The 114,588-nt window shown below is 36.1% G+C and overlaps 3 protein-coding genes across 3 annotated transcripts; 1 reads left to right on the top strand and 2 right to left on the bottom strand.

Moving 5' to 3' along the window:
• Window positions 1-2,320: 2,320 nt before the first annotated feature.
• On the bottom strand, window positions 2,321-4,325 carry LOC121429298 (solute carrier family 35 member G1-like). Its single transcript, XM_041626301.1, has one exon. The coding sequence runs from the start codon at window positions 3,923-3,925 to the stop codon at window positions 2,540-2,542; it is 1,386 nt and encodes a 461-aa protein (XP_041482235.1). The 5' UTR covers window positions 3,926-4,325; the 3' UTR covers window positions 2,321-2,539.
• A 7,219-nt stretch (window positions 4,326-11,544) lies between these two features.
• Window positions 11,545-48,165, bottom strand: LOC121428841 (aqualysin-1-like). Its single transcript, XM_041625707.1, has 8 exons — window positions 47,928-48,165; window positions 28,508-28,648; window positions 27,646-27,775; window positions 25,159-25,274; window positions 24,222-24,363; window positions 22,324-22,514; window positions 15,798-15,969; window positions 11,545-12,917 (listed from the first exon to the last, which is right to left on the bottom strand). Exons 1-8 carry the CDS (start codon window positions 48,039-48,041, stop codon window positions 12,775-12,777), a joined length of 1,149 nt encoding a protein of 382 aa, XP_041481641.1. The 5' UTR covers window positions 48,042-48,165; the 3' UTR covers window positions 11,545-12,774.
• Window positions 48,166-48,731: 566 nt separating this feature from the next.
• Window positions 48,732-112,817, top strand: LOC121428840 (aqualysin-1-like). The gene is made up of 8 exons (XM_041625706.1): window positions 48,732-49,012; window positions 62,279-62,419; window positions 66,905-67,034; window positions 76,985-77,100; window positions 78,117-78,258; window positions 95,185-95,369; window positions 107,706-107,877; window positions 111,970-112,817. The coding sequence occupies exons 1-8, from the start codon at window positions 48,899-48,901 to the stop codon at window positions 112,122-112,124; spliced, it is 1,155 nt and encodes a 384-aa protein (XP_041481640.1). The 5' UTR covers window positions 48,732-48,898; the 3' UTR covers window positions 112,125-112,817.
• Window positions 112,818-114,588: the final 1,771 nt, after the last annotated feature.

Here is a 114,588-nt window from a genome sequence, read left to right as displayed (position 1 = left end):
ACGCCTATCCACATACCTCATTATTTTTTCCCGCCTGTCACTAGTAAATAAATAATTGAAATATTTTGTAAATTGAAAAAGAATTCCAGTCCTGGTGCCCGTTTCATAAATCTGTTCGTAAGTTAAGAGCGACTTTACGAAAGACTGGTGATCCTTTCTTACGCGCTAAACCATCGTCAATGAACATTTGGTGTAAACCATTCACCACAAGAAAGGATCACCAGTCGTTCTTAAAGTCGCTCTTAACTTACGAACAGCTTTATGAAACACCCACCTGGTTTCGATAACGTACACATATATGTTATTAAACGTGTCATTCATGTCATTAGTGTTCCTCTTTGTAACATCTTCAATATGTCTATAGCTAAAGGTGTATTTCCTGATAAAATGAAAATATCTAAAGTAATTCCAGTCATCAAAGGTGGTGCTGATAATGATGTAAGTAATTATAGACCCATATCTGTTCTTCCTGCCTTTTCTAAAATTCTTGAAAAGTGTTTTTACTCCAGGTTATATGACTTTCTTGAAAAATGTAATATTTCAGAACATCAGCATTGTTTTAGACCGGGGCATTCCACGTCTTCTGCACTTCTTGAGTTCATCCATAAAGTTAGCAATTGTTTTGACAAGAAAGAAATTATGTTGGGGTTATTTCTTGATTTGTCAAAAGCATTTGATACTCTCGATCATTCTATTTTGTTAGACAAACTCAGTAATTATGGTATAATGGGTGTGTTATTTGATTGGTGTCAAAGCTATTTAATTGATCGTAAACAGTTTGTATATGTTAGCAATATAACTTCCGAAACAGAATGCAGCAGATGTGGAGTGATCCAGGGTTCAATTTTAGGCCCGCCAGTGTTATTTATTATTTATATGAATGATAATATACAATGTATCGTGTCATCTTGATTTTATTCAGTTTGCAGATGATACCAGTGTTTTCATGTCACATACAAGCCCACAGTTACTAAACGATGTGAATTGGTACTTTTAGATAAATGGTTATCTGTAAATAAACTAGTACTTAATATTAAAATAAATTACATGATATTTACGAATAAGCATTTAGATACACAATTTAATGTAAATATGAGAAATAAAACAGTTTAATTAGTGTCATCACTAACTTTTTTAGTGGTGACAAGAGAGAACAAATTAACATGGCATGAACACATTGGTATCATCTGTAACAAAGTTTTCAAAGGAGTTGGTATTATCAACAAATTACGATTCCTACCAAAATTCATATTGATGACCCAAACAAGAACAAACAGCTCAAAATTTTCTATTTTTTTACAGGTACAGAAATTTGGAAAAATTTTGAAGTAATTATAAGAGAAAAACCAACATGGAACTCAATCAAAAGGTGATATAGGCACTTTGTGTTACAGCGCAATAAAAAATAGGATTTTCTTGCATGTGTATAAAGTATAAGTGTGTGCGAGGATGTGTGGGTGTGTTTGTGTGAGTGTATACATGATTATGTTTAATTGTAAATTATTCACTAAGTGATTTTTTTTGGTTGTATCACATTTAAATGTATAATTTTATATGTTTTATGTGTACTTGTTGTTTTGTAATGGGATAACCTAGATAAGTAATTTTACTTTTGTTATCCCCTCCACTGCATTATAATATGCTTACTTTATATACTTTTATTTTGATTGTGGAAATTCAATCAATTAAATATTGTCGTATCCTCGACACACTCGCTCATGTGCTCACTCTGCCTTCCACACACACGCATGATTACCCACCATCGTTAGTTTGATGAAACTGAAAGGAATATGAATAGAGACCGAAATTCTTTTTTAAAAAATCATTTGGTATTAAAAATAATGTATTCTTGCAAATCCAGAATTTGTCTCGGTTTTCGTGACATTATCATTGTATTGATTTCCTGATAGGTGGCAAACGATATCAAGGACTATCGTGCCGGTTTCTTATACAGAATGATTACAGAGATTTCACACAAATACATATATACAACGAATCCATCACTCTGTCAAATTTCATTAATTTAGTATTGCAATCATTGTATCACACATTTGCTGTCAACTGCTGATACGAGTCGTCATCAATATTCCAATTGAGAACTTAAGGTGTAATGATGCTTTTATTTATTCTTTAATTTTAATAAATTTTTTTTGCTACATTAATTTTGGTTTCATGTGAGAGTATGTAATGCATTATTTTCCGGGGTAGCATATGCTTACAAAAATAAACAAGAAAAGCAGAATTTGTTTTGACTCACTACCATTCACGAGAAAATCAAAGCAAATACTAATTGAAAGCCTTCTAAACTTTTAGTGACATTTCCTTGGAGTTACATCTCGTATTCCAACGTAACAAAGGTAAAGATAGCATTTATTTGGGTCATCCATTGATTCTACCGTACAATGATTTTTTTTCAGTTTTGAATAAAGTTGATATTTAGGACTCTCTCTCTCAGTAACATTTTCATTTTCTTTGAAGACTATTTAGACACTTAATGAAATGACGGAGTTGTATCTATTTAACAAAATTGGCTCCCTTGTCAGCTGTTGGTGATGCCGCTTTGGTTGTCTTCCCCATTTCCCTCTTGCCTATTTTCAAGTTTTTGACTCTCCCACAATTTCTTCAAGGTAATCCCAACAAAACTAGTGATGATCACGAAGGTCCCGATCGCTGTAATATAGTTCGGCATGACACCAAAGAACAAATATTCTAAGGTGAATGAGAAAATAATGTCACATGAGTGGACGAGAGCAACAGTTTGAGCCCGTTCCGTTTTAAGGGCGAGGTAGATTAGGATTTGGGAGGAGAAGTTACTAACTGCATTGGCAAGGAGAATGATACGATCCCCTCCGCATCCAGGCAGTGTCCATTGCTGTAAGACGGTCGTGAGAAATGCAGATAACAATAACCCACAGATTGAATAAAAAATAAGCACGACCAACGAAGGAACCTTATAAAACCCAAGTTTTCGCATAAGGATCAAAATGGTCGCGGAAAGGAAAGCGCTTAAGAGGCTCAGTACCGAACCAAGAACTCTCGCATCGAAAGCTATGCCATCCAATTCGGAATTCCCGAAGAGAAATGGTGGCTGCGCGATCAGGAAAACGCCAACGAGAGTCAGAAAGGAGAAAAGAGTGTCCAAAAACGAGCAGGATTCCTTTAAAAATATCCAGCCAAGCAGTCCTGCAAACACAGGAGCGCTGTACTGAATAGATTTTGAACTTGAAACCGGCATGATTTGATAGATTATGTATGTCAGGGATGTATTGATTGCGCCAAGGATAGACCGAAGAAAAAGTAAACCGTACGCTTTGCGGCTGTGTGAAAAGGAAACCCTGTTGAGGGCACTCATCGGTAGACAAAAGAGGAGCTGTATAGTTGTCCGGGAAAATAGAAGCTGGTTCGGACCCAGTGTTCCTGAGAGGTACACCACAATCATGCCAGAGAGTGACAGGATCACAGCGGATGTAATTGTATACACAATTCCTATATGAGGGATCTGGAATCTACTCCATCTTGAGCCACCGCACTCTTTTGGTTTGCTCTCATCCACAAGGTCGGTATTCTGGATTACAGAAGATATGTCAGAATGTTCTTTCTGGGTGGCGATTTGCGTATACCCACAATCCTCAACAGAATCCTGGGTAGATTCTTTATCGTTTTCAAATCCAGCATTCCGTTCGCCTCGAACGAGAGAACAATCTGATCTTGTCAAGGTATCCTCGCATCTTTTCGAAGACATGGTCACGTCTTGGATAGATCCTTCATCGTTTTCAAATCCATCATCCCGTTTGCCTCCAACAAAAGAACAATATGCAGGAGCCTCTGTACTCTTGCATCTTTTCGAAGACATAGTTATATCATTATGACAGGATGGTTTTAACAATCCATGTGTCATACGTTTTCTCTCAGGTTGTCGAGTCATAATTCGATAACGAGATCCATTGTGTACATTAACCAGGGCTATATTTTCCTCTCTTAGAAGACTTATGCATGGTATATGGACGATAATGTTGTTGTAAAAAGACAATTCAAATAATCAAGGCCTCACCAAATACTTCAATTGCACTGTTTCTACGTGTATGGCGTCAATATATTTATTATAAAGGGCATTTTCTCAAATCCAAGGGAGTATATGCTGCTGTTAAAAAAAGCAATTCAAATAAGCAAGAAATTCGTGAATCCTTTGCTGTAGACTTGGTAGATGTTTATTATGATGTAACAAGGTAATTTGATTAAGATGTCTGAAATTGTATCTATCCCCCAATTTTCTATCATTGTAAATTTGGACTATTGGCCCCTGAGATCATGAGATTTTGATACCCGATTTTTTCCATGAGAGGTGATTTGACATGACAGTATCGCCGTTTGTTTATTCATAAGATCAACGTGTTTGTCTTTGCACAATAGACATTACCCTTAGAGTTAAGCAATCTTTAAAAGTTATAGAATCCAACAATGGCAGAATAAAACCTAAAGGAAATTGCAGCCAATAATACGAAGACTATAATAAATCAATAATATAGGATTTGTATAGCGCACGTATCCACCTTGCTAGGTGCTCAAGGCGCTCCTATATTTCACGGCTAAGATAGTCGACCGATTCTGGTGCGCACAGCTTTTTGAGGAATTACTTCCTGCCGGTACCCGTTTACCTCACCTGGGTCGAGTGCAACACAGTGTGGATAAATTTCTTGCTGAAGGAAAACACGCCATGGCTAGGATTCGAACCAACGGCCCTACGTTTGAAAGGCGAGAGTCAGAACCACTAGACCACGATGTGCCCTATATAATGATTCTCTTCATTTCAATCCGTTTATCACCCATATTTTTTTTCAATAAGGCCCTAGTATTCCTCAAAGTTCGGAATTTGTTTTTCATGTTCTTAAATGGTATAATCATTTATTAACATTTGGGAGATGGGTTTATTACAATTTGGTGTAAATTGGAAACGGATCACTTTCGGCTTACTCGCTTCGCCATTCCGCATTTATTTTTCAATATCCAATGATATTATAAATTATGAATAACGTAAATATAATATATTTAGATATAATATCATTATATCTGAACTGTCGAACACAAGCAGAGGCGGATCAATGGGAGAGGGGTACATCCGGCACGACCACCCCCCCCCCCCGCCGTGCCATTTATCAGTCATAAAACATATTTGTAGTGAAAAATATCAGGCAAATGCAAGTGAAGACTATGTTTGTTTTTGTTTGTTTGATTTTTTCCGTAACAAGCCTCCTCTCTTAAAAATATTTCCCAGGACACTGCTTATCTGACTTTTGACAACTCATTCTCAAACTGTATTAAAACCGTGTGATGGCGCCACCCCTGTCACAGTGGAATTACAATTTACTTGCACATCTCTGGGAATAAGAGAGAGGTGAAATAGATAGAGCAATAACGTGCTTTATGTGTGCCATTTGTAGTGAAAGATGGCGAAATAAGATTAATGTTGAAAAATGAGGTTTTATTTTTAATCGTGAAAGGAATTTCTACTTCTACGACGATACTCGGCAGGATCCATTAGTCAGGATGTAGTGCTAAGTGTTTATAGTTTCTATGACGGTATGCCAGATATTGTTTAGTGGTGGAGAAAGGTGTTTAATTATCCAGTGTGAAAGAATTCTTGTATTAGAGTCTTTATGCTAGACTTAATTGAAATGCATTCATTATTTCATTTTAGGCTTTTGTGTTTAGGATTTTTTTAGATGGGAATATGCAAATTAAGTTTGACCACCTTGCTTCCTTCGAACATGTAGAAAAGTGCTTTTGGGGCAGACACCCCCAGCCAGCTAGAGAAGCAGAAGATGAATTGGGCATGGGTCCTCAGCCGATTTTATTTTCATTTATTTTATCATTTTTATAATTTTGTTTCTATAACTTTGAGAATGGAGAACCTGTTTTTGACAAGGTATTTCATCAATAATTCTGTACAAGCAATGTTTTTATTCAGCACCACCGGTGAGTTGACTTTGGAGAATTGTTTTTAAATTACAGAAATATGTGAGTGCAATAATTATTTATAATAAAGGGCTTTTTTGGTTATAGCAATGCATGATAACTTATTTATGAACAGTTTATAGAATGTTCGAGTAAGTCCTTAGTGTCACTTGAGCTTTTGAGAAAACTCATTTTTGACGGTGTTTCAGTATCTCTATATGCGTACACCAAATTCGTTTCTATTACATCATCATTCCGTCAAATTCCATAATGCAGTCTGGTGTCAAATTTCCCATGAGATCTGACACCAGACTTCTGATGTTAGAATAAAAAGATCAGATATATACACGATTTAATACAATGGAATTATTAGGCCCTGTTGTAGCGATAGCTTCTTCGGTATAACTGGGGTTACGGATTCGGGGGACCCGGGTTCGATTCCCACTAGGTGCGCTAGTGCCCTTTGGTAAGGGATTTATCCTCTTAACCAGGTCCTTCGGAGGGGACCTTAAGCCGTCGGTTCTCTGGTTGGTTGCTTACAAGCATTCATGCTTTCTTAACAATCAGGTAAAAAATCAACACAATTTACCATTAAATTCTGGTGTTACCCAGGACAGTTCACTGAGTCCTCTTTTATTTGTTTTCTAAAAAGAAATGACCTTTTATTTATTTTGGCCAGTCATTCGAATGTGCTGTATTAGCATCATAATCATGATTATGATTAATTTGCGGATCAATTAATAGGATGACAGATAGAATGGCTAAGAGGTAACAGGTAAAACATTGTTAGCTGTTGTACCAAAAAAATAATAAGAGCATGCTTTCAGCGATCCCGTTGGACAACACTCGCACCAGCTTTGCTAAGCGACGCGGTCTTATGTCAAACCCTTATAAGCAGGGGCCGCGGAAGCGGGGGGTGGTGTTTTTTTCCAAAACCGTGTACGACAACATAAAAAATGACCATAATTTTATGATTGTGATTTTTTGCATGGTCAGCCACCCCCCCCCCCCCACACACACACTTTTGGCTCATCCCCCTCACTTTGAAAACCGTTCTGCGGGGCAGCGGCCTGCGATAAGTTATAACATTTATTCTTATTTCTTCACATGGGGGCCGTTTCATAAAGCTGTTTGTAAGTTAAGAGTGACTTTAAGAACGACTGGTGATCCTTTCTTACGCGCTAAACCATCGCCTATGGTGTATACCATTTACCAAAAGAAAGGATCACCAGTCGTTCTGAAAGTCGTACGAACAGCTTTATGAAACACCCACCTGGAATGGAATGATAATATGCCATGGGTATTAAGTATCACTGGTTATCTTCCATGAGTTTCAGCCTGTCACATGATCAAGGCCAAAGATCATTTAGGATCAATGAAGTTTGACCATGTTCGTGATATCAAAATTAAAATCTTAACCAAGGTGAGGTTTGGTGAGGACTGAATTCTTTTATTCGTTTTACAGATAACCATTGATGACCATTATATGAAAGTTTTATAGAATAGGTACTTGCTGAATTAGACCTAGCTTGAAAAATCAAACTCTTAGCATTAGTTAAGTTTTTAATAGTGAAATCACAACATGGCTAAAATGCATTAACCTTAAATGACCTTTGACCTTGATCATGTGGTGACTTGAAACTCATTTCAGATGTGTGATACTTTATTACCCATATCGTCTCTAAGTTATGATGATCTTTCAAAACTTAAGCTTGTTTTAAGATTTCAGGTTGATACCCGTATCTTTCCTTATTGCTGTTACTTCTCTTTGAAGAGGTTGGATGTCATGGTTTCCATCTGTCTCTATCCAGTGCTATCTTCGTGATCTTGCAGCATTCGTTTATCTTTCTGCGGCAGCCTGTCATCTCTTTAATATTTCAGCCAGCTTTTTTTTACGTCCCCTTCCTCTTTTAAAGTCCAGTAACCCTATCTGACCTTTGAAATTGACCACGTAGAACAAACATTCATGACACACTGGCTTAACATTTCCCTTGCTGAATGGTATGTTGAGATCGCTTAAATTGGACTTTAATACGAGTTCTAGTCTGGAAATATGCGGAAAAGGGCAGAGAATACCATGAAAAATGATTTTCTTTCTTGAATAAAGTTGAATATTTTGATACCAACAGATTCCTTGACCTCAGAAATGGTGGTTTAGGTGTCAAAATCATGATTCTAGGTTATTTAGAAGCCGACCTGTTTTGGCGGTCATTTTGAAATCCAAGATGACGGCCATATAGGTCACGGGTGCAAATGAAAACATTCATTTGTTATTCTGGATCCTTATTCAATTACCTTTCCAAGAAATGTATAGTTTTCAATTTCTCCAGTAAAAAAAATCAAGCGAAAGCTCAATGTGAACATATTGAACCTAACTAAGGGGATGCGAAATGTTCATGTGTGTGTGTGTGTGTGTATATATATATATATATATATATATATATAGTAAATAGTGGTAGTAAAATACGAGCTGTGATTGGCTGGATTTGTACCACGTGACCTCCCTTCAAAAAGTTATATTGTACATATGTACAATATAACTTTCGATTTTTGGATGGCAAAATCCATGATGGGGGGCTTAGATTAAGGGATCTATTTACTATAATAAATAGTGAACGCTCTATCATACAATATTTCTGGACTATATGAACTCCAAATATAAAATTATCCCTCGTGCAAGCCTATTTCACCTCGCCCTTCGGCCTCGGTGAAATAAACCTGCACTCGGGATAATTTTATATTTGTCGTACATATAATCCAGTATATTGTACAATAGATTGTACACTATTCTATATAATATATATATTCCTCACTGGGGGTCGATTAAACTAAACCTGCACTAGTGGGAATAGCCAGGTATGGTGCCCCCAATAAACAGTTCATCTCGACACATGGGACCATATTCTGAGCTTGCACTGCGAAAACTCTGGTGTTGATTTAACACCAGCCCGGAATCTATACATGTCCTCACCAGAGAAGTGCTAAACAACACCAGTTTCGTTTTGGTCTAACACCAGATAGGTGTTTGTACAACACCAAATAGTATTAAAACAGCATCGGTTTGATTCCGAACTGGTGTTGTTTCAATGCTTCTCAGGTGTGGACATATATAGATTCCGGGCTGGTGTTAAATCAACACCGGAGTTTTTGCAGTGTAGGTTTAACCGCAGACCGTAGTCTCTCTGCTAAAATCATGAGAATCCAAACATGTCAGAATGTTTTTTTACTAGGTAAGTTTCTTATGTTTACTGTGCCATTCCCTAATTCTTGAATGGTGAATAGAATTATATCATTTATCCTTCTCAGACCCGGGGGCCACTTCCATTCACGAGTGGATACCATGCGCGAACATGGGGTCTCGAAAAGCACCCTAAACACGTAATTATCATATTCTGAAAATGCACCCCTAAACAAGTATTGGCGTGTGAAACCATACCCTTAACAAGTATTGGAAACAAAACGATACTCTTGGCAAATATTCCCAAAAATGAACCCCTAAACAAGTACAGGAATGTTTTATTGTTACGGGTCCTTCGGTCGTCGGCTTTACCTTATTTGGTTTACTATGATGACCCCACCTTCTACACCTCGCGCAAATCGGACTCTAAACACTAAACACGAAGTGTTAATTGGGGCAAAAAGGACATCCTTTATGAAACATTTTAATTTTGTTTTATCATCCCCGCAAATTCGACCCTAAACACGTAATTTTCCAAGCGAAATAGATACCCTTTTTTCATTATTTTTGTGTTTTTGACACCCTTATCAGTTACGTACGTAACGTGCCCTATCGTGAAAAAAGACATCCTTTTTACGTGTTTTTTGGTTGCGCATGGTATCCACTCGTCAATATAAGTGGCCCCCCCGTGTTCTCAGACAGTTAAGAAAGCTGATACTATAAAAAGAGGGTCGAATGTTTACTACCATTGGATAGGATATATATCTGACATTCCATATCTGACCAGAGAAGGCTATCTTAGCCAGCTCATTTTAAAAATAAACCGCCATTTATGAAGATTACTATGATGGGATCAAATTTATCAACTGAAACAGTAAAATAGCCCTAATTCTTCCGCCAGTCAAAAAAAATTTCCAAAGTCACTTTATATCTTCTCAATTTGGGCAAAGGAAGTTCAGTAGTTACCATTTCTAGAATCAGTGTTAGATTTTCAATTATATTCCTACCCTTTTGTCAATCAGCAATATCAAATTGAAAAAAAAAATCGAATGGGCTGGGTCGAATGAATATCTTTAGCCCTCCTGTTGTAATTAGGCTCATGGAATCTCTACTGTTAGAGATTTATGTCACAATTGGCTATCCATAATAAACCGCAGGTTTTGACCAAAATTTACAATAAACCCGACTTCAGAACATGGGCCTCAGTCTACATGTCTGCGGGCATGTCTGCTATCCGTTTCAAACATCGGTTTAAAGGACAAGTCCACCCCAACAAAAACTTGATTTGAATAAAAAGAGAAAAATTCAACAAGCATAACACCGAAAATTTCATCGGATGTAAAATAAGAAAGTTATGGCATTTTAAAGTTTTTTTTGTGTTTTTTTTGTTTGAATCATACAATATTTCTATTTTCTCGTCATTGTCATGTGAAATGAAGTTTCATTCCTCCCTGAACACGTGGAATTCCATTATTTTAACATTTTGTGCTTCAGGCATGCAATGAGGTCCTAATCATCAAATTCGTAAAAATTGAAATATTGTATAATTCAAACAATAAAAAAAATCAAAAGAAATAGTGAGTGAGAGACGTCATCGACTCTCTCATTTGGATGTAACTGGCTCGTTCATATAACTATTTTGTTGTAAATAAGCGAAACTTTGAAATGTCATAACTTTCTTATTTTACATCCGATTTTGATGAAATTTTCAGCATTGTGCTTGTCTGATTTTTCTCTATTGATTTAAATCAACATTTTTCTGAGGTGGACTTGACCTTCAATTAAAAACAATAGCACTATCATCAATAATGGAACAACTTTTTGAATCTCCTTGCCCCACCCCTCCTCTCATTCCATGATTGCTCCTATCCCGATCTCTCCGTTGTAGACTCATTTTCGTTCAGTGTGATCCTATTAGTTGTACTCTCTTTCGTCTTGATCGTTCTCTGACACGGCTCTGTTCGCCCTCGTCTCTTTGTTTTAGGTTAACTTGCATAAGGCCTATCTCAATCCACAACTTTTTTTTTTTTTTTTTTTTGGGGGGGGTCATATTAAATCAAATATTGAGCTTTTGCATGTAATAAACTCGATAGGGAAATAAAGTGTTCAGTAATCTCCCCCCCCCCCCGCTACCATATTTCGATAGCAGGTACAAATATGGAATTCTTCGTGATGAACCAAGATTATTTAGCCCCATAAAAACCTGGGTAGGCTGACCGGCATGCTTTACACAAGTATGCATGAAACTTCTAAAGGTGTTCTTTTTGCTATATTTATGCTGGACCCCCGAGAAAATGTTTCCCCAAATGGTACCGCAAATGGTCCATCTGTACACGTCTACACGGGACGCAAACGAAGTACAACATTTAATGGTAAGATAAACAAATTAGAAAGAAAACGGAACTCAGGTTCTATTAGTTGCAATGTTTATTTTTTTTCAAAATAAAAGAAAGATTTATTAAAGAAAAAAATGTTAGTTTTTACATTCTCTGCATGACATTCAGGGACCGCGTTTCATAAAACTTGTTATGATAACAAATCTTTTTAAAGCCACTAAAATCGTTCAATCTGATTGGCTGATAGTATATATCATAGAAATTGTTCATTTGTTATCAATCATTTCTTTATAAAACGCGGGCCCAGGATTAGAATGCCAAGAAAAATGATCTTCCAGTGCTCTCATATTGAAACTGTGACAAACGAAATTAAAAATGCCCGTGCTTTGCATGCGACTTTCTGCAGTAATGCCTCAATTCGTGTAGTATTCAGGCAGTTATTCAGGAGCATTTCAAGAAGCCATTATCCATATCCGCAGTCCATAACCAATATAAAATAATATATCTGATTATATTACAAAAAAATAGGATAAAGAATTTATTTACTTTCATAGATTTCACAACCCTTTTGTTAAAGAAATTTTGGGTGTGTTTTTTCATCGGGGAAAATGAAAAATATGTTACATTTACAGCAATTAATACTTCTTGTTTAGGCAAGTGTACTGAACATATAATGACTGACCAAGTATATGTTTTTTTACTACTCCAACATCATCTCCATCTTTTTCTTCTTCATCATCTCCTTCTTTTTCATCTCTTTTATCTTCATCATCTTCTTGTTGTTTCTTTTTTTTATTCTGCCCCCCCCCTTCTTCTTTCGCTTCTACACAAAGACGTTGAAAGCGGGTAAAAATATGTGATCATTAAAGAGCCAGGGTATTTGTCATAATCCGGAGCAAACATGTGCGCATAGTTGACCGCCTCAGAAAGGTGGGTTAGTGGACTAGGGTTGGCCCCCCCCCCTCCGTGTCGGATATCCTCCTATTCTTGGTACTGCATTTTTATTTCCATCGAGAATGAATGTACGGAAACTACACGGATGTTATGAAATGATTGGAAATAAGACAAAAAGGAAACAAAAGAAGACATTGAATACAGTGTAATCTTGCATAAAATGCATTTCACAAGTAAAAATAATACAGCTTTCGTGACATCATAAATGAACAAAATTATAATATCTATGAATGACGAGAGATATTTGTATGCACAAGGTTGGTTCAACGGTTTCTTATAGGGCTCCGCGATCACGGTTAGAAATCATCGCCGCTCAATGAGAAACAGGCGACTGAAACTTATATCTTCAAAAACTTAATCCCGGGGTACGTACAACAGACGGTTTTCGGTGTCTGGCAGATCACTAATAGCATTCTTGGTTGATGAGTCGATCAGGGACGCCTTGATATCAATAGGTGAAAGGTCGGGATTCTTATCTAGCAGTAGTGCTACAGCGCCTGTAGAATACAATTTGAGAAAAGAATGCTTGATTTCGGTTTAAAAGTGAAACAAAGTAACGTATTTCTACACCCACTTCGATGACGCATTAGGCAACGTTCAGAATCTATTAATTGAAAACGCCGGTCAAATCACAGATAAGGAAAAAGTCATTGTCGAAAATTGGTGTCCTCATCGTTCCCCAGCCGAGTCAAACCAAAATATAAGACCTGCTGGCTTCCGGGGCTGGTTTCTTGGTCGTCGCTCAGCATTTAGATTTGAGATTGGTAATTATAACACGGTATGCAATGCCGCGGGCCCGTTGGAAGAACATTTTTTTATTGAAATGTCTGCCTGGGTAACTGAATTATTATTTTTATCACAACATCCCTCATGCTACGGGAGGTGTTACTGAATATCAAGTTGGGTTACTGATAAAATTTTATATTGGTTACATTTTCAAAGGCATGTAGGCATATATGCATGTAGGCACATGGGTCGTGTGGTCCAGTGGTTAGAGCATTGGACTCTTATTCGCAAGGTTGTGAGTTCGAATGTCAACTCTGCCATTGTCTTCACTTTGATAAAAAGTCCCGAGAGTGACATCTGTCGTCTATAGCGTCAGCCATTTTGACTGATTAACCTACCCTTATAAAAATCGCCAATGGTATTTGAATGGTGCCGAATGGTAGTTGAATAGTGACCTGAATGGTAAATGGTACGCGAATGGTATTTAAGTGGTTTTTCAATGGTAAGTTCTTAATGGTAATTGGTAGTTTATTTAATGGTAAATGGTATACCATATACCCAATGGTGTCTCAGTGGTATGTGTCTAATGGTATGATTGGTATGATGAATGGTATACCATTTACCCAATGGTGTCTTAGTGGTATGTGCTTGTAATGGTATGATTGGTATGATGAATAGTATACCATACACCCAATGGTATCTCAGTGGTATACAATGGTGTCTCAGTGGTATTCAATGGTGTCTCAGTAGTATGTGCTTCTATAATGATATGACTGGTATGATTAATGGTATACCGTATACCCAATGGTGTCTCAGTGGTATACAATGGTGTCTCAGTGGTATTCAATGGTGTCTCAATAGTATGTGCCTGTAAGGGTATGATTGGTATGATGAATGGTATACCATACACCCAATGGTGTCTCAGTGGTTTACAATGGTGTCTCAGTGGTATTCAATAGTGTCTCAGTAGTATGTGCCGCTATAATGGTATGACTGGTATGGTGAATGGTATACCATATACTCAATGGTGTCTCAGTGATATCCAATAGTCTCAGTGGCATATGCCTAATGGTATGATTGGTATCAATGGTATACCATATGCCCAATATGGTGTCTTAGTAGTATGTGCCTAGTGGTATAATCATTGGATAGTTGTTGGATAATTGTAACGCCATAGTGGCTTAGTGGTGCGTGCCTAATGAATGCCATTTGTGTTAATTGTGAATGGTTTGCCCAATTGCATTACCCAATAACATAATTCCGAAGATTTAAAGAAAATATATCTAAGATTCAAAAGTATTTAGAGTTTATAAAATATTTGAGTTGTGAGTTTTATGCGAGCAGCTTCCCCAAATCAAGTGTAATCGCTCATGATGGTAAACATGGTCTCTTGCATTCTTTGAAATTGTCTTTGTCCTTATTAATTAAAGGTCTATATGTGTTTAAATATTATTGATCCAGTGGTTATAATACAATACTATAAATTTGTGTATTTTACAATTTTACATATTACCTTCTAAATTTAAATCTGATGCAATGGGTGCAAAAATAAAATCATTCGGTCAATGAAATCTTATTTGATAAAAAGGGTTTTAATTGTACCTTAATACCAACGGACAAATTATTTCACAGCCGCTCCCGAAAGTTCCCTGTAATCATTTACCATTAAAATCTTGAAATTCAAACATGCACGTTTTAGGGAGCATGAACAAGATGCGTATCGTACTAAATAGAAAATTGTACATTGATCACTATTCTCTCTTTTTCCCTTTGTTTCCTTTTCGCTTTTTGTTTCTTGGTAGTGAAAATTGAACGGCAAAAATGCAGCTACCCTATCGTACGGTATACTGTTCTTTTTTTATTTTAAACTGCGTTCTTCATATTTTTATTTTCAAAGTTTTATTCTATTAATTTATAATCATTTTGCTTATTTATGGCCGCTTTTTATAAAGAGAACTATATATGGAGTGTTCCATTAAGATATTTGCAATTAATCCCCAAATTCAGATGCAAATTTACAACTTATGATACATTAATTTTATCTAAAACATATCAATTTGTTTTTTTTTTGGATGGAAAAAACAATAAATCAGTTGCAAGTTTGCAATGAAAAGTATGACTTTCAATTGATTTTGGAGTGTGAAATTGATTTGCGTTCGATTGCAAGTTTCTTGCAATGCCCCATATTTTGCTAAAAAGGAATTCACTGTTGGTGGTCTTAGTCCCCCAACCTCTATCAAATTCCCATCCACAAACCCTGATATGGTCAGTCTGCAACGTCCAAAGCCCTCTCCGAACCCATTTGTACGCTACTACAGCTGCTTCCAAACATGAATTATTCCTCTCTTTTTTTTAACAAATGATATTTTCAAAATTCTAATTCTATATTTAGGCCCTAATTATTCTTTCTCAGACTTAAAATGTTTCATAGATATTTGGTTATATACCAGCTTGGCGTTTACCAACAAAATGCTGTCCTGCCAAGTTCCTAGGGGAGTTACCACAAACAGAAACAGAAATTTATCTTATACCTTGCCACCATGTAAGTATGATCACGGTGCATTGAGGTCATCACCCCCCCCCCCCGTCCATGTCAAACTCTTAATAATCTGACCCGCAAGGGTGTCACTATAGGTCCCCATAAGACTCACCTGTCACGTGAACGGTAGACATAGATGTACCACTGGTGGTCCGCGTGTCGTCCGGCCCTCCAATCCATAGGCTTTTTATATCGTCACCAGGAGCAAATAAATCCACGCAAGTTCCGTAGTTGGAGTAATCAGCCCTTCTGTCATTGATATCTGTTGCACCAACGGTAATAGCCTAAACAGTTAAAGATAAATGCCACCGAGGTTTGGTCACGATTTCGACATGAATTTCGTACATCATCGAATCAAATTGACAATAACCAACCCCCCAAAACACGAAATATGCCAAACAATTTTCGAAGAAATTGTGCAATTGCTGTGAAATTAGCAAACAAGAATGAAATTCGAGCACGATGCCTGGTGGGTGTTTCATAAAGCTGTTCGTAAAGTAACGAATGACTGGAACCTGTTCTTGGGTCATAACTCAATTACATAGGGATATCAGATAGCACAAGAAAGGATCACCAGTCGTGCATAAAGTCATTCGTGTCTTACGAACAGCTTTATGAAACACCCACCTGGTCTTTTTTCCCAGCAATGATGAGACACCGACCCTCATAATTTGCGTATCTGTTTTGGTGATCTTCAAGATATATTTCATAACTCAATCGGTGCATGAGCTTGCATCAGACAAGAGACCTTAATTTTCTTGGTCACAGAACGACTATATGAAAAAGAGGAGGTCAAAAATGTACACTCGGCAAAAAAAAGTTTTTGTACGCTTATAAAAGTTAAAATATTCCATATAGATATTTGATTAAAGGCAAATTATTGTATGTCAACATGACCAGACAATATTCCTCTTCCAGTATGGCATGACATTTTCATGTGAACAGTCATGCATGGGTGATTGAATGCTTTAAATAATAGTCAGTAAAATGTCAGTAAAAGAAAATTGCAAGAAATGTCTCAGTCAGTGCATGGCTGGTTACAGGCTTTAAACAATAGCAACAATAGCAATGTCAATAAAAGAAAATTGCAAGAAAACGATCAGTCACTCTTTCATTTATAAAAGTTTTCGAAGCATAAATATCCATCAAACGATAAAAGCAAACTTAAAGTCATATACCACTCTAAAAGTGAAGAGAAAGTTATCCACCTTGGATGCATCACTATTCCACTGGAATTTTAATTCAAAGTTAGTCGATGAAAAAATGTCAAATTTCAGTATCTTGGCAAATGTAAAAGAAAATTATCCTTATCCTCCTATCTTCTGCAGTGGTGGTTGGCCCTAGGTTGACCACTCCTAGGGCGGCCTCTAACTCCATCAGTAGCCAAATATCGCTGGTTCAAATTTGAAATTGTTGTTGGTGAAAGTTGGAAATATCGAGTGACTTGTCTAAAGGCCTGCCCAGACTGCAACATTCCTATTGCTCTTGCACGCTCTTGGTTGGAAAGCTTCATCTTGAAAGTGAGTGTCCAAATGATCTATCTCATTATGCATCCCTAAAGCCCCTTTTACACCTTCACGGAAGCAACACGGATCATCCCGGATTGTCTATCCGGGGTCATCTGTGTACACTCCGGGACTACCGTGTACACTCCGGCTACTCATCCGGCGCCATCCTTGATGTACCGGCATGTCCGGGAGAAAAATTGAACATGTTCAATTTTTCATCCCGGAGTACACGGACTAATAATCCTCCGTGTTCATCCTTGCAGCCTCCTTGTACATCCGTGTAGCTACCGAATGCATCCGGGAGGCTCCTTGTAAGAACCGGGTGATCCTTGTTGATACCGGCTCTATCCGGGGTCAAATGTTTGTATTGTTTGCGTACATGAACAATAGTCCGTATTCATAACCAAGCACAAGCATGCTCCAGATGTTGCAAAAAGGGACGAAACTTCGTTCAAGCAAGATGCCGGCGACAAGAAGTGGTAAGGTCCGTGTAAAGACCCAGTAACATCGGTGATCATCCGGGTATTCCGTGTTGGCTCCGGGAGCATATCAAACAGGATCCCCATTGGTACCTTGCCTATCCTTGTAGACTCCGTACTTTTCCGTACATATCCGTGTTAATTACCAGTTAACTCCGTACTAACTCCGGGAATGCTAGGAAAATACAAATTTGGCACCCCGGATCATCACGGACTGTGATCCATGATGATCCGTGTTGCATCCGTGAAGGTGTAAAAGGGGCTTAAGCATTCAATTCAAATGATAAACACCTCTTAAATTTGTTGAAAATATGCCTACAGGATCATGTTCGCTCATTTGGTTTACGTAGTAGACGATGCAGCCTGCTAGTTTATACTATATGTACGCAAACCCTATTGCAAATCAAAATCGATTCCTTACTCGATCAAACTAAATATTTGCCCTCTCAAACTGTAGCTATATAATAAATATCAGTAGACAAAGCTGTATAGTACAAGAACATTGTTACTTTCAACTTTAAATGTGTTAGGTAATTTGTTTGAATTGTATCACTTCTTCCAAATGAAAGGGGTCTATAGGAACGGAAACTGTCATTCTTTATATAGTCACGTGACGTTGTACACAGAAATATGCTATGGTCTGCCTGCTCGATCTCAAAGTTTGGGAGAAAAATGAGATGTAACCATTATACCAGTCATAAAGTATTATACATCAACATGTAGGTAATCTATTTAGCTTTCAGATGACAATCAATCTCGACTTTTTTTTACTTTTACGGATATTTCAGTGGGAAAACAAAAATGTAGTGTCTCGAAAATAGAGGTGGTTTCGGACCGTTTGCCGTAGCAAGATTTGTGAACATGGACAATTTCAAATGAACAGCGAGACGTAAATAATGGATTAATTGTAATAATATTTACATCAAATAAATGGAATTGGATAACATTGTCACACTATTATCAACCTGGTGTGAGATTATTAATAGTTATAAAGACACACCCGGATTTGAGTAATATTACGCTCGTGAAATCGACTGTTCTCTGTGTTGAAGCTCTCTGTGTGTGGACATTCGGACACTAAAATGCACGCGACTAACCATTATGGAAATTAATGGTGCAATCCAAGGATACTTTCATTCCACGCCCCGTTAAATTGAGCGATGACTTTTATTGTCAATATATATATATATACAGTATATATATATTTAATTCCCTGCCCGTAAGAGTTCGATCTGATCCGCACCTATAATCATATTACACGTACGTGAATCCCTCCAACTCAGTGTAAAAAGTGGGCGGAGCTAAATCGGATTTTCGCGCCTAGCAACCCCGTTAGCAAAGCCTGTAAGCATCGTTCTGCTCACTCTCCATAATGTCTGCGATATTAAAATCCTAAAAACCAATAGAATCGTTAAAATTAGTAAGGCTGTGAATGTTTATCATTTACATTGACTATCGGTGTACAAACTCGTACCGAATTTACCAGTAAGTGACGGTTATATTACGAATTACCAGCCTTTTAATGAGTGATACAAAGTGCCAAAATTTATGAGAATATAGTGTAAATTTTGTATAGCATTTCAAAATCCTTAATTTAAATATTTTCATAATTTTTCATTGTTTTAAAAAACATCTTATTACATTTAGTATAATTTTCCCGAACTGATAACGTTGATAGATTACTGTTTCTCGGCTTTATGAGGAAATGGGAGGCCTTCAAAATCAGGTTAATCTTTGTTATATTTCTAAAAGAAAATTGTTAGATTCGAACTACTATACCAACTGTTTGCCCGAAGGAGGGTTATCATCTCATAATGTTGTGTAAATGATACATTACAATATATTTTAGGAGTGTAGTAATCCATGTTAGATAACATTTTTAAGGATGAGTTTCGTAATGAAGAGAAAAATCAAGTTCATTCTTAGCACGCGAGCCGCAGAATGATAATTTTTAGCGCGCGCAGACATGGCTGATCCCCTGGTGTGTCCCGCGGGATTATCTAGTCCCATACTGGTGTCGGGTGGTATATTCCACGTACCTTGTCCCCTTGCAGTGACCTCTGTTGAGTTATATAGTGCTTCATTTTGATACTCAATCCGTGAAATACCGATATCGAAAAATGCCCGGAATAAACCTGACACATATTAATGATTTCATTTTCGAGAATTATTATTTCTTTCCTGCATGAATTACAAAACGTCAATCTTATAGGTCAAGAATCATGATAGAAATTGTCAAGATTTGGAAAATATAAGTTTGCCGAATGTCATCAGTATCTCACTGTATGTTAAACAGACAATATAGAACTGTATTTTTTGTAAATTCCACGGTCGCCTTAAAGAGATGGTATATACAGAAGAAGAGGAAGGGCCGGGAGCCGGGTTCAGGTGTCTCAAGCGGATCGGGAGAAAGGGGGGGGGGGGTCCTTTTCCCACTATCTTTCAAATAACCTTATTTTCTAATATTAATCCCTGTTGTTTATCGTGGAATTTTACCTTTTATCATAATTATAATTCTATACAATATGAGGATCCTACTATAAGTTTTCAAGCTGTCCTGTTCAAGATTACTGATTTTTTTTCTGTGGGTCCCATTAGCCCCTTTTTCATCAATCATCTTCTCGGTGTCTCTGCTACCAAGATTGACTAGGGAGTGGAGGGAGGGGGGGGGGGGCGGGCATAAGTTATCATCACTCACTTTCGCCCCAGACAAGTGCCTGTTTGATATATTTTATTGCAAGGGCTTCTCTTTTCCTCCTATAATCTCCCTGTTCTCTCTTCCTTTTGTTTTTGTGTTTGTGACATTTTATATCTCAAAGATCAGCTCTCCAATCTAAATTTCAACCGTCTCATATTATTCCTTCCCATCTGTTATGGTCAAGTTCTCCTCCAATAAAACTAACCTATTAATATTTGCCCCTCTTATTTCTACCGGCCTGCAATCTCATTTTGGCCCTTTTCAGTATCCCTCATCGACCCCTCCCCATTGCAACTCACCATGATTTTAAGTCATTATCACGAGAGCATGGATAGGAATATTGCAGATCTATAAAATTGCTATTACTTTGATTTTAAAATAATTTGAGTACCTCCCCCCCCCCGGCGGCCATGCAGGTCGGTTTTATATGTCGCATGATGGTAAAAGGTGGCCGTGGAATTTACAAAATATACACTTTTTCTATATTTTCTGTTTAACATATACCGTGAGATACTGATGACAAGATATTTCCCAAACCTTGATAATGTTGTAATTTTTAACTATACAGTCAATGTTACACATTCTTGACACTAGGCAGTTTGACTTTTTGTAATTCAGGAAAGAAATAATAATTACCGAAAATGAAATAATTTATGTGTCAGGTATATTCCAAGCTCTTTTAGATATCGGTAAACTATTAATTTCACAGATTGAGTATCAAAATTAAACACTAAAACTGTACAGTGGTCATCGCAAGGGGAAAAGGTACGTGGAATATACAACCCGACGCGGTATCGGACTGGATAATCCGAACGGACAGTCAGGGCGATCAGCCCTGTCTGCACACGCTAAAATTTATTATTCTGCTGCGGCTAGCATGCTAAGAATGAACCTAATTTTTCTCTTCATTACGAAACTCATACTGAAAACTGTTATCCAACATGGATTGCTACACTCGTAAGTTGTATTGTTATGTATCATTTACACAACATTATGAGATGATAACTCTTCTTCGGGAGAACAACGGTATAGTAGCTCGAATATAACGATTTTTCTTTAGAAATATAACAAAAATTAACCTGATTTCGAAAGCCCGACATTTCCTTTTAAGCGATGGAGAAAATAGCCTACCAACGTTATCAGTTCGGGAAAATTATAATTAAAGTAATAAGATGTTTTTTAAAACAATGAAAAATTGTGAAGATATTGAAAATAACGATTTTGAAATGCTATATGAAATTTACGCTATATTTTCATAAATTTTGGCATATTGTATCACTCATCAAAATTACTGGTAATTCGAAATCTTATCCACACTTGCTTGTAAATCTGATATAGGTTGATACACTGATAGTCAATGTAAATGATAAGTATTCATAGCCTTACTAAATTTTAACGATTCCATTAGTTTTTAGGATTTTAATATCGCATACATTTTGGAGAGTGAGCAAGACGGTGCTCACATGCGTCGCTAACAAGATTGCTAGGCGACCTACCGCGAGAGGGCTTTTATAATGGCGGGCTCCGCTGAGTTGATACATAGCCTATAGGTGGTTCACGTACGTGATTATGGGACCAGAATATAAAAAGTGGTTCACGCTAACTCATTCTATAAACATTAGCCTATGCGCCCTACTTACAGATCATTGGTTGAAATGGCTAGCTTTAATTTTGTCCAAGAATTCGAGTTCCCGTTTGAGTGGAATCGGGGGGGGGGGTTCACAAATATTTAAATATGACTTAGAGTCGCACTTAAATGTCTATTTGCGTGCGGTATAAAAGGAATGACTGCATTGGTCAGATCATCAGAAGAGGACGCGCACTACTGCGTATTGATCAATAAGATTGAGCGTTGCATATTTTGTATCTTAAGAGCGAATTAAGTCATACTTGAATCTTTGTGAAACACCCCCGTGTTACATTGTGAATGGGTCGGGTGTAAATAGGACCAACCTCCTGTACACGTGCAGGGGAAGTTTGGCAGGCACTGGTAGGACTGTTGTTATTAAGAGCTGCTACAACAACGGGTATACCAGACTGAATAACTCTTTGAACGGCCTCGTCGGCTGCCGTGTTAGTAGGACCTCCAATGGACATCGAGGCGACCGCTGGCTTCACTCCAGAATTCACAATGTAATCGCAGGCTGAAAGTATGACCAGAGAAAAGAGTAACATCCGATTAATCAATGCTATCCGATAGTTCATCCATCAGATACGAGATTATGTAATGTTATCCAGAAACCCGTTGGGGATCGGGCTCTAAATCACACAGATTATCTTAGGAAGAGGAGGAGGGGGAGGTGGGCAAGTAATTGGCCTACCAAAATTAAGCAATTTCTACCTGGAGCAACAAGCATAGTTCTCTTCGTTATACGTCATGAATGAAGTCTTTCTTTAACTAGGCCCATCATCGCTATGTAATTCCCCGGATTTTTTTTTATTTATTGCAAATTATACAATATGGTAAAGATATAAGGAATCAGGATAACAATGCTTCCTTTAGGCCGCCATCTTGGATTTTACCAAATGGCTGCCAAAAACGGGGTTTCGATATTATCTCGGCTTCTAAGTAGACTCATAATAATTTGGCACCTATAACCCGTGGTTTCTGAGGTCAAGGAATCTATTGGTATCAATATAATAAACTTTACGAAAGAAAATCGTTTTTTCTTCGAATTACCTGACTAGGAATTCACATAAAAGTTTCAAATTTAATGTTGCAAATTAGCGTCCAAAACATATTTTTTTTGTAAGGCAAATATTAAGCCAATGTGTTATACATGTTTATATGGCATGTATTTCAGGTCATATGATCAAGGTCAATTGTCATTTAAGGTCGAAGAACTTTGAACCATGTTGGGGTTTCAACTTGAAATCTTTACCAATTATTATTTTTTTGAAAAGGCATCATAACTTGAAGAGCGTATGGGTAACAAAATAACTGAGTATCAATATTCATTTTGCATGAGTGTCAGATCACATGACCAAGGTCAAAATTCATTATAGGTTCAATGAACTTTTGACAATGTTATTGAATCAGAATCTAAACTTAAGCAATGTTAAGATTTAACTTTCTTATAATGGACATCAATCAGGGCTATCGGGAAATCGATGAATGGATTTTGGGCAATGACTAGGCGAAGTTCAAATGTCAAAATTGGGTCAACTCATTATTGATATCAATTGAAATGAATAAAAATGTTAGGATTTTAAATTTTAGACATAATTTTGAAATTCAAGATAAACAAAATAAAAATAAGAGAAACATTAATATAATGATTATCAGACATCAAACATTAGATTAGTATATTTTCAGCATGAGGAGACTAGCCCCTGATTTCAGGTTACTGGAACAAGGTCAAGATCATTTTAGATCCATTAACTTGGGTTAAAAATATACTTTGTTAAGAAATTTGTCTTCAAATTGATCTTTTTCAACTGGGCATGATTTTTTAAAATAAAAACCTCGAAATGCCCAAAATGACATTTTGCGCACTTTGGTTTCGCTCTAGCTTACTGTGCAGTGGTCCAGTGAATATGGGGTGCCCAATGGACAAAATCGTACGGATCAAAATATGCACGATGTATCAATCCGAAATTGCACGAATGATGACGCCATTGTAAAATTGGCTAAATGATCAATATCAAACAACCAATGAAATGACAATGATCTATCTAGGCGTCAGGGGCCCGTTGCAGAAAGAGTTGCAATCAATCGCAACTCTAAAAATCACGCTCAAGTCCCGAATGCGCGTTGTTAATTGGTCGAAAATCAAATTGCGCATGATTTTAGAGTTGCGATTGATTGCAACTCTTTCTGCAACGGGCCCCTGATCATCCTTGATATGTACCTGCTATAAGAGAACTCCATTGACCAGAGCCGCTGCAATCGAGTATCCTCAACCCATGTATATTTACATTTGTTGCTGCTCCGTACATGCTGGCTCCTATTGTTCCTGCGCAGTGTGTGCCGTGTCCATTACAGTCTATCCCCTAAAATGCAAAAGTCGTATTTCATGCGAAGATTTTTTTTTCGTTTACCATCAAAGAAGTTAATGCATCAATAACTTTCCATAGCATGTAAAATATGAGACCATGACGTCATATCTAATAATGATAATAATTATTGTACATTTATATTGCATAATAATAGTCAACCTCTTTAAAGAGAAGGAACAGCACAAAAAAATCGACAGTTCCAAAGTATAGTTTTACATGCCTCTACATGTATCTATCAGGATGTCAAGGACACCTACTTCATTTTTGTATTCATTCACACACGTGATGTTGACGATGTAATTTCAAGTTTTAACACAGCGTCCAATGAGCCCACCATGGCCGTTTGCAGACATTTTTTTCCTCTAGGGAGGGGGGGGGGGCTCAAAAGCGAAGTAGAAGACGACCACCCCAGGTGCTAAAGAGAAATTTTCAACAACAAAAAATCGTGCACCTTTTGCTAATAATTGTGAAAAAAATGAAGATTTTCATAATTTTGGAGGGGGGGCGGCTTTCTGCCCCCCCCCCCCCGCTGCTAATGGCCATGCAACCAACCACAGCAAGTGGGCCACTGGTCCATAGCCATGATAGCCCGGTAACAATATTCGACGTGAAAAATGTCCGACCAATTATAGACCTTATGCATTGACGTCATCGCACCGTCATCTTAGGGGCTGAATTGACCATTGCTTTGCATGCGATGGCAGCTGGTGCATGCATCTGTGATCGAGGGCGTCATGAGATCATGACGTCATATGCATAAGGTCGATCAACTATATGACTTCAACTTACAAAAGGTCTACCGTCGTTGACGTCATCAAACACAGGGGAGGCTCGTCCTTCAAAGTACAAATGGTCTGGGTAGATTCCTGTATCGACGACATATACATTAACACCTGATCCACAGCCTGTATGAAAAAGAAAATGATTACATAGCATTCAGCTTCATTCCTTTATGGAAGGTATTATAATTTGCCGACAACAAATTTGTGCAATTTCAGAACATTCGATAGACAAATTGACAATATGCATATGATTGTAATTATTTCATTGCGCCCTCCCTCGGATGATATAGGGAGTTGTCAAGAGATCACCAGCTGAAGATCACCGACGCATCCAAGGCAATCGCTTCAGCCTCCAAGATGGTAGTCCACGTCCTGGACGATTTTTACTGATTGGGCAAACCATAACCAACACACACACACACGCCCGGGCCCGCGCCCTCCTGACTATTCAGGGTGTGTGTATGCGTGTACTGTTATGGGCATTTAGTGTGCTGGGTGTTTGGTAGTCGTGTCGTGCAAAATAACAACAGTCCAGGAGGTGGACTACCAAGATGGCGGTGCGATGACGTCAATACATAAGTTCTTTCTTCGTTAGACTTCTGCGAAATTGGCGGAGCAATTCACTGTATACGGGATGACGATATAGAAACCATGTCATGTTGTGATTGCCAATCTGTATTATAATGTGCCTGAAGAGCGCCACCAGATCTGACTTAAATCAATGGGAGCAGACAGGATAACAGTTAGTCCAGATGAACAGGTTTATTTCCTGTTCGTACATGTAATTATATTTACATATTGTAACAAAATGAACGGATTATTTCACGTAAAGCATTGTTTTGGAACCTCAAGTACATTATTTCATCTTAATCCATTTTATTATCTTTTTTAATCCATTCTATGAAAAACTCATTGACATATATATTTGCTTGGGAAATCTAGTAATCCTTTGTAATCGATCCCAAAGGGATTTTGTTTAAAATATAAATTATCACTACTTACTGAGAAACATCGACGTTAACATTTATTTATATATTTAATTATATTAAGTATGTATATTCTATTATTCTTCAAGGTTTTTGGTATAAAGATAAATTATATTAACGCTAAAACATTTCCTTTATTACCATAACTATTGACGGCATAACAATTAAGGGATCTCTTGAATCGTTGAGCCCGAGCTATGTAATTAGACTGCTTGCCGAGCCTTAAGTGTGCCTTCGGAGGTTTTGCGCTCAAACTTCTGCCCCATAGGGTAAGCACGTTCTAGTTTTATTTGAAAAAAATAATCATATTTCGGCTATATGAGTGTAATTATTTATTTATTCAAACTGAACGACGGGATACATGGTTGAGGTAGCAAGAGTATCTGAATGTCAGAAAAAGAGGAAAAAGAGTGAGGGCGATATCACTCGTATATCACTTCCACTCGGTCTGTATTCGCCATGTTGATGCGATACGCAATTCTCGAGCAATGACGTGCCCACTTTTGATTGGTTAGAAGTGCTAGATTCGCTTGCTCCTTATTGGTCAAGTTCTCCGTGGTCACACACTCGACATCACGAGTGAGATTGACCGAAAGATCGGTTGTTTACTGTAAGGAACATTGACCAATCGGAAGACGAGTGAGGTGGCAGACGACGAAATATCGTGCTGAACACTCGTGAAAACCGCTCATTGAGGAATAAACGTTTCTTCGCCCTTTATAACGAGTGACGAACTCATTCGTTTACATTTAGAGAGTATATATTTGTGTGGGTTAGGGCGTGTGTGGGAGGGGGTGCGACAGTGTGCTAGAAAGAGAGCACGGAGAGGGAGAACGTTTATTTGCAACAAGACGAAGGTTCTTAGATTCATTAATAAGGGAATGGTCCGGGCTGAAAATATTTATATCTAGATAAATACATTAAAATTCACAAAGCAAAATGCTCAATATTTCATCAAAATCGGATAAGAAATGACGAAGTTATTGAATTTTAGATTTTATCAATATTTTATAAAAAGAGTTGCACATCATCATGAATATCCATTAGGAGGGCTGATGATGTCACATCCCCACTTTCCCTTTTCTTATGTTATTATATGAAATCATGAATGTTTCATTTTGTCATAAATGTGTAAATGATGTGTCTCCATTATGATAAAATAAGTTGCGGCAATAAATACCTAATGCACTTAATCAGTTGTCAATCCAATTATTTTAGTTCTTGGTAGAAAAAAATGAATAAACCTAATTTCAAATAATAAAATACAAAAGAAAAAGTGGGTATACATGTATGTCATTATCAGCCCACCTAATGAAAATTTATAAAGACATGCCTAGAACCGTTTCACCAGAATAATGCAAATCTTTAGAATTCAATAACTTCGCTATTTGTTATCTGATTTTGATCAAATTTTCAGCATTTTGCTTTGCTTTGTTGAGATAAAATATCTCCAGCTTGGATCATCCCTTTAAACAAAAGTATCTCAATCTTTGGGAACTAAAAATTACCTTTGCCCTTGTAAGCTCCATCGAGAGGCAATGACCGCTGATCTATTCGATCCAGACCCCACGACGCAACAGCCGCAGGGTGGATTGCACCATCTTCAGTTATGTATTCGATTTCATCACGGGCCAGAAGCTATCAAAAGATAATATCATATAAATAAGGACTGTGAAAAAAAAGGTTTTTTGTGCCCGAAACACAATAAGCCTTTCTGATGTATATTTCCCCATGTGTTCATTATTTATTTTGCATGGTCAAATAAAATGAAAATACCCCAGTTATCTATTTTTAACTCAAATAACTTTCCAGTTTTCTCTTGACACTGACGGCATCATAGGCCCCCACCAAAGGCTACAATACACGTGTATATTCATTCGTACTTCTTTAGAAATTGGAAGCTATTTGCATATCGTTGTCTATCCATTCTTTTTACCTCCATGGTTCAATTATCTACTAAGTGCACGGGGTCAAGTAATGAATCAAAGCACTGATCTGATTGTGTTCTGATCAGCGATCTGTATACAGATCAATGATTCTAATTTGCTAATTCATTTCATGACAAAGAACGTACAGGGCGTCAACCCATTGTTGTCGGTGTTGCAGCCCTCTACGTTTATTTCATGACTTTATTGGTATAAAATGCATTTCTCTGGTTTTATGGTCTTTGAATTGTGTACAACCAGGTTAATTATGTTGACCCTGTCTCTCTTAATCAGTCCCAGGGTCCGTGGTAGAAAATAGCTTTTAAATGACACTAAAGATCAAGCACAATTCGAATTATCGCGGCTGAATAGTTCAAAATCAAGTTGTGCGTGATTTTTTTTAAGATTTGCAACGGACCACTTTATTCATTTTTATTGACTATACCTTTTGGAGAGCTTTGTTGGTGAGTTTAGCTGAAAACCCATTGATGGCAGCAGTGTAGGTGTGCCGGATAGAAACATCGCCGAAACTTCCCGAGAGGTCAGTCAGAAGAAGTTTCCTCATCATTTCCACGTCATATCCGGGCTGTATGATCAAATGAACAATCAAAACTTTAAGCAACAACTTTTTTTTACAATAATATCATTGAACGAAAGAATAGAGTATTTCACGCTCAACATTCCGCAAAGAGTACCAAGGGGACGACGCCCTATTTCTTTTTTGTTTTTGTTGCATTTATGGATCGTTATAACATACATCGGATGAACATGATTAAAAACATCCACCTTCCGAATTTGGTAGGTATTATGTAAACGGGAAATGACATTTTTACAACATGAATTCCTTACACTGATATACATAAGGGGGTGGTTTCGGGCCATAGACCGAAACATTATATATTACGACAAAGAAAAATTGCAAAAAAAAAAATAAATAAATAAAAAGAAGAGAACAGGAAAAGGGATGAAATTTCAAATTATCTTTTGAAAAATGCATCAAAATTCATAATAAGAAAATTCAAAAATTTTGCTCGTTTGCAGCACTTTTTTAGAAATCAAGCCCCATATGCCATGTCTGGGACCTTTTTTGTTTGGCTCATTATGCCACTGATTTCTATTTGACCCAATTGAAATCAATTATATAATACTTGCAAGGTTCTCAAGGGTATATGTAAATATGATTGGAACTGAAAAAAGGGACATTATTTTTCTACGGGGATTTTTTTTTTACATATCAATAAGAAATAAAAATAAAAAATTCCAAACATTTCTCGTAATCGTGGTATCCCTGGAACATTTTAAGCATTCTTTTTACTAAAAAAAGGGTGAGTACCTTATACTACATAACAACTGAGGCGAGCGTGAAGCACAAGAAAAGAAAAATTGTGATTTTCTAACCTGAAATGTATTATGTTGTACTTCAAAAAAAGAGTATTTAATTTTAAAAGGGCACATTTCACTTAAAAAAAAAAGAAATTTTTCCTTTTGAAAAAAGGGCAATATTTCTTCTGGGATTTCTTTTTATCATAACCAGCAGGAGCTATTAAAATTACACCCCTCCCCTAAAAAAAAGATCCCCGTATCTTGAGGTTATTCACGCGTAACCAACACACACAGTCCCCAACATTCGTAATCCATTCGCTCGAATAGGCAGTGAATTGCTCAGAGAAAATCAAAATCAAAATGTTTGATCCAAGCGCCAATTCTTGATGCAATATATGCTTTGACCACACCATGCACATGTATCATCCTCCGTTGAATCTATTACTGCATAATATTCTGTTATTTTTTTTCAATTACACCGTTTTTTCTCAAAATAAGTATATTCATTTTCGGAAAAAACGAACCTGATTTCATTTCGGAGTAACGAACCTTATTTCGTTTTCGGACAATTAAACGACTATTCGAATAAACGAAACTTATTTCGTTTTCGGATTAACGGACCTTCAGAATGACGAACATTCGAATTAACGAACCTTATTTCGATTCTGGATTAATGGACCTTCGGAATGAAGAACCTTCACAATTACAAACCTTCGAAATAACGAACTTCAGAATTACGAATGTTACCCGAGACGGTTCACATGCATCGAAAGTTAAAGGAAAATGAAACCACTGGAACAAGAAAGCTTGTGCGAAAATTGTTCTTATTCCTTGATTTTTCTGTTTCCACACAAGCCCATTTGTACCAAAAGTTTCATTCCAGTTTAACTAAGCCGGCGTCGGAGGCTCTTCGACTTCTGTGTATCACGACCCCTTTTCCTTTTTCTTTTATTTTCTTCTATTGCCGGACTGACGCCGACTCAGAGTGATTCAAACCTTGGAAATGGTTTGAAGGCGCCGTCTGTCCTGCAATTGTTATGGGTATCATCTCCAAGTGGACTCATGCCGACTTTGATCACTGAACTAGTGCTAAATAACGACAACGTATGGTCTTAAGAGTTGATTACAGATTATGGTACCAACCTGTTGTATTCTACTATGAACATTGACAAGTTAGAATTGCGATGGAAAAAATAGTCAGTTTCCTTTATATTTGAATTACTTTATGGACAATTTCCATCTTTCTTGTGCTCCAAAATAAGCATCAATAAAAGAAATTATTCTCTTCGTAATCACCAGTGTAGGGTTAGTCTCGAAAAGCCCAAGACAAATTTTTTAAGGGACGGCGGTCTCTATGAAAGTATTCAATCATTAAAATCCTTACCAAACAATAACCGTCAATCGGATCAGATCACTTTATTTATGAAATCAGTTAATTCCATCGACTTCTAGCTCATCTCCCGGAGGGGGGGGGGGGTAGAGAATTTCTATAATCTCTCCTTTCACAGCAGTTTTATGTAGTTTTACTTTGTTGTTTACTTTCATTGTTTTGCATTTTAATATGTATGTTATTATGTGTTAGTGTTACTGTAATACTTTTAATAGTTTCGTATTGTTTCACTTGTACATATTTTTTTAATGTTCAAGGACTTGCTGAGCAATCTGTTATGACTGAAAGAATGTAAGTTTTACCGTGATTAAATGAATACCATGCAATACAAGACAATGGCATGAAAGGCGAGTCGTGTCGCGTGAATAAAGGCAACAGGGAGCCGGCCATGAGTGCATCAGGGGAATAATCCAGGCTTGCATGTGTTCACTTTCGACGTAAGTGTAACACCACCAAAATTACAGGCGTGAAGGCGGCTTCAAAGGCGGGGTCGAAGGCGGCTTGAAACATGTGTATCAGTGACCTTAAGGGTACATGTAGACGGTATAGAAAGGATATCTTCTCTGTTATAATCTTTTCTGGGTTTGCTTTTTTGGGGGCGTAACATAGATAATAATTTCATACGTTAAGATAAAAAAAAAATCAATTACGTTGGCTGGTATTTGAGCATGGGAGATGAAAGCGGTATGGGCGTGCACATCGTAGTTAGATGGAACCAAAGTTTGGAAAATCAGCTGTATGAGGGGGGACCTAAAGCTACGCACTTTGTTTAAACAATAAAAACTGTCCCAATTTTGATATTTCAACAAATTATATTTCACTAATTTGTGGCAAACATTCTAAAGATCATTAGCCAAGTAGAAAATATCACAAAACTCACTAAAACGAAAATCCCGTCGTGTTTTTCGAACACCTTGATTTCGCCGCCCGATGTAGAAGGGGTCCTAAAGCTACGCACTCGATTTATCATGCAAAAAAATAGTATTTCCTGTGCCTCAATTTCTAAAATATATTTAAATTATTATAGGATAAAATAAAATTAAAGCGAATATTACTCCAAACTTCCTACAGTTGTTGGGTTTTCTCTGCATTTAGAGATTTACTGCAGCCTCTGTAGAAAAAATTAATAGGAATTGTTCATCACTCTGCAGTCACAGTTCCACACACAGAGTGCGCATTTGCCATTGAAAACTGCGTGCGCGATGAGTGGTGCGTAGCTTTGGGACCCGCGCAGCTTTAGGACCCCTTACCATACATGTTGAAAGGGGAAGAAATCGGTACAATTTCGTTTTGCTTGTCAGTGTTGGAACAACTCTGCCTAAGCAAGCAAGAGGGTACACGTGCACCCCGCCCACCCCCCCCCCCCCCCTACACCCTTAATCAATCCGATCCGACCTTTCGTGTTCTTTTCTTTTCACTCTCCTCACTAAAACTCTTCACCTTGTTTTGTGAAAAATAAATAAATCTGATATTCGGTTTTTAATTCGATCGGATTCTCATTTAATCCTCAAAATCCCTTGTTAATGCTTTGGACTTACCTGTGTCCTTCTCCTTTATACATGTAAAGCCTCTTTTCCCGGTCAATGTTTTTTTTCGTCAGGAATAGTGCATCCGAAGCGAGAGGAAGTAAGAATGACGATATGCTATAGGGTTTATTTAATGAGACTACGCTCATGAATATTTATGGCACAAAAAGTTAGATTGTATCGTAATTTCCGACACAAAGGTTCCGAGTCTCACCTCGAACGATTTTTAGAGACTTTTCTTTTTATTTCATTAAAACTTGAGGCAAAACACTGAAGAAAATACAAGTCCAAGATTTATAGTCTGACTCACTGCCTCCAAAACAGCGTATTGTATCGTCATTCCCAATGCCCTCTCGCGTCGGGTGCACAAGTACTGATGGGGAAAAAAATCGCAACCCGACCCTCTTTTCGCCTTCTACATACATTTTTTTTTTAAGACAAGTGCACACCTAGTTACCAATAATGCATATAGCATTATCATTTATTTGATAGCAGGATAAAAGAGCATTGTAGATTAAATGCCTTGCTCACGGGCATGGGCTCCGCGGCCGTGGATCGAACTCCGGACTTTCCATGTATAGCCAGGCGCCTTAGACCACTCGGCCACGGCACCTCCACAGACACGGCACCTCCTACATACAGTTACTGTCATGCGTTGGAACATCTCGGTCTTAATTTCCTTTTCATTTCCATGGTATAAATTATTTATCAAAAGTTTGGTTTGGTGATGATAAATTGTGATTAAATCATTTTAACAATATGTATAACTACAAAGGCATGCCAGAACAATTGTGTTATTAATAATAATAATAGTAGTAATGCTAATAATATATTCATAGAGCGCAGAAACTATTCCATTAAGTATAATTGTATTCTACTGCGCTTTATGGGACTTCTCAAATGCTTGTTATTAATGAAATAGATGTGTTAAGAGCTTTGATTTAAAGTTATTCAGGGATGGTACTTTCCTATCTTCCAGGGGCAAGCTATTAAAGAGCTTGAGGGCTACACAAGCAAATGCTTGATCACCTAGCGTTACTTTTGTTTTGAAGGATGGACTCTGTAAAAGCAGAGGATACTGCGCAAATTGCGACCATGATTACTGGTTTTATACCTCAATAATTCTGTAATGTAGTCACACTGTAAAAACTGCGGTGTGAAAACTGACACCAATTGGAGTTAATAGAGGACCACACCCTGAGGTTTTAAAATTACACCCTAGAGATTAAACATAACACCAAAGAGTGAAAATGTAACAACAAAAGGTGTTCTAATATCACCTATAGGTGTAAGACTAACAACACCGGTGTAAAATAACTGATGTGGTCCTCTATGTTCACCGGTTAACACCACAGTTTTTGCTGTGCAGGAGCATGACCAAGAAGTGATTTGTATATAACAAGTAACACTTTGAATGCTATCATCTGCCTATTGGTAACAATGTAGGTTTCATAGTATTAGTTCACGTGCTTGATATTTTGCTATCGAGCTTTGGGATTCCCCCCAAATGAGATTTCTTTAAAATTACGCAATCAGAAGAACTCGGCATTTCTTGTTAGACCTTTCGATATCACAACGTTGAGTTTCAACTTCTATTGCTCACTTAAAATCCACCTAAACTTTATCAGTTCAGCTGCTTAGAATTACATATCAATGATGGCAAATCCATCAATTAATATTCATTTGCTCTTTTAAGGCTAGTACAACACCTTAGATTCTAAGAAAAAAAGAAAAAGATGAGGTGAAAGATGACAAAAACACATCCTAGATATTAAAAGATTATATGACGGATTAAAGAAAGAAAATGAATGCTGCACTTTATTTAATAACAATGCCATTTTCACAAAAATGTGCAGCAAAGTTAATCTGATTGTTTTCCAATTATCACTTTTGTTGGAGCAAATGTACTTTTATTAAAAAGAAACAACAAAAAACGCAATGATTTCTAAACAACTCGGCCACTGAATTCAAGGCTGTATTTGTCACACTTCGCAGCACTGCAGAAAACAAATATTCTGAAGTTGTAGATTATTTTTGTGAAAGTGGATCAGGTAGATCTGCAGTTGTGCAGTGTGCAGACCACCATGACCACGGGGAAAACATCAGCTGATATGTGAAGCTGATGAATCACCTGTTCATTCATTGAGTGATTTCAAGTACGGTGTTCGCATGGCCCTACGCATAAACGTTTAAAGGACAAGTCCACCCCAACAAAAACTTGATTTGAATAAAATAGAAAAATTTAACAAGCATAACACTGAAAATTTCGTCAAAATCGGATGTGAAATAAGAAAGTTAAGGCATTTCAAAGTTTCGCTTTATTTCACAAAACAGTTATACGCACATATCGGTCGGTATGCAAATGAGGAACTGATGACATCACTCACTCACTATTTCTTTTGTATTTCATTATTTGAAATATGAAATATTCTTATTTTCTCGTCATTGTCATGTGAAATGAAGTTTCATTCCCCCTGAACACGTGGAATTCCATAATTTTAACATTTTGTGCTTCAGGCAAGGAGATCCTAATCTTCAAATTCTTAGAAGCTGAAATATTGTATAATTCAAACAATAAAAACAAAATAAATAGTGAGTGAGTGACGTCATCGACTCTCTCATCTGGATGTAACTGGCTCGGTCATATAACTATTTTGTTAAAAATAAGCGAAACTATGAAATGTCATAACTTTCTTATTTTACATCCGATTCTTGATGAAATTTTCAGCACTGTGCTTGACTGATCTTTCTCTATTGATTCAAATAAACATTTTTCTGAGGTGGACTTGACCTTTAAGAAAAGAAAAACTTGAAAGCTTGGTAGCGAAACGAGCGAGCTTGTCATTGGAGCGCTTTTACCTTTTAAAGTGGAATTGAAGGATTACTTGCATGCTTTTGGTGAATTTTGTGAAATTTTCCATTAACACAAGCATGTAAGTTTTCAAAGTTTCGGGGGGGGGGGGTGGGGGGCACCCCCCCCCCCCCCCCCCCCGCTGCGTACGGCCATGGTGTTTAGAGCGTGAAGGCTACTGAACCGAGCTCCAACACTGAGTTGGGTTCAGCAGTATACAGCTCGCGGTTTTCGATAACTCATGACGTCAGACCTCTGGCGTGCTGATCATCTCAACTTCACGCGAGAAGTCTCGACGACGAAAGTGAAATCGATGAAAAAATTGCAGTAAAATATCATCGTACAGAAAGCAAAGGCTAAATCACTTCAAGAATCCAAAAGTATAGATTATTGGCCATTAAAAAATGTACAAAGCTCTAATGATTTGTACTAATTTTAACTGTAAAGGCTAATTTTACGGGATGTTTCATCCTGTTCGCCGCCAGTTTCGTGAGGTGCGACACCAACACCAAACTTTTAAATCACGATTTCCCCAATCCCTTGGGGTTGGTGCTGGTAAAATTGGCAAATTACACGTAGATTGTCAACACCTTTTAACGTTTAAACGACGTTTTTAAAACGTCTAAAACGTTCCACATTTTTACGTCTATAAAACATTTTCACAAAACGTCCAAAACCCCCAGCTTTTTAAGAACGAACAGAAAACGTCAATTTGTTAGCTTGGATGAATATGTATGAGAAGAAATAAATCGGACCAATCAGAAATACGTTGGAAAGAAGAAAGGCAATGCATATCTAATGTAAGTCACATGACATGACGTCACTTTCTTCATCCAAAATGGCAAGTACGAGTACACGCAAGAAACTTCTGCGAGAAAGTTTGGATTGTGCTGCCGATAAATTCGGCATTTTTATAGTGGAAAACTCCGAGACCTTCAACATCTTCAAGATCATATGCCTTTTGTAGCGTTACTGACGACGGATGGGATATACTGTATTTGTTGCTTTACCAACAGGATATGGAAAAAGTGCAGGCAATCACCATGTGTTACGATTATCTTCGCGATCACGGCTGTTATTAAAATATATATATATATATATATATTGTATATTATATATATTTTGAGCTTCAACAAGAACGATATGATTTGTATATTATATATATAGATATATATTGTTTTTTTTAATTAATATGTCTTATTTATTGAAGGAAACCTTCGATAACAAGCTTTGCTTTCCAGAAGGTTCCTATTTCATTTCAAAATGTTATATTTTGCTTTACTTTGTAACTTTGTTAAAATTTTGGAATGAATAAATTCGTTATCAATCAAAAATAAATACGCCATTTTGAATAAACATGAATACATACTTGATTAGGGAGACGGGAGTTTAAAGGCTATTCGTACAGTCTTTAATTTCCCACATCAGACGCATCGCTTGCGTTACGTACGCATAGCAGCGAAGACAACAACTGCAGCCTCCGCCTAGATTATAGGCTATTTCCCAACCCGAACCTCATTTCTAGTACGGTGTTGTAGCTGATTATGGTGTACAGTTGTAACAACATCAATACCTGAATTCAACACCGTACTTGAAATCACTCATTGTCATTGCACATCGCGTGAAATATGCCTACCCAGACAGGATCGTTCCCCCCCCCCCCCACCCGAATTTTGAAACATAGTAATTGCCGTGATAAGCATCCTGCCCAAGTTGTAAGTGCTCCATATATTAGTAGAGCGGATTAGCCGAACAATTGTGCAAAATTTGACTAAAGCATGAAACTTTCACAAGTATTAGTATATGCCGTAAGATTTATTTTAAGATGGGAGGTAAATTTAAAAATGCCATTTTCGGCCGTTGCCATGGCAACGGAATAATTTCTCAAAAATGACATACATTCCCATGTAAATGGTAAATAAACATGATATAGATGAATAAAATGATAATTTTCAAGCTTCTAATTAAATATATATAAAATTTAGAAACATTCAAAATCAACAAGATAGTTCCAATCGGTCCGTTGCCATGGCAACGGCTTGTTTTTCCCCCAGAAAAATAAAAATTTTGATTAAAAAAATGTTGTAGAATATGATTTATCTTTAATTTTCCCTAATTTTACAGTGTTAAACAAAGATATTTTGGTTGCTAGATGTATAAATTATATCTCAAGCCATTGCCATGGCAACCAAATAACAACTGATTTACAAAAATAACATGGTTGACAAGACAATGGGCAGGTGGAAAAATCAACTGGAATTGACTTTATATGTATGCTTTAGTTTTGACCCCCTGATTTGAACCAAAAATACAGAAAGTGTTCTGCAGGAGTTCTTTATAAATATAAAACTTTATGTTGCATTGGTAATGCTTGAATTAAATAAAAAGAAACAATGTTGCAAAGAACCCGTTGCCATGGCAACAGCTTATTTTCCTCTAGTAAAGTAAAAATATTGATAAAAATGTAGAATACATGTATGATCATCAGTCCATTTTCAATCATTTTTTAGGTACTAATCGGGATATGCTTGTGACTAAATTTATAAATATAACATCTTAAGTCATTGCCATGACAACCAGATAACATCTAATTAAAAACAACAACAACAGTGATGACAAGGTTATGGAAAGGTGAAAAGTACAATAAAAATTAACTTATATTTACATGCATAAGGTTTGACCTACTCAATTAATTTAGGGGAAATAATACAGTGAGTGTTCTGCATGAACTAATTGGAATGATACAGATCGATGTTGCCTTGGTAATACTTGAATCAAATAAAAAGAAACAATGTTGTAAAGAACCCGTTGCCATGGCAACAGCTTATTTCCCTCTAGAAAGAAAAAAATGATAAAAATGTAGAATACATGTATGATCATCATTCCATTTTCAATAATTTTTAAGTACTAATCGAGATATGTTTGTGACTATTTTTATAAATATAACATCTTAAGTCATTGCCATGGCAACCAGATAACATCTAATTTAAAAAAAGAAACAACAGGGATTACTAGGTTATGGACAGGTGAAAAGTACAATAAACATTAACTTATATATACATGCGTAAAGTTTGACCTCATCAATTAATTTAGGGGAAATGATACAGTGAGTGTTCTGCATTAACTAATTGGAATGATTCAGATTGATGTTGCCTTGGTAATACTTGAATTCAAGGATAAAAATCAATGTTGCAAATGGCCTGTTGCCATAGCAACGGATCATTTAGTACCAATTTTTATTAAAAAAGACTATAGAATCTTATTTTTCTTGCATTTCCCCTAATCTTAGTGTGTTAAACATCGATATGTTTGGTGCAAAATGTTTAAATAACATCTAAAGCTATTGACATGACAACCAAATAATATCTAATTTACAAAAATATTAATTTGGATGACAATATCATGGACAGGTGGAAAATACAATATAACTCAATGTGTGAAAGGTTTGGCCAGTCATTTAATTTTGGACAAAAAATTTACTAAGTATTCTGCAGTTAATTAGAATAATAAATTGATGTTGCCTTGGTAATACTTGAATTTAATGATAAATATTAGTAATTCAAATGTTAGTAATTCAAATGTTCCCCTCCTCCCAGAAAAGTATAAGCAACTTTGATAAACAAAAACATGGTAAAATTTGATTTTTCTTTCATTTCACCTAATTTTAGGGTGCTAAGCATATGTGCTTCTTGTTAATATGTAGATAACATCTTCAGCCATTGAGATTAAGATGTAATTTATAAATACAAAAAAATTACACTGTTGAAATGATAATGGTCAGGTGGAATGTAAAATAAAATTTTACTTAATCTACATAATGTTTGAACAGTCATTAAGTTTTGAACAAAAATTACAGTGAGTGTTCTGCATGAGTACAATAGCATGATAAAACTGATGCTGCCTTGGTAACGGTTGAACTTAATGATATCAATGTTTGCAAATGCGTGTTCGGTTGCCATGGCAACGGATCATTTTTCCTCCAGATAAGACCATCTTTGATTAAAAAAATACCTAGTAGAATCTTATATTTCATTTATTTTTTACTAAAGTTAGGGTGCCAAAGATACGCGTACATTTTTGTTGTTTATAAATAACATATTGAGTCATTAATATTGCAATAACATAACATTTAATTTACCAAAAAAAACTATAACTGACAAAATAATGGACAGACGGAAAATACAATAAAATTAACTTAATATGCACAAGATTGGACCTGCTCTTTAACATGTAATTTTGAACAAGAGTTACATTAAGTGTTATGCATTGTTCCATTAGGTTGACAAAAATACTTATGTTTTGGTAATGCTGAACATAAAGATGAATATTAATGTTGCAAATGGCTCCAAAAAAGTACCAATTTCGATAAAAATATGTTTATTTATTTATTTTTTCCTCTTTTAGGGGGGTGCTGAACATAAAAATGCTAAATGATAAGCACAATCTTGTTTCATTATACATGGCATCGAAATAAGACCAACAAAACTTGTATCAGAGTTTTGTGGGCTCAAATAAATGCCCGAAACTCGATGCTGGACAATTTCGTTCAAAGTATTCGCAGGCGGCCATTTTGAAGAAGCGTCTTGGGTGATATGTGTTTTAAAGCTGTTCAACATATCAATATATAAGGGGATTATAGGGGTTGATAACTCAAAATCTTAGGTCTATGTAAGGAGTCGACATGGTCTTGATATCCAAATCAAGGTAAATACAGTAAATCATCTTTTACATGGAGATCATTGAAATCATGCCTTGTCTGACTGTTTAAGCATACTTGGCTTGAAATATGATAGCAAAGCACTATTAAGCATCATCTGCCAGGATATGCCTATTTCCTGCATATAAATATCAGAAAATTGTTACTTTTTGAAAATTCCCATCATCTTTTTTTAATTCCTGATAATTGCCAAAAATTAAAAAAAATTCCCACAAAAGTCAAATTTATTCCCATGGAAAGTTTCCATCAAGAAAATTCCCAGTAATTTAGCAACCCTTCTCCCCCCAAAAAAAAATCATTACTAAAAAAATAAAGAAAGTGAAAGAGAGATGGATGAAATATTATTTTACGAATAATGTACCCAAAATGAAAAACAGAATGAAATTTTTTGCTTTGTCGCTGGCTCGGTGAGAACATTTAAAGTAAATTTTGCTCGATACGTGATATCTGGCCCCCTCAAAATTACACTGCTGATTTTGACGAAGAAAATTTTGTAATACTGTGATAATTTTTAAAGTAACGTTTGAATCTATTCAACACGAAGTTTAATCTATTCACTGGTTATTTTACATGAAAAGTAGTCTGGTCAAATACGATAAAAATACCCTTACTGGTTGAAAGGTTAAAAATAATTTAAGCACTCAAGGGTGTTCCAAGATGATGCCCTCACTGGCTGCCGTGAGCTAAAAATCCACAATTTATCCATTACTTGATAAAATGGCTTTAATTTGGTTTCTATTCATTGGTTTTAAGGATCAAGTAGTACATTTGGCCAAATACAAGGACAGCCAGTGGTTTGGAATGTCCAAAAATCCAAGATGGCTTCGAAAAATTGAATCTAGAATGGTTGCTGATACCTAAAGCGTACATAGCTCATTTCATATTGGCCTAGAGGATGATATATTGGTGTCTAAATCATTGGTTTCAAGAGTCTAACAATATTAGGACAAGTTACAATGACAGGTGTGTTTGAAAATCCAATATGGCTTCCAAAAACTATTCTAAAACGGTTGCTGATACTTGAAAATGGAATAGCTCCTTTTATATTCACTTGTGAGATATGATTTTGGTGTTGAAACCATAGCTTCAAGAGTCAAATAATAAATTAGGATATAGTTTGCTCAATATCTGTCTGGGGAATATGATTTGTTATTTCAAGGGTAAATACATAAGGACAAGCTACATGGACAGTCAGTGGTCTAGTATGTCCACATTTCCAAGATGGCTTACAAAAAAAGTTTTGTAAAACCATATCTAATGTTACTTACAAATAAACATTGGTTGTTCAATATCTGTCTGGGGAATATTATGTTGCTGTCTAAACCATAGTTTAAAGGGTCGTGTAATGCATTAAGACAAGTTACAAGGACAGTCATTGGTCTGGTATGTAAAAAAACGCAAGGTGACTTACAAAAATGGGGTCTAAAATTGACTGTTTTTAATCAAATCTGACGCAGATCATTCTATATCCGCCTGTGAAATGTGATTCTGGTGTCTAAACCATAGTTACAAGAGTCAAATAATAAATTAGGACATAGTTTGTTCAATATCTGTCTGGGAAATATGATCTTGATGTCTCAACCATTATCAAAAAACCATTTTTTAATGCATTAGAACAAGTTACAAGGACAATCAATGGAATGATATGTTAAAAATCCAAGATGGCCTACAAAATGGGGTCTAAATTGACTGTTGTTACTTCAAAATGGACATATAGTTCATTACTAATACACATTGGGGATATGATTTTGGTGTCTACAGAAGTGTTTCAAGGGTCAACTAATACTGTACATTGTGTCCAGTTGAACAGACAGTCAGGCGTCAATATGTGTCCAAAAATTCAAAGATTGTTTGAAAATGGGGGTTTTAATGTTACTTAAAAGTGGACATAGTACATTAAATACACATTGAGATGTTGTTTTTGTGTCTACACTAGGATTTCAAGGATCAAATGATACGTTGGGACTAATTGTCCATTTTGCCTGAAAATCCAAGATGGCTTCCATAAATAGATTCTAAAATGGCGACTGTTACTTTGAAGTGGATATGATATCCACTTGTGAGAATCTACCTTGGATTTTAGACAAAATTGAAAACTAACCATCCTTGTTACTTGTCCTAATGTAATAATGGACACTTCATACCACAGTGTAGACACCAAAATTGTTTCTTACAGGTTTTATGAACTCTGATAATTTTTGAGTGATAGAAGTCATTTTGGATGCCATTTCGGAAAACCCCTCTTGGATTTTTAGGCAAAATGGACAACTGGATATCATTGTAACAAGTCTAAGCGAATCTTTTAAAACTTGAAACCAAAGTGTGAACACCAAAATCAGTTTTCCTTGGTGGATTTAAATGAACTATGTCAATTTTTGAGGAACAGGCTCCAATTCAATAGACCCCGATTGTTTGAAGCCATCTTGGATGTTGGAACATACTGGATTACTGACTGTCCTTGTGTCCTTGTAACTTGTTCCAATGTACATGATGTATTTACTGACTTTTAAAACCATGATTTAGATATCAAAATAATATGCACTTTGCAGATATTACACGAAATATGTCCATTTGTTAGTAACAGGGGCTATTCTATATTCCATTTTTTGAAGCCACCTTGGATTTTTGGACATACTTGAACACTAACTGTTCTTGTAACTTGTCCTTATGTATAATTTGACACATTTCACTATGGCATAAACTTATTCCAGGATATTAAAGAAACTACGCTTTTTAATGCAGCAACAGCAATTTTAGACTCCATTTTCAAAGCCATCTTGGATTTCTTTTAATATACAGGACAACTGACTGTCCGTGTAACTTGTCATAATGTATTACTTGACCATTGAAACCATGGTCTAGACACGAAATCATATAATTATCCCAGACGGATATGAAGTGAGCTATGTCCATTTATATATCAACAGCCGTTTTAAACTCCTTTTTTGGAAGCCGTCTCAAGGTCTTGGACACATCAGACCACTATAGTTTTTTTAATCAAAACTGGTACTTTTCTTGGGAAAATGAGCAGTTGCTATGACAACAGATCATTTGCAACGTTGATATTTATCATTGAATTCAAGTATTACCAAGCCATCATCAATGTTTATCATTCTAATTAGTTCATGCAGAACACTCATTGTATTGTTTCCCCTAGATTGAGGTCAAACCTTATGCATGCACATTAAGTGAATTTTTTACCTTTCCATAGTCTCCATACCCTTGCCATCCATGTTGTTTTTGAAAAAAATAGATGTTATCGGGTTGCCATGGCAATGGCTTAAAATGTTATATTTATAAATCTAGTCACAAACATATCTTGATCAGTACCTTAAAATAATTGAAAATGGAAAGATGATCGTACATGTCTGTATTCTACATTTTTATCAATATATTTACCTTTCTATAGGGAAATAAGCTGTTGCCATGGCAACGAGCCCTTTGCAACATTTTAAAAAGAATTTAATTCAAGCGTAACCAAGGCAACATAATTTTTTATCTTTCTAAAGAACTCCTGCAGAACTCATTCTATACTTTATGTTCAAATGAGGGGTTCAAAACTTAAGCATTTACAGAATAATTCTAATTGCATTTCCACCTGTCCATTGTGTTGTCAACCATGATTTTTTTTCAAATTCGATGTAATTTGGTTGCCATGACAATGGCATCAGATATTATTTGTATGTTAACAGCAAACATATCAATTCTTATCACAAAATTAGGAGAAATGAAAGAAAAATCAGAGTCTGTAGTCATTTTTCTAATCAAAACTGGTACTTTTCTTGTGTAAATGAGCCGTTGCTATGGCAACAGGTCATTTGCAACATTGATATTTATCGTGGAATTCAAGTATTGCTAAGGCAACATCAATGTTGGACATTCTAATGAGTTCATGCAAAACACTAACTTTATTATTTCCCCTAAATTAATTGAGTAGGTCAAACCTTATGCATAAAAGTTATTTTCATTGTATTATTCACCTATCCATAACCTTGTCATCCCTGTTTTGTTGTTTTTTAAATTGAATGTTATCTGGTTGCCATGGCCATGATGGCAATGACTTAAGATGTTTTATATATATATAAATTTAGTCACAAACATATCTCGATTAGTACCTAAAAAATTATTGAAAATGGACTGATGATCATACATGTATTCTACATTTTTATCAATAATTTTACCTTTCTAGAGGAAAATAAGCTGTTGCCATGGCAACGGGTTCTTTGCAACATTGTTTCTTTTTATTTAATTCAAGCATTACCAATGCAACATAAAGTTTTATATTTATAAAGAACTCCTGCAGAACACTTTCTGTATTTTTGGTTCAAATCAGGGGGTCAAAACTAAAGCATACATATAAAGTCAATTCCAGTTGATTTTTCCACCTGCCCATTGTCTTGTCAACCATGTTATTTTTGTAAATCAGTTGTTATTTGGTTGCCATGGCAATGGCTTGAGATATAATTTATACATCTAGCAACCAAAATATCTTTGTTTAACACTGTAAAATTAGGGAAAATTAAAGATAAATCATATTCTACAACATTTTTTTAATCAAAATTTTTATTTTTCTGGGGAAAAACAAGCCGTTGCCATGGCAACGGACCGATTGGAACTATCTTGTTGATTTTGAATGTTTCTAAATTTTATATATATTCAATTGGAAGCTTGAAAGTTATCATTTTATTCATCTATATCATGTTTATTTACCATTTACATGGGAATGTATGTCAGTTTTGAGAAATTATTCCGTTGCCATGGCAACGGCCGAAAATGGCATTTTTGAATTTACCTCCCATCTTTAAAATAAATCTTACGGCATATACTAATACTTGTGAAAGTTTCATGCTTTAGTCAAATTTTGCACAATTCTTGTGATTTTTGGAGCTTATCCGCTCTACTATATACAGTTTATTGACAAAAAATGTATGCAAGTGAGGAAGCGCAATCACTGAACATCCTTCTCCCCAAAGAGAGAAGAAATGTTAAGGCCACCGCACACCTTACGACTGTTTGCGATCCGATTTTGGAGCAAATCGCATTTTGCTCTCTTTCTGAAAATGTGAATGGAAAATATTTTATTTAAGGTTGAAATTAATTGAAAGAATACTAACATAACCATGTTGAAAGATTACAAGCATTTATTTTGGAGTAAAGGCCAAATTAGTTTAAAATCGTAGTCAATCGTACGACTGTTATGACGTCATTACGACTAGATTTTGAATTCGCTTTTATTCTAAGAAGGATGATAGCATAGTCACATATTTGAACATAGGTATTCGTATGATGATTTCGAACATTACACAGCAAGATATTCCAAGTCTCAATATTAGCATGAAATTATACTACATTTTATTCTAAAATCGGGACGCAGACCAATCGTAAGGTGTGTGGTCGCTTTTGCTGAACTGTTGGACTTGCGGTAGAGTTAAGATTAGTTTTTTTGTTTCAAATGATGAATTTGATCCCTTCAGGAGATGTCTTCATTAAATAATGTCGATATATATTTTTATCAAAGAGCCGTTTTGCCACATGGGTCTAAAAGAGAAATATTTACGCGAGTGGCATGCGCAAGTACTACAATAATCATGACTCCTTAGAAGGGTCCACAAACTACAAGCATTTGATTACTAGTGGATCCCTCCATTTTCTCAGATCTTTATAATGTTTATGATAATTTGCTTAATATGAATAATATTTTGTTACTTAGGCAAAAAATATCATATATTGTACCTACCTCAATTTATACTGGTTCAATAAGTTTCATTTACAATTGTCATTGTAATTATATACGACCATTTTACTTTGTTCTGTTAAAAATGAAATAAACAATTTGAATTTGAATTAAAAATTCGATTATCTTGTCGGTCCTTGGTGCGTAACCCCCCCCCAAAAAAAAACACTGTAAAAACGCTGTTTAGAATAATAATCACGTTATTTAAATCGGTCACTCGAAAAATCATTGTTTAAAGAGTTAAACAGGTATTTAAAGATTTAAACATGTTGTTGAAAGTTATGTACACGTTGTTTTGATAAGTTTCAAGAAATCATTAACAAATATTTAAAAGCATAGGCGGCGGAAGCGTGGGGGACCGGGGGACGGGGGGACAGGTCCCCCAAAAATTTGAGGTGGGGGGATGATCCCCCTAAATTTTTAGTTGATAACCTTTTTTTTTATCTTTTTATTTTTTTGCTTGTCAATTTAGTTTCCTGCGTCCCCCCTAAATTCTGGTAGACCCCCCTTGAAAAATCTTTTGTCCCCATCAAAAAATTTCAGGTAGACCCTCCCCCTAATTTTTTTGGCTTCCGCCGCCAATGTTTAAAAGTTTAGATAAATTGTTGTTAGAGTTCGGTCGGGAGTTAAATAAATGTGCTCAAAATAATTTGCTGATTAGAATCTGTATAACATTATTGTGGCTCATCGAATAATTATCAAACAGTAATACACGATGCCATCGCCTTTTAATGTAGTGCTTGCACTTTAGATGTCGCGGTCTAAGCAACTTTTATGATTGTTGCATTGAAAATGCAACCATAAAATGCGTGAGGGACGCGATGTAAGATGAAAAGTTTAGAGTTCATTGAACTCGTAATATTCGTCAATTAATTAATTATCGTTTGTTGTATGTTTCCTTTGATATTTTATTTCAAAACATTTGGTTATATACATTACACTGCATATACATTACAAGGATCAGGCCAAACTCGTAAACCTTGAGAATGACTTCGTGCATGTTAGCAAACCATGTATCGTTATATGGTGCATAGGCTTAGGTTATTTTGCAGTTTCGACGTAATAAAAACTTACATTAATACATAGAGACTTCTGACATATATAACATGAACACCAGTGGCGTACCGTAGGTCACGGCATGGGGGGGGGGCAGCAAAATTTTTGACTCACTTAGACCTAAAAGAAACATTTAAGAACTGCCATGAAACGGATATGTATCTCACTGATCAAATAATGCGAGCACGAAGCGTGAGCTGAAATTTTTTTATGTTCAGACATGAAGAGGGACATTCTAAGCAAATTTTTGTAATCATGATACGTACCTGTCTCTCGCCAAACAAACAATGCGAACGCGAAGCGCGAGCTGAATTTTTTTATATATATTGACCCCGAGCAAGGACATTTTAAGGACTATTTTTAGGAATTCACTAAGAGTATATATATCTCACCATAGTCATCTAATGCGAATGCAAAGTGCTTGCTGATTCCGTTAGAACGAATTTACATCTAAACACATAGAGCACTTTTTGTAGTCATTGCGAAGCGCCAGCTGTAAATTTCGGAAATTCAGACCTGAAGAGAGCATTCTAAGGCTTGTTTGTGGGAATTGACTAAGACCATACGTATTTCACCAACCAAATGATGCGAGCGCGAAGCGCAAACTGAATCTTTTTTTATATTCAAATTTAGAAAAGGGGACATTTTAAGAACTGATTTTAGGAATTCACGAAGAGTAGGCATATCTCATCAATCCACTGAAGCGAACATAAGCACGGACTTGAAATGTTTTATATTAAGAATTTAAAAAGGGGGCAATCGCTTTAAGTAGTCATGAAAAAGAAGCATACGTCACTACATTAAACAATAATAACTCGAAGTGCGAGAAACTATATTTGGTGTATATTGACTTGAAAGCGGGATGATTTGTACAACAAGATTATATTTCTCATTAAACAGACAATGCAAGCACCATGAATGATGAACACATAGTCCCTAAGCAGAACATGTTTCATAAAGTTATGAAAAAAGTTTTTCTTATGTAATAATATAATGCAACATAATATTATACATATACAATAATTTCTTCTTTCCCACTACGTTTCTCTTCCTTTCTCCTCCCCTCTTTTTTGGCCAGCCGATTGGGGGGGCACACGTGCCCCCGTAGTTACGCCACTGATAAAAACTTTGAGAAAACATCCCAATGTCATATTAGACAGTTTTAAGATGATTGTTGGGATCAGAATGGCTTCGGGTGAGACTCTGCTTGTGAGTGAAACGGGGGTATATTATGTATAATGAAGAAGGTGGGATCGACACTGACTCACCTTCAGTACAACTATGTAATGGTCTCTAATTGCCTCTTCCACCGTGTAGAATGTTGCATTTTTAGCACTTGTGGCTACCACCAAAGCTGACAAAAGTACGACAATCAACTTCATCTTGCTTCTTCTCTGTTAAATGCTCGATCCTTGCTGGCCAAAGACGATTTAAAATCTTGCTCATGATCAATCTATATTTATGCGTGAAAGTTTCAGCGGTGTCACTGACTAAAGATAATCCCAGTGTTACAAAAAGAATTACAAATCTGGCACAATTCGAATCGGCTTTCACGCATCGGTGGAAGCTAATGATCGGCGACTCCCCCTATCCTCCAGGAGTGTTCGTATTCCAGATTGATCAGTTCAGCATCAATTTAGATCCATAAATTTCTTATGGATCGATAATCCTAAGGAATTGACACTTACAAGATTGACTTGTATAAATCGCAGATCAGATTGCATTAAGATAAACAAAAAGCGGCTTACGAAGGATTGATCTATATTCCCCTTTTCTCATTGGCTGTCCAATGTCACTGAGAACAGTATCCTATTTCGTAGAGCACTGTTCTATGTCACTTTTCTGACAGACCATTCAATGTAAACTGCTTTAATCTTAATGTAATATGATCTGAGATTATTTTAAGACGATTTTGCAAGAGAGATTTTCTTTATAGATTATCGATTTCCCTCATAAAAAAGACTTATGGCCCAAATTTGATACAGAATTGATAAATGTCTAATAAAATGAATAAGAACACTCCTGAAGGATAGGGGGGCGTCGCCGATCATTAGCTTCCACCGATGCGTGAAAGCCGATTCGAATTGTGCCAGATTTGTAATTCTTTTTGTAACACTGGGATTATCTTTAGTCAGTGACACCGCTGAAACTTTCACGCATAAATATAGATTGATCATGAGCAAGATTTTAAATCGTCTTTGGCCAGCAAGGATCGAGCATTGAACAGCAAAGAAGCAAGATGAAGTTGATTGTCGTACTTTTGTCAGCTTTAGTGGTAGCCACAAGTGCTAAAAATGCAACATTCTACACGGTGGAAGAGGCAATTAGAGACCATTACATAGTTGTACTGAAGGTGAGTCAGTGTCGATCCCACCTTCTTCATTATACATAATATACCCCCGTTTCACTCACAAGCAGAGTCTCACCCCAAGCCATTCTGATCCCAACAATCATCTTAAAGCTGTCCAATATGACATTGGGATGGTTTCTTTTAGAGTATTATATATTTCAGAACTTTTTTAAAAAAATATGTATTTCAGTCTATATATGTCGAAACTTAAACATTGTTTACTAACTTGCGCCGAGTCATTCTCAAGCTTATTTGACATTTTCCTTTTAATTATATGTATATTTTCAAATGATTTGATATGAAGTTTGAAAAATAATAATATGCCAAACTAAACATACAACGAATGATACTTAACTAAGACTAGTGATGAGGTATTATGAACTCTAAATTATTTATTTCATAATACGTCCGTCATTATGCATTTTCTTTTATTGCACACTTTCATGCAACAATCGTAAAACTCGTGTAAGACTTTTACATTTAAAGTGTAGGTCCTACGTTATATGAAATGACGATGTCACCATGGTCACGAGTACTCGAGCCTCTATGATTTTATGGAGGGTCTATATAATTTACACTTTAACTTTTCTTAACTATTGTTAATCACATTGTTTAACCCCATCACTCTATCAAGTTGCTTAAACTTTTAAATGATTGTTTTTTGTAAATTGTTTTTAAGACAAAATGTTTATAAAGCGCCTTGAGCACTCTACAGAGTGGATTTGGCGCGATATAAGTCTAATTATTATTATTATAACTTTAAATAATCTGTTTAGAACTTTAGTCAATAGTTGTTATAGTGGCGTGTTTAAACAACGCGATTAATATTCTAGTACATGCATCTCTGACCGAGGAGACAATCAATCGGTGCCATTCGTGTAAATAATTTCTTTTAGACCCGTGTGCTAAAACGGCACATTAAAAAAATAATTAAAAATACTGAAATAAAACAGTCTAATACCAATTAGCAGTGGATAGGCTGCATATATGACGTTCCATATCCGACCACCTCGACCCACTCAATTAAAAAAACAAAAACGAATTATACATTTATGAAGACATCTCTTGACGGGATCAAATTCATCACCTGAACAATTAAATATTTTTAATTCTTCCGCCAGATGTTCAGTGATATTTCTTCACCATGATGTAATAGGAAGTTCGGTGCTTATCATTCCTCATTGTTAGATGGCGAATCATATGAATCCTCTTTTGTCATATTTGTAAATAACCTTTTTGTAAAATTTAATATCTCGGTAGAATAAATATCTTTTGCCTTCATGTTGCAATTCGGCCCGTGACAACAATAGACCGAATTGGAAATGCGTGACTCTGCGCGCTACGTAAAGTCCGGAGGGATTATTGAATCTATAAGAACGCATTGATACTGATTATTAAGGTATAAACATGTCTATATGTCATCGAAGAACTAAATCAAGTTATTAGCATATACCGTATAGGTTAGAAGGGGGAATTTATATACATGTACAACACTTGCAACGCCAGGATTTGTATGAACTAGGGGAGAGGCAAGGGGGGAGGCAAGCGAGGGGGGGGGCAGAAAAATAGAGAGTGGCAAAGGCGGACACGAATTTTTTTGCAAGTTTCACAGAGTAGAGAGCGAAGCACGAGCTCAAATTGTTAATATACTGACCTGAAAGGGTACTTGTTTGCAGTGACTCATGAAAATATTATCTTACCCAATAAAGAATGCGAGTGCGACGCGTTTAGCTGAAAATTGTTGATATTCCGAGATATAATAAGAACTGGACGTTCCGAACGCTTTTGATAGCCTTGAACAAGGTATCTAAAGGCCTGGGTCCCGTTGGTTGCAGAAACAGTTGCAATCAAACGCATCTTTAAAAATCACGCGCAACTTCATTTTCAACCAATCAACAGTGCGCATTTTGGACTTGCGATTGATTTTTTGACTTGCGTTTAAACGCAACTCTTTCTGCAACGGACCCCAGGTCACACCACCCAAGCGTTGTTGGAGCGGTCGTGGAGCGGAGAGAAAAAAATCTTCACCGCTCGCTACCGTTCACCATTTTCGATTTCGATTGTTGTTGTTTTTTCGATTTTTTCCCCAATATTTTGAGCGAAATTCGGCCCTCTTTCTCTACCGCTCCACGACCGCTCCAACATCTCTCGGGCGGTGTGACCAGGCCTTAACTTATCAATATTGATGCCAGTGCGGAGCGAGCTGAAGATTTCTGATATTCAGCGGTATTTTGTAGATGTGAATGCAATTATGCAGGATGCGTATCACGCTAAAACAAATTTTGCAAACTCGGGACGCAAGAAGAATCATTTGTGTAAAATGATTTTTTTTTAAATCGGATTATAAGAAAGTTCCGTTTTATCCGACTTGTTACGACCGTCTGCATTTGCGGAGCGGGGGTGGCCGCACCCTTTCGAGAAAATCAGGGGAGCTTTTCACGAAAGGGTGGGTTGAGGGAGGGGAGTCAAAATAACGCACCTTTTCGGGACAACCGGGGGAGCTTTTCACGAAGGCAGTTGTTTATTTGTGTGTCCGTGTTAATAGGGTATGGAGGCCGCATATGAGGTGAGGTTGTGTGTGGGGGTGTGTGTGGGTGCATGTGTGTCATCTTTGGAACACTTCCACGGACATTTGCATGAAAAAAAGAAGGAAAGAAGGAAAAAAACATAAATTTTGTGCATTTTCATTAATAGGGTTATTTATTTTCAATAGTCTCGGCGGCGCACGCGTCGACCTGGTTCTGCCGTATAGGTGGTAAATTAATAGCTATAGCTGCTTATGAAGGAAAGCCAGTTTCAAAGTAATTGCTTCACTGTACAGATGAGGGGGATTTCGGGCGCTTGCCCCCTCCCTCCCCCCCAAAAAAAATCACGACCAAGAAAAAAAAGAAAAGGAAAGAGAGACGGATGAAAGATATTTTTCTGAATATTGATATGCCATACATAATTGGATTTTTTCAAGACAAAAATTTCTAAATTTTTGCTTGCTCACAACTTTTTGTTCTGCCCGATACGCCATATCTGGCCCACTCTAACTCTTTGGCTCTTTGTTTCATTATATATCTATGCAAATGCTAATTTATTCAGAATAGAATACGCTATTTCTCTTAATAATTCCACTAAATGGCTGTGTGGAATTGTTGGGGCTCTATTGGGCGCGTCGTGGTCTACTGGTTCTGACTCTCGCCTTTCAAGCAGAGTGTCGTGGGTTCGAATCCTAGCCATGGCGTGGTTTCCTTCAGCTAGAAATTTATCCACACTGTGCTGCAGTCGACCCAGGTGAGGTAAATGGGTACTGGCAGGAAGTACTTCCTATACGAATCTGTGCGCACCAGAATCGGTAGACTAGCTTAGTCGGGGTAATATAGGAGCGCCTTGAGCACCTATTATTATCATTACCACATTAATGTACAATTTTATTCAAAATCTTAAAAAACTGCAAGCTCTCTTCCTTTTCTCCTAATTATCAGTGGCGTAATGAGCCCAAAAATTTGAGGGGCCAGGTATTTTGTATCAGATATAGACATAAAAATATTCCGAAAATTATATCATCATGATCATACTTCACCTTTCTCTCTTTTCTTTCTTTTTTATTTGTCATTTTTTTAGGGGGAAGCACCCCAACCCCCCTACCAATAGTCTATTGATATTACATTATAATAATTATATTACTATTATTATAATTTTCATAGAAACGACTGGTTCAGAGTACTATTAAACACGGCCTTTCGTGAAAAGCTCCCCCGGTTTTCTCGAAAGAGCGCGGCCATCCCCGCTCCGCGAACGCAGACGATCGTAACAAGCCGTTTTATCCGGCTTATTTAGCACATCTTTTATATAATTAAACATCATCCACTGCGCGCGCGATCGAATTTTGTTTTTTACATATTAACGCGAAAAATATATCAAATTTCCAATCATTGCCCTCCCTTTATTTCATTCACTGTTCTCAATCCTTATCTCTCCTTTTCTTCATCCTATCATTCACTTTTTGACGCCGCCAATTGTGGAAGCGAAGCGCTCTTGATCCCACCCCCTTGAAAACAACAGCATCAACTCATTCCTAAAAAATGTTTTCTTTTTTAATATTTAATTTTCCTACAAAATAAAATATACTTTCCAAGGACAGGAATTATTTGATAAGACCATGGACCTATAGTAGGTCCATCAGTAGCGTACCTAGGATTTTCCACAGGGGGGGGGACCGTCCGCCAAAAAATTTGACAAGCAAAAAAAAAAGGTCTTCAAGCTCGTCAGGGAGGGGGCAATAAAGGTATTCAAGCTTGTCAGGGGGCAAAAAGGTCTTTCAAGCTCGTCAGGGGGCAGGGATACGTGTTTGCATGGGTTGTGACTCGTCAGGGGGGGGCAGACTGCCCCCCCCGTGTAGGTATGCTAGTGAGGTCCATGATTAGATGGAGTGAAGTTTATTCCTGTCTCAAAAAAGTTGTGTGGTTTTACAAAATAACATAGTCTTGTAGAAGTATCTGTTTTCTTTGTTGAAAGATAGATAAGTAGATAAAATTAGAGAAATAGGAGTATGAGGCACCTCAGAGCTAAGAGAAAATAGTTGCTTATCTACGAGGAAGCGGTGCTGTATGGAACAGGAATTTTTTCTCATGGTTACTCTTGCATTGTAAAGAAGATTTAAACCTAAATGATGCACACTTATGATGAAAGGATCAAGTCAAGCTATCAGTGACCCGAGGGAATTTTTCAAAATTTGAAGAGAGAAAAGTTTTGTTTTGGAGCAATTTGCATCTTCAGTAGGATGCTTATGACATCATTAACTACACATATTTGTTTTCAGTTTCCATTTTTTTGAAGGGGAGGGGGGGGGACGACGATCATGATAAGGCCGGGTGATGCTTTTTTCCAGCAATGGGCAATGACGTCACAATAAATAAACAGGGGTGCGTTGCAGAAAGAGCTGCAATCAATTGCAACTCTAAAAATTTAGGCGAAACTTCTTTTTCAACCAATCAACAACGCGCATTTTGGACTTGCGATTGATTTTTTGACTTGCGTTTGAACGCAACTCTTTCTGCAATGGACCCCAGGGCAATGTTGTACAAAGAGTTACGATTGATTCGATCAATCATAATTCTATGGAAATCCATCAGTGTCATAATTTTTTCTACGAAAAATTTGCACAATGTCCTTTTTATGCAAAGAGAAGCGCAGTGAATTTTCAAGAAAACAATGAATGCATAAATACACATCATAGCTAGAAGATATTTTGAACAAACATGCATCATAGATGTTGACGTTGCTGGCCGTCCATAGTTGCGATTGATCGGATCAATCGTAACTCTTTGTACAACAGGGCCCAGGTCATTCAACAGCTTCACATATCACATAATTTATGTTTATGAGTGCAATGGGCGAATTTAAATGGGAGGGTTGTTTGGAAATTGGCGCGCTTTTTTTAATATCTTTTTATAATTTGCTCTAACGAAAGTACTGGTAGTTTGAAAACAAGCAGATGAACTTTGCAAATTTTGCAAAATTTTTGTTGAAAATGGCATTTTTTTTTAAGAAGGTGCAGCATTAATTGTACTTCTTTAATTCATTATAGACATTTCTAATATGTAGGATGTATTTTTGTTATCTTTCACCTATACAAGCACACCTGTCGTATGGCACCAAGGTGTGGGGGAGCACTTATATGACCAATTTCAATTTTATTTTCTTGACCCCAAAAATGGCAATGAGAGCTATAACCTTTAACCCAAGAGGTGCCCACTCTGAACCCCTGTTCAAAGCCTTGAATATTTTGAATGTATATAAAATTCACTTCCTCTCCATTTCAACATTCGTCTATGATTTATTGCACGGTAGGTTACCACACTCTCAAATTGAGTACTGTCAGATTATAGACCATAAATATGCTACAAGGAGTAAAGATGCTGATCAATTATATCTCCCAATATGCAGAACCAACCACACAGGGTCAGTTTTCAATTACTTTCATGGGATCAAAAATTTGGAATTGTATACCAAATTATATAAAGGAAAGGAGATCAAGGAACACATTCAGAAAAGAATTATTTGCTTACATAAATACAACCAATCCTCTAATTCAATTCTGACAAGATAATAGAAAATATTTCAATAGAATATTAAAGTATTCTAGGTAAATCTCTAATTCTAATCATATGTTCTTATAAAACGTGGTGATTTTTCAAACATTGTGTAGTGTATTCAACCCCCCCCCCCCTATCCATATGGTATTAATCACTGTTCACACGCATTTCTTTTATGTAAAAATACCAAAGATTTTGAAGGAATCAGTCTCGACTAGCACTTGAGCTACCTTCTAGTTCCTTCTTAACAACTACATTCAACCATATATTCAACATTCAACAAACCATATTTTTCGTAAATGAAGGTGCTGATGGCCTTCAAAAGCGAACATGGCAAATGAATATCGTTAAATGGATTTGCCATCTTTGGTTTACAATCCTGATCTGTAAAATTTGATGAAATCAAAATGGATTTTAATTGAGTAATATAGAGGTTTAAACTCAACGTTGTGATCTCGTGAGGTGAAAAACAAATGCCCAGTTTTTTTATTGGGAAATTCTCGAGAACTCTCAATTGGGTGAACCTCAAACTCGATAGCAAGAAATAAAGAAAAAAAAACACATGAACTCATGTTATCTTTTTTATTTATGGAATATTAAGGTTCTAATCTTTACTCTCTGTCGAATTTGATGAAAATGACATGGATCTCATCCTTATCGTGGAACGCCCTTAAAACGATAGGGAAGTATATTAAACTGAGATATCATTTTGATGTATACATTTATTTAGTTTGTATTGTAATCGGATAGATTCTGAGAGCTCATTAACGATCGGTCTCTGTCTGTCTGTGCGTATAATGAAAAGTTTTCGTTAGATACGGTAATAGTTCTTCGCAGTGAATTTGAGGTAAGGTTGAATCCAACAAAATTATTCTAAATTCTCTTTAAACGCGAATATTATACTTCATTAAAAAGCCCCCCCCCCCCTCCACCTCCCCGGTCCCCAGTAACTTCGTCCCCCAATACTGAAAGTGTTCCGTTACGCCTAGTATTTTGTATATAATTATACGTATAGCTAAATAATCATCAGCAAACTGAAATTATCGTTTTGATAAATAATTTATCCCGAGGAAATGCAAAGGAAGTGTTAAGATGGAGATGATCCAGCGCATGACGTCAAGTGTATGTAGAAGGCGAACAGGAGTCGGGATGCGATTTTTTTTTCTTCATCAGTACTTGTGCACCCGACGCGAGAGGGCAATGGGAATGACGATATAATATGCTGTTTCGTATATGCTTCGAATCAGACCACAAATCGTGGACTTTTTATTTTCTTCAGAGTTTTGCCTCAAATTTTAATGAAATGAAAAAAAAACCTGTGAAAAGGCGTTCTATTCGAGACTCGAACCTGCATCCTTGAGACCGACTGCATGATTGGTTTACTGATGCGATGTAATCAACTTTTCGTGTCCATGAATATTCATGAGGTGCAGTCATGCTAAATAAACCCAGATCGCATCGGGTGCACAAGACCCGACTAAAGAAAAATCGCGGCCGGGAAAAGAGGCTTAATAATTAAGCAGCGACATAGATAAGACCCAAGCTATTTGTTGGATGAACAATGAAGAGATTTTGAGAATTAAATGAAAATCGGATCGAATTACACCATTAACCAGATTTTATGCAGATCAAGGTTAAGAGTTTCAGTGGGGAAAGGGAAAAGTAAAGAACAAGATAGGTCGGATCGCTCTACTTATGGGATCTTAATGTCTGAAATCAAAGTCAATGAAATGCAAAAAAAAAAAATAAAAAACCTGGAAAAATAATAAACAGTATTTCTATCTGTCAAACCAGACACCTAACAATGGTGGCGCCAGTTTAAGAAGCTCTATATGAATTAAGGTCACTACGGCCGCTGATGTACATGCGTCTGGTTTCAAGCCGCCTCCGACGCCGGCAATGTTGGTGGCGTTACACTTAGCCGAAAGGGGACACAATAAGCCGCTTCGAGATCAATATTCCCCTGATAAACAGGCCCCATGTCGCCTATTTACGTGACACGAGTGGCCGTTCTTTTCACGCCCACATTTTCCATTGTTCGTTAGCAATAACTATTGTTTGCTACGTCTAGTTCAGTGATCAAAGCCGATATGAGTCCACTTAGAGGCGATACACATACATCTGTAGAACTAGAGGCGCCTTCAAACGACTTTCAAATGTGGTCTCAGTCCGGGGCGGCGTCAGTCCAGCAATTAAACTAATAATAATAATAATAAAGGAACAACAACAAGAAGAAAAAATGGTGATACACAAAATTCCGACGTCGGTTTCAGTCCACTTTCGGTGTGTACATAGCACAATCATATAAAAGTCTCATGCGAGTTTAGAATGTCTCCATGCGACACGTGTGTTCATATTGCACTTAAAGGACAAGTTCACCCCAACAAAAAGTCGATTTGAATAAAAAGGGAAAAATCAAACAAGCACAACACAGAAAATTTCATCAAAATTGGATGTAAAATAAGAGACTGATACGTCTTTCAGTTCTGACAACATAATAGAAAATATTTTAATAGAATATTAAAGTATTCTAGGTAAATCTCTAATTCTAATCATATGTTCTTATAAAACGTGATTTTTCAAACATTATGTAGTGTATTCACCCCCCCCCCCCCCTATCCATATAGTATTATTCACTGTTCACACGCATTTCTTTTATGTAAAAATACCAAAGATTTTGAAGGAATTAGTCTCGACTAGCACTTGAGCTACCTTCTGGTTCCTTCTTAACAACTACATTCAACCATATATTCAACATTCAACAAACCATATTTTTCGTAAATAAAGATGGCCTTCAAGAGCGAACATGGCAAATGAATAGCGTTAAATGGATTTGCCATCTTTGGTTTACAATCCTGATCTGTAAAATTTGATGAAATCAAAATGGATTTTAATTGAGTAATATAGAGGTTTAAACTCAACGTTGTGATCTCGTGAGGTGAAAAACAAATGCCCAGTTTTTTTATTGGGAAATTCTCGAGAACTCTCAATTGGGTGAACCTCAAACTCGATAGCAAGAAATAAAGAAAAAAAAACACGTGAGCTCATGTTATCTTTTTTATTTATGGAATATTAAGGTTCTAATCTTTACTTTCTGTCGAATTTGATGAAAATTACATGGATCTCATCCTTATCGTGGAACGCCCTTAAAACGATAGGGAAGTATATTAAACTGAGATATCATTTTGATGTATACATTAGTTTGTAATCGGATAGACTCTGAGAGCTCATTAACGATCGGTCTCTGTCTGTCTGTGCGTATAATGAACAGTTTTCGTTAGATACGGTAATAGTTCTTCGCAGTGAATTTGAGGTAAGGTTGAATCCAACAAAATTATTCTAAATTCTCTTTAAACGCGAATATTATACTTCATTAAAAAGCCCCCCCCCCCCTCCACCTCCCCGGTCCCCAGTAACTTCGTCCCCCAATACTGAAAGTGTTCCGTTACGCCTAGTATTTTGTATATAATTATACGTATAGCTAAATAATCATCAGCAAACTGAAATTATCGTTTTGATAAATAATTTATCCCGAGGAAATGCAAAGGAAGTGTTAAGATGGAGATGATCCAGCGCATGACGTCAAGTGTATGTAGAAGGCGAACAGGAGTCGGGATGCGATTTTTTTTTCTTCATCAGTACTTGTCCACCCGACGCGAGAGGGCAATGGGAATGACGATATAATATGCTGTTTCGTATATGCTTCGAATCAGACCACAAATCTTGGACTTTTTATTTTCTTCAGAGTTTTGCCTCAAATTTTAATGAAATGAAAAAAAACCTGTGAAAAGGCGTTCTATTCGAGACTCGAACCTGCATCCTTGAGACCGACTGCATGATTGGTTTACTGATGCGATGTAATCAACTTTTCGTGTCCATGAATATTCATGAGGTGCAGTCATGCTAAATAAACCCAGATCGCATCGGGTGCACAAGACCCGACTAAAGAAAAATCGCGGCCGGGAAAAGAGGCTTAATAATTAAGCAGCGACATAGATAAGACCCAAGCTATTTGTTGGATGAACAATGAAGAGATTTTGAGAATTAAATGAAAATCGGATCGAATTACACCATTAACCAGATTTTATGCAGATCAAGGTTAAGAGTTTCAGTGGGGAAAGGGAAAAGTAAAGAACAAGATAGGTCGGATCGCTCTACTTATGGGATCTTAATGTCTGAAATCAAAGTCAATGAAATGCAAAAAAAAAAATAAAAAACCTGGAAAAATAATAAACAGTATTTCTATCTGTCAAACCAGACACCTAACAATGGTGGCGCCAGTTTAAGAAGCTCTATATGAATTAAGGTCACTACGGCCGCTGATGTACATGCGTCTGGTTTCAAGCCGCCTCCGACGCCGGCAATGTTGGTGGCGTTACACTTAGCCGAAAGGGGACACAATAAGCCGCTTCGAGATCAATATTCCCCTGATAAACAGGCCCCATGTCGCCTATTTACGTGACACGAGTGGCCGTTCTTTTCACGCCCACATTTTCCATTGTTCGTTAGCAATAACTATTGTTTGCTACGTCTAGTTCAGTGATCAAAGCCGATATGAGTCCACTTAGAGGCGATACACATACATCTGTAGAACTAGAGGCGCCTTCAAACGACTTTCAAATGTGGTCTCAGTCCGGGGCGGCGTCAGTCCAGCAATTAAACTAATAATGATAATAATAATAATAAAGGAACAACAACAAGAAGAAAAAATGGTGATACACAAAAATTCTGACGTCGGCTTCAGTCCACTTTCGGTGTGTACATAAGCACAACCATATAAAAGTCTCATGCCAGTTTAGAATGTCTCCATGCGACACGTGTGTTCATATTGCACTTAAAGGACAAGTTCACCCCAACAAAAAGTCGATTTGAATAAAAAGAGAAAATCCAACAAGCACAACACAGAAAATTTCATCAAAATTGCATGTAAAATAAGAGACTGATACGTCATCCACTCACTATTTCTTTTGTAATTTATTATTTGAAATATGAAGTATTCTAATTTTCTCCTCATTATCTCGTAGTACCTTGCGATGACGCTTGGCACCACCCTTTACGAGACCCTTCCCTCCTTTTGTTCGACCTGACATCTTGATGCTTGAGAAGTGAAACAGCTATTGATTCTCCTTGAACATGTGGAATTAACATTGTTTTTACTATATGGTTTAGTCAAGTTGACCTTTGTCGTCAAATCTGTAAAAATTGAAATGATATATAATTCAAACAATAAAAAAAAGAAACAGTGAGTGAGGGACATCACCGACTGTCTCATTTGCATGTCATTGATTTGTGCATATAACTTTTTGGGGAAAAGTAAGCGAAATTTTAAATTGTCATATCTTTCTTATTTTACATCCGATTGTGACGAAATTTTCAGCAGTATGCTCGTTTGATATTTCTCTTTTTATTCAAATCTACATTTTCCTGGGTGTACTTGAACTTTCAATCAATTTAACAAGTTGGGATGAAATTAGCGGGCCCTCTATTCACTACCAGTTGATATCTGCCATTTTATATCTGAACAGAAAATTATGTGTCGATCGACCGGGTCATTTCAGAAATCATTCGACATTTATGAATATGGACCATCTATATAGCGCAGATACTATATACTCTACTGCGCTTAACAACAATTGGTATCATAATTATTATTACCCCGGCCGTATAGCCGAACCGCCATATACAGGCGCTCAAGCATTCGATGAAATTCTTCCTACAGGGTACCCATTCACCTTACCTGGGCTGAGTGCAGCACAATATGGGTAAATTTCTTGCTGATGGAAAACACGACATGGTTGGGAATCGAACCAACGTCCCTCTGATCGAAAGACGAGAGTCGTATAACCACTAAGACCACGACCCCCCCCCCCTCCATTTTATGAAACCATCTCGTGATGAGATCTAATTGAAATGGTAAAATAGCCTTAATTACACTGACAGTAACATAGTTCAAAAGCTAAGTGATATTTCTTTCCCATTTGGGTTAAGGAAGTTCGGTGATTTGCCCTTCCTAAAATCAATGCCATTTGGCAAATCATAATGTCATATGTATACACTTTTGTCATTCACCTATATCTTGGCTCGAATGAATATCTTTCCTTTCCTGTTGTAATCATGTAACCCCTAAACCGTATACTGCTAGGAGAAATAGTAGAAAGATTTCAGCTAGCCGATAATTTTGGCCCATTTGTAATTCCAAAAGAAGGAAAAACGGAATTCATTTTCAGATGGTCTGACCATGAGTATGTGTGATGAAGATTTATATGAATTGTATCACCATTATACCTTTTAGAACCAGGGAAATATTACATAAAAATTTCAATTGGGCTAAACAAACATCGGTGACTAAATGAGCACAACAATGTCAGGATCCAGACCTAGCGTATGGGGGTGTTTTATAAAAACCCTGCAAACGAGCAACAAACATTAACCTTTAATAATACAAAAATGAAATTTTGGGATGGACTTACGTATTTCACCCTTTTTCTTTTCTCTTTTTGTTGTGCAACTTTTCTTTGTCTTGAAAAATAATGATGTTTGGGTCCGTGGCCCGAAAGCCACCCCCTCCTCTCTGTATGTAAGTGTAGGGAAATCATGTGGTCATAATATTATCTTGTATCACTTTACTGTTACATTTCGTAATTCCGAAACACGTAAATTGCCTATACCTCGATGTTCGTTAATCCTAAAACGGAAGAGGGTTCGTCAATCCGAACATTTGCGGCGTTACCCCGAAGGTTCGTTAATACGAAATAGGGTTAGTTAACCATTTCGTTTTCGGACTAACGAACCTTCAAAATTACGAACCTCATTTCGTTTTCCCATTAACGAACCTTCGGAATTACGAACCTCATTTCGTTTTCGGACTAACGAACCTTCGGAATTACGAACCTTCGGAATAACGAACCTTCGGAATATCCGAACCTTCGGAATAAGGAAGTTTCGGAAATACGAATGTATGCGCACGTTGACATATACCTACCAAATTTGGAGTGAGGATCATGTTCCTTCGAGGTATAATACAACGATCGATGAATATAGAAAAAAAGAAAATATGAAATGTGACGTCATGCGGAATTTTAAGTGTGAAACACTATATTTGTTTCGTTACAATATATTATTGTGAAATACTAGTAAAATCGTTACAATATTATCAAAAATGTTGATTGTTCATTTGATCACGCAGCCCGGTTATGACGTAGAAGTGATCAAGAAACTTCTTCTGACTGACCTCTCTGAAAGTTTCGGCGATGTTTCTATCCAGCACACCTACACTGCTGCCATCAATGGGTTTTCAGCTAAACTCAACAACCGGGCTCTCGAAAAGGTATGTATATCACATAATCAATGTAAACTAATAAATTTGCCGGTTGCGACTGTAGAAATCAAATGCAACATGATTTTGAGTCAGTCATAGGCGCATCTTCGAAGTTCTTGTGCTTGATCTTTAGAGTGGCGTTTAAACGCAACTTTTTGTAACGGACCCTGGAACGGATACAGAGAAACAGGGTCGACTTGATTTACCTAATTGTACACAATTTTGCAGCCCACAAAACCAGAAAAAAAATGAATTATGAACTTAAAATCATGAAACGAAAGAAATTACAAGACAGCAACGCCAGCAGCAATGAGTGGAATTCCAATTTGGAATCAGTGGCCATAGGCGGCTGAAGCGGGGGGACGGTCCCCCCTTTTTTTTTGCTTGTCAATTTTTTTCCCAACGTCCCCCCCCCCTAAAGTCACGTGGACCCCTCTTGAAACGTGTGTTGTCCCCCCCTTAAATTTAGGTTGATGACCTTTTTTTTTTTGCTTGTCTAAATATTTTTTGGGACGCTTGTCCAATTTTTTACCTGTGTCCATCCCAAAATTTCAGGTGAACATCCCCTAAATTGTTGGGCTTCCGCCGCCAATGTCAGTGGCCTGTATACATATCAGTGCTTGGAATCATTACGAAACCTTCCTTGTCACTTAGTAATTGAACGCTTCTCGGATTTATTTAGAAAACAGGGGTGGTATTCATTTTATCTCGGATAAAAGAAAATATTTCATCTCCGTTAAAATAAGTGAGATAAAATACCCTTAAAATCTCTCCGAATTGGTATTCTGAGGACAATTCTATCTTCATTTTATCTCTATAAGACACACCTAATTATGATCAATATCCAATCAGAAATGCGCTTTTATAACCAATGGAAATCAATCAGGAGGTGCGGTAAAAGAAGTGAGATTGCGTCAATTTATTGACTTCAAATACGCTTGCATGTACGCTTGCGCGTCTTTACAGAGATTTCTTTTAAACAAAAATGACAATAATTTCATCTTTTTTTCGAGGTCTTTATCACAATCTTTGCAAGCATCATTTCAAAGACAATATTAGTCAAGAAAAGTCTTATGAAATGCTTCTGATTGTACAGGAATAACGTTAAGGAGTTATTCTCAGTAAATATATATTTTTCTTAGTAATGTCATTATTTGGGGTTAAATCACCTAGAAATATTGATAAAATCAACATCACTGAGATAAAATAGCCCATACCATCTTTTAAGTTTATTTTATTTTTTCTTCAAAGTAACATGGGCGCAAGCACATCATCCGCGTTGCAATATTCAGATACGAAATGGGTATGTCTACGCAGGCACAGTTCTGTTGCGTATCATTTATAGATACGCAAGATAAAGTTTCAAATTTTATCTGAGAGGTAAAATGTCATCTCAGAATACTAATTTCATTTTAAGATATAGTAAACACATATCACAGGCTTTGAGAAAGTATAGTGGAATTATTTATCCGAGGTTGTTCTGAGCCCTGGGAACGATTTTTTTTTTATCCCAGCACACCCGCTTCCCAGGGACATGCTATATAAACATCCAACATGTCCAATACATTGCTCTATGGTTTTCGAGCTAATAATGTTTTTTTTTTATAATTATATGTTTTATTAGGAAATCAATATCAAGTCACAAAATTTACAAACAATTTGTCTGATTGGCAAAAATAAAAAAGTTACATCAAAAAAGAATAAACAAGTAGCAGATATAGGCCAATTTATTTGAGGAAGAATAAATAACAATAAAGAACAATGAAAGCATAGTGAATTTATAACCGTACATGTACAACAATAGCAGGCTAAATATTATAACTGGAATTTCAACTATCGAATGTTGCGTAATAAGTGTTTGACAAGGGAGATAAAGCATTAAAATGCACAAAGTAACCAAAAATATATGGGATATAAATAATAAAAAAACCTTAGAAATGCATCGAATATGCAGGAAGTTTAAAAGGTGAAACGCCATTTCTTAAAGTGAAATGGCAATTTATTTCTCTTTTTGGCTGACATATATTCAATCTCCCTTTGTTTCTTGACAAACCATTTAAATGCAATAAAATTTGGAAGAATGCCTTTGAATTTACAAGTATATATGTAGCATTTCAAAAGCAAAAGTAAATATGTAGAAAATTATCACTGCAAATTCCAAACATTTTTTTAAAAATTAGTTACATCAACACTTTTTCCACATTTCTGGGAAATGACATCTAACATGTCAATCGAGATCGAAGTGACTTTGTCGCACTCGCAAAATAAATGAACCAATGTTTCATTCTCTAAATGAACAGATTGGCGATCGTCTCTTCTTTTGATTTTATGTAAAAAGTCATTGAGAGCTATAGTCTTATGGAACATTTTGAAGTAAAATGATCTTAATTTTGAATCGATTGTACAAAAAAAATTGGTAACATGTATTTTTTCCCAGTCTGAAATAATAGATTGTACAGGTAAAACATTACACCAATAGGAATATCTCTTTTCAGGAGCATGACGACCCGACAGGGTATTATACACAATCTTGGGGACTCATTTCATGGTTAAAAGCTTGTGCACTAAGGTAACACGAACACCAAATATATCAATGTCAAAATTTTTAATCCAATTTTCAGGTATATTTTTAATCCAAAAATTGTATTTCTTTCTATCACCGGAAGAAATATCAAAATCTAATACAAGCTCTTCAAATAATTTATGGCCTGGAAGTGGAGGGTTAAACAAATCAGATAGAGTAATAATGTTTTTATCAAACCAAGTTTCAAAAAAGAAGTATGGCTTAGATTTTGAACGAATTAACCTGTTAAACCATAGACATTGGCAGGCGCTTAAGTCAGAAAACTTCTGGCCATAAAATTCTACTGTTGCTACTAGTCCTGCAACCCTCGACAGTTAAAAGAATGTAAATTTGTGTACATAATATTGAGAAATAGGCCATATTAATCACACAAACAAGACAAGAGTATTCTGCTACTTACATGTATTAAAATCATCACTAAAAGGTGGGGGGTAACATCAAAGACAAGAAGAAAAGGGGGAGCGCACAGCTGCACCAGATGGAAGCAAAGCCTCAAATCAACAAACGGCTCTACTAGCACAGCAATCAAATGGGGAACGGAAACAATAATAATAATCAGACAGTCTTAGGCAAGATTGAAATATTTAACAAAGCTACACAATCCATGTAACATTTGGAACAGATAGACAACCAGATTTCTACAAAATATGTAAGAATTTATGCAAAAATAGAAGGTTAGAATAATATAAAAACAACCATCCTACTTGAACTGTACGTATACATGTATTATTATTTAAAAAAAAAATAACAATGAAGTCCCTGAATGGTAAACTTCCTCTCAAGAATACGAAGCGATACAAACCAAAATGTGTACCCAGCTCAGTCTCTGTTCAAACAAAGATCAGCTTTCCTTCAAGTCCTCTATATGCTAGGCGATCTGGGTAGAGAAAGAAAGGCCTCTTGTTCTCCTCCTTGAGGCTCTTGAACTTGCTCATCTTTTCCTTCCTAAGCTGGATAACTCTTTTGGAAAAGTCATCACTCACAGAAATCTTGCTACCCTTGAAAGATGTGGACTTAAACTTGGCGATACAAGCTTTTCGTACCCGCTCTTTGGTGGGGTAAGAAGCGAAGGCAACATGGATTATACGAGGAGGCATCTTCTGATCCTGTCTGGGGCTAAGGGGATAGCTCGGGGTTCTGTGACATCTCTCGATCACATAATCTTGCTTTTGTAGGCCAACAAACCCTGTGAGTAACTCCTCCACAACAGCGAGACATCTCTATCCGGTTTCTTTGACTCTGATGGCACTCCGTGGAAAACGAGGTTGCACCTCCTACTCCTGTTTTCCAGATCATCCAGCTTTTCTACTAGGTTAGACTTGTCTTTTCTCAACACTTTGATTTCATCCTGGAGACTCTCCATCTCTAACTTGCAAGCTGCAATGAATTCATCATGTTCTTTAACTTTAACACACAGCTCATTGAGTTTGAAGGTAATCTTTTCATCCATGCGTCGTTCAAAGGCTTGGAAAACCGCAAAAACCAAGTAGGGGAGGGTCATCATCACCAGCAACATTCGGAAAATCCAGCGAACGTGGAACAGCAAACTGGGCCGGCTTGCCCCGGGACTCGCCCGCTACACCCACACGGTCAACGCCATCAACAGCCATACGCTTTGCATCTGATTTAGAAGGGGTTATGCAATCAGCCTGCCTATTATGATCCATCTATATTCGCGTTTCTCAACACCGTAATGATTTAAAAGTAATGAAGAAACACGGATTACATGGGAAAAGCTGTGTATATTTACCTATAAAAAAAAACTGTCCGAAAATAAAATGCCATCACATTCTTCTGAGATCAAGGGCGCCCTCCTAGCTTATAATATCTTACTCTTAAATAACATATTTCATTCTCGGGCACAAAAAAACATTTGTCACAGTCATATTTTATATGTTATCTCTTAATAGCTTTTGGCCCGAGAGGAGATCAAGTACATTTCGGAAGATGGTGAATTTCACACTGAGGCTGTTTCGTCTTGGGGTCTGGATCGCATAGATCAGCATTCATTGCCTCTGGATGGAGCTTACAAGGGCAAGGGTAATTTTTATTCTATTTTGATATGATGAATATAATAACCTTTTTCACTGTTGCAATAATATCTTTCATCCTTTCCTTCTCTCTCTCTTTCTTTATCTAACACACCCACCCACAATGTGAGAAATTATACATGTACAACAGTCTTAGCAACTCATTTTTTTTCTAAATATGTTGTAAAGAGAAATTAATGAGGAGAAAAGTGGTACACGAAGCTTAAATCAAGGTTTTCCAGAGCTACCTACTCTTTGGAAACCTTGGTGAGACCGAATAATGTCTCTGCTGGGAATCGAACCATGGCCCCAGCTTAGATAGAATGCCGGTATCTTAACTAATAGACCACAGAGATGGGTTAGTAGTAAGGGTGAACCCAACCCAATTGACCCTCAGAGAAACGGATTTTCGACTCCACCAATTAGATTTCCCTTTTTAGGGTACCGATGAGTTTTGAACAATAATAAATTAAAAAAGATTAATATCAAGCTATTAACTAATTTCCCTTTAAAGTAGCCACCCAAAGAAACTCACGATATGTGATAACTACAGTCAAGCTATATATTGAATGGTATAGGATTGTTTTACACAAATATGTCACTAAAGAGTCTCATAGAATGTCACCGGAATGCGTGAGATACAGTTATCAGATACCCTTCCTTACCGCGCGGCCCTGTTGCACCACAAATTGTCGCCCCTGCACAGATTGCCGCCTCATTTAGGAGACAGTTTGTGGAGGAGGGGACACCACAATTTGTCGCCCCATTTTACTTCACACTTAACAAATAAACAAAATTGGTCATATCGAGTTGCAATTGTAATTAGACCATAAACGAATTGGTCATTAGACCAAGTTTATATTCGACCAATTGCAAATTAGTCTAAATTATTAGTAGACCAAAATGGTTAAACCCATGTGTTGTTAGACCATGAGGATAAAAACCGAATTTTCCATGGGCTCTGCTGCTGTTCTCTATATTAGCCTCCCCAGATTTAAATTGCCAGTTGGTCTAAACCCGATTTGACTTAATGACCATTAAGCCTCATCCTTTACATGGTCTCCTCTTTTTACGTCTCCTCTTTTGGAGTTTAATAATAATATAACAATATTCCGCATTTATATAGCGCTTAATACATCGGAACGACGTCTCTAAGCCGAGCTTTACAGACATATTATTACTAGGCCATGGTGGGATTCGAACACACGACCCTCTGATTACAAGGCGAGAGTCAGAACCGCTACACCACGATGCTTCCACTATATCTTATCTTATAAACTCCGTTATACACCTCCCATATTGGCCCTATATAACTCTCTCTTTGCCGTCTCAACGACTTTTCTTCCTTGTATATAAACCCTTTCTCCTCATTTCACAATCCCACTATTATCATTCCTTATGTATATATATTTTTCATTCTGTATATATATTCATATGAATACTCACCCTTTCCTTCTTTTGCTAATTTCTCTTCTCTCTTCCCTTTTCTTTCCATTATGTAGATTTAGATGTGTAGTCTTATTCAAAGTATGTTAAGTATTCACTTATCGTATCCTTATTGGGAACCTTGTCTTGACAAGCCTAGCTTGTTTAAGGTCTCTGCTTTCTTTCAAGATGTGAAATTTTGTATAACTTTTGTCTCCGGAATCATCCTCTGTAATGTAAGTGATATGATTTATGTAACAACCTCAATGTGTGTTTAGCGCTGACAAATTATTTTTATCTTGCTATTTATGTTATTATCATTTGTTTTGTAACTACCATGTATGAATGTTTTGGTGACAGGAAGAAAAAGATGAACTATGAACTACACTCCAGGTGGGTGTTTCATAAAGCTGTTCGTAAAGTTACGAACGAATTTACGCACGACTGGAACCTGTTCTTAGGTCATAACTCAATTACATCGGGATATCACATAGCACAAGAAAGGATCAGAACAGCTTTATGAAACACCTATACCAGACAGGTGATTAAAGACTATTTGTGTAACTGTGTAATGGGCGACAATTTGTGGTTCTAGGTTTCCTTTTGACTACACAATAATTGGCTCAATATGCTTACAAATTGAGACCGGCACGTGCAGCACAAATTGTCGCGGGGCGACAATTTGTGGTGCAACAGGCCCCCTGAGCGGTCGCAAACAGTCTTAATGATGACGTCACAGACTTCACCACCGACCTTCTCCCCGTCTGCCCGTGTAATTTCCCTTCACTGATTTGTTTTTCCTTCAATTTTTTGCCGTTTGTTCTTTGTTCTTGGATATTGAATTCCTGGTTTATATATCTTCAAAAACTATATATATAGTGAACAGAAGTTGTGTTATTTTAGACGTTTTTATTGAATTATAAACTGGAAAGACCGAGTTAAAGGACTTCGAAATATTCGCTAATTTGCACCAGTTCAGTGCACTGTTTGTTGAAAACTGCAAGCTGTTGCGGTGCCTGTACGACGTCAGTTGTAGTGGCATTGCGATGGACCCGATACTGCGGTATTCGATCTCGTTTATCATCAACGACGGCTACTTCCGCTTTTAATTCTCCTCCTTCAAGTTAAATATCCGAACTTCTCAACAAACATTTTGTTTCAAGCAGAAATCATCAAAAGTGTTAATAACACATGATACTAGCTGACCACTTCTATAGCATTTTGCTAACTGATCTAAATATTCCACCTTCTGAGCTCGACCTTCTGTGAAATCTCCACAAAAGTTTTGTCCGAGAAGTATACTTTTTTCACAATGGTTGTCCATCACGTACATTTATTTCTCGCGTACATGACATAGTTTCCAATATCGTCATCCCGTAAACAGTAAATTGCTTCGACCCCGACCATTTGGCAGAAGTGGACTTGGTTTTTTTTCCGATTATTAAAAAAAACAATACATAAATGTATATAACATAAACACATAACATAAATGGCATTAATAAAATAACAAAATGAATTGCAAATATGGTGGATAAAATAAATAAAATAATTGAAAGGATTGCCCATTTCAGATTTATTGACCTATCTCTGTTCTTCCATGGGGTCCATAAAAAAATATTAAAATAGTTTACATTGCAATACAAAGAAAATTTGATATTGAAAAAAAAAAAAAAGTGGGAGAGAAAAAATATATATAACGTATGTATAATTGAATGAATCAATTAACACCCCCATCCAAAATACAATTTATCGAACCAAAACCTACTTTATCATCCCCCGCCCCTCCGTGTGAGCAGCAAGGGAGATGCTAACATACATGGATTATACACCAACCAAGTATTCATTTATTTGTCTATTGAGTTCTCTAAAGGTCAAGTCCTCCTCAGAAAAATGTTGATTTGAATCAATAGAGAAAGATCAGACAAGCACAATGCTGAAAATTTCATCAAATCGGATGTTAAATAAGAAATTGATGATGTGGTTTACGGTACACCATGTGGAGCGTTATAGAAACAGTGGATAAAAGAAGAGAAGAAGTGGATAGGCGAGAAAGTGGAGATTTGAGAGTTAGTCAGGTCCAGATTTGAGAAAAGTAGACTGCCTTAGGCAAATTGTGTTAATGCTGAATTGAGAAGTGTTTTAGCATAATTTGAGGGCGCTGAGTCCAAATTTGCTGTTTGCCAACCTTCAAATTGGCAAAAACAAAATGGCCGCCATTCTACACCCATTTTTACCCTATTCTGATCCCCAAAACTTGTAACAAAAATGTTTGTCAACGATTTTTGGTAATATTTGATCTCAGAAATAACATACTAAAAATCCAACAAAATCCGGATCCAGGAAAGTGGTTATTTTCAAGATGGCGTCTAAGATGGCCACCATCAACTGAAAATTGATATAACCCGACACTTTCTCTACCCTAAAACCTTTTTCGGTGCATACATGTATTCAATGATGTAGGGGGTAAAGGAAAAGAGTGAACATAAGCACTTCAGGGTACCTGAAAATCAAAGATTGCGTAAAAATGGCAGCCATGGCTTAAAAATTCACAATTCATCTATTACCTATTTTAGAATTTTTTTTTTTTGGGGGGGTTTATTCATTGCTGATTTTCAAGGGTCAAGAAGTAAACCGGACAAGTTACAAGGACAGTCAACGGTCCACTATGTCCAAAAATCCAAGATGGCTTTCAAAATTGGAGTCTAAAATAGCTGCTGTTATCTAAAAACCCTAAAACCTGACATAGTTTGTTTAATATCTGCCTTGTGGATATGGTGTTGGTGTCTAACCCATCGTTTAATGGGTCAAGATATATGTTGGGACAAGTAACAAAGATAGTCTATGGTCCTCCATGTCCAAAAATCCAAATAGTTTGCAAAAATGGAGTATAAAATGTCTGGTTAATTACAAATCGACATAATTTGTTTAATAACCGCCTGGAGAATAAGATTTTTTAGTATAACGCATGGTTTAAAGGGTCAAGTATAAGATTGTGACATGTTGACTTAGCCGCCGCCATGGTCATCGTCGCCATCGGAAAAGCGACGTCCATGTCTTGCTTCTGCTATGCAGGCAAGGAAAAAATAGCGGACACGTTAAAGATATCACAATGTGAATATGCCAGCTTCGCCCCAAAATTATCAAACATTTGGCCATATTATTTATCAATCAGCAGCTGTGAATCATGGCAGCCATCTTGGAATTAAAGATGGCTGACGAATCAATCGGACACATTATGTGTGCAACCCTGGGTGCAAAAAATAAGGGATAGATCCCAATTTCTGAAATACAATCACCCATAAAAATCGTTTAATATGGGAAACTGCATTAAAAATGCCGCCATTTTGTTTTTTGCCGATTTGAGGATGAAAACATCAAAATCAAGTTTGGCAAACAGCATTTTTGGATTCAGCACCCCTGAATTACCTTAAAACAATTGATAAATCAGCATTAACACAAAATGCCTAAAGCACTTTTTCTGAGCACATTTTTAAAAATCTGGACCAGACTGAGTAGAATATTCTTTCTTGAAAATAGTCCTGAAAAGGACTGTAAACCAGAAGGAATGTTGAGTGAGAACAGCTTGAGTAGTAGAGCTGATGAGGAGATGCTGGCTTGAGTCGGCGAGTAGAGATGATGAGAAGTAGAGAGACTCGACGTTTCGGACAGGTTGACTGTCCGTCTTCAGAAGTGTCCTAGTCGGGCCATCTTGTGAGGCTTCAGGTTCAGATACATTCCGGGTCTTCGACGATCCAACTCGATGACTACGGTCAACATCTTTGATGTTCAGCTCAACTCCACGTTTCTCATGTGCAACATTAAGAAAATGTTGTCTGTATCTTCTCCACTAGTCTCAGCAATTCCAAAACCCTTACGCAGTTTCTTCTTGAATAATGTTCTGCACTCTGAGATGTGTTTCGAAGGGCAGATATTTGCTCTGATTGCTCAGATAGCTTTTTCTCCAACTCAGAAATCTTCTTTGATTTGGTGTCATGTTCAACAAGCAGAGACATTTCTGTTTCTGTTTGTGGTAACTCCCGTAGGAACTCGGCAGGACAGCATTTTGCTGGTAAACGCCAAGCTGGTATATAACCAATTACCTATGAAACATTTTACGTCTAGGTTAATTAGTCATAATGGCTGATGTAATAGACGACAGATATCACTCTCGGGCCTTTTTTCTATTTCTGGTTTTAATCTTGTCAATAATAATAGACATAGTAAACGTGGAGGTGGTGTTGCTTTGTACATCCCTACCCAAATTCAATACCAGATGCATTGTGACCTTAATTTAATGTCAGATCATATTGAAACTATTTTTGTTGAGATTGTAACCCTGGCCAAAAGAACCATATCATAGGAGTTGTATACAGACCTCCAAATGGAAATTTTCATGACTTTATAAATGAAATCCAGTCAGTACTAGAAAATCCACTTATAGTTGGAAAATCACTTTTTCTATTGGGAGATTATAATTTGAATATGTTACTTTGTAATGATGATCATCGAGTTGATCTTTTTCTAAATATGTTAATTTATTTATTTATTTATTTATTTATTCAAATATATTTATACAGGATGACAAGATCAGTTAAAAACTGTTTTACATCATGGTCCTGACATTAAAAACATAAATACATGTAAATCAATAATATATTATAGATGAGATAAAAATCAGAGTAATATCTAAAAGATTGTGTTTGAAATGATACAATGCAATACAATGTCTTTCTCCTTATTGCCCCTTATCACTAAGCCTACAAGGATAACAAACACTCCCAGCACTTTAATTGACAATATATTCTGTAATGTACAACCATATCCATCATCTGGAATTGTAGTATCTGATTTGTCTGATCACTTTCCTGTGTATTGTACGTTGTCTTTGGGGAAATTGAATTTTGAACCAAGAGGTAGCAGGTTTGTCCGCAAAGGTAGTCCTGAAAATATTGCTAAATTAAGGGAAGCATTAATTGTAACTGATTGGAATGATGTTCTTTCAGATCAAAATGCTGACAGTGCTTTTGATAACTTCTTTAGTAAATTTGTGTTGCTGTATGATGACAATGTCCCAATGGTTGAATATAAAAAGAAAAATTATCATAAAGTTCCTCGTATGCCGTGGATAACTAAATCAATATTAAGGTCTATTACTAAGAAAAACAAGCTTTATTATCAATATAAAAGGAAAAGCTCTGATATTTTGTGCAGAAAATACTCTAATTATAGAAATACTCTTACTTCCGTATTACGTGCGGCTAAGAAGAAATATTATTCTGCTCAATTTCAAATGACGTCTAATAATATTAAAAATACATGGAAAGTTATTAGAAGTGTGTTCCAATCACCATCAAAAACTTCAAATATTAAATGTATAAGTGTGGATGGTCGTTCTGTAGAAGATAGACAGATCATGGTTGAGAAGTTCAATGACTATTTTTGTAATGTTGGTCTGAAACTTCAGGACTCTATCCCTAGATGTCAGAAAAACTTTTTAGACTTTATGCAAGAGCCGAATGCAGATAGCTTATTTTTAATGCCCACTAATGAAGCAGAACTGCTTAAACTTGTGAGATCACTTAAGAGTAAAAAGAGCCCTGGCTTTGATGGCATAAAAAATGAGTTAATTAAGGATATCATACATGGAATTGTAATACTACTTATTCATATTTTTAATTCATCATTCTCATCTGGCCTTGTACCAAAGCAAATGAAAATTGCTAAGGTAGTGCCAGTTTTTAAGAAAGGAGATCCTCAAACAATAAGCAATTATAGACCCATTTCATTATTAACCTCTTTTTCAAAAATAGTAGAAAAACTAGTATATGATAGAACAGTAACATTTTTAAATAAGACTAAAATATTTTCGAAATTCCAGTTTGGCTTTCGTGAAAAGCGCACTACGACACATGCCATCTTACATTTTGTTGATAAAGTAGCTCAAGCGTTAGATAACCACCTTCACACGGTAGCCATCTTTTTGGATTTCTTAAAGGCATTTGATACTGTTGATCATGAAATTCTGATTAATAAATTGTCATATTATGGGGTCCGGGGCATCGCTCTTAATTGGTTCAAGAGCTATTTATCTGGTAGAAGACAATATGTCTCATTAAATGGAATCGACTCGAGTAGTTAAACTATATTTTGTGGAGTCCCCCAGGGATCTCTGCTTGGCCCCCTGCTTTTTATATTATATATAAATGATTTTCATCTGGCATCTGATGTCCTATCATTTATATTTTTTGCAGATGATTCCAGTGTATATTTCGCACGAAAACCCTGAAATTTCATTAGATACAGTTAATAGTGAATTGAAGAAATTTTTTTTTGGATCCAGGCAAATAAGCTGCTTTTGAACCTCCAAAAGACCAACTATATGTTTTTCAGTAATTCTGTAAGAGACTTACCTGGAGGTGTAATTTTTGATGATGTCAATATTGTGAAAGTAAGCTCCAACAAGTTTCTTGGACTACATATTGATGAGAAGCTGAGTTGGGCAACCCATTGTAGTAATATTTGTAAAACTATATCTAAAAATACTGGTGTAATATATAAATTAAGTTCGTTTGTTCCACAAGAAATTTTGCTTATTTTATACTCCACATTAATTTTGCCTTATCTTAATTATGGAGTGTTGGAATGGGGGAAGTCATTAAAATTTTCTCTATTGATTCAAATCAACATTTTTCTGAGGTGGACTTGACCTTTAAGGACTGCTTGCACTTGGCCATGAATACGTTACATATTCCACCAATCAAATAATGCTAGCGCGAATCGCGAACTGAAAATTTTTGACATTTCTACAAAAATAATCGAAAATTTTAATCATTTTTTTGTAATCATGAAGAGGGTAGCTATATAACTAAACAATTGATGCAAGCAAAGCGTGAGCAGAAAAAATCGAGATTTAGACCTAAATACGGGACACTCTACTCATGTTTTATAAATCATGAAAAGGATGAGTAATAGGGGATATTTCTACATTAATAATGCGAGCACAAAGCGCGAGCAGAAAACTTTTGATGCTGTGATCTGAAACTGGATAATGATTGAAATAGAGAACAAGTTGAATATCTGAATAGACATGCGCATGTTTCAGATTTAGACCTAGAATCTCGGGATTCTACCGATCTATCAGCGAGCGCGAAGCGCGAGCTTAAGCTATTTGATATTCCGATCTGAAAAAAGAGTCAATTTCAGCTATATATTTCAAGCACTTTGTAGGAAAATTGTGAGGTGATATTTTTCGCTATTATTTGAGTTTTTGACATCGGACCGGGACATCCTTAGGACAAGTAAGATGGAAATGATGACCTATCTTCCTTTTCCTCTTGCCAAGCGCGAGATGAAACAAAATGGACAATTTAATCATTAAATTAATATCTTATTTAATAATGCATAATGGGGTTGAGAAATCTGATGATATTATGGCCTGAAAACTGGACATTTCAAGCACTTTTGTAATTATGAATATAACGCATCAGTTAAAATATTTTTAACCATTTATGTGAGAGCAAATTGCGAGCCAAAATCTTTGATAAACTGTCATGAAAATCAATATTGAGACATACATAAATCGCCAATCAAAATGCAAGTAGCGGTATTCGCTACGTTTTGACAATCAGACTTGAAAAGGGATATTTCTCAAACTAAATGAAATACACAAAAATAATAGGTACTGAATGAATCGAATTTTGCGAGCGCCCAGTGCAAGTAGAAAATGTCAATATTCAGACCATATAGCTGTCTCTTTTACAGAGCGCTTTTAAAAATCAGTTTGTAAATCACACAAAATAATGAAAGTTCGGTTTTGGAGGTGAAATGTATAATGTATATTGACTTCTAAACTTGATATTTAAGCACCATATTGAAAAATCACCTGACAGGCAATGCGAGCGCGAAGCGCAAGGGAAATTTTTAATATAGTGACATGAAGATTCTTTTTATTTTTCCAAGTCTTCCCCTCATTTCATTCACTCTGAAAAATTTGACAAGCAAAAAAAAAGTTTTCACCCAAAATGTAAGGTCATTAGTCCAAAATACATATATTATTTCAAATGTGAATGATGCATTTTCTCCATCATAAAAGACCAAAAAGTAGGGGGGACATTTGATATTGTGTCCCCCCTACTATTTTTGGTAGGGGGGGGGCACGTCCCCCCTGTCCCCCTGGGATTTCCGCCCATGCCATCAAATGATGCTATATGTTTCCTGGGGACATGCATATACATCGATTAAATAACGCTTCCGTTTAAAAATAACGACGTCCGGCAAAAATACAATAAAAAATTGCAGATTTTTAACAAGAAAACCCGAGCATTTAAAGACGTGAACTTGGCGTGACGAAGAGGATTTAGATCGTCAATATAGACTATAAACCTTATGTATGACGTCCTCGCACCGCCATCTCGGAGGCTGATGCATATATTTCTATGTTATCAGAGGGAGGGCGGGCGCAATGAGACAATGACGTCATGACTTCAGGCATGAAGCTGAAGTTTATGTATTATTATTATTTTATTTTTCATACAGGTTGTGGAGCAGGCGTTAATGTATATGTCGTCGATACAGGAATCTACCCAGACAGTTTGTTCTTTGGAGGTCGAGCCTCTGCTATCTTTGATGCAACCGACGATAGTCCACCAATGGTAAGTTGCACGCAAGCCATATTGTTGGTCGACCTTATGCATTATGACGTCATGGTGTCATTGCGCACTCTTTCAGATGATTTGTCAGAGATACAATATCCATTAAAATTATATAAAATTATGATTAAATAAAATTTGTGGAGCGTTGTGGCCCAGTGGATAAGTCTCCGGACTCTGAAACAGAGGGTCGTGGGTTCGAATCCCAACCATTGCGTAATTTCCTTCAGCAAGAAATTTATCCACAATGTGCTGCACTTAACCCAGGTGAGGTAAATGGGTACCTGGCAGGAATTTATTCCTTGAAACGCAGCGCGCGTAACAGCTGCACTGCTAAAGCCAGGGTAATTATGTTGCATATACTGTAGAGCGCTTAGAGACTTCTGACAAAGTAAGTATTAAGCGCTATATAAGCAAGTATAATTATAATAAAGATTGACGTATTCATACAATCGTCGCCATTTGGATTAACGTCCCGTGGGCTTTCCCTCGCCGAAGCCCTACTTACGAAGGCTGGCGCGTATGCCCCAATGGCAAGTTCGATCTCTTCGCTATATCGCTTTTGAGTTTCTTTGAAAATTTTTACGCGTCTTGACGCCCACCGGAAAAAAAATATGCGATCAGCCATGATGATTGGCTGCTTCCAACATGGAACGCAATGATGAAACGAGAAAAACCAGGAAAAAAATCCACTCCCGTCATTCAAATTATATCTCAGTATATTTTCGTGTTTTGAGTCTAAATCAAGATCTTGATAAACGAATGTATGGAATGAAGAAATGACATCGTCAACATGTCAATGAATAATAATAAAAAAAGGATTGGGCGTCCTTGATATCCTGAAAGATGGAGCCAAGTTGAAGTGATATGAAAATGTTGAGAGTTTGTTTTTCTTTTCATCTTACTGATCGATTTTGCTCTCAACTTCTTCGTGCGATGAATTCTTATAAATACATTAAATTTTTGACGTTATCAAAAATAAAATCGTCACATGAAACTTGACTTTTGTTGTATTTTAGGGGAGAGACTGCAACGGACATGGCACTCATTGCGCTGGTACAGCAGGAGCAAGTATATACGGAGCAGCACCAAATGTAAATATATATGGGATGAAGGTATTAAGCTGCAGTGGAAGTGGTCGATGGAGCTACCTAATATCAGGTACATATCAAGGATTATATGACACCTAGATAGATCATTGTCATTTCATTGGTTGTTTGATATTGATGATAAGCCCATTTTACAATGACGTCATCTTTCGGGCAATTTCGAATCCATTCATTGATAGTCCGGCAGCCCAGGAGGTTTATTCAACCGAAAGCCGGACAAGCAAATGACCCCATAGCTGGATAGCATGGACCCTGAAGTTTACAAAAATGCATTGCTGCCGGGGTTCTATGCGTGGTCTTCCCTCCGAAATGACGTAATATATGACGTCACTACAAAATGGCCCTATTTCACCATTTTTCAGACATTGTACACATAGCATGAAGTCAAGGGAGAATATCTCAGCCAAATCATGCTTGTTTTGTATGAAACTTTCAAACTGTATTGGTCAAGTAGTGCACAAGAGATATGGAAAATTTCACGAACATAAATTATTGTTTACATATGCAAATTACGTAATGAAATTTGCATATCATTAGTTTTGGAGATTTCTCGCATAAAAAATTGTCGAAAATCGATTCAGAAATTTATTTTCTTTTTTATTGTACTTTATTTGATATATTTCCTCTCAAGCATAATATCATTCTCTTCATCTATATCTATACTTTAAGAAAATATATAACAGTAATTGAAAATGACATTATAGACTGTGATTTCAGCCCCCTTTTCAAAATGGTGCGCACATAGAACTCGTGCGTTTTTGGCCCATTTTCACCATATAGCTTAGGTGTGCGAACGATATGCCTACTTTATTGATGTTTCCTGCATTTTGCATGATATCAAATCTTCCAAACAACATATTTTCATCTTCATTATGACTCTGCTGATAAATCAATGATTTAAGCAAAAATTGATTGCCCACTGGGCAGTCTATAGGCTACGTTTTCAGCCTAGTTTCCAACAACGAACCTATACCATGTATGCCTGCATCGTTGTAGTCGAGTCGGATAAGAGGTTCCTGTGTACCATCAAAATATTTTTCACTCAACGTTCAGGTATTTGCCTAAAGTGTCTAGTTAATGAATCTTGATGTTCCCTTCCCAAAATCGTGTCCAACGGGGTTCAAAATCGATATCTTTGGCGGCCCTCTTGGACATTTTTAAAATGAAAATCAATTATTTTCATATTTCATTGAACAGAGTCTGACAATTGGACAATCTTAATCAATACGCATTTCAATATGATTGGGATAGTAAAAATCGATTGAATTCGTTCTCAGATAATATATTTTGAAATAAAATTTATCCCGAAATGGGCATGATTTTGGTAAAAAATTTGCATGTGCATTGATATCTATCTGTTCAATCATTAACATCAACCACTATTTCAAAATATCAGCATTCGACACGAAAGGGGATATAATATACCGATAATACTGAAACCCTTCATGGCAGTGTGTCTTAATTTGCTTAGTTAAAGGGCAAATACCATTATTACTCGATATTGCGATAAAATGACACCAAAAAGCAACCTCTGTAACAGTATATTTTTCTCTATTAGCTACATTATAAAGAAATGAGGGCGCAGCTAAGCCTACCCCCCCCCCTTCTTTAGGGGACCGCTGGAATCCCCCCCCCATCCTTTTTTCGTATTTTGCCAATTTCTTGGAAAATTCGACATTCTTGGAGTCTCATCGAAGTGAAAAGACGTTTCTGCTTTGCAGTAAAGTCACTTTTATTGTTGTTTAACCACTTGGGGATAAAAGAGTAGGGTTTTCTTTATCTGATACATATAAAGAAGTGCTGGTACAGCAAAGACTTCCCCCTCTGAGAACTGCGGAAGTTACCCGATAATTATACGTGTTTTGCCCATTAATGGGAAAATATGCTATTTTCGAGCCCCCATTGGGGCAAAAAGTGCTTTTGCTATTTAGTAAAGCCACGTTTATTATTTTTTGAACTATATTGAGACGAAAGGGTAGAGTTTCCTCTATCTGCTACATATAAAGAGGTGTTGGCATATTGGAACATACCCCCTTAGTGGGTCGCCGAAATCACCTCCGCTTTTTTCATATTTTACCTATTTATGGGAAAATATGCTATTTTCGAGCCCCCCATTGAGGCAAAAGTGTTTCTGTTATGTAGTAAGGCCACATTTATTATTTTCAAACTATATGGAGACAAAAGAGTAGAATTTCCTCTATCGGCTACATAGAAAGAAGTGATGGTACAGCAAAGCCTACCCCCTCTGGGAACTGCCGAAATTACCCGCCCCTTTTACGTAATTTCCGAATTCATGGGAAAATATGCTACATGGAGACAAAAGAGTAGAGCTTCCTCTATCTGCTACATAAAAAGAGGTGTTGTCATATTGGAACATACCCCCCTTAGGGGGCGCCGAAATCACCTACCCTTTTTCCATATTTTATCTATTTATAGGAAAATATGCTATTTTCGAGCCCCTATTGATGCAAAAGGTGTTTCTGCTATGTAGTAAAAACACTTTTCTTGCTTTTAAACTATACGGAGACGAAAGAGTAGAGTTTCTTCTATCTGCTACATATAAAGAGGTGTTGGCATATTGGAACATATCCCCTTAGGGGGCGCTGAAATCATCTACCCTTTTTTCATATTTTACCTATTTATAGGAAAATATGCTATTTTCGAGCCCCTATTGATGCAAACGGGCGATTCCACACTAGAACTTCAAAAATATCATAAATTTCAACATGCTTTCAATAAGTCATAAGTAGTGTAATATTTTACTATGATACCTAAATTTTATGAAAATTATGAGTTTTAACCAAAAGTGAAGACAGATATAGTTTTTTTGGGGGGAGAACAATGGAATTTTAAATTTTCAATAATTTTGCTCATTGAATAGTCAAGTACAAATTCCACCTGAAACAATTATTTGCAAAGCAAGAGAAGATTGAAAATATTGCAGGTCAATAGAATAATATATCATTGATGGTTCCAAATAATATCTACAACATTTTCATGATCCATAATAGGGGCAACCCGGATTTTCCGAACCTATTTTTGGCAATGTCCCGTACGACACATGACAATGCAAAAGTTTTTCCTACAATTTTATTTTTGATGATGCAATTTCATAAAATGAGTTTCTCTTTGTTTGACCCATGGGTGATCGATTTATCCCATAAGGATCTAATTACTGCCCTTCATTTTTCAATTATTGTCCTATTAAAAAATGTCCCGTACGACACACGCTGTGTCGTACGGGACATGTCCCGTACGACACACAATATAATAATGCATCTAATTGCAGGATTTGGATTCAGAAACCATAAATAGTAGGCATATTTAAATTCATTTAATTGATTTAACATAAAGTGAACTGAAAAAGTACTTTGTTTATCTCCATAGAACATGAAATAGGTGATTCTAAACATTTTAATTGATTTCATGTAGGCTTATTCTTTTGTGAATCCCTTCAGCTAAACTGGTGATTTTCACTGATCAGAGCAGGTTAATTTCTTTTCATTGAGCATGAAAAGTAAACTTTTATATTTCAACCTAGCCTCGAAGATGACTTCCTCTTGCATGCTAATGTGGAATTATTATAAGATGTAAAAAAAATCATATCAATCATCACGATCATCTATTTGGACTTCCCTTGATGATCACTATTTTTTATATACAATATTGAAACTCCTTACGTTTTTCAAGTTGTAAAAAAATTTTTGAAAATAAGACAAACCATATGGTTTCATGAAATGCAGATGGGTTTGAAAAAGTAGAACCGCATTTCTTTAGACAAAAAGAATTGTGACCAAAAAAGGGAAAAAAGTGACAGTTGTGACATATATCATGTAAATATACATTTTATATAAAAAATCATAACATCATGATCATTTTAGCCCCATAATTTACACAAAGTTTCATTCATTTATTGTTTAAATAGTGTTTGGAAATCATCAATTAGTTCCCTAAAATATAACTTCACACAAAACCTGAAGTTTTCCAGCTCGTAAAAATGCTGTGAACACTTGTACATTTCCCATCATGAAATAAATTATAACATATTACTCCCGATTGTATATATTGAGGTTACTTAATTGAATTGTCCTGAATGACTGCTTATTAAAAGATTATTCATAAATAAGCAAGAATTTAGGTGCAATGCTCCTTCTGATTGATAAAAAGTTCATGTTTATTTATTCAGGCTGCCCAATACAACACGCAGTGCCTGTACAACACAGAAGTGTCCCGTACGACACACAAGTGTCCCACGACACACAAGTGTCCCGTACGACACACAATTGTCCCGTACGACACATTATTTTGTTTATGATTATTGACAGAAATATTCACCTAATAGCGGTTTCTAACCTAATGAATGTCTTAGTTTGATGGGATTATCATTATCATCAGCCAAATAATGTGATTGAAGAAGTCAAAGTGACATAAAGTAAGAAAGTTTGGCTTCAATTTAGAGATGTCCCGTACGACACATTTTGAATGTCCCGTACGCCACAATGTTCTCGAAAATTATAATTTGCTTTATTTATTCATGATAGTTTATTATGCTTTCTTTTGTAAATGTGTTTGTTCTTGGGTAATTGAGTGTCAATTTGAGTTCAGATTCTATGAAATTTATCTGCCCAACTCACAGACTTTTGGGTACAAACTTGAGGTTTCTAAAAAAGCCACTTTTTCTGCGTCCGTACGACACATTACTATTTTTAATCTGTATTATACAGGATGTGAATTCAAGTCATGTTAAGTCTTGGTTGTTCTTACACTCTGGTAGTAGTTGATGACCACCTATAGTTACTGGAATATTTTTTGTTTTTTCTTGTCAAAAACTGTCAAATGTTCTCTAAATGTCCCGTACGACACGTATGGAATCACCCAAAAGGTGTTTCTGCTATGTAGCAAAAACACTTTTCTTGCTTTTAAACTATATGGAGACGAAAGAGTAGAGTTTCTTCTATCTGCTACATATAAAGAGGTGTTGGCATATTGGAACATATTCCCCTTAGGGGGTCGCCGAAATCACCTCCCCTTTTTTCATATTTTACCTATTTATGGGAAAATATGCTATTTTCGAGCCCCCCCCCCCCCATTGAGGCAAAAGTGTTTCTGCTATGTAGTAAGGCCACCTTTATTATTTTCAAACTATATGGAGGCAAAAGAGTAGACTTTCTTCTATCGGCTACATGAAAAGAAGTGCTGGTACAGTAAAGCCTACCCCCTCTGGGAACTGCCGAAGTTACCCGCCCCTTTTACGTAATTCGCAAATTCATGGGAAAATATGCTATTTTCGAGCCCCCATGGAGGCAAAATGTGCTTTTTCTATGTAGTAAAACCACTTTTATTGCTTTTAAACTATATGGAGACAAAAGAGTAGAACTTCCTCTGTCTGCTACATATAAAGAGGTGTTGGAATATTGGAATATACCCCCCTTAAGGGGTCGCCGAAATCACCTACTCTATTTCATATTTTACCTATTTATGGGAAAATATGCTATTTTCGAGCCCCCATTGAGGCAAAAAGTGTTTCTGCTATGTAGTAAAACCACTCTTATTGCTTGTAAACTATATGGAGACAAAAGAGTAGAACTTCCTCTGTCTGCTACATATAAAGAGGTGTTGGCATATTGGAACATACCCCCTTAGGGGGTCGCCGAAATCACCTCCGCTTTTTTCATATTTTACCTATTTATGGGAAAATATGCTATTTTCGAGCCCCCCATTGAGGCAAAAGTGTTTCTGTTATGTAGTAAGGCCACCTTTATTATTTTCAAACTATATGGAGACGAAAGAGTAGAGTTTCCTCTATCGGCTACATATAAAGAAGTGCTGGTACAGTAAAGCCTATCCCCTCTGGAACCTGCTGAAATTACCCGCCCCTTTTACGTAATTTGCGAATTCATGGGAAAATATGCTATTTTCGAGCCCCCATGGAGGCAAAAGGTGTTTTTGCTATGTAGTAAAACCACTCTTATTGCTTTAAAACTATATAGCGACGAAAGAGTAGAGTTTCTTCTATCTGCTACATATAAAGAGGTGTTGGCATATTGGAACATACCACCCTTAGGGGGTCACCAAAATCACCTTCCCTATTTCATATTTTAACTATTTATGGGAAAATATGCTATTTTCGAGCCCCCATTGAGACAAAAAGTGTTTCTGCTATCTAGTGAAGCCAGTTTCATTCTTTTGAAACTACGTGAAATTAAAGGAGTAGACTTTCTTCAATCTGCTGCTAATAAGTGGTTGCACAGCAAATTCGATCCCCTTCGGGGGTTCCGAAAGTCACCCACCCCTTTTCCATTTTTTTTCCAATATGGGGAATATCTGCCAATCTTGGAGCCTCTGAAGAAGGTAGCAGTCGATGTGCCAGCACTTTTTTACATGTAGCTGACAGAAGAAAATACCTCTTCTTTTATTTCCAAGTGGTTTCCAAAATCAAAGCTAGCTTTACTATATAGCAGAAATACCCTTTTGTCTGAATGGGGGCTCAAGCACTGCATTTTTTTTTACAATTATTGTAATGAAAATAGACATAAAAGTTGGAAAAGTTCGGCAGCCCATGAAGGGGGAAGGCTTCAGTGTGCTACCACATCTTTATATGTAACTGATAAAGAAGATCCTACTTTGTCATCTTTATGTGGTTACAAAACAAAAACAAGGGCTTTACCGCAAGGCAGAAACATTGTTTGCCTCAATGGTTGTCAAAAATGACAAATTTTCCGAGAAATTGGCAAGATACGAAAAAAAGATTGGGTGACTTTGGCAGCCCCCTGACATGCCTGAAGGGTAGGCTTTACTATGCCCCAACTTCTTTATATGTAGCTGATAGAGAATAGCCTACTCTTTTGTCTCTAAGTGATTTAAAGGAAAAATTACATACTCAAAACAAAATGTTACCACATTGGGGGCTCCGAAAAGCTCGATATCATAGTCAAGCTATGGATAATGGTGTGGTACTATATGTAACATTTTACTGGTTCTTGTGGGACTATGCTTTAAGGTGCCCGAGAGTAATTGCATGCAAAATGAAAATGCAGAGCAATGCCTCGAACTTCTATCTTTTTCAAAAGATTTAATCATCATAAAAATTGCTTTGTGTAGAAAACGCCCTTTACCCTCATACACATGATACAAGTAATACATACCTTTCTATCGATCGCTATAAAAGCACATTACATGCATTTCTGCATGTTAGGCACATCAACAAAGGCGATCGGATGCAAGATGTCAATGCACATGAACATTTTGGTTCAAAATTTTTGATGAATTCTTTTTTTCCAAAATATATTAACCGGACTATATTCAGAAAACAATTTTAACCGATTTCTACTATCCAAATCATAGTGAAATGCGTATTGATTGAAGATTGTCCCATTGTCAGACTTTGTGCAATAGAATATGAAAATAATTGATTTTCATTTTTAAAAAAAGTCCAAGAGGGCCGCCAAAGATATCAATTTTGAACCCCGTTGGACACGATTTTGGGAAGGGAACATCAAGATTCATTAACTAGACACTTAAGGCAAATACCAAAACGTTGAGTGAAAATATTTTGATGGTACACAGGAACCCCTTATCCGACTCGACTACAACGATGCAGGCATACATGGTATAGGTTCGTTGTTGAACACTAGGCTGAAAACGTAGCCTATAGACTGCCAAGTGGGCAATAAATCTTTGCTGAAATCATTGATTTATCAGCAGAGACATAATAAAGAGGAAAATATGTTGTTTGGAAGATTTAATATCATGCAAAATGCAGGAAACATCAATAAAGTAGGCATATCATTCGCACACATCAGCTATATGGTAAAAATGGGCCAAAAACGCACGATTTCTATGTGCGCATCATATTGAAAAGGGGGCTGAAATCACAGTCTATAATGTCATTTTTTCAATTACTGTTATATATTTTCTTAAAGTAGAGATATAGATAAAGAGAATGATATTATGCTTGAGAGGAAATATATCAAATAAAGTACAATAAAAAAGAAAATAAATTTCTGAATCGATTTTCGACAATTTTTTATGCGAGAAATCTCCAAAACTAATGATATGCAAATTTCATTACGTAATTTGCATATGTAAACAATAATTTCTGTTCGTGAAATTTTCCATATCTCTTGTGCACTACTTGAACAATACAATTTGAAAGTTTCATACAAAACAAGCATGATTTGGCTGAGATATTCTCCCTTGACTTCATGCTATGTGTACAATGTCTGAAAAATGGTGAAATAGGGCCATTTTGTAGTGACGTCATATATTACGTCATTTCGGAAAGAAGACCACGCATAGAACCCGGCAGCAATGCATTTTTGTAAACTTCAGGGTCCATGCTATCCAGCTATGGGGTCATTTGCTTGTCCGGCTTTCGGTTGAATAAACCTCCTGGGTTGCCGGACTATGATCGTGTAAATTTTGATCCTTCCGATTTTGTCCTTAAGAGGCTCGCTGAAGTACCGGCAGTCATGAATGCATTTTTGCGTCTAATTTGTAAAATTCAAATGACAAGGATATAAATATTTTTATGTGAAAAAAATGCACAGAATACTTGATTCGCTAAAAGATGACATGACTCACAGCACTCATGAACATAAATTATCTGTATATTGATCACCATCAAACGATAACTGATTTTTATGAAAGTTATATGGAGTTCCCACTACATTTCACTCCTCAGAGCTGACCATCAATGCATATGCATGCAGGCAACCGCACCCTACCTTAACATCGACCGGACCGGGGCACCGGCGCGGTCAATGTCTGCCATGGCGCTTGTATACTCAAGAGGCGGTGCTAGTTGAGTAGGCGCATATGGTGCAGCGAAATTCACATGAAGACGTACCAACCTACGTATACTTGATATCATATTGATGTGCAGTCTTAAAGCCGTTGTCACCACCATGTAAAATTTTATGAAAAATACAGGAAAAAATATTTTATATTTTTAAGCATGATATCTGATGTAAAAGTTTTTCAAGCAAAAATAATGATAAAGAGGAAATGAAAATAAATCAACTCTACAATCTACTAAAAAAGTGCTCTGAGAGGATTTCGGTGGTCACAAAATGGGTGATTTCAAGTACGGTGTTGAAATCTGGGGAGCGTTTCATGAAAGGACTTGTTGGACAATCATATCATCCTTTATCTTTTCCCAACAACTTCGCCGGTTAAAAATAATCAGCAGTGCGCTGCCTGCATATAACTGGCGCCAATCAAGAATAATCAGCGCCACCTTAATCTAAATCGGCGCCGGACAAGAATAATCAGCGCCATTTGGTTATAAATCGCCGCCAGTCAAAAAAATCAGCACTGCCAGAGTCTCAACCGGCGCCGATCAAGGATAATAATGAATTAAACTATAATGTTTGGTATCAAATTAAAGTTTATACAGTGCGTATCAAAAAAGTGTACACTTTGAAAAAGCTCTGGGAATTAAAAAATATACAACATGTGAGTAATTTTTTTCACATAATTATAATCTTGGGTTAGGGTCTCATCTATCACATTAAAGTGAAATTTTTGACAGAATGTTACACTTGAGTGAGCACTGTCCATTTTTGTAAAGCTCGCAGAATCTGTTTGCGCAGAAATGCCCGTTTTCACGCAGTGTCAAGAGGAAAGGGCGAAATCAAACTTACCCTGCGATACATTTTTCCTGCATTTCCCTTGCACTTTTAGTCAATTACGATAAAACAGATACATTCAAGCATTTTTAAACAAATTTTGCCACCCAAATTGAAATTTCAACACTTAGTAAGCACAACTTTTACCCTTTCGGTGCCAGCTGGATCTGAGGACATAACTAAATCTGAACAAAAGTTTACATCAGACATCTCCAGCACTTTTTCACTAAGTTTTTACTATTTAAAGTGGGTTGACATTTAATTTTTCATATAATACTTGTTTCTCCACACTTTTCCCAAGCTTGACAATGATTAACAAAATAAAAATCAAGCCTTATTCATTTTATGTAAATCACAGCTCAGTGTAAATAAAATATCGTCTTGATGGCCTTGGTGTGTGGGGGAGTGGGGCGGGGCGCAATGCACTTTTCGAAGTGTATTGGGAAAGGAAACAAGTTAAAAGAGGTCAAAGATATCTTCAAACCAATTTTGATTGCTAAATTATACGTGTTCTTCATGATAAAGGTTTGCTTTTATTCGCATAGCTATTTAAAAGTTCTGCGCAAATCATTTTTCACTAACTTTTCAAAAATAAGTGGTGCTCACTCAAGCAGAAATATTTTTCAATAGTTATATCGTCATTTGCTTAAATGGATCTGTACCAATGATAAAATGTGGAAAATTTTTCAGGATTTTACAAATGTATAATTTTACAGGATTTCTTCAAAGTGTAAACTTTTTTTGATACGCACTGTATTGTAGAGCGGATTAGTCGAAAAATTTTAAATTTTGACGATAGCATGAAACGTTTACAAGTATTAGTATATGCCGTTAGACTTGTTTTAAAGGTGGGAGGTAAATTTATAAATGATATCCTATTAAAAATAGAAGACTTTCAAAAATGGGGACTAGATAGACTGTTGTTACTTTAAAATTGACAGAGTTCATCTTATATCCGCCTGTGAAATGTGATTTTGGTGTCTAAACTATGGTTTCAAGGGTCAATTAATACATTAGGACATAGTTTCGGGGAATATGATTTTGGTGTCTAAATCGTGGATACATTAGAACAAGTTACAAGGACAGTCAGTGGTATGGTATTTAAAGAAACCAAATAATATACCTTGGGGGTATGATTTTGGTGTCTACAATAGAGTTTAAAGGGTCAATTAATACATTGGACAGTCAGGTGTCAAGTATGTTAAAAAATCCAAGAATGCTTTAAAAAATGGGTTTTAATTCTACTTAAAAGTGGACATAGTACATTACAGTGATTGGTTAACATTGGTTTGACTTTTAAAAATTCTGAGCTAGAAGTTCACACTTGTCACCTGTTTCTGTGATATGTTACAAAAAATGAAGCTCTGAAAAAATTGCGTTCGAAAATCATTATTTAGTGCTTCAAAAATTGAAATATAAAGTGACCGGAAACACCATCTTAATTTCATCCCGTACAGTTATGTGTACTATTTAGGCGTCTATAAGACGCCTATTTACAAAATCGGGGTTTGCCTTGTAGTTTTAGCTTTTCATTCTCAATAGTGGTTGTTTTCAGGGTTTATTAGTTCTAATACATGCACTTGTACACATGTTTCATCTTGGTTTGAGAATTTTTTAAATCGGCTGCTCACAAAGTTAAACAATACCTTTAAAAATCCACCTGGGGGATATTATTTTGGTGTCCACACTCGGGTTTTAGGGATCAAAATTTACTTTGGGACTGATTACAATGATGTATAGTTGTCCATTTTGGCTGAAAATTCAAGATGGCTTCCGAAGATGGGTTCTAAAATTACGAATGTTATTAAAGTGAATATAATTCATACAATATCCACTGGTGGGATATGATGAGATATCACATTGTTGGTAACAGCACCCATTTTAATGTAATTTTAAAATCTACCTTGGATTTTTTTAACAGAATGGAAAATTAACCATCCTTGTTACTTGTCCTAAGCGTTTATTGGACCCTTCATACCACAGCGCAGACACCAAAATTGTTTCTCATAGGTGGATGTTATATGAGCTCTGATCACTTTTGAGTGATCATTTTACATGCCATTTTGAAAACTTTTGTGGATTTTTTAGGCAAAATGGACAACTGGATATCACTGTTACCAGTCTAAAGTATTTTTAAACCTTGAAAACAATGTATGAACACTGAAATCTTTTTTAATTGGGGAATGTTAAATGAACTGTCAGTTTTTAAGTAATATTAGTCACTTTATACTCCATTTTGGAAGCCATCTTGGACTTTTGTACGTACTTGACGGCTAAATGTCCTTGTTACTTTTCCTTATGTATTATTTGACCACTGAACCCATGGTCTACACACAAAATTCATATATTCCAGGCGGATATGAATTGAGCTATGTCCATTTTATATATCGACATTCATTTCAAACTCCATTTTTGGAAGCCATCTTAGATTTTTTTGACACATCAGACCACTGGCTGTCCTTTTAACTTGTTCCAATATACTACTTCACCCTTTTAAAACCACTGAATAGAAACCAAATTAAAACCACTGAAATTAGATGTTATCTGGTTGACATGGCAATGGCTTAGTATATTATTGGCATATTAACAACAATTATATCCATCCATTTTTGCACCCTAAAATTACGGGAAATTTATGGAAAAAACTGTTTTCCATCAAATTTGGTAATTTTCTTGGGGGAAAAAGGTGATGACATGGCAACGGGCCATATGTAACATTTTTATTTATTGATCATTAAATTCAAGTATTACCAAGGCAACCTCATTTTTTTCTCATTTTAATTAACATTATGCCAAACACTGATTTTTTTTTCTTCAAAATTCAGTGTTATTGCATATTCCACCTGTCCATTACCATGCCGACCATGTTCTTTTTTCAAACTAGATGTTATTTGGTTGCCATGGGAATTGCTTCAGATGTTATTTGTATATTGACAGCAAGCATATCCATTTTCAGCACCCTAAAATTAGTGGAATTGAAAGAAAAAGCAGATTTTACAAAAAAAATAAATCAAAACTGATACTTTTCTTGGGTAAATGAGACGTTGCTATGGCAACAGGCCATTTATATTTATCGATATTTGTCATTGAAATCAAGTATTACCAAGGCAAAATCAATATTTATCATTCTAATTAGTTCATGCAGAACACTCACTTTAACCCCCCCCCCTCCTAATTAAATGGGTAGGTCAAACCTTATGCATGGAGATTAAGTAATTTTTTATTGCATTTCCATCTGTCCAAAATCTTGCCATTCACCGTTACTTTTTGTTAATTAGATGTTATTTGGTTGCCATGGTAATGGCTTAAGAAGTCATATTTATATATTTAGCCACAAACATATCGTTTATCACAGTAAAATTAGGGGAAATGGAATAATGAGCATATTCTACATTTTTATCAATACTTTTACTTTTCTGGAGGGAAATAAGCTGTTGCCATGACAACGGGCCCATCCTAACATTGATGATCCTTTTAAAGAACTCATGCAGAACACTTACTGTATTTTTTTTTCTTTTTCAAATGAGTGGGTCAAAACTTAAACATGTAGATTAAGTCAGTTCCAATTGTATTTTCCACTTTGTCCATTGTCTTGTCAACCATGTTATTTCCGCAAATAAGATGTTATTTGGTTGCCATGACAATGGCTTAAGGACGTTCCACAGTTAAAATGAAGTCCATGTCATTTTCACCAAATTTTGCATAGAGTTACTTTGGTATCTATGCATTATGAAAATGCAAAAAAAATAATATCTTCAAAGTCGCCGTATTTGAATGATATGCAATCTTGCGCAATCAAGAGAATATTATTATGCCTCTCTTAGACCTCACGAATTCACCAAATGAGTTGAAATCATCTTTACTCATTGGATACCGCATCAAACTTCATCAAATTTTCAAGATATATTACAAAGTTTATGCTAAAATAAGAGAAAGTCTTTAAATTGGTAAAACTATATCTATTTGGAGTCAGCATCGCCCTCATTTGGCAAGAATAAAATTGTGCAAAAACTCGGAAAAAAAACAAATCTTCAAAGACCTAAATCTACTCACATTTTTAAAAAAAAGTATTTGATGAACTGCACTTTTTTCCAAATCCATGTGATTTTCATCAAATTCTGCTAAATAGTAAAAGAATGCATGTCGAAGGTGTAGGGAAGTTAAAAATATGGGGTCCATGTGCTCGTTTTTTAACTAGTGTCCAAAGTGATGCGAGTTGGCATGAAAATCGCCCAAAATGCGCCCCAAACATGCAAAAGTCTAATAATGCCGTCTAAAATGCGAATTGTTCCGTAGTTTTGCCCCCAAACATTCAAAATCCATGTCATTTACATCATATTTTCCAGATTTGTAGAGGAATATATTCTAAAGACATTGAAATATTAAAAATATGGGGTCCACGTGCTCGTTTGAAGACTATTAGTGTCCCAAGTGTAGCAAATCGCCTAAATAGCGCCGAAAACATCATGCAAAAGTCTCTCAATACCCTCTAAAATGCATATAGTTCCACATTTCGCTCCCAAACATTCAAAATCCATGTCATTTTCATCATACTCTCTAGATTTGTAGAGGAGAATATTATAAAGACATTAACATATCAAAAATATGGGGTCCATGTGCTCGTTTCTAAACTCTCAGTGTCCAAAGTGTTGCGAGTTGGCTTCAAAATATTGAAATCCACCTAAAGTGCGCCAAAAACAAGCAAAAAGTATACCGTCTAAAATGGAAATGGTTTCATATTTTGCTCCCAAACATTAAAAATCCATGCCATTTTCATCATACTCTCTAAATTTGCAAAGAAATATATTTTGATGACGTTAAAATATTAAATATATGAGGTCCATGCGCTCGTTTTCAGATTATCAGTGTCCAAAGTATTGCAAGTCGGCTTGAAACAGCCCAAAATGCGCCGAAAACGAGCAAAAGTCTGATAATACCGTCGAAAATGCGAATGGTTCCGAAGTCTTGCTCTTAAGCATTGAAAATCCATGTCATTTTTTGTCAAACTTTGCACATAGATACATAAGCACCTGAATATTCCAAATATACAAAAATTAACATGGGTCCATTTGCTTGCTTTTTGCTATATGGAGTTTCATATTTCACATGAAAGGATGTTCTTAAGAATTGCGCATTGAAAAGAATTTGGCTATTTTAGACCTCACGAGATCACAACAATTAATTTAAAGCTCTATTACTCAGTCAAAATCCATGCAAAGTTCATCAAATTTTATAACATAATTAATAATTGCATCCTTAATATGGATAATGTATTTATATTGCTTTTAATTATTTGCTCTTCAGTCTAACAGCACTCTCAGTTCTTAGAAATTGCGCCAAAAGAAATGAAATTTCAATAACAAACTTAAGAAGTGCAAGAAATGCTGCAGTTTATTTGAAACCCATGTCAATTTTTCCAAAGTTGTAGAGGAAGTTATACCTAAGAGATGCAAACATTAAAAATATATGGGTCTAAGCGTTATTTTTTTTCAAACTATCAGCACTTTTATTAGAGCAAATGTGCTTTGTAAATCACCCCTAAAACGCACCGAAAGATTGTATCTATGTGAGGAAAAATTTCAAACCACTCTAAAATTTTATTCAAACTCAAGGTCATATGCGTCACACTTTGCAGCACTGCAAAGTATTTTCAAATTGTAGAGGAATTTTTAAAAAATGGTCCATGGAATAATTCCAATTCATTAGCTTCATAAAATAACACATCGGATCTGCAGTTAGTGCAGATAAGGAGAAAAAATAGCTCATACCTACATGTTGAGCTGGTTAATCACCTTTTTATCCATTGTGACGTCAGCGCGCAGAGTGTAAAATATGCGCAGATCATGATGCGCACAAACTCGTCTACAGACTCAGGGCCAATATGATTCTGTTGCGAACTTTAATGTGATTTCGTGTCTGGTAATTCGTAGAAAAGCAATAAATTTTCTTCATCCCATGCATGCCATTGACCTCAGCGACGGTTTAACTGCCAAAATTATGATCTAGGTTACTTTCAAGCCGAGATAATGTCAAAAATTCAATTTTGGTGGCATTTTGTAAAATCCAAAATGGCGCCTGCATAAGTCTCGCTGCAAATAAAAAAGTAGACTGATTCCTTATATAATAACTGTTCCCGAATCGTGTGATTTTCGATTCCTCTTCCTAAAATTAGGCGAAATTCCATATAACAAATGGGCCTTGAATAATAATAGTATTTGAAATTCATATAGCGCATAATAGTCAAAAGACTCTCTATGCGCTTAGTTAAAAAATATATTAAATCACTAAATTTTACAATAAACTTTATCTAAAATATCCAGTAAACCTAAACCTTAAACCTAAAATATTTGATAAAAATTAGAAGAAAAGTAAGTGAGTTTTGAGCATTGATTTAAACATGGGGAAGGATGGTGCGGTTCTTATAATTATTTAAAGGTCAAGTCCATCTCAGAAAAATGTTGATTTGAATCAATAGAGAAAAATAAGACAAGCACAATGCTGAAAATTTCATCGAAATCGGATGTAAAATAAGAAAGTTATGACATTTCAAAGTTTCGCTTGTTTTTAACAAAATAGTTATATGAACGAGCCAGTTACATCCAAATGAGAGAGTCGATGACGTCACTCAATCACTATTTCTTTGTTTTTTATTGTTTGAATTATACAATATTTAAATTATTACGAATTTGATCATTAGGACCTCCTTGCCTGAAGCACAAAATGTTAAAATAATGGAATTCCACGTGTTCAGGGACGAATGAAACTTCATTTCACTTGACAATGACGAGAAAATAAAAGTATTTCATATAATAAAATACAAAAAAAATAGTGAGTGAGTGATGTCATCAACTCTCTCATTTGGATGTAACTGGCTCGTTCATGTAACTATTTTGTTGAAAATAAGCGAAGTTTTTAAATGCCATAACTTTCTTATTTTACATCCGATTTTGATGAAATTTTCAGTGTTATGCTTGTTGAAGTTTTCTCTTCTTATTGAAATCGAGTTTTTGTTGGGGTGGACTTGTCCTTTAACGTTAGAGAATTCCAGAGTACCGTGGCAGATAAGGAAAGGGCTCTTTGACCATATGTATTTGTATGGAGGTAACAGTGAGAAGACGAGTGTAACGAAAAGAACTTTACTTGTCGCGCCTGTAGAAGTCGTTTAATTTTTGTGCTCCCTCTACACCCCCCCCCCCCCCACACACAAAAAATGCTCTTTGTAATCTAGTGACCGATCCCTCCTCCCCCAACAAGTTTCAGGACCGCATTGTATAATTTTGTATCAGATGGATGTAGTATTGAATAGCATAAATTAATCGGATGCTTCTCTTTTCTCTGGTCATACTCAGCCTGCGATTACCTTGTGAAGTCTGGAGTGAAGCCGGCGGTTGCCTCGATGTCCATTGGAGGTTCTGCTTACACGGCAGCCGACGAGGCTGTTCAAGGAGTTATTCAGTCTGGTATACCCGTAGTTGTAGCAGCCGGCAATGAGAACACCGTAGCCTGCAGTTCAACACCTGCTCGTGTACAAGAGGTTGGTCCACAAAAAATTGCGCTTCAAAATGACTATGAAATCTTTGGGTGACCAGTTTTAAACCATACTCAATTTCCCCAATAGACTGTAGTGTTATTAAAGCTGTTAAAAACCATTGGAAAACGGTTTTCTAAATTTCGAATTCCAATCATAAATATCTTGATAATCAAACATGCGATTGACTTTTAAAGTCATGGGATTAATTTCTGACCTACATGTAAATGTTTGTAATTATGATTGCTCCATGCTCTAAATCAAGGATTGTTGTTTAGAATCAGAGGAAAAATTACTTTATACCTTTAAAGAGCGCAAATATTTGATTCACTGTTTCTTTGTCTGCTGTGAGATTTGAAACATTGAACAATGAAATAATGGATGGCGGCGTATGTTTCATAATCTGAAAGCATTAATCTTTCCTTTAAATAATCACGAAAATTTAAAATTTAAACTATTGCTGCATGCTATGTAACTTTCATGCAATCTCTAATATATTTTCTTTTACACTCAAGTAATATAGCAGAAAGTCAAAATCATGCCTCACCCTTCTTACACTCATGCAGACAAATAAACGTTTTAATAATTTGCACTGGTATTTGTGAGCAGCCGATTTAAAAAATTCTCAAACCAAGATGAAACATGTGTTCAAGTGCATGTATTAGAACTAATAAACCCTGAAAACAACCATTATTGAAAATGAAAAGCTAAAACTACAAGGCAAACCCGATTTTGTAAATAGGCGTCTTATAGACACCTAAATGGTACACATAAGTGTATGGGATGAAATTAAGATGTGTTTCCGGTCACTATATATTTCAATTTTTGAAGCACTAAATAATTATTTTCGAACGCATTTTTTTCTGGGCTTCATTTTTGTAACATATCACAGACACAGGTGACAAGTGTGACCTTCCGGCTCAGATTTTTTAAAAGTCAAACAAATTTTAACCAATCACTTTAAGCCTTTGTCGTCTACCCTGAATGAGAGGTTATACTCAAAACTAGGGCAAAACTAATCATTTAAAATTAAAAAATTGTATTACCAAAAAAAAATTAAAACCAGGGCTCCGTAACACAAAGATTAGCGATCAATCGCTAAATGAACTGACCAATCAATTTAAATGTTATACGCGCAATAGGTTTGAAATACTGGCCAGCGACCAATCAGTGCGGTTCTTCCATATTTGTAATTCATCGCAAACCTTTGTGTTACGGAGCCCTGTGATCAATCAGTTTATCAAACCACAGGCCCAGATACACACATCACGCTCACATCAAAATAGGGAAGAATACTGCTTATTTTTGCAAGGTGTCCCCCATTTGCAAACTGCATACAAAGCTCGAGAACGATACTTGACATCGCTCTGATGGTAGAGTAAATATGCAATTTCAGTTTCATAGGGTTTTAAATATTGAAAATTATCACCCGTATTAGACATCTGAGCTATGGTCATTTACAAAATCATATTGCCCTACATTTTCTGAATATCGGGAAGGGTAGGTACTGTATATTGTTTGTATTTTCCTCGGTCTCATTGCGCGTATTTACTTTGCATGCAGACAGTGGCGTAGACAGGTCCTAAGACCTGGGGGGATGATCCCTAGCTGGGTCATACTTATATATATATATATATATATATACACACACACACACACACACACACATATATATATATATATATATATATATATATATATATATATATATAATATATATATATATATATATATATATATATATATGTATATATATATATATATATATATATATATATATATACAGTGCGTATCAAAAAAAAGTTTACACTTAGAAAAAATCCTGTAAAATTATGCATTTGTAATATCGGGTAGATTTTTCAAAATTTTAACATTGGTACAGATCCATTTAAGCAAAAGACGTTATAATTGTCAAAAAATATTTCCGCTTGAGTGAGCACCACTTATTTTTGAAAAGTTAGTGAAAAATGATTTGCGCAGAACTTTGAAATAGTTATGCGAATCAAAGTAGACCTTAATCATGAAGAACACTTGGAATTTAGATAGTAAAATTGATTTGAGAATATCTTTTACCTTTTTGTAAATTGTTTCCTTGCGCAAAATACTTCAAAGAGTGCATTGCGCCCCACACCACTCCCCCACACACCGAGGCCATTGTGACGATATTTGCTTACACAGAGCTGTGATTTACATGAAATGGCTTATGCTTGATTTTATTTCGTTAATCATTGTCAAGCTTGGGAAAAGTGTGGAGAAACGAGTATCAAATGAAAAATGAAATGTAAACCAACTTTAAATGATAAGAACTTAGTGAAAAATTGCTGGAGATGTCTGATGTAAACTTTTGTTCAGATTCAGTTATGCCCCCAGATCCAGCTGGCACAAATAGGGTAAAGGTTGTGCTTACTAAGTGTTGAAATTTCAATTTGGGTGGCAAAATTGTTGCAAAATGCTTGAATGTATCCCTTTTATTTTAATTGACTTAAAGTGCAAGGGAAATGTATGAGAAATGTTTAGCAGGGAAAGTTTGATTTCACCCTTTCCCCTTGACACAGCGTGAAAACAAGCATTTCTGCGCAAACAGATTTCTGCGAGCTTTACAAAAATGGACAGTGCTCTCTCAAGTGTAACATTCTGTCAAAACTTTTACTTTCATTAGATGAATGAGACCCAAACCGAAGATTATATGTGAAAAAATTACCCACATATTGTATATTTTTTAATTCCCAAGGCTTTTTCAAAGTGTAAACTTTTTTTTGATACGCACTGTATATATATAAAATTAACATATAAATATAAAGAATGAAGGAGATAAAGTACTCGATTAGAACAAAATATCATGGGCCAAAGCAGACGAGTTAAAGATAACAAAATAACACGATCTGCCTCATGGGTTATCTCGTGTGTCTTTTAATCACTTTGCTTTCAGCAATAAACAGGGCATCCAGTAATAAACAAACTTCCTTGCACATTTTTCATGGCAGTAATCTTTTGTTTGATTAATGACAATGAGTAAAGATGATCATAAGAGAAATGTCATTTGTCGGATGTCTAGTTATCATGTTGGTCATGACAGTCCTGCTAAACATGATCTAGAATAACTAGTATTCCTTATTTTACTAGTATAGTAGTATACTCTTTTAAAAGTAGCGATATTGTTAATGATCAAACGAATGAATCAACAACTAAAGGAATAAACAAATAAACAGCCAAATAACTAAAAAAAAATATCAATTACAATTATAGTAATAGGGGTAAAATAAAAAAAAGCTCAACATCATATTTCTTATCCACGTGCAGATATGCGGACACTAAAATGATAAGCACACTCTGTTTAAAATTACCATGATTACAAAGGCTTGATTGCATTAAGTATGGAAATGAAATAAACCTCACCGGGTTGTCGGAAGTAAACTGTATAGATAGTAACTTGTTTATAATTTCGATTCATTTCTTATCATGTACCTTGTTATGATGATTATGATAAAAACATAGGTAAGGAAATGTAAGAGTTTATAACCTTCAAACCTAGAAGACTGCGCACGTACAGAAATCACTGGTATAAGTAATTCCAAAATACATTGCGCCTCGACTTACTTCTTCTTGAAACTGGAAGACGTTTATTTTCACCCAATAAAGTTATGCAAAACAGTCCTTAACAGTAAAGGATTATAATGCCCAACATGAAGGAAAAAGAGGCATACTAATGCTTCATATGGCAGTATCAGGTAACACGCTCGAAAGGAACATACTTGCTAAGTTCCTATTCTCTTGAACGATTCAATAATCAGTATAAGTACAAAAGTATGAACGCTTAAGTGCTTAATGACTAGGAAATGTACTTGGTGAAACTCTGAATAACGATCCTTAAATGTATATGACGACGCAAGACAGTTGTTATTACTTAAAACTTGCAAGTTGTAAATGCATATAAGATGATTGACTCTGAATGAAAGTCCAATTTTGATCATGTTTGTCATTGCTGTACGTTATGATTATTACTGCTATTATTATTGATTGATTTTAACTAGCATTCATTGCTTTATTACTGTATAGTTTTGCTTCTTCCCCCACAGAAACCTGGGGGGGATGATTGTACACACCATCCCCCCACCTAAAATTCCGGGGGGATGCATCCCCCCATCCCCCCGCTATCTACGCCCCTGCATGCAGAGACGAAGCAAAATATACCTTTGTATTTTCCCTGGTCTCACATCCGGGAATTTGTGGATGCGTATAAAGAGATACGCTTCATAAGGATCCGCCCACCAACAATATACGTCATAATAAAGACAACGCTGAATCCGAGCGCTTGCAAGTACATCATAATGGTAAAGTGCAGAGCCTAGACCGATATTAACATGACACAATAGAACTCTATTTTTAAAAGAAATATCCCCATTATCATGATTTTGGCTCTAGATATCTGATTTGGATGATAATAAAAATATTGACTGGCTCTTCTTTCGGGGAACATCAAATATATTGCCCTTAAATGACCCATATTGCCCTCGTCTAAAGACTCGAGCCAATATGATTCATTTGCTGGCAATATATTTGATGTTCCCCTCAAGGCCAGTCAATATTATATAAATATGCCCATTTTTACGGATATTTAACTCATTCAGGACAGGAATTATTTGAGGGCTGAATTGATCAGCTTTTCTTCTTCAAATTGACAACACTGGCATTTTTCTTTTATTGCTAGATACTTGAAACAAAAAGACATGGATCTGAAATAAATATACAAAGATATACACTATGTTTTAGAGTAAAAGTATTGCCAATTTGTATGGAAAACCCAGATTTTGAAATTTTCAGAGCATTGCCAATTTAAGGATTTTCATGCTTAATGTCCTCTTAAAAACACGTGCTGTAAATCACCATGTGGTAATGTATTAAAAATAAATACATTGTAAGCAGAAATTTTTGCTCTTCCTGCTCATGCATCTGATGTATTTTTCAGGGTTCTCTATCAAAAGTTATTGAGCCAAACCACAAAATGTGGGCAATGCTCAGGGGCCTTAGGCCCATAATTTGAAGTTTTAGGGACAGAGTTTACAAAAGCAGCAAACTCTCCCTATATCACCATTAGGTCAATAGCTTTATTATTTCCCACAGAACATGGTGTTGAAAATTGTATCTTCATGCAAAAATATGCTAATTTATGTAAATTAGCAGTAACTTATGCATGAAGCCATATGCCAATAGGAATCAATCAATAAAAGTTAATAAACAAGATACCAAACTTCGGGAAAGTCTCTATCATGTTAATATCTTTATTATTTCCCACAGAACATGGTGTTGGAAATTGAATCTTCATGCAAAAATATGCTAATTTATGTAAATTAGCAGTAATTTATGCATGAAGCCATATGCCAATAGGAATCAATAAAAGTTCATAAACAAGATAACAAACTTTAGGAAAGTCTCTATCAGGTTAATAGCTTATTTTTTTTCCACAGAACATAGTGTTGAAAATTGCATCTTCATGCAAAAATATGATAATTTATGTAAATTAGCAGTAATCATTGCATGAAGCAATTTGCCAAAAGGAATTAATTGATAAAAGTAAATAAAGAGATACCTAACTTTAGGAACGTCTCTTTCAGGTCAATAGCTTTAAATTTCGTTATCAAACATGATATTGAAGTTAGGAAAAATGAATGAAAAGAAAGCGCCGTGGTGTAGCGGTTCTGACTCTCGCCTTGTAATCAGTGGGTCATGTGTTCGAATCCCACCATGGCCTAGCGCCCTTTGGCAAGGTGCCAATCCAAACATTGCCACTCTCACCCAGGTGCTAATTGGGTACCGGTAGGAAACAACCGTCATTGTGGTTGGTCTAGCAAGTTTCCGCCTAACAGGCTGCTTGGAATGCTATGAATCCAGTGACCAGGTAATAATAATTGTGAAGCGCTTTGAACAGTCGTAGATTGGTAAAGCGCTATATAAATGCCAATTATTATAACTGAACCTGAAGAAAATCTCTATCAGATCGATAGCTTTAATTATCTCTATCAAACGTATATAGCCATGTACTATCTGTAGGTGTTTTTTTATTGATTATTGCTATTGATTTTCTCAATAGCTATAAAGTATATATGGATCACAGTTTAGCAAATTTTCAGTCGTTGGGAAACAAAGTGGTGTCCAAAAATCTCTTTCAAGATGTGTAATAATCACATCATGGGCAATGTATACGTAGGCATATTCCATAAATCGGTACATTTTTACTATCTCCTTTCGGCTAGAGACCTATTTTATATTGTAATTAATTCGTTGGGATGAAAAGTAGGGGAAAGCGGGGTTAGTTGAGCATAGGGGCAAGTTGAGCCACCAGCCCCAGGCCAATAATGAATGAGTCAGACATTGTGGTGGTGTCATGTATTGATGACCCATAGCATAACCCCTAACCCCACCACATTGTTTCCAACTTTGAAACAAAAACTAGTTTTTTAGAGGGAAAAATATGAATTTCAGCCAAAAAAGTAAAAAAGAGTGTGAAATAGATAAGTGCTTTATAAACACACATGTCTTTAAATATAATAAAGACATGATAACAACAATATTAGTCCAGGTATGGATCTTCATTCTTGTCATAGTCTTTTATATGGTGGATGCATAATAAATGTGTGGATACAAAATTATCGCACTAAGTTCGGACTGGGGTAAGTTGAGCCAAACAGCATGGGGCAAGTTGAGCCATGGTAATTCCTATGGTAATGTATCTTAAAAAACAAACAAACCATAAAAATCAATTGAAATGCAGGCTGAAAGGAGCAAACTTACATGACTGCTCTTTTCCTTTTACAGGATGTTAGTATTTATACAGAATTAACAAGTGAAAAGACTTTAAGCAAAAAATTGACATGCTGGTTCTCCCCCATACATTTTGTACATAGTTTTTGTGGCTCAACTTACCCCAGAAGGTGGCTCAAACTTACCCCATATATGGGGCAAGTTGAGCCATTTGACATCGTTTTTTTCAAAGGTCACGATGACTTTCAGTGTGGGGATAGAAAATTATATAAAGGTGGAAAATATTTCAGAAGAATTAAATTTCAAGGCAAGGTACTTATTTCGACAAGATTATTAATCATATCAATTCTAACATGCAAAAAGCAAAAACTGTCACAACTTACCCCGCCTTCCCCTAATCATTTTCAGTAAATATAAAACTCTGCTTACCACCGTGAGGAGGGATTGTAGACCAAGGTGTAATTCAAACAGCAAGCAACGAGTATAACCGAGACTATACTTCAACCAGGGTTACACGAGAACCGAATTCTTCCTCATAAATTTGGACAGATTCTTCCCAAATATGGCCTGATTCGGATGAATTCAGTGGATTGGCAACCTATTCGTCTTGCTGACTGAATAAGAGACAATAAGGTCTGGAATACGTCACGTATCAGAGCAGAATCCCCGAGAAATTACCCGAATCAATATTGACTGCCCCGCATAGAGCCGTATGCCTACCCGAACAGTGGCAACAATCGAGAAAAAGGTGGCCAGAACCAAGGAGCTTCTCCTTGCCAGAACCGAGCTAAATCCGGGGGGCACTTACATTGACGAGTGGATACCCTACGCGACCAAAAAAGCACGTAAAAAGGATGTCTTTTTCAAGATAGGGCACGTAACGTACGTAACGTGAAAAGGGTGTCAAAAACACAAAAATATTTTTCTCTAGGAAAGCTATACATGTTTAGGGTCAGATTTGCGGGGATGATAAAACAAGACTTAAATGTTTTATGAAGGATGTCCTTTTTGCCACAACACTACCTGTTTAGAGTCCGATTTGCGCGAGATGTTGAAGGTGAGGCCGTACTAATTAAACCAAAATTAATGGTGTGTAAAGTTAAAACCGACGACCGACGGACCGATTACGCAACAACGAAATATCGCTGTACTTGTTCAGGGGTTCATTTCAGGAAATACTTGCGAAGAGCATCGTTTTGTTTCCAATACTTGTTAAGGGTAGGGTTTCAGACGCCAATACTTGTGAAGGGTTGCATTTTCAGAATATGGAAAATACGTGTTTAGGGTGCTCTTCGAGACCCCATGGTCGCACATGGTATCCACTCGTCAATGGAAGGGGCCCCCCACCCCCGCCCGGAGCCAAATTTAGCCCGAATCCTCTTCATGCCAAAAGGAAAAATCGTTTTGAATTCATCTAAGAGGACAACTTCCCTAAGGTGAACAAACACTTTCAGTGATCTATATCACTTATGAAAATAGAAATCCATATTTTATTGTTCGAAATAGACATGAAATGAAATACTCCGAAAATTTGCTTTGCCCAATTGATCGTGGGCCCGGCAGCCTCGACGAGGTTCTATCCCTTTAATCGGTGAACGCCAAACAGGGTAGCAGCAACTCCCATCTTTTAACGTCTTTTGGTCTGACGCGGCCGGGGTTTGAACCTCGACCTCCCGGTTGTGAGACGGACGCTCTACCAACTGAGCCAACACACCGGTTATCAAACATCGCCTTTTGTTCCCAAGCAAATTCAACATTGGCGGCGGAAGCCAAAAATTTTAGGAGGGGACAACCAAAAAATTTTTGACAAGCAAAAAAAAAAAAGGGTTCTCAACCCAAAAATTTTAGGGAGGACATAGCAAAATAAATTGACAAGCAAAAAAAAAAAAAAAAAAGTCATCAACAACAAATTTAGGGGGGACCGTCCCCCCTCCCCAAATTTAGGGGGGGGACACATCCCCCCGTCCCCCCCCCCCCCCCCGCTTCCGCCGCCTATCAAATTCAACATAAGTCTGGCCTGATTGTCTTTGCATGTTCCTAAATTTATGTCTGTTCGCTTCTGGTACCAACTCATATGCATTGAGAATTGTTTCTTTTACTGTAGCATAGTCACATGATTGCATTTCAGAGAGCGAAGAATAGACTTTTGCAGCCTTTTCAATAAAAACACTTTGGAGGAGAAGAGTCCAGTATTCCTCAGGCAAATTAAATGACACAAAATATGTATCAACTCTCTATTCATCAAATCTTGGGACAAGGCGAATGATCTTCGCCCCATCAAACCCTTGGGGAGATTTATCTTTAGTAGGGTTAGTATTTGCATGGGCTAACCCCATTTCTTTCAACTTTAACTGGTACCCCAATCTCATTTTCTCCATTTCAAGGTTCTCTCTGATTCTTTCCTTTTCAAGGTTTTCTTTCATTCTCATTTTCATTTCAAATTTTGCGAGTTGAATCTGAGCATCATCTGAAACAATGACAGAAGTTTTAGACTCCTCTGTAAGCCTTATGTGACTAGCTAATAAGTCAATCATTTCTGCCTTCTTTTAACCTTGGGCTAGAGATACACCCAAATGATCACTAACTGTTATCAAATCATCTTTCTTCACTGACTTCAAATTATCATTATCCTGTCATTGCAAAAAATTCTTCAACATCAAATGTAGCCATGGTGGAATATACAGAAATACAAGCAAGTAATAACACAGTACAGTATATTCCAAAACTTTCCAAAAAAATCCAAAATGTTTTCAATTGAAATTGGCTTTTGTTTCAAATTGACTTTCGTTTCCCGGAAAACTGGTTTCGGTTTCAAATTGGTTTTTTTTGTACAAATTGGACTTTGTTAGATAGGCTTTTGTTTCCCGGACAAACCCCCAAAATTATTTGTTACGATACTGCAACAAATAACAATAAAAAATTACAATTTTAATTCAATTTCTTGTTTTCATTACAGGAAATATAACAATAATAACAAAACATAAATAAATATTGATCTTACATGTACATCTCTTGAGGTGACACATGTGCAGTATATCCAAGTAATAATCCAAGTTGTTTGGCGAAGATTCCGTTAATATTAAAGTTCACAATGATGGCGATGATGAAACTGATGTTGAAGCACGATAAATAAGATAAGTCACTGTAACGAGTTGAAATGTCCGTGAAGACGATGTTGATGATGATTAATAGTCAATTTCAGCAATCTATGCCTGGGTTGAAAAGCGTTCGTTAAAACAGGTTGATGATCTCGATGAGAACTGAGAATTACTCTCTCAAAATAAGTGCAAACAGTTCATTGATGGCGGGTAAATAATTCCACAGAGAAGATAAATATTCCAGGTGGAAATAAACTTTGCTTTGACATAAAGTCTGGCGTGAAACTCTGATTTCTGATCTGATATGATGTCTTCTGATAAGATTGCCAGCTTATATGCAAATTTTTCACTATTCTAGAGGCTTCTAGTATTCACTACGAAAAAAGAACATTCTCCTTTCAGGAGCAATCAAATTCTGAAACATTCTTGAATGACCTCAGTGAAATCAACAAGATGCATATAACATAGCTAATCCTCTTGTTCTTTTCCACTGCCCGAGGAAGCCCAATTGTCTGCCTTAATTAAAAAAAAAATTTCCTCAGCCTATTGTGTAGCATTCTCTATCATGTATCTTTGCAAATTGCAGAAATAACAGAAATCCCTTTATCCCATTAAATATAGTGCCTAATAAAGCTTTACTGCCAGGACATACTGGAATATTCTTAAAGAGAAAATAACTAAATAAATGAATGTAATTGCTTTTACAATTCTTCTTATATATAACAGGGGACACAATATCAAATGTCCCCCTACTATTTTCATGTATTTTGGACGAGATGACCTTACTTTTTGGGTGATTACCTTTTTACCTTTTTTCCTTGCTTGTCAAATTCATTTTTGTCGGAATTACCTTACATTTGGGCTGATACCTTTTTTGGGGGGAGTGGGGGGCTTGTCAACTTTTCCAGCCCCTTGTCCTCCTACCTTTGGGGAGAGATTTCCGCCCTTGCAGTATCTACCATGGGCCGATTGCACGAAAGGGTCTTTTCAAGGACCGTCTTTCGTGTCGCCCATCTTTTATGATGCGCCATGTGAAACGCATTTTAAATAATTCATCTGCAAACATATTTCATTCGTCCATTAAAATAAACAAAATATTTGTTTATAAAATGATGTGATATATCATGAAATTGTATAAAATTTGATTTAAAAGCAAGCTAACAAATCTTATTCTTTATTATGAATTTCAGAAACACCCCACTTAGTATCATAAACGATGGGCGACACGAAAGACGGTCCTTGGAAAGACCATTTCGTGCAATCGGCCCCATGTCTATCACTGATACACATTAATTGTCAACTTACTTCACAAGTTACTTTCGTGACTCTTCGTTACTCGTGACATAATTAAAATATCGATGTAGGCCTACTTGTTTACGGGGTCAATTCAGGGAATACTTGACAAGTATTGTTTCCAATTAAGGGTGGGGTTTAGCAGGCCAATATCTTATATTTAGGGGTGCATTTTCAGAATATGGAAAAGGTTAGGTTGCTTATCGAAACCCCATGGTCGCGCCTGGTATCCACTCGCCAATGGAAGTGCCCCCTCCTCCGGATAATTCTTCTGAAACCTGCCCTGGCTTAATCTGTCAACATGTCGTTTCGATCCCATCTGTTGTAAGATAAATGGAAGTAGCTGCAGGAATCGATATGATATGATAAAGCATGTTAAACCAACAAAGGTTAATTCCCAGTATCATCGTAGATCGAAATCTGGAACAGTTATTAAAGGGATGCGCCAGACTGAAATTATCTATATCTAAATAAATCGAGCAACATTCACGAAGAAAAATGCTAGAAATTTCATCGCATTATTCCGATGAAACAGTATAGGCAAGTCTTCTTGAATATTCATTAGGTGGGTTGATGATGTCACATCCCCACTTTTCTTTTCCTTTGCACTTAATCAGTTGTCAATCCAATTGTTTTAGTTCTTGGAAATTTTTTTTTGAATAAACCTAATTTCATATAATAAAATACCCCAAAACAAGGAGGAATATGACATCATCAGCCCACCTAATGAATATTCATGAAGACATACCTAGCCAACTGTTTCAACGGAAAATACAAATCTTTAAAACTCAATAACTTCGTTATTTGTCATCCGATTTTGATCAACTTTTCAGCATTTTGTTCTCACCTGTGCATTCTTCTCTATCTATTGAGATATAAGTCTTCGGCTCGGAGCATCCATTTAACTGAATTCAGGGAATCTCCAACACAGATAGGCACACGTGGGACTGTGTCTCATTATCGCGTGGGAAACGAAAAAGATCCGGCATCGTGCTAAAATTTCATTCTTGTTTGCTGTTTTCTCAGCAATTTCACGATTTCTTGGCAATCCTTTGGCACATAAATACTTTTAATTTATAAAGACAGACACTTCGGTTTAATATTGTCGGGTGGCGGTCAATTTGATTCGATGTCACAAACTAATTTCGAAATCGCTACTACAACTCAGTGGCATTTTTTTTTTACTTTTTAGGCTATAACCGTTGGTGCAACAGATATCAATGATGTAAGGGCTGATTTCTCAAACTACGGAACATGCGTGGATATATTCGCTCCGGGTGTTGACATACCGAGCGCCTGGATTGGAGGACCGGATAGGACGAAGACCATAAGTGGTACTTCTATGGCTACCCCTCATGTTACTGGTGAGTTTATATATATATAAATAAATAAATATATATATATATATATATATATATATATATATATATATATATTATACACATATTATACACATATTTGTTAATTCAAAGATGCTTTTGCAAACATTGAGGCCTTTTGATTGTTTGTTAAAAACAAAAAGATTTGGAATACTCCTAAGCAAAAAAAGCTTTCCATCCACTTCAAAATATTGAAATTTGAGGTGTAAACCTGTTATTTAGAAATGTGCTTATACAGCTTGATATTTTTTCTTCGACGTTTCTAGTCTTTTTAACCCATACATGTACAGCAAGTAGCAACTGTGCACTGCTATGTTGTTCGTGTGTTTGCTTTGTATTATTTTATTGTTTTGTTTGTTAAGCTTTATTTTTGCTGATTATTTTGCTGATTATTGCTTTTTGTTACAATAACTCTGAATTGTTATATATATATATATATATATATATATATATATATATATATATATATATATATATATATATATATATATATATGTATGTATATCATACAGATATCAACTGATGGGGTGTGTAATATAAACATTCTTTGGACCGCCGGATTTGCATTTTCTCCAGGGGTTATATTTTCCCGAAGCGCGCAGCGCTGAGGGTAAATATGATCACGAGGGAAAATATTAAACCTTTAGGTGGTCCAAAGAATGTTTTTTTTACACATCCCATCAGTCAATATCTGTTATATTAGATAGCCTCTAATGATGAAGATAAAAGTTAGGCCTAACGATGCGTGCAGCATGTTTATGATATTCAGAGTGATTGATTAAGCTGGTATCTAACGTTAGATTTTGATCTATAGATATCTAAGTAACGTTAGTCTTACGCAGTGAATGACCCTTTTCTAATCAAATCAATTTTGTTTAGGCCTAGCCCTAGATCTAACTCTAAACTCGAGCCCAGTCCAGTTCCAGGACCCAAGGCAGGCCGATAATGCATTGTAACATCTAATCCACAAGAGGGCGCCATACACGTAGAAAAATATATTCATGGACCGGTTGGTCAATATATTCATCGAAGGTGGACCGGCTCGGAAGATACATTGATTTTGATCATATCACGTAACGCGTTATGGACCAATCGCGCTTGGCTATGTCTTGGTTATCTAATATATATATATTTGTATGTTTATTAAATCATAAAATCATAACCAAGGTAAAATTACAATGTATACAACTTATTAAAACAATTCAGAGTTATTGTAACAAAAGGCAATATCAGCAAATATAAAGAAAACAATAAAATAATACAAGGCAAACACACGAACATAGCAGTGCACAGTTGCTACTAGCTGTACATGTATGGGTTAAAAAGACTAGAAATGTCGAAGAAAAAATATAGAGATGTATAAGCATATTTATAAATAACAGGTTTACACCTCAAATTTCAATATTTTGAAGTGGATGGAAAGCCTTTTTTGCTAAGGGGTATTCCAAATCTTTCTGTTTTTAACAATCAAAAGGCCTCAATATTTGCTAAAGCATCTTTGAATTTACAAATTTGCGTATAATATTTAGTCAGTAAGAATAAATAGGACAAAAACATATCAGTTGATACTCCAACTTTATTTGAGAATGAACATAATTACTGGTGAGTTTCATGGGGACCTATACTGGCATCCTTGGATATCATTACTATGATGCTGTTTTATATAGTTATTAGTCAAAGTTACTTTAGTTCGCATTACTTCTCATTGTTTATACCTCCTAATTCTTATGCATTCTTCCGACTGATGTTGTACTTAGATTTGACCATGTATTGTTACTTTTTTGTTGTGCTTTGTGAACGGAAAATGAATAAATCTAAATCTAAATAATGACATAGTAGGAGTGGAAGATGGCCTGCATTATGTTATTTTTTGGCATGGCCTGCATATGATTACAATACGACTTGGATTACCTTGACTATAAAATGCATACATAAACTGTAATTGTGTTGTAGGAGTGAAATACTAACTTAAAACATGATTTTTATGAGATATATATTTTTTTGCCATGATGGTGATATAAACTTAATTTTGACATTAAAAATGGCCACCACAAGCCCTAACTGCTTTATATAACGTACGAATATAGGGAAACTAATTTTCACAAAAATGAGAATCATAAAATGCATGTAACTGTATAAATAAAATATTGTCTGAAACCGTTATTTGTAACTAAATACGTTACATTTTGCTCATGTAGGTGATAAATGCTGTAATTTTGACATTCAAATTGATCACCATATGCCCTAAAAGTGTAATGTACATTGTAAATCCAGACAGATAATTTTGACAAAATTTGGCTTAGCTTGACTGTAAATTGCATATATTATTGTATTGTACAAGTGAAATATTTTCTGAAAAACGTGATTTCTAACGAAATATATTATAATATTGTGCCATTATGGTTATAAATGCTGCCTTTGAAATTGGAAAATGGCTGTCATGGCTTTTATAGTATTTTGTAGAATTTGAATGGGGTCAAGTACTTTTCACAATACTTCACTCATACAATATACCATTCAGTCAAAGAAAGCATAATTCTGTTAAAAGTATTTGTCCCCATTCATATGATATTGTTTAGGGCCTGTATAGCAGCCATTTTGAATGCCAAAATACAGTATTATTTATTTTTGTCACCTACCTGGTAGAACAAAATCATGATATATCTTGTCAGAAATTACAATTAGAAATATTTTATCGTTCTCGCTCCTGTGAAAACTATAGTTTCCTTAGTTGACATTGTACACAGTTAGGGTCTATGGCGGCCATTTTGAAATTCAAAATACAGAATTTGACACATACATGGCACCATAATTATATATCTCGTTAACAATAATGTTCGTAGAGTGTATTTCCACTTATTAATCACAAAATGCTTGCATTTAATGCTCACCCTTGTGAATATTTTGTCCTCATTCACAATGTACATAATACTGCTAAGGCCTTTGGCGGCCAATTTGAGTATCGAAATACATTGTGACCTGCCACCTCAACACCAAAATTAAGTCAAATAAATATTGAGATTTTTATTGAGCTTGAAAATTCATTTCCTAAGCTTTGAAATGATATATTCTATGTTAAAATTGACCAACAATACCCATTACAAGTATCTTATTGAGTGCAGAGGAAATTCAGCAAGAGCTTAAAAAATAAGGAGAAAACAAGCTTTGAAATTTTGAGTTTCACTCAAGCATGAGATGTGCATACTGCGTAATCTCAGTGAAACTTACAGTCTGAAAAAGTATAGTGTTATAAGAAAATCTTGTATATGTTCTTTTTATTCATCTTCACGACTTCAAATTTTCACAGTATGAAGAAGAACAATTGCTCCTTTAGATGAGCTATTTTCTTAATTTTTGGATTTTGGAGACTAAATTACTATTTGGGCTATTGACAGAGAACGTTACCTGGCGAATTTGTGGTTTGTGTTTGGTAGGTCACATTTATCAATACAAGACAAATGGAGCAATATACTTCGTTAACAATAATGTTTTAGTCGGTATTCCACTCTTTTATCGCAATTATTATGCATTTTAGTGTTCACTCTTGTGATTTGTGGGGTCTCCATTCTCACTGTACATAGTACTGTTAGGACAAATTGTGGCCATTTTGAAAATCAAACAGCATTTAGCATACATGATGCTTTCAGACATTACTTCGTTCATAGATCACAATTACGTGTAGTTTAGTGCCCACTAATGTGTTAAAATCAAGTTTTTTCCTATATTCATATTGTATATAATAGGCCAAGAATATACAGGGGTCTAGCGCGGCCCTTTTGAATATCAGGAAAATAAAGATTTTGTTTAAAAAATCTCTAAGTCAGCATTGTACTTCTGCGTTAGCACCGGGGACCTAGCCACTACAGTCATAATAGCAAGTATTTGCATTATTGGCGAACATGTCCTCTAAGAATGAACTCCTTATTATCAAACAAAATCAAATTAAAATTGTTATTCGTTGTTGCCTTCGTAATTTCCATTGCTAATAATGGTGTTGTGTTGCTTTCGCCAAGAATTATCTCCTTTTAAACAGAAATCAAGCATTCTTTTCTCAATTTTGTTATGGATATTCTACAGGCGCTGTAGCACAACTGCTATCCAGGAATCCCAACCTTTCACCTGTTGCTATCAAGGCGGCCCTGATCGACTCATCAAGCAAGAATGTTATTAGTGGTCTACCTTCTGGCACCGAAAACCGTCTGCTGTATATGCCCCGGCCATGCCGGGATTAAATTTGTGAAGATAATTTACAATCGCCGGTTTCTAACTGTGCAAACTCTACGGTCGGTATTAATAGGTTTTATTTGTTCAATTATCATGTCATCAAGGCTGTTTATTTCACTGGTAAAATATATTTGATGAACGATTAACGTACACGAATATTGAAATGTGTTATATATAACGTCCGCTTAGTTTTATACATACATTCTCGATGAAAATCAAATAATAATAATACTAAAAATTACAATAATGATAATAATAATAATAATTGTATAATTTCATGAAACGCACACATCGTCAGCATGGTCAGTAGACACGCATGGCGATATCCCGGCAAAAAGTCATTTGTATAAAAAAAACAAATTTTATAAATAAATATCATATTAGAAAAATGCAAATGGTACCATTATTTCATAGAAAGCCATTTTGCCTGAGTAACTATTCCTAGCTTCCTCCCGATTCGGTCTGGTGCCCGCCTGCTAGCTGCTCCTTTCGCTGAAAATTTAAGGGACAAGCCCGGTCAGCTCCCTATACAGTGCGTATCAAAAAAAGTTTACACTTAGAAAAAGTTCTGTAAAATTATAAATTTGTAATATCCTGAAGATTTTCCACATTTTAATATTGGTACAGATCTATTTAAGCAAATGGCGATATAACTGTCGAAAATTATTTCCACTTGAGTGAGCACCACTTACTTTTGGAAAGTTGGTGAAAAATGATTTGCGCAGAACTCTGAAATAGTTATGCAAATTAAAGTAGACCTTAATATGAAGAACACATGAAATTTAGCTGGTAAAATTGATTTGAAGATATCTTTTACCCTTTTTCAGTTGTTTCCTTGCCCAAAACACATCGAAGAGTGTATTGCGCCCCACCCCACTCCCCCACTCACCAAGGCCATTGTGACGATATTTGCTTTACACTGAGCTGTGATTTACACGAAATGACTTAGGCTTGATTTCCATTTTGTTAATCATTGTGAAGCTTGGGAAAAGTGTGGAGAAACAAGTATTGAATGAAAAATGAAATGTAAACCCACTTTAAATGATAAAAACCTTAGTGAAAAATGCTGGAGATGTCTGATATAAACTTTCGTTCAGATTCAGTTATGTCCTCAGATCCAGCTGGCACAAAAATGGTAAAGGTTGTGCTTACTACCTGTTAAAATGTCAATTTGGGTGGCAAAACTGTTACAAAATGCTTGAATGTATCCGTTTCATTCAACTGACTAAAAGTGCAAGGAAAATGTATGAGAAATGTTTCGCAGGGTAGGTTTGATTTCGCCCTTTCCCCTTGACACAGCGTGAAAACGAGCATTTCTGCGCAAACAGATTTCTGCGAGCTTTACAAAAATGGACAGTGCTCACTCAAGTGCAACATTCTGTCAAAACTTTTACTTTCATTGAATAGATGAGATCCAAACCAAAGATTATATATGAAAAAAATACCCACATGTTGTATATTTTTTAATTCCCATGGCTTTTTCAAAGTGTAAACTTTTTTTGATACGCACTGTGTATGCCTACCGGGCCTATACTCACTGTCAATAAGCATGATAATGGTACACCCCCGCCAAAGAAGGTCAGTCAGACCAGTGCGTGTCTACTCTTGTCTACTGTATATGTATATAAAAAGAAAATATTTGTTATAAATCTGGGTTTAGTTTTCGGGGGGTGGGGGAGCCTCTAAACTTTTGCAACATTTAAACAGTTCTTTTTGGTATCGAATACGCTGTGCGTCGTGGAAGCGCCGGAAAACACCCTACACTGTAAAAATGTGGTGTTAAAACTGACACCAGTTGGCGTCTATAGAGGACCACACCATGAGGTGTTGAAATTACACCCTGGATATTAAACATAACACCAAAGAGTGTAAATGTAACAACTAAAGGTGTTATAGTAACAAAGCAAGCATGTCATGCACGTGGAACTAGGCCTACACTGAGAGTCATCTAGCTTTTGTTTGTTATATATATATATATATATATATATATACAGTAAAAGAACACTGTTTTAGATTTTATGCAACGCTGTTTACTCTATATGAACCTTACAGTATTTGTTTAACCGTTTAAACAATCATGTTTAATTTATTAGAGATTAGATATTGAAAAATAAACTTTGTTGCTTAAGATTCAAACTCTTGTCTAAAGTGTTTAAAGAATTACTGTAAGGTTCATATAGTAAACAGCGTTGTATAATTTTTTTACAGTGTATATACTTTGAACATATTAGAGCAGTGGAAGGGTAATCCCTTTTCAGTGGGCCATTTTTAAGACATTGTAATCCTTGGCCCCATTTTATTAAGACTTATTATGAAAGCAAAATTAATGCACAGTTTGTATAAAAATACTATATCAGCCAATCGGATCGAAGGAATTCAGTAACTATTAACTTAATGAAAATTAGTTATCCCTAAATGCCATGCAAAGAATGTGAAAACTTACAATGATATTTTTCTCCACATCTTTCGATT

Source organism: Lytechinus variegatus, chromosome 15 (assembly GCF_018143015.1).
Source record: "Lytechinus variegatus isolate NC3 chromosome 15, Lvar_3.0, whole genome shotgun sequence".
Classification (NCBI taxonomy): domain Eukaryota; kingdom Metazoa; phylum Echinodermata; class Echinoidea; order Temnopleuroida; family Toxopneustidae; genus Lytechinus; species Lytechinus variegatus.
This window is presented reverse-complemented; position numbering and strand designations above follow the sequence as displayed.

Coding starts and splice junctions, on each gene's coding strand:
- LOC121429298 (XM_041626301.1), bottom strand. CDS start 3,925: ATGACTCGACAACCTGAGAGAAAACGTATGACACATGGATTGTTAAAA.
- LOC121428841 (XM_041625707.1), bottom strand. CDS start 48,041: ATGAAGTTGATTGTCGTACTTTTGTCAGCTTTGGTGGTAGCCACAAGT. Junction 28,649..47,927: donor ATTACATAGTTGTACTGAAG/GTGAGTCAGTGT, acceptor TTGATCATACAG/CCCGGATATGACGTGGAAAT. Junction 24,364..25,158: donor TCAACGACGGTAGACCTTTT/GTAAGTTGAAGT, acceptor TTTGCATTTTAG/GGGATAGACTGTAATGGACA.
- LOC121428840 (XM_041625706.1), top strand. CDS start 48,899: ATGAAGTTGATTGTCGTACTTTTGTCAGCTTTAGTGGTAGCCACAAGT. Junction 77,101..78,116: donor CCGACGATAGTCCACCAATG/GTAAGTTGCACG, acceptor GTTGTATTTTAG/GGGAGAGACTGCAACGGACA. Junction 95,370..107,705: donor CACCTGCTCGTGTACAAGAG/GTTGGTCCACAA, acceptor TTTACTTTTTAG/GCTATAACCGTTGGTGCAAC.